The sequence below is a fragment of the Nannobrachium achirus genome (genome assembly GCF_963921795.1).
Source record: "Nannobrachium achirus genome assembly, chromosome: 18".
Lineage (NCBI taxonomy): Eukaryota > Metazoa > Chordata > Actinopteri > Myctophiformes > Myctophidae > Nannobrachium > Nannobrachium achirus.
This window is the reverse complement of record NC_137825.1, coordinates 42,484,524-42,601,397: the sequence shown is the minus strand read 5'-3', so window position 1 is coordinate 42,601,397 and position 116,874 is coordinate 42,484,524. Positions and strand designations below refer to the sequence as shown.

General features: G+C 42.8%; 4 protein-coding genes across 6 annotated transcripts in view; 3 read left to right on the top strand and 1 right to left on the bottom strand.

The window, feature by feature from the left end:
* Positions 1-49,401: 49,401 nt before the first annotated feature.
* On the top strand, positions 49,402-84,594 carry shisa8b (shisa family member 8b; the record flags this gene model as incomplete). Its single annotated transcript, XM_080747440.1, has 4 exons — positions 49,402-50,129; positions 71,748-71,872; positions 79,502-79,615; positions 84,002-84,594. 4 exons carry the CDS (start codon positions 49,402-49,404, stop codon positions 84,592-84,594), a joined length of 1,560 nt encoding a protein of 519 aa, XP_080603566.1.
* Positions 84,595-95,711: 11,117 nt separating this feature from the next.
* On the bottom strand, positions 95,712-100,619 carry LOC308303556 (desumoylating isopeptidase 1-like). Its single transcript, XM_080747957.1, has 6 exons — positions 100,247-100,619; positions 99,647-99,668; positions 99,472-99,541; positions 99,245-99,354; positions 98,885-99,007; positions 95,712-98,657 (listed from the first exon to the last, which is right to left on the bottom strand). Exons 1-6 carry the CDS (start codon positions 100,329-100,331, stop codon positions 98,573-98,575), a joined length of 495 nt encoding a protein of 164 aa, XP_080604083.1. The 5' UTR covers positions 100,332-100,619; the 3' UTR covers positions 95,712-98,572.
* Positions 100,620-101,240: 621 nt separating this feature from the next.
* Positions 101,241-110,597, top strand: xrcc6 (X-ray repair complementing defective repair in Chinese hamster cells 6). Of its 2 annotated transcripts, XM_080747939.1 has the most exons (13): positions 101,241-101,340; positions 101,758-101,852; positions 102,550-102,662; positions 103,104-103,245; positions 103,409-103,663; positions 104,588-104,774; positions 105,279-105,465; positions 106,450-106,618; positions 107,220-107,381; positions 107,968-108,097; positions 108,700-108,800; positions 109,086-109,208; positions 109,990-110,597. In XM_080747939.1, the coding sequence occupies exons 2-13, from the start codon at positions 101,783-101,785 to the stop codon at positions 110,184-110,186; spliced, it is 1,836 nt and encodes a 611-aa protein (XP_080604065.1). In that variant the 5' UTR covers positions 101,241-101,340; positions 101,758-101,782; the 3' UTR covers positions 110,187-110,597. The 2 variants fall into 2 exon arrangements, with proteins under 2 accessions (XP_080604065.1, XP_080604066.1); XM_080747940.1 differs by lacking the exon at positions 107,220-107,381.
* A 4,591-nt stretch (positions 110,598-115,188) lies between these two features.
* josd1 (Josephin domain containing 1) overlaps positions 115,189-116,874 on the top strand; it is a 7,413-nt gene continuing 5,727 nt past the window's right edge. The window contains exons 1-2 of one of the 2 annotated variants that reach the window (XM_080747955.1): positions 115,189-115,215; positions 115,815-116,760. In XM_080747955.1, coding sequence (XP_080604081.1) covers positions 116,378-116,760 — 383 coding nt within the window. In that variant the 5' untranslated portion in view covers positions 115,189-115,215; positions 115,815-116,377. The other variant, XM_080747954.1, reaches the window with a different exon arrangement.

Sequence of the window (116,874 nt, the reverse complement as noted above, 5' to 3'; positions counted from 1 at the left end):
AGGTACTTTGGTGTGGCTTCAGCCTAATGGTGGTCTTGAACCTCAAACCTTGCACTCAAACCACCAGCAAAGCTCTCGTCACAGAAGCATGGAAGGTGTAAGTGAAAACAAAATACTTGATTTCTAAGTTAAAGTAAAACAAAGTGACTTACATCATGTTGCATTACTCTTAAAATAGTTCAAGCATTGCATGCAGATATTTGTCTTCACAATCCTATCAGTTAGTTGCAAAGTTCCTCAAGTTTTCCCAAAATGTGGAAACGGTAGTTTGTAGTTTGTCTCTTGTTCTCATTTAAATATTATGAATACTGTATATCTCTGCACTGCATATTGAAGGTGGTATCATGACGGTATTGGAATTTGGCCAGTTCATACGGTAAAATAAACCTTTATTGAGAACCAAAAGCAGTGAAAATAAAACACAGGAGACTTTAATTTACAAACCAAAAGAATTATAATAAAATAAAATGCACTGCATCTCTGAATGAGTGAGCCATTTGGCCCGATTGCATTTTCTGCTATTTTGGGTTTTCTTCTACTTTGTGTGATCAAGATTATCAGTCAGATTTTGCAGATTCCATTCCGATTGGCTATGATTGACTTCCAAAACTTAAGGGTCGGTAACCCGGCCTGGTGGGTATCTGCGTTCTGAAGAAGCACTTTTCTACTTGTTTTATAATTACCCTAACCCTAGCCTATAGGACGGAATGACAAGACCTAGCCTACACTCTGACAACAGCGCTATCCATGGTACTGACACTGGCCGTGGTTCTGAAACGGTGAGCGTCACTGGCGCAGATTGATTGATTGACTACTTTATTTGCAGTTCACTTTTTTATTTTCTCTATTATTTTGTGTGTGTGTGTGTGTGTGTGTGTGTGTGTGTGTGTGTGTGTGTGTGTGTGTGTGTGTGTGTGTGTGTGTGTGTGTGTGTGTGTGTGTGTGTGTGTGTGTGTGTGTGTGTGTGTGTGTGTGTGTGTGTGTGTGTGTGTGTGTGTGTGTGTGTGTGTGTGTGTGTGTGTGTGTGTTTGTTTGTCTGTATAGATATATTTGTTTCATCTTTTTGTCATGTCATCTGTGTAGTATTGTCTGTATGAATATTGAACCTGTGAAACCGATGAATACATTGTTCTTAATACTCAAACTGACCTTTGATCCCTGAGAGGAAATTCAGGTTTCATATAGCAGAATCACAGTATCATGCTTTTTGTTAGTGTTTTTGTACTTGTCTTTTACTGTCAGTCGTGCGAATCCTGTCTACAGTCATCAGGATCTCTTAGGCATTGGATTAAGGTCTGGACAATCTGTGATTCTAATTAAACAGAATAGGTGTAAGTGTAGAGTTATGCAGCTAAGATGATTAAAGCAAATATAAGGGGGGTGGCTCGGTAGCACATGCCCAGAAATGGCTGAACACATTATGCTTAATTTTTTCCTGCAGTGCCACTCATATCAAAGTTCAGGAGGTAGAGCTAAAACTTCGTTTTATCCCCAAGGTTTCCCCTGGGGATGATAATCCAATTAATTTACCATAATCTCTTGTGCCTGACTATACATTATGCAGTGTACACAGACTTGATGCAGTTACATCGTTTCCTCAGTGATTGCAAATTACTTGCATCAGCCAACTTTTTTCCCCTCTAACCTATATTCCTCAGATCCACACAGGAACACCCAATAATTTTACAAGATGCTGGAAGGACCTTTCACTATGTGTTTTAGTGACTTTTATTTGTGCGAATCAAACAGGAACGGAGTTACAGTGTTTCTGTACCTAAACTAAAATCCTTACCCGGTGCCCTTCGATGGCGGAGGTGATTAAAACATTCACCCCTCCGGGACCCCCAGAGCCTCATTGATTCAGGCACAGCAGGAGGATGGTTACTGATTGGTTCAGGAACATGCTGGGCCCCTGATTCAGCCTGGGAAAAAGAGTTGGAGAGGCCCTCATTGCGCGCTATAGAGAGAGATCTCTCTCTATAGCACTGCTGCTACTCAAAGATTTGTGACAAAGTGACGAGCCAGTGGGCCAATTACATGAGTTATATTTTGTCGTTGTCGGGTGGAAACCTTGTATGTCCAAAACAGTTTGTGTTGTATTTATCATTTTAAAAATGATTTAAACTAGTGGTGCGAGGCGTTGTGTGCTTGTAGATCTGCTGTTTTCACTATTTTTGTGCGACGGCCTTGTATGATGAAGCAGGGCTTTGCTTTGCGAAAGAATTTACAAGTGAAACTTGGAGATACGAGGTTTCTGCCCGACAGTGACGATTTACTTTGTTGTCCACCCAGTCCCCTAATGGCCGGCATGGACCGGCCGGGAATGAACCGGCCGTTCGGGAGTTGTCCCCTTTTCCCAATGGCCAGCACGTCCCTGGATTGGTTGCTGTTCCATGTGGCTCTCTTACACAGTCAGCTCTCTCCAGCACTCTGTCAAAGTACAGAGAAAAAGAAAGAAAGTCAGCAGGAGTGGGCTGTGTAGTTAAAAAAAAGAAAGAAAAAACATCATTTATCACTTTTAAAATCTGGAGAAGTCAGCCTATAAAAGTGTCGTGATTTTGTTGACCAAGTGTTTGAGTAATTCACTTTTGAATAGCACCACAATTTGCCCTCACATTGTGCTGTCAGAAATTTTGAGAGGGTAGGTTACTTTGTTAAAGGGACACACATTATCTGTGAATTGGAAGGAAACCTATCTACGTATATCCTTCACAATACATTTAATTTAACCCTGCCTACCCTCACAGAGATAGATATCTATGTGAAATCTCTTAGGAATGGAACATTTACAGCAGCCTGAAATCGTGATAGTGTGCCTTTAAACTGTCATGATGAGACTAAACAGATATTTGGGAGTGACCTCTTTAGAAAGCTCTAGCCTGTTTTAAGTGCTGTTTCATGGAAGTGCATGTGCTCACTCTCTCATTTATAATTCAAGTACAGAGTTAATACACATGCAGTACTGTTAAACATACAAAATTATGTGCACAAATTCATGCAAATGTATACTACTACTACCAGTCCAGACTCCAGACACACAAATAAACACATTCACTCGCATACATACATATGTTATCAGACACACATTATGCAGATTCTCAAAATTGGTATGCAAACACAGATTTCATGCAAAGGGACTTATGTAGTTGAAAGACACACATATGCTCAAAACTCTGTTTAGCATCATCCTCACAACACGCTTTTCCCAGCATCCCTTCTCCCTGTTTGTGCGACTGTGGTCAGACAAATGTCTCTGCTGCTACAAAGCTTTTACCCTCAGGTCTCGGAGCTTTGAACAATGACCCATGTGCCAGGTCATCTGGTGCACTGGTTCCCAAACACTGGGTCGGGACTCATTTGTGGGTCGCATGCAGATTCTTATGGGTCCCTTGGTTTTTTTGTTTCCTACATTTTGTTATTTAATGAAGTATTCAGCAAAAAGCATCTCATTATTAAAAAAAGTATTCTTTGGGAAAATGGAAAAAATTAAATACAGTAAAGAATGATTAAAAATAAATGAAAAACATTATAGAAGAAACACGGCCAGCTCACGTATTAGGAGGGTATTATGAGTCACCAGAAACAATTATGGGTGTTAACATTTAAATCAAATATCTAAATATTGAATCAAGCAAATTACAATCTGTCCAGGGTGTTCATAAAAGCCTGGTTAGACGATAAAATGACCAAGGACGATGATACACGAAAGAAGAAGTCTCCCTCCTCCTCCTCTGCTCTGCATGACCTTTATCTCTCTCTCCCTCCCTCCCTCCCTCCCTACCTCACTCTCTTATGTTCTTTTTCTTTTATCCTGTCATAATATCAAAGTTTCTCTTGCGTTTGTGTTCCTACACGCACATGGAGAGACAAATGTCCATTTGGGTCATTTTCACACACAGAGTTAACCCATTGAGCCCTTTTTACAATGGTGTCACAGTATACCAAAGGTTGCAGATCCACATGCTCACAACGCAAGAATCTGAAGTCTCTCTTGAATCACTCACATTACCCACACTGGCACACACAAGTCATACATGTTAAAATACTGTACACATGACTGTACACATGCAATCCCAAGTCTCTCTCTCTCTCTCTCTCTCTCTCTCTCTCTCTCTCTCTCTCTCTCTCTCTCTCTCTCTCTCTCTCTCTCTCTCTCTCTCTCTCTCTCTCTCTCTCTCTCTCTCATACAAAGAGAGCAGAAAGAGTACAAGTGTCCCTGAGGCAATGTCACTAATTAACTGCTGCATGTTCCAAAGGGTCTTAGCATCAGCAGGGCTAAAGTCCTTGTCTGTATGCATCTCACAGGGTCTGGCCACCAAGGCCCAATGTACACTGGCAGCCAAATCCAGCCTGTATCAAATCTGGAATCTGATTTGTTCCATGTGACCATGTGACCATTTAAACCAATCGGATTCCAATCTGGATGCCTGCCAGTGTAAATGGGGCCTTGCTGTGAAGCAGAAGTTGTAGTGGTTTAAGATAAGACTCAGCATGTGTCTTTGTCTGTGTTCAAATCCAAGGCCTCCTACATTATTGTAGTACTTTGACTTTCTCAAGGTTAAAATACAAAAGAGTTACTCAAGTCAAAAGCACCTGGTCTTTTTCGTGGGAGATGGTGCAGTGGTCTAAAGATCAGACTCCCAGTGCAGAGGTTCCATGTTCAAATCTCAGTTCTCCTACGTTGATGTACTTTGACATTTTCAAGGTTAACCACCTAAAAAAACCTTCTGTGAGATGGTGTAGTGGTTTGAAGATCAGACTCAGCTCAGAGGGTCCATGTTTAAATCCCAGTCCACCTACAGTTCATTCCAGGAGTAATTAAACCTTTTCAAGGCCAAAATATAAGAGAACAACTCAAAAGCAACCGGAGATACCGGATACCTGATGAGGGCCCAAAGGTGCCTTGGCTCAATGGTGTGGTGCGCTTGATCGGTTGTCCCGGTTCTAGGTTTCAGACAGGTTCAAGTCCCATGCCCAAGGTACACAGAGGAACGTCGGGAGGGGTGTCCCTCCCCCTGTTTCCTGAGAAGTAAAGGTATAGGGTTATGTCTGAAAGGACTCTGTCCAGCTATACTTTTACAGGAAGAACTTTTAAAGGGTGAAATTCAACTGACCTTTTTCTGGATTCCAAGAATTGACAGTCACCTGAAAAAAAGGCAATTGCATTTCTCCTGTGGGCCTCCATGTACCATACCTGCCAACCTCAGCCCGACAGGAGATTTTTTGAGGGAGGGAGGGAGGGTGGGGGGGGGGGGGGGGGGGGGGGTCATGACTGCAAAAAGTAGGCGCACAGAAATTGATTTGATGACTTAAGCAAAAGTGTACATAGTAGATGTAATTTCCAGTGTTCTGGTGAATTTTGGGAGTTTGACACCTCCAGGAGAAATTCCCACAATTTGTTTGTTGTTTGTTTAATAAGAAAAAAGACAATGAGGTGTCAAGCAGTATGTGGCTTAATGAGTTAGGATACTGAGCTAATGATACAGAGGCTGTGGGTTCAAGCCCCACTGAAGATCTTACTTTAAAGACTGATTTCCAGCAGAATAATTTCAAAACCAGTTCAGAAAGCAATGTGAGATGACCCCGCTGTTAGTAATGAGGTCTGTAAAGTAGAATACCTTTAATAGGTTTCTTCAAATCTGGCCATGGTCGAGGCGAGGTCTGCTTGGGGTGTGTGGGCAATGCATGCAAGATCATACAGATATTCACTTAAGCAATCACTTAAAGATGATAAGTCAAGCTTTGCATCAAATCTGTACACCATTTGGCATTTTAAGGCTGAAATTGTACCCACGCTAAAGCAAGCCTGATAAAAGTATCAAACATGTTAAAAGAATGTAACAGAACACAGGGAAATATTATATTTGATTGTTCTTTTTGTTGAAAGGTGTGAGATCTAGCTCTCTCTCGAAAATCAAGGCGAAACACCTGAAAAAAGCCGGAGAAAAAAAAACTCATGCTAATGAGGTCCAAGTCAGCCTAGAATCTCTCGATTACAGACAGATTGGCCTTCTAGAGGTTTTTTTCCTCCGGGTGTTTCGCCTTGATGGGACTCACTTTTCTCCGGGTGTTTCGCCTTGATGGGACTCACTTTTCTCTGTGTGTTTCGCCTTGATGGGACTCACTTTTCTCCGTGTGTTTCGCCTTGATGGGACTCACTTTTCTCCGGGTGTTTCATCTTGATGGGACTCACTTTTCTCCGGGTATTTCATCTTGATGGGACTCACCTTTTTCCAGGTGTTTTGCCTTGATTTTGGGACTCACTTTTTGGGGATGTTTTGGTATTTTGGGACTCACTTTTCTCTGGGTGCTTCGCCTTGATGGGACTCACTTTTTTCCAGGTGTTCCGCCTTGATTTTGGGACTCACTTTTTGGGGATTTTTGGGTATTTTGGGACTCACTTTTCTCCGGGTGTTTCGCCTTGATGGGACTCACTTTTCTCCGGGTGTTTCGTCTTGATCGGACTCACCTTTTTCCAGGTGTTTCGCCTTGATTTTGGGACTCACTTTTTGCGGGATTTTGGAACTCACTTTTCTCCAGGTGTTTCGTCTTGATGGGACACACTTTTTTCCAGGTGTTTCGCCTTGATTTTGGGACTCACTTTTTGGGGGATTTTGGGGATCACTTTTCTCCGGGTGTTTCACCTTGATGGGACTCACTTTTCTCTGGGTCTTTTGCCTTGATGGGACTCACTTTTCTCCAGGTGTTTCGTCTTGATGGGACTCACCTTTTTCCAGGTGTTTCGCCTTGATTCTGACGTGACACATTTTTGATCTGTGCATGCATCACTCCTAGTGGCATGCAACAGTATGTTTGTCAGTTTGTAGCATACACCTACCAGAGGTCTCTTAGTAATGTTGAAGTGTTCTTTAGTATGTTAGCTTTGAGTTGGTAAAGTTAAACACTCCAGCATTGAACCACAAGACGACCAGGATTTGAACATAATTATATGTAGACCAGAGGTTCCCAAACTTTTCTCCCAAACCCCTATGAATCTATTTTTTTCTTCTTTACAAAAAATAGAAATCTCACTGATTCTGACACTCCAATGTTGGCGACCCTGCATAATGGTGTAGCGGTCTGATGATTGGACTCTCAGTTCAGAAGTGTCATGTTCAAATCCCAGTCCTCTACTCTTAGATCATTGCTGTATTTCTTGGACATTTACAAGGTTAAAATTATAAAGAATTATTCAAAAGCACCAACAAGTATTGGTAGTGAGAGATGGGTCTAGTGAACAGACTCTCAGTTCAGAGGTTCGAGAATTTTGACCTTTTCAAGGCCAAAATTCTGAACTAAATAAAGTCAGTTGAATTTCACCATTTACAATTCTAGTTCTTCCTGTAAAGGTATTGCTGGACAGGATTATTTCAGACATAACCCTACACCTTTACTTCACAAGGTTAAAATTATAAAGAATTATTCAAAAGCACCAAAAGGTATCTGTTGTGAGAGATGGTGTAGTGGTCTAACAAACAGACTCTCAGTTCAGAGGTTCCATGTTCGATTTCCCAGTCCTCCTACTGTTCATTGCTGGTGTATTTTGACCTTTTCAAGGCCAAAATTCTGAACTAAATAAAGTCAGTTGAATTTCACCATTTACAATACTAGTTCTTCCTGTAAAAGTATAGCTGGCCAGGATTCTTTCAGACATAACCCTATACCTTTACTTGTCTGGAAACAGGGGGAGGGACACCCCTCCCGATGGTCCTCCATGTACCTTGGGCATGGGCCTTGAACCTGTTTGAAACCGAGGACCAGGACAACCGATCAAGCGCACCACACCATTGAGCCAAGGCACCTTTGGGCCCTTAACAGGTATGTCCTGGTGCTTTTGAGTTGTTTTCTTGTATATTAGGCTTGAAAAGGTAGAAGTAATTCAGGAATGAACAGTAGATGGACTGGGAATCAAACATGGAACCTCTGAGCTGAGAGTCCAATCTTTAAACTACTACACCATCTCTCACAGCAAATATTGTCTGGTGCTTTTGACTAATTATTTTGTATTTTAACTACAAGCACTTCTACACAGTACTACTGCACTGATGCATCACACACACCCTTGTATGCAAGCATACACACACACCCAGATGCGCTTGTGTGTGTGTGCGTTTGTGTGTGCGTGCGTGTGCGTGAGTGTGTGCGTGTGTGTGTGTGTGCGTGCGTGCGTGTGTGTGTGTGTGTGCGTGTGTGTGTGTGCGTGTGTGTGTGTGTGTGTGTGTGTGCAAAATCCCCCAAAAAGTGAGTCCCAAAATCAAGGCGAAACACCTGGAAAAAAGTTAGTCCCATCAAGGCGAAACACCCAGAGAAAAGTGAGTCCCATCAAGGCGAAACACCCGGAGAATAGTGAGTCCCAAAATCCACCAAAAATGAGTCCCAAAATCAAGGCGAAACACCCGGAGAAAAGTGAGTCCCATCAAGGCGAAACACCCGGGTCCCATCAAGGCGAAACACCCAGAGAAAAGTGAGTCCCATCAAGGCGAAACACCCGGAGAAAAGTGAGTGCCATCAAGGCGAAACACCGGGAGAAAAGTGAGTCCCAAAATCCCCCCAAAAAAATGATAAAAAAAAATTAAACACTCCAGCATTGAACCACAGGACAACCAGGACTTGAACATGTAGACCAGTGGTTCCCAAACGTTTTCTTTTTTTTTTGTCTCAGGGCACACCTATAAATATATATATATTTTTCAGTCCATAGTCTGCACATCACAAAGCTGCTAGGAGCATCACAGTAGAGATGAAACCACAAGCCAGTAGGCTACGTTTAAATACCGGTATGTATTAGTTGTCCCAGACAACAGGCCAACTCTTAATGTTATGCCCTGACGCCACTGATTTGCAACATCATGCAACCATTATGGCAGTTGCAAAGAGTTGCATTGGTGCGGTTGACCTTAGAACAATTTTGTTGCAAGGAGTTACATGGCGAATCATTAATAGTGTAAAATTCAATTCAATTCAATAAAACACAGGGAAATATATATATGTTAAATTAAGTTCTTGGGGGAGGACCCTCAGACCCCGTTTAGGGGATCTCCCCCTTAAAAAAAATAGAAATAGAAATCTTATTGGCTCTGACATTCCAATGTTGCCAACCCTGCATATGGTCTAGTGGACTGATGATTGGTCTCTCAGTTCAGAGCAGCCATGTTCAAATCCCAGTTCTCCCATAGGTCACTGCTCTTTTACTTGGACCTTTTCAAGGTTCAAATACAAAAGAATAACTCAAGAGCACTCAAAAGTTAGTGAGAGATGGAGTAGTGGTCTAAAGATCAGACTCTCATTGCTGATGTTCCATGTACAAATCTCAATCCTCCTACATTGCTGTTTTACTTTGACATTTTCATGGGTAAAGTACAAAATAATTACTCAAAAGCACCTGATGTTTTTAGGTTGGAGATGGTGTAGTGGTCTAAAGATCAGATTTAATATGCAGAGGTTCTGTGTTCAAAACCCAGTCACCCTACTAACTGCTGCTCTATTACTTGGATCTTTTCAAGGTTAAAATACAACATAAGTACTCAAAAGCACCAGAACACATCTACAGTGAGCGATGGCCTAATGGTCTAACACCCAGAGTCTCAGTGAAGAGGTTCCATGTTCAAATCCCACTCAACCTACAGTCCATCTCTGGAGTACATTGACCTTTTTAAAGCTAAAATTGTCTCAATTTTCTCAACTTCTTCCAGTGCCCTATGGGCATGTTAGTATGATTTATTTTCTGTAAAATGTTTGTTGGACAGAGTTCTTTCAGATTTAACCCCCCACCTTTAGCTCTCAGGAAACAGGGGGAGGGACACCCCTCCACGATGGTCCTCCGTGTACCTTGGGCATGGGACTTGAACCTGTCTGAAACCTGCCTGAAGCAGGGACAACCGATCAAGCGACCATACCATTGAGCCAAGGCACCTTTGGACCTCTGACACCATCTCCCACAGCAGACTTTATCTGGTGTTTTTGAATATTTCTTTTGTATTTTAACCTTGAAAAGGTCCAAGTAATACAGCAGCAATCTGTAGGAAGACTGGGATTTGAACATGGAACCTTTGAACTGAGAGTACAATCACCAGTCCACTACGCCATATGCCACTACAGATGTTCTTCAGTAGTTATTTTGTATTTTAACCTTGAAAATGTCAAAGTACAACAGCAATGTAATGTAGGAGGACTGAGATTTGAACATGGAACCTCAGCACTGAGAGTCTGATCTTTAGACCACTGCACCATCTCTCAGCAGAGGTATTTCTTCATGCTTTTGAATGATGGTTCTGTATTTTAACCTTGAAAAAAATAGAAAATAATACAGCAATGTAGGATGACTGAGATTTGAACATGGATCCTCTGCACAGAGAGTAAGAGTCTGTTCTTACCCCCCCTAGGGGTCTGCGACCCCTAGGGGGTCTGCGGGGATACTGCAGGGGGTCCCCGAAATTGTTGAAAAAAAAACGTATATATATTTTGTAAAATAAAAATGTAATTTGTCTTTAAAAAACATGATTCTGTCTCTATTGAATAGCTTGTATACTGTACATGATTATTGTGCATTTGACAGATTGTTAGTGATAGATTGATAGTATTGACATTGGTATCAGTTAATAAGGTATGTTTATAAATGGCAGTGGTATGTCCACTTGTACAGTACATGCATGTTTAAAACAAAATCATGAATATATTAATCTATTATTTTAATAGCATTCATAGTTCATAGTATACACATGAAACACATTTCTTTTTTAAGAATATGTTTATTACATTTTCAAACATACAATATATAAACAACAGATAAAACGAAAGACAAACAGGAAACACCACAACAACTAAACAACAAATACAGCTCAGACCCAACACATATAACACATTTAGATATAGATGATGAATGGTAGGATTAATCCCCCAGCCCCCCGCAACCCTCTCAATATGGAGAGGGCAGAAACGGGCACGTACCTTTTAGGCGAAGCCCGAACTGGCGAAGTGGGGAAATGTCCGATACCGTAGCGATCTGGCGAACGTCTTCTGGACAGGGCGTTTATCGTGCGCTTGCCCAGGCCTTACGGCCTGGGCATAAATATAACGATTGCATTCACCACAGCTTCGTAACTCGCGCGGCGCTCCGCCGGCCGCGCGGCCCTGGCCCGCTCTTCGCGGCCACTCGCGCCTGCGGCGCTCGGGGGCGAAGAGCAGGACCAAGGTCCGCTGGCCTTCGCGCCGCTTGCAGTGTCGTGGACAATCGATTCGCCAGATCGCTACGGTAGGAGACAAATCCCCACTTCGCCAGTTCGGGCTTCGCCAGAACAGGACTTTCCCGCAGAAACCCAACCCAGATCGGAACGGCATTCGCCAGAAGACCCATTCAACATGTAGTCGGGAAGCAGCAAATAAAACACTGACAAATAGATCATGGCCGACAAGGGAATCCCTTAAGCACAGCAGCAGACAGCATGGGCCCAATGAATCTTAGTTACGGGTCCCAGATTTTATAAAAGGCAGAGTCAGTGCAGATATAGTTCCAGTAAAGAAAAAGGCTATTATAATGGACTGTATTCCCTGTGAATACCTCACATGTATGTTACTAGAGGTTCGCGGCCCTTCGGGCCGCTCACATCTAGAGTCCACGCCCGCTTCTTTACTAAAAAACTTTTTTTTTTTTGAAAAAAAAATATATATATATATATTTTTTTTTTTTTTTTTTTTAATTAAAAAAAAAATGTTTTTTTTGGGGGGGGGGGGGGGGGGGGGACTATTGTGGCGGAACTATTGTGGCGGAACTATTGTGGCGCAGCGCACGTTTCCGGTCGGACATATTTGACCGCCGGACGCACTTCCGGTGTGTGTGTGTGTGTGTGTGTGTGTGTGTGTGTGTGTGTGTGTGTGTGTGTGTGTGTGTGTGTGACACACAGCCCTCCCTCTCTGTTGTAAATGTAATTCGATACACTGCCCGCTCCTCTCCCCTTCCCTCTCCCTCTCTCTCTCTCTCTCTCTCTCTCTCTCTCTCTCTCTCAGTGCCTGTGTGAGTATAGGCTTCAAGCATGTCCGTTTTGTGGAGGCTTCATGTCCGTGCTTGAAGTGGGATGCGGCTTTAAGCCAGTTGTAAATATAAGATAACATACATGTGAGGTATCTGCACTGACTCTGACCTCTAAGGACCTTCCAGGGAAGGTGCTCTTGTGCGTCTTGCTGCGTCACCCTTTTTTGTTTTTTTCTTTTGCTAGTTGTTTTTACGGCTCTGACCTTTGGACACTGTACTATTAGGTTGTGTTAGTAGTTTTTGAGTATTTCTGCTTGTGTTTGACAAGATGGTGAGATACTTGTTGCACTAACTAGCATTGACTGTTATGGTCACTTTGATTTGGGCACTGTATTATATTGATAGTTGTGCTTTAGGACACCTTATATATATATATATATATATATATATATATATATATATAATGTGTTCCCTTTCTTGATGTACCTTGCTCTTACTGTACTTACTGTACTCTGTTCTTGTTTTTTTTTTCTTGTTTTTTCTTACTTCTCTGTAACTTTGTAAATAACCTTATACTGCTGTGCTGCCTCTGGACAACTGATTTCCCCCCTTGGGATAATAAAGGTATCTATCTATCTATCTATCTATCTATCTATCTATCTATCTATCTATCTACCGGTATCTATCTATCTATCTATCTATAATATTGTGCCATGATTTTTTGGAAGGAGCAACATCCTTGATCCAAAACAGGACTCACAGGAGGATATTCCTCCTGGCAGCGAAAGTTAACATGTTGAACAGCCTTTTATGATTGACATTCACAATGTGACCATCTGGGAGACCAAGAAGAAGACACATGGGATTTCGGAAAAGTTCAGAATTCAATAACCCAAAACGCTGCCGCAGCTGTGCGAAGGACATTAAGGTTTGGCCATCAAACAGATCCCCAAGTTTTCTTACGCCCTGTGTATGCCAGACCTCGAACCCCGTCCTGATAACCTGGCTTAATGTCGGGATTACCCACGATTGGAGTAAGAGGAGATGTTAGTTTAGTACGGTTCTCAATAGTGCGAGTAGTCCTCCAGGCCCTAATGAAACACCATTTTATACATAAATATAGTATACAATATGACCCCCACCCTACAAGGTACCTCTGGTCCAGAGCGTGTAGCTGACGATCTGAACCAGAGCTACCTACGAGGTAGGGGGTCCCTGCTCCATCTCCCCATCAGTTTGGGGGTCCCTGGCCTGAAAACGTTGAAGACCCATGCACTAGAGTCTAGACCATCTCTCACTGGAGGTATTTCTTAGTGCTTTTCAGTAATTATTTTGTATTTTAACCTTGAAAATGTCAAAGTACTCCAGCAATGCAGGGAACTGAGATTTGAACATGGAACCTCTGAAGTGAAAGTCTGATCTTTAGACCACTGCACCATCTCCCACTAATAAAACAGCAACTCAGTGTTTTGAAAAAAACGTTTTAAAATAATGATGATAGCCAATCTATACATCTACGCATTATGGGCTTACAGATCGGCTATTTTCACTAATTTAAAATGTTTTTCAATTATAGCCATTCTTTTGTGAAAGACAGACATAACTAATAACATACGCTGAACATATTATTAAGTAGGCCTTCTACCTTTTTGTACTTATAGGCTAATAATAAAATGCTGCTGTAGCCTATTACATTATCTATATTAAACTGGTGCTTCCCTGTCATCTTTGGCACTTCCTGTGGTGCTTCAGTGTCGTCTATTGTGCCTCAATCAATTAAACATTGCCATCTTGACACCAATTCTTGTACATAAATAAAAAATCACACCTAGTAATGCTATTTATTAATTTCATCAAGCGTCCCTCTAGTCAATCATAACGCTTCCTGTGAAGCTTGGCCAAATATGGGCCCCTGGCGTACAACAAACTTTGGCACTGGACATTTTTGAACACGTTTTTCCAAGTGGTTAAGATACTCATCCCCCAGAGCCATACTTCTGCTGGCCTTGGAACTGCTAGTTCATGCTCAGTTTTCTGCTGTCTCACTAAATTAAGGCATATTAACAGACACAGTTATTCAACGTGACTTCCAGTACAATTGGTTTGATCACATTGCGTTTTCAAACCTCTCTACTGTTGCTTTGCTCCAATTAAACAGGCTGCCCAAGGGGCAGTTTGTGCCATACCAGCACGAGTCTTTCTGATGATGCAAGTAATGACAAACCATCTTTCACTTTATACTATCATCATGTCCGTTCCACTATATCCATCGATTCCACAGCATCACCGTCAAACTGGAGTGTCAAAATTGGATTGTACGGTATGCATGCGTGCGTGTGTGCGTGCATCATGTAGGTGTGTGTGTCTTAACCCTTGAACATGTGAGAGAAACTGACACTGTCCAATGGATTTATTATTATTGGTCTATTGGATGCCATCTCCATGTCATCGTCTATGATATAATTTTTTGTGAGATTCCTCATTACTACAATACATGTTAGGTTCAATGGCCTCTTATACTTGTTTGCTGAAAACTGACAATAGCGGATCTATAAGCTCACAACACGCACAATGCATTGTGAGCTTGAAGACACTGGCGTATAACTAAGCATAAATCAACCTTTTAGAGTTACCGTAAGCCAGTTACCCCATCACTCTTTCACAGTAATGCTCATTTTCTCCCATAAACACACATGGATCTCTTTTCACTGGAGAATGGATAAAATCCCCTACAAATATAGACAGAAGGGGTTTTTAACCATCTCTTGTGACCACAAAGGGATTCTGAATTCATGTGACCTGACTATGTGTATCCATTGTCCACCTATACTGACATTTTCATTGTCATTTTGTGTAGCTGTATTCCCATAAAGCTGCAGATAAACAATGTAAATGCAAAGAAAGGGAGTCTGTAACTTTGTTTCCATCCAATGTTTTTTTTAGCCCTGCTAGCAGCAGAGCTCTATCAATGGCCTGGTCAGTTGGTTGGTCCATCTGTCCATCTGTTCACCACTTTGGTATCAAACAATATCTCGGAAGCCAGTGACTGGATTGCCATAAGATGATGTGGCCTACTGATTTTGCTGACTCAGTGGTCTTTCCTCTAGTGCCACCATTGATGAAAAACTCCAATTGCACACAGATTTCTGAAAATCTAATTGGCAGATTCATCATCATAGGGACTTGTGGTGGACATTGTTTGTGCCATGGACATAAAAATATTACCAGAAACAGAGCAATAGCCCTAAATGTATACTACTAGTGCTGTGGTCCTCAAAGTGGGTTGAGGAACCTTCAGTGTTCCTTGAAGGTGGTCCAAATGGACCATCACAGGTCTATATCTCTCAGAGTTATGGTGGTCCTTGAAAATAAAATGTTTGAGAACCACTGTACCAACGGGCCATAGTCAAAGTAAATCAGTGTCATGCATATTTTAAAGAAAACCTGGAGACTGACATTCAGTAATTGAGTCTTATGATCAAAATAAGAACATATAAAAATGTTGCCACGGACAACGACAAGTCTTGCCACGGACACATTTGCCCATGTCTGGACACATTGATGACCCCTGGCTAGAACGTCTAGTGCATACATGGGCAACTGGTGGCCCGGGGGCCACATGCGGCCCCCACCTTCACTTAATGCGGCCCACAGGTGAATGCCGTAATACTGATATATTATTGATTTCAGCTGTTACAATTCCAAACATGACCTGCTTTAATTCCGTCAGTCTATATTAGTAGCTTAATGACTAGTATAGTAGTATTAAAATGTATATTTTTTTATGTCCAATGTATTTGTATTTAGGTTCGTAAAGTTAACATGAGTATATAACTAAATGCGTTTGAAATTAGATTAAAATGTTACATTTCAGGATTCCAATTAAAAAATAACTAAAAAATAATTCAGGATTCCAATTCAAAAGAAGCAAAAATAGCCGATCTACAAGCTCAAAACGCATCGCGCTGCGATGCGTTTTGAGCTTGTAGATCTGCTATTTTTGCTTCTATTGTAAGCAATACTAGAATGACAAATGTGGCCCTCTGGAGTGAAGGTGGAAATATAGTGGCCCTCACCATCATCAAAGTTGCCCACCCCTGGTCTAGTGTAATCTCTCTCTCTCTCTCTGAGCACTTGCAACGAGCAGTCGCTCTGAATTTACAAAAGGGAACGCACTGATTCTGAACACTCTCAACATCTGGTCACAAGAAACCTCAGATGCCCTTATACTGAATTTATCAACACACCCTCAGATTACTCCTTAAAATCTCTCTCTCTCTCTCTCTCTCTCTCTCTCTCTCTCTCTCTCTCTCTCTCTCTCTCTCTCTCTCTCTCTCTCTCTCTCTCTCTCTCTCTCTCTCTGCCTTATGTGGCATCATTGTCTCCACCAGCCGAAGGCTGAGGGAGAGTATGTTTTCCCCTCCGTCCGTCCGTGCGTCCGTCCGTGCGTCCGTGCGTCCTCGCAGTTTTTCAAATCAGCCTCATGGTGGCGCTATAACAGGCCGATTTGTGTGGCCTGGTTGTTACCAGCTAATCTCCGGCGCCGTTGGCCCGATCGCTGCCAAACTGAGCACACACACTCCCTGGATGCTAATTCAGAACCTCTGCCCCACATTTTTTAAATCAGCCTCATGGTGGCGCTATAACAGGCCGATTTGTGTGGCCTGGTGGAGACCTGTGCTCGGAAGAGCACTGCTTCTAGTTGTCTCCACCAGCCGAAGGCTTGGGGGAGAGTATGTTTTCCCCTTCGTCCGTCCGTCCGTGCGTCCGTCCGTCCGTGTGTCCGTCCGTGTGTCCTCACAGTTTGTGTGCAGCTAATCTCAGTCGCCGTTGGCACGGTTGCTGCCAAAGTGAGCACACACATTCCCTGGATGCCAATCTAGAACCTCTGCCCTAAATTTTTCAAATGGGCCTTTTCTAGCGCCACCTAGTGGCCGATGTTCACAAAACACATTTCTGTGCACTACTCTTACAGATTTTGTCAAAAAATCCTACAAATCGGTAGGCAGCATCTCGACAGTCATGTGATCGACACAGATCTGTCCGATTTTGCATATTCCATCCGGATTGGCTAAGATCGGCTTCCAAAGTTTGTAGGATTGAGCCGTTTTGAACAAAATGCCTCAAATCCCAAACGCAAAGTGCAATTATCATGAAATCGCGCACACACGTTACCACTAGGCCGAGGAAGAAAAGCCACTTAATTTTTTTTAAATCAGCCTCATGGTGGCGCTATAACAGGCCGATTTGTGGTTTTACCTATAACTCCCCCGATTAGTTTCAAACTTTGTAAGCGCACTCCCTAGAGGCTAAGGATAAACCTTTGCCCTGCATTTTTCACACCAGCCTTTTATAGCGCCACCTTTGGACCGACTTATGTAAAACACATTTTTGGATATTACTCCTTGAGATTTTATCCAAAAATCACGCAAATCGGTACACAGTATCTCTATAGTCATGTGATCAAGTCCGATCCGTCTGATATTTCATATTTCATCCTGATTGGCTAATATTAGCTTCCAAAGTTTGCAGGATTGCTCCGTTTTTGAACAAAATGCTTCAAATCATCAACGCAGCTTGCGATTAAATTTGCCACACATATTCCCACTAGGTCAAACATCTCGACAGTCATGTGATCGACACAGATCTGTCCGATTTTGCATATTCCATCCGGATTGGCTAAGATTGGCTTCCAAAGTTTGTAGGATTGAGCCGTTTTGAACAAAATGCCTCAAATCCCAAACGCAAAGTGCAATTATCATGAAATCGCGCACACACGTTCCCACTAGGCCGAGGAAGAAAAGCCACTTATTTTTTTTTAAATCAGCCTCATGGTGGCGCTATAACAGGCCGATTTGTGGTTTTACCTATAACTCCCCCGATTAGTTTCAAACTTTGTAAGCGCACTCCCTAGAGGCTAAGGATAAACCTTTGCCCTGCATTTTTCACACCAGCCTTTTATAGCGCCACCTTTGGACCGACTTATGTAAAACACATTTTTGGATATTACTCCTTGAGATTTTATCCAAAAATCACGCAAATCGGTACACAGTATCTCTATAGTCATGTGATCAAGTCCGATCCGTCTGATATTTCATATTTCATCCTGATTGGCTAATATTAGCTTCCAAAGTTTGCAGGATTGCTCCGTTTTTGAACAAAATGCTTCAAATCATCAACGCAGCTTGCGATTAAATTTGCCACACATATTCCCACTAGGTCAAGGAACAAAAGCTACCTTTTTTCACATTGGCCTGTTATAGCGCCACCAGCAGGTAGCCTTTAGCAAAACAAATTTTTGGAACACAATGCTTCAAATCATGCATGCAGCGTCCGATTTCCATGAAAGATCTATGGTGAAGAACATATGCCACCCTTTTTACATTGGCCTATTATACAGTAGCACCACCAGGACACACAGCCTGGTGGAGACCTGTGCTCGGAAGAGCACTGCTTCTAGTTCTTCCTGTGCTTGCTCCAAAAAGAGGTAGAGGCAGTGAAATGCAGGCTTTGTGTTGTTTTCTACTGGTGGCTGCTCTGTCAGTACACACTGAGAGGTGCAGTGTAAAAGATACCAGGTCAACAATGTATCAGCACGTACATCAGCAGGTATACCCAGGGCGTTGCTATGACAAGTATGTCTGTACATGTATGCGTGCAGTGAATGGAGTGCCTGCAAGTTATTTCAGGCTGTCAACTCGTGTCGCGTTGCTCGACGTGAGTCTTCTCACTGCAACACACATCCAACTCAGCCTTTGTACAGTAATAAAGTGGTCTGCTATGAAAAGCACTTGCTCATTGCCTCACTCCACCTGATTGCAACCATTGCTGCTACTCACCATTCCCACAACTTTTTTGAGTACCCCAATACTTTCACATACGCCTCATGGTGGCCCTATAAGGCTATTGGCCGATGACTCTAGTCTAGAACCTTTGGTGGACAATTAAAAAATTTCCCTGGATTCCTTGGATCATGACACAATTCCTATTTCAAGTTCAAGGTTCAAGGTTAAACATATCAATTACTAGTAAAAGGAATGTGAAATTCATTGTGTGCTAAAAACCAACACAGCATACAGTCTCAAAAGTTAAAATGTTAAAAATTTGTGTTGAATGTAATCTGTGTTAAAACTAAGCTGCAAAAAGAAATACATTTCTATATTAAACTACTACTACCTGAAAGTGCAACGTGGCTCAGGTGCAAACCACATTGTTTGTAATCTCTCAAGAACAGATTCCTGTTTGTAGGTCCAATTACATCCGCCACAGACATGTGGCTGTATAGTCCTGGCAATGTAATGTTCAGTGAGTCTGATGGCAGCCAAGAAGAAAGTTATCCATAGTCATTTTGTGCGGTTGGCAAAGCTGATATACTGATTACCTCACCTGGCCGTAGCCGCAACATTGGCCTGAACAGGTGGACGTCCCCAACAATTCCGTCAGCCTTGACCACGCACTGTCTCTCTCACATATTCCCTGGAGGGAGGGACTCTCACTTCCGCAGTGTGAGCGTGGTCGTACAGTCATGTTTGTACAGGGAGTACAGGAGGGGGCTAAGCCCTGGGGTGCACCGGTATTGAGGGTTCAATGGGTCAGATGTTATATTTTCCATCCGTACGACCTGACAACGGCTTGACAGAAAGTCCAGTATTCAGCTGCTGCTGTGTTGAAGGCTATAAGCTGAAGTCCACAAACAGAAGGTGTTCCAAGGAGGGAGGCAGAGGGCTCTGTGCTTCTGGTTCACCCCTGAAGTCTGTTATTTCCCGGAGCTCTTGCCACACGCTCCTCACATGATCCCCATTCTCTTCAAAACACACTTTTTGCTACTACTCCTACAGATTTTGTCCACAACTCGCACACATCGGTGCACATTCTCTCTGAATCATGTGATCAAGATGCATCTGTCAGATTTTTCATTTTCCATTCCAATTTTATCCAAAATTAGCAGAAGGGGCCTATTTAGTAACAAAAATACCATATACTTGCCAACTTGCCTCCCAAAACATATGGGTGACATAACAGTGTTTTGTGTTAAAATAGATTAATTGGATCCTCCGCCTGTATAATGTTCACACACAGACACACACAGAGCTTGAGGGAAAGCTGGTAATTAACTCTGACTTTTGCCACAGACCGACAACATGAACAAGCCTCCAAATATATATCAAATAAAGCCGAACCAATGTGTAGGACATGTTGACATTTACACACGGACGCACACACGCGCGCACACAAACACACACACACACGCACACGCACACGCACACACACACACACACACACACACACACACACACACACACACACACACAATAAGGCATAACCACATTCTTATACACGCAGCACGCAGGACTGAAACATGTACTGCATGTACTGCAAACACTAACAGAAATAAGCAGGCAAGCTTAATTCAAAGTGCAACTGTTAAGGTCCAAGTGAATGAATGACGTTATTAATGAATGTGTTAATGAATTAGTTATCGCAGAAGTTGTTTATGAACTTCAGATAATGGAAACTAAGTTCTATTAGTCTTGAAGATTTTAAGGTTTCCCAATATTCCCTCATTAAGAATATTTTACATTATTCCAATAAGCTATCCCATTTGTGTGTATGTTCCCCTCAATGTTACTCTAGAAGTTTAGTTTTCCTTCTGTATGTTCCTCCTCTCTCTCTCTCTCTCTCTCTCTCTCTCTCTCTTCACTTCACTTCACTGCATATCAACCCGTCTCTTTTATCTACACCATTTCTCTACATCCTGTGCATGAGACTACACAGGATATATCTGCTTCTCTCCTCTCTCTCTGATTTTGTATCTCCCATTGACACACTCAGTTTCAAAGGGGAAATGTGACATCTTGGCCTTTACAGCAAACAAAAAGCAACAGATCGGACCAACTCCTGAGTTGAGCAGAAATCAATGGCAAGGCTCAATGGATTTTGTGTCTGACTTTTTAAGGATGAATTATTCCAAATTTTCTCTAACAGTAGAATATAAACATTCACATTCAGAAAGAAACTGGAGACGGGTACATTATTGTTATTGTTTGTAATGTTAGTTGAAATATGAGCATATAAGGTTATATTCTGGGACATATCTGACTAGTTATGATATTTATCTGGCCTCGATCGGACCCTCTGTGATTAATCCAGGATGTCTGTTTTCGTGGGCAGGATTTATGTTGGTTGAAATCAGGTGATATTCTAGGCCAGATCTGACTAGTCATGGTCTGACTTGATCTGGCCCCAATCGAGACGTCACTGATTGGTCCAGGTCCTGACGGTGCTTGCTTGGAATGTCTAAGACAAGATCTGATGTTGGTTTCTCACTTTATATTTTTGTTATATTATTATTATTATTATTTCTTGGAACAAGTCCCAACAATATTTAGCTGCTTGTACTTGTATAAGTTAGTGGCAAAAAAATAACGTATTTGTTAGGATAAGAATTATGATACATAATTATGTTTGTGTATGAGTCTCATATGACCATATAATATATATATATATGAACTGAACGTACAGTATGAGACCACATTTTGGTCGGATACTGTAGGGTCAGGCTAAAGATTACAGGTCATAATAACTTTAGACTATGAAATCATGATATACTGTATAAGTCACGAGTGGTGGAAAATAACCAGCACTACGTGGCACTTTCTTCCTGTTATTTCCTTGTTATGATATAGGAACAAATCAATGAGTTCCTACTACTTCCTTGTTATGATATGGGAACAAATGAATAAGTTCCACGACTTCTTACTGTCATAACTGTACTCTTTATATACATGTTAAACTTCCATTTTGGGAGAGAGAGAATCCTCCGACCTGACCGCTATGGTTGGAGAGAGAGATTTAGAAAGCTACCCCTATGGTACGCTCACTGTTTGTCTCCTCTGTCTGACTCCTCTCAAATACAACAATCTATGGACTGTCCTTTGGCTCGTGTCTCTTATTTTGGTTATGGATTTTATCCATAATCCATATTTATTTAACATTAATAATTTACATTTCAAATGGTCCTAATCGAGCCGGGATACTGTTTGCAACATTGGCCGACTGAGGGACGGATAAGTGTTCAGGGCTGTTAGCCATTTAAGGTTCACTTTCTCTCCCCCGGTGGAACAATGTTGCAACACGTATCTGGAACCAGCCAGGAAATCCTACATTTCTGTATTTTCAGACAAAGGAATTTATTTAGACAACAGTGTTTATCTGAGTTTTGGATTAATGTGGAACCGCGTAGACATCCAGGAGCAGCACCGGACCGTGACGAAAGGCTGGATTTTCCACCGATGCACCACCGCCCGGCTGCACCTCCTGGATCTCTGCGCATCGGCAAATTCCTAAGTGATTAAGATAAGTACATATTTACTAAATCCCTGTAACGTGTCGTGTCTTTGAATTTTGAATTAACGATGTTAATGTAATGATAATTGATATGATTTGTGAAGTATGTTCTCCCTCTGTCTGGAGGAGTCTAATAATGTTTTGGTTTGACACGCGTCGTAAATTAACCCTTATCTATAGATACCGAATGGTCGTAACTCTTTGTTTCATCTTACAAAGTTTCAGGGAGGTGTACACAATCCCTATTCTATTTTAAACTATTTCTCTGGTTCGTGCTCTCGCTCTCTCATTGTGATGAGGAGGAAGAGACAATACTGATTTTCAAACTTTAACTTTTTTCGGTACAGTTGTTTTTGTCATTATTTGTTTGTCTGGACCCTATGAAGGGTCATTATTTGCCCACTGTTGACCCAGGCAGTTTTTCTGTAGACCCAGTACAGTTATCCCCACTGTAGACCCAGGCAGAATCTCTGTATAGTACAGTTGGATGTTATTTGTCCTCCGCAAGTCAGCGGAGTGTTTAGTTATCTGTTTATGTACCGATACTACTGTGTTTATTTAGGTCTCTCACTTTCATGGCTTGGCCCAGCCATTTGGAAATTGAGAAACAATATTTTTATCTTTGACTATGTTACTGACCATTTCTGTCTTCTGTAATGAATAATATTAAGTACTTTTAAGACATTTTAAAATGTCTCTGAGAAATTAAAGTTAAGATTTAAGATTAAGAATAACTAACTCAAATTAATGATGTCTAAATTAATATAATATGTTGTAACGTTAAGATTTAAAACCTGCTAGAGGATTCTGGCTGTGTATTATAGTATAATTTCATTTATATGATGAATGAGTTCTCTGTGAGAATGAGTTTGCCGTAGGCTACTGTATGTGTGAGGGTGTGCACAGGTTTTGGGGAAGTGCGTGTGAGTGTGTTCTGAGAGTGTGCGGGCGTGCATGCCGCCCCCCCCTCCCTCATCTTGTCAACCCCCCCCCCCCCCCTAACTCTGTGTCTCTGACCCAGTATGTGAGTGTGTGTGCACTTCTGAGTGCAGCGTATGTGTGCCTGTCTGAGAAACCACCTGGAGCCTTCAAGGTCAGATGGTCTGTGTGTGAGAGAATTGTTTTGGGAACATGTCTTGTTTAGACTTTCCTTTCTCCTATTTTTCGTAAACGTTCTGATTGTTTACTGTCTATGGTATTTTGTTTAATTGTCCTGTTCTTTTACTGTTAAGACTGCATTACCCATAAATCTCTGTTGGGAACGTCATGTCCCAGGTTACCATAACAACCAAATTAGACTCCATTGTTGAGAAGGACACAAGGTCGCTTCTCGCCCCTGAGGCGTATTACTTATCACTGACAGTTTCAACTGACTCCCCTGTGCCCAAGCTGCTACTGTACTGTACTGTAGTGTATGATTTAAAGCTCATTTCATTGATTTAAATAATTTAAATTATTTTATTTAACTTTTACAACTTGTTGTAAAAAAGGGGGGAGTTTAAGGTTTAATATATTTTAATTTTGATTTGTTTTTATTAATTTAATTTGATTTTGTTTTTAATTTATTTAATTTGGTTTTTCATTGATTTAAGATTTATTTGAAACTTAATTTGAAATATTTCTGTTACATGGGCTGGCGGTGACGGAGAGAGGACTGCAGTGTGGGGAAGGAGGAGAATCGGGTCATCATCGAAAACCACCTGACTGATGGGGTGCAGACGAACCACGACCTGAGGCCCGGCCAGACCAGTGCACGAGCCAATCAACCGCAGCGGCACGATGTAAAAATCGTGCCTTGTCGGTGAGAATTCTGTTGCACTGTTGTTGATGCCATGTGTAGTACAAACACTATCATGATGAACTAAATTGTTGTTGAAACAGTAAACTGGCCAAGTCTTCGTCCCCCCTAGGAACTACCTGAGAAGAAAGAAGAGACCCAGAAGAACGACCCCACATCAACTGCATCCTGCGTCCTCCTCCCTCACGTCTCTACAATGCCCCAACGTCAACGTCAACATCACCACGTCATCATCATCACCCTCATCATCATCATCGTCATCATCGTCATCCGATCAATGGTCATCCGATCAACTCATATTTTCTTTTTTCATTTTTCTTTCTTTATTCTTTATTTTTATCTGTTTATTCAATTTTAATTCTGTCTTCATTCATCTGTAAGAAACGATGAATGAAGGTGTCAAGTTTCTTTAACTTTAAGGATTTATTACAGTTCTTTAAAAAATATATATATTACAGTTTTTTGAAAATTTGAATTTCTAAATATTATTAAAGTCTTCATATTATTATTATTATTATTACCCTGATAAAATGTTTAATATGGAGGTCATATGAACCTCATACAAATATGAAAAGGATAGATTGTTAGGATAAGAATTATGATACATAATTATGTTTGTGTATGAGTCTCATATGACCATATAATATATATATATATATATGAACTGAACGTACAGTATGAGACCACATTTTGGTCGGATACTGTAGGGTCAGGCTAAAGATTACAGGTCATAATAACTTTAGACTATGAAATCATGATATACTGTATAAGTCACGAGTGGTGGAAAATAACCAGCACTACGTGGCACTTTCTTCCTGTTATTTCCTTGTTATGATATAGGAACAAATCAATGAGTTCCTACTACTTCCTTGTTATGATATGGGAACAAATGAATAAGTTCCACGACTTCTTACTGTCATAACTGTACTCTTTATATACATGTTAAACTTCCATTTTGGGAGAGAGAGAATCCTCCGACCTGACCGCTATGGTTGGAGAGAGAGATTTAGAAAGCTACCCCTATGGTACGCTCACTGTTTGTCTCCTCTGTCTGACTCCTCTCAAATACAACAATCTATGGACTGTCCTTTGGCTCGTGTCTCTTATTTTGGTTATGGATTTTATCCATAATCCATATTTATTTAATATTAATAATTTACATTTCAGTATTGATTCTTTCTTGAATTATATAGTTAACTGCCAGCGAAACCTGACACAGTCTGTTATGTTCTGGTGTTGGCTATGGAACAAACATGCCAAAACACATTTACATGTATGCCATGCTGCTGTTTATGTTTGTTATGCTGTTTGTTGGTCTGTCCGTTGATATATTTGTCCATTCATGCTGTCATAAGGTCATTCCATAATAGATCTGTCCATTACATCTGTCTATCGCTTTATTCCATTCCGTCAATATGTCCACTGCATTCCACCCATCCATCCATCCACCCACCCATCCATCCATCCACACACACATACACACACTCACCCCTCAACTCATCTTTCAACTCATCTATCATCTGTCCATCTGTTCATCCATCTATCCATCAATCTGTGACTGTCCCAGTCCCATCAATCCCTCTTTCATCCACCTATCTGCAGTACTGTATCTCCATCCATCAATCCGTTAAACCATTCATCCACTCGTCCATCTATCAGTCCATATACCATCTGTTTATCAACTCGTCCAGCTATCCATCAGCTCACCCATCCATATTTCTGTGTGTGTGTGTGTGTGTGTGTGTGTGTGTGTGTGTGTGTGTGTGTGTGTGTGTGTGTGTGTGTGTGTGTGTGTGTGTGTGTGTGTGTGTGTGTGTGTGTGTGTGTTCAGCGGTTAGTGATGTACAATAAGCTGAAATCAAAGTGACATTGAACACAAGTATGTGTCACAAATCAATGCTGTCAACAGCATAGCTCTAATGGAACAACATACTACAATGATCTCATGAAAGTTGAAAAGTGGAAGTAAGAGGTTAAGGGACACAATATCATGTTCACTGATCAGGGCTGGATTAACCATTGGGCCGGTGGGGCCGTTGCCAGGGGCCCTTGGCTCTCAGGGGCCCTTGGGGGAACTGGGCCACGTGGTCATTGACAATTTATTAAAATTAAATGTAAATATCGGCCAGGGGCCCCCATGGGGGTTAATCCGTCCATGTCACTGATTATTAGTGTGTTAATGCTCTTCTTGTGAAATATGATGCAGAGAATTAGGATAAAATAAGTTAAAAAAAAGAAAAAGAAGAAAAACATTGGTTGCCTGCCGAAACGCAATTTATGGGAGCATTTTAAGGAAAAATCCCATAAATTAGAAAACAAATGTTTAACGAGTAGTGAAAATAACCGATCCACAAGTTCACAGCGCGGCATGAAGCGACGCATTGTGAGCTTGTAGATCTGCTGTTTTCACTAGTTTGGGTCCCGGGCAAACGTCTAATTTCTCTTTTGGGTCACAGGCTAAAAAGTTTGGGAACCCCTGGGCTACATGACACCTACTGTAGCAATCAAGTTACAATTGCAGCCCTCCCAGTTGTCATTGTGATAAATCACTTTATTTATAGATTCCTGGATATACAGAGAAAGGGGTGAGAGGTGAACAAGATGTGGTTGATTGTGCAGCGATTGAGACACTCCGCTCCAGAGTCACATAATAGCGAATCGGTCTGGACACGGCTTTCTTTCTGCACCTCCCCCACACTGTCTTCCTTTCATTTTCCTATGCTGTCCATCTCAATAAAGAAAGTATAAATGTGAAGGAGAGTGGACAGCCCATTGACATTGACAGCTACTGTATGTAATGAAAGAGAGAAGTTTCTAACTAAGAAGTCTAGGCAAACGAGATTATGATGATTGGGTTATTATCCTCTTGCAGAATGATCAGCACTGTAATAAAAGAGCCAGAATTGAGACTGATGTTTATCAGTCCATAGGGAGTGAGACCGGCCTTCTGATTTCCAATCGAAATGGGAAAGAGAAGACTGACTGACAGGCTATTCTCACTGGGGTAGACCAGAGTCTGTTCCCTCTTTGTGCCTGTGTGTTGAGTGTAATGGCTTCAAAGAAAGCAGAATATTTGCATATCCTTTCGTTTGATAAAGGTCATGGCTGATAGGACAGTCTGCACAGGAAGACACACGCAGGCCCAAAATGCAATGTGCAGGCATAGATCACACGCACGCACGCACGCACGCACGCACGCACGCACGCACGCACGCACGCACGCACGCACGCACGCACGCACGCACGCACGCACGCACGCACGCACACACACACACACACACACACACACACACACACACACACACACACACACACACACACACACACACACACACACACACACACACACACACACACACACACACACACAGCAGAATAAATGCGTATGTATTGGTCAGAGTCAATGCCACCTTATTATCCAAGAAGTATTGTCCCTTTTTAGAAGTCTGTGTGCGTGCGTATGTGTGCGTGCGTATGTGTGTGTGCGTGTGTGTGTGTGTGTGTGTGTGTGTGTGTGTGTGTGTGTGTGTGTGTGTGTGTGTGTGTGTGTGTGCGTGCGTGCGTGCGCGTGTGCGTGTGTTAAGGTACTTGATTCAGGCCCTCTGGACTTGTCTGCCCTCTCTGTCTGTCCTTTTTCTAATTGGCCATCTGAGTACAGTCATACACAGTCAGAGTACACTAGTCATTCTAATCAGCTGTCTCTACAGCTGCCTCTCGCATCCTCACCAAACAGCAGTTACTCCTTTGGTGTCTAAATATATTTTGTAATAAATATTAATAAATTAATGAATAAAATCACAATCTCAGTAAGTGGTAGTTGCAGAATGTCAGGGGTTAATTATGATGGACAGTGTTTAATAAATAAATTATGGATCTCTAAATCCATAGTGAAAATAAGACAAAGAGACCAAAGGACTATACTCTTAGATTGCTGTATTGAGGAGAGACAGACAAGGAAGACAGACAGTGGGCATACCATCCTAGTGGTATGCTTTCTAATCTCTCTCCCCACCACTAGCTGGCAGGTCGAGAATTCTCTCTCCCAAAATGGAAGTTACATTCAGTATATAAAGACATACAATTATGACAGTAAGATCTTCGTGGGACTCATTGATTCGTTCCCATATCATAACAAGGAAGTAGTAGGAACTCATTGATTTGTTCCCATATCATAACAAGGAAATAACAGGAAGAAAGTGCCACGTAGTGCTGGTTATTTTCCACCACTCGTGACTTATACAGTATATCATGATTTCATAGTCTAAAGTTATTATGACCTGTAATCTTTAGCCTGACCCTACAGTATCCGACCAAAATGTGGTCTCATACTGTACGTTCAGTTCATATATATATATCTTATATGGTCATATGAGACTCATACACAAACATAGAATTATGTATAATAATCCATATCTAACAGTGTTCAATACAATTATTTCAGCTCTAGTTTCACAGCACAATTCAAACTATCATTCAAGGCACACATTGCATCAGTCACCCGGTCCTGTACAGTAGGTTCACACTCTATAACATCCGTAAAATCAGAACCCCCCCTAAAAGCCCCAGGACAAAAATCCACTCGTCCTAGACAATTTGCCCTCCTGGCCCCCGAACTGTGGAATAAACTCCCTGTCGCACTTACAGTAGAACAACAGACTCACTCCCTAGCTTCCGCCGTGGACTGAAGACACTCAATGACCATACATGAAGCTAGTTAGCATTTTTTTTTTTTTTTTTTGTTCTTAGAAACTTTTTTTTACTGATTATATTGTTTTTCTAGATTGATATTCATATGCATTTGTTATATTGTTGTTGATGTTCTTACATATAAATTTGTTTATTATAGTGATGTATTATCTGCTTATTGTAAATCGCTTTGGATTAAAAGCGTCTGTTAAATGCCTAAACTGTAAACTGTCTAGTGTACATCTGGTCTCTTACCGTCACAGACATGAGTCTGTTACTTTCTGTTGCCATGTCACCCAGTTAAACGGGATAACTGAAGAACTATATCACATTATCACAACAGCAGTGAGTTCGTAAACACAATTAGTGGGGAAAAGATCAATACTAGAGTTGGTGTCAGGGTAAGGTCATTATTCACTGGCTGAACTTGGTGTGAACCAATGCATTTACTGTCCACGTGATAGACACAAATCAGCCAGTTGTATTATTTGGTTAAATTCATGAGTTGGATATGTGTGTATGAACTACTGATGCTGTATATTATTGTACCCATAATAGTGATTATCTTGTTTTAATTTTCCTGGGGAACTAAATAACGTTGAAGGCTGAAGCCTCAAAATCAACAAATTCCATTGCATGAATGCTGATGAAAATATACAGTCCTTAAGATTAATGTCCGTTGTCACCCTCTCCCAACAGAGAGAAGTGCAACAATGTCCAAACTACAATAAAGATGGCAGTGCTTCTAGTGTCCAATCTGCAGGGGCGACTGAGTTACTAGGGCCCAAGGTGGAGGGGCCTTCTTCATTTTATACTTTAGCTATTTAAAAATAGCAGATATACAAGCTCACAGCGCGGCTCCGAGTGCCGCGCTGCGAGCTTGTATATCTGCTATTTTGCAATAGTTAAAAGTACCCAGGGCCCAGAATTTGGTGCGACACCCCTGAGTGGAAGTACAGTAATAGTAAGGAGACCACCTAGGACCACTGTAGATGTGGCAGTAATATGAAGACTGAATTAGTTTGGAAACATATTTAAAATATAAAAAGACAAAACAAGATCAGGCATAAGGCCCGCCGTGCAAGACAGGGTTCATGGTCGCATACATGTTACTGTATGTAAGGGATAGCGCTCTGCAGTCGTTCTCCAGGAATAACAATCCCGTCAGCCTGATAACTAGATAGATAGAGTTATCAGGCTGTTGGGATTGTTACTTCTGAAGAATGGCCAAGGAGCCAGTCGTTGTCCTGCTTATTGTCCGGCTACTCAATACAATTAATAATTTGACACAAAACTAAAAACAAAACAAAGTATTTCCTTGTTTACAGACTGCTGAAAGTGTTCCCCAATTGTTGCGCTGGGCGTTCCAGCAGCGCAACATGTCACCTTGGAAAACAAGGAAATGCTTATCAGATAGAATACATTTTCTGATACTTCGTCTTTCAGTCTTTCAGTTGTAAATGACGCTGTGTGTTTGTTTACATGGCTGACATGTTGGATATGGCACTACATTCACACAGTGACGCCTGAGTGCAGCAGGTGCTCTGAGCCTTTGATTAGGCAGTGGCCTGTGTGACGGTTCCCTCATTAGGAGGATATACTGTAGGCCATAGGGTTATGTATTGTATCACTCTTTGGTTATAGTTATTTGCTTTATATTAATATGTTCTGTTCTCCTTCCCATAGGACTGGGGAGCAGCATCGTTAAGACTGATTGGTGTGCACCTGGGCCCGGTCCACACCTATAAAAGCCTGCTTCCCCAGTCCTCTCGCAGCTCTCCTCACTCCAGCTCCTCTCCCACCATTCCCCTTATTTGTTATTTCTGTTAGCACATGCAACACTCACACTACATCTCTCACTCATCCATACATGCACTTCACTACTGATCTGACTGACTTCCACACCTCACTCTTCATTTTGGTATGTTTCATTAACTTTAATTATTTAAATAAATTGTTTAAACTTTGTTTTGACTGCGTCTCCCCCAGTTTTTGTTGTGTTCCATGTAACCCCTAGGCCAGGAACATAACAAGTGGGGGCTCGCGCCGGTAAATTTTGACTTTTTATGCAGTGAGTTTGGAGAATCAAGTGATTCTCCCTTCTGCATTTGTTTGGTAGTGCTGTGCCGCAATAGTAGAGTCAATTGGCTAAATTCTGCAATAGTAGAGTCAATTGGCTAATTTGGGCGTCGGTTAATGGCTCGTTGGCGCTGTGGTTTTGTGAAAGCAGTGTCTTCAATTGGGAATCATTCCGGGGGTTCCTTTGTCCTGTTTGATCAACAGTCTGGTGAGTACAGAAAGCGCTGCTATGCTTTTTGGTCTGGACTTTAAGTTTGGGGAGATGCAGTTAACTTTTTGGGTTGAATTTAATTTGAGTTTCATTGGTTAAGTTGCATTAAGTATTTGGTTAAGTTTGGTGGGGAGGTTTTTCCTGGTTTATTGTGCTGCTAAAGTGAAAGTTAAAGAGTTTCCTGGCTGGTTTTAATTCATTTTTCATACAAGTGTCCCTGTGAGGTGCGTTTTTTATTTTTCAGCTACTGGGGTTAAAATAATGCAAGTCGTTTAGGCCCGGGTGGTTTAGGTGCACGGGGCGGCTGGAGATTGCGGGTGCGTACCGGTGTGTGCGTACCCCGTCTCGGGAGCGCAGCCAGGTGGTGTACGCAGGTCGCCAGCTAGTGGTTGCCTTTCCTACCCCTGGGTTAAGCTAGGCCTTTGCGGTGGCCTTCATGTGCATAAATACCCACCGTTAACCAGCACATCCAGTCGGGTGGAGTTAGCGGGGTGGTTTAAATAGTGGGGCACTTGTTGCATTTTGTTTTGTTTGCCAGGGGGGGAATCTGTTAAAGCGCACGTGAGCCAGGATGGTTACAGTAGATGAATTTGTAGATTCTCCTTCTGAGGAACTGTTAAGTCAGTGCACCAAAGACCAATTACTTAAAATAGCAGAAAACTATAACATTGAAATTGGGCCAGTTGACAAGAGATTAAAGGAGACTTTATTTCAAGTGTTGAGAGAGAATTTATTTGAGAAAGATGTTCCTGTTCATGAGGGACTACTGTCTACTCCAACAAAGTCAGTGGTCACAGCGGTGGCGCCGCCGTTTGTGATGCCTGTAGTGTCACCAGGTTTGAATTTCGAACAACAAAAAGAGTTAATTTTGTTGCAAGCTAAATTACAAGCAGATCAGGAAAAGGTGAGGCTAGACACACAGTGTGCTCAAGAAAGAGTGAGACTAGAAACTCAGTATGCAATTGAAAAAATGAAACATGATACTGAACAAGCTAAAATACAGGTTGAGCAGAACAAGTTAGATTTGATAAGGGATGGTAAGATGGAACCTGCTGCACAAGTATCTCCTAGACCTGCAGATCAGTCCGAGGGGTCGTTTGACATAAATGGAAATCTCCGTCTGGTGCCCAAGTTTTCAGAACGGGATCCAGAGACATTTTTTGTAATGTTTGAGCGGGTGGCTGACCTGCGTAAATGGCCTGATTCGGCGCGCACACTGCTGTTACAGTGCGTCTTAACCGGCAGGGCGCAATGAGTGTGGCTGACAGTCAAAAATATTCCCGTGTTAAAGCAACGGTGCTTAAAGCCTACGAGCTCGTCCCAGAGGCATACCGCCAGCGGTTCAGGTTTTCTAAGAAACATGACAAGCAGTGTCATTTGGAATTTGCACGTGATTTAACTACGTCTTTTAACCGCTGGTGCAACGCCTCGGAGGTAACAGAGCTTGAAGAGTTGTGTGACTTGATGATTTTGGAGCAGTTTAAAAATTCTGTTCCTGCTCGAGTGGCGACGTATATTAATGAGCAGAAAGCGCGCACTGCTGCAGACGCGGCAGCGCTCGCTGATGATTTTGTCCTGACGCACCGTGAAGAGTTTAATGCGGGAGGTGGCAATCATGCTGCCAATGAGTCACATGGCCGATATGATAAACCTCATCCTGTCGAAGCTAAAAGTAACAGCAGTGGTAATGTGCGTGAGTCGGAAAAGGTCTGCAATCATTGTCATAGGAGGGGCCACTGGAGATCAGATTGTTTTAAGTTGAACGGTTACCCAAAGACTGACAATTTTAATGCAGGTGATCGGCAACCAAAAGGGGCTGGCATGTCCGCTCCAGTTCATCCGGTGTCCACTTGTGTTACACCACATTTCGGTCAAAATAAAGATGCAGTAGTTGCAGCAGTAGATTCTTACCGTCCATTTATCATGAAGGGTTCTGTCTCTTTGGTGCAAGGTGGGGAAGAAGTGCCCGTAACTATTCTGAGAGACACAGGGGCTTTTGACTCATTTATTCAGGCTGGTGTTCGATCTTCCTTTGACTAATGTTTCTGACACTGGTGACAAAGTGCATATCCGGGGCATAGACATGAACATACTGTTGGTTCCCTTGCATAAAGTGATGCTTAAATGTGAATTGTTCCAGGGAGAAGCAAAGCTTGCTGTGCGCCCAGCACTGCCGGTTCCAGGGGTGACGGTCATCCTGGGTAACGACCTGGTTGGTGCTCGGGTGTGGGCAGAGGGTCCACCACCGGCAATGGTGACATCCGTTCCCCTGGTGACGGGGGAAGCGAATAAAAGTGACCGTGACGGTCCAAAGGTCAAAGTATCTGAGAAGTTTCAAAGTATCAAAACTGACAAGCCTAAAGAAAAGTTGGCATTAGTTCAGGATAAGATAAAACCGGTGTCTGGCGTTAAAGCTGAGTGCCGGGTCTTTAGTCCAGGAGACCAGGTCCTGGCTTTACTTCCATTGGTTACTTCACCATTTCATAGAATTTCAAAGTTTTCTGGTCCACACAAGGTGGTGAAAAAGGTCTCAGAGCAAAGTTACATGATCTCAACACCCAATCGTCAGAATTCCACCCAACTGTGCAATGTAAATTTGCTCAAGAAATATTGTCACTAAACCCAGTTATTTTCCACTCTCCAGATTCTCCATTTAGGCTCAGTGGGTCCTTCTTTTGTCCTGTCATCATCCCAAGGTCTTCATTGATCAGTTGCTGGGGTGATGGCCTGCAGGGGGGGTTAGCCATTGGAGGAGCAAGTGGTTGGGTTTGGTAATACAGTGCTGGTGTTCATTTGGGATTCTGTTTTTTATACGTTATTATTACTACTTACCAGTGTCATGTTAAAGATTTAAATGGGGTTATATAGCACCTCTAATTCTAGAGTTTGGAGACCCAAAAATGTTTGCATGACCTGTGTTATTCTTTTACCCTAAGATGTCTCCTGGGTTTTCTCCATTTTAGGCCATCATGTTTGTCATCTCTTAAAAGTGCTCCTGTGTACAAAGGCTGCTGAGGTGGTGGGCAGGATGGTGTGGCGGGGTGGAGTTAAAAGTGGATATAGGGGATAAATAGTACAGGTAGTATGTATACAACATTTAAAGTACAATATTCAAAGTAACAGGGTGTCCGGTGATCCCCTTGGGACCCCGTCTTTATGGGGGGGGGGTGTGAACATAACACCTGTTATCAAGCCGAGCGGTCTGTTATCCAGAAATAACAGACCGCTGATTTCAGCGATTGACCAATCAGAATCGAGCTTTCAAACAAGCTGTGCAATAAATATACGGTAGAACACAAAAGCTTGACGGATTGATATACTGACACATCAGAACCGGTATTTAAGGCTTTTACAAGGCAGAAAATTATGAAGCACTCAAATGCTATGACATGAAAGTTGAAACCATAAACAGTAACACAGTATAAACACATACTGTATACCATAAAAGCAGGAGCATTTGAGAACATTTGTACTCTCCAAGGTCATTTGCTGCGTGTGCAATCTGTGCATGTACCGTATAATTGATGTTAATATGGTGTAGGTTATTCGCTTAATTTACCCCACCACTCGCGTGCACACACACACACACACACACACACACACACACACACACACACACACACACACACACACACACACACACACACACACACACACACACACACACACACACACACACACACGCGCCATCATTATGTTTGGGTGCCAAAACAGGCTATAATCAGTGTTCGATGGACAGACAATGGGAATCAATTAACTTCCTGTTTGTAGAGTGGGTCAGACTAGACAGAGGACTGCTGGTCCCCCGGGAGATGACCTCCTAATACTGTGACCCACCCCACTTCCCTTTAGACACACACACACACACACACACGCACACGCATGGACGCACGGACGCACGCACAGGTCTACTCATAGATGACTCTTGATTTAAGAACAGAAACGTACCTGCCGGTGCAAACACTGGCCACACCATCCTCTCTTGTTCAATGTTTTTCTGTTCCTCAGAAATGACGATTGTGTCATTTTGACCTTAACCTTGTGTCTGAACCAAATGTTAATCATCCCTTCAGGGCAGCCCACTGATCGATCAAACCAAGTTTCATGAGAATCCAGCCATCTGTTCCAGAGTCATTTTGCTAAGAGACAGAATAACCTGCTATGCACTGCTGAAAGTAGGGTAAAACGTTTTCGGATCTCCTTAAATATAGAAATGTGTATATTTATATACTATAGGGGGATTACAACCAGAGATCTTCATAAATCAGTAGAGATTTCAAATGATTACTTAAAGGGATATAACACTTTCAAAACTTTTTTTTCGTCTAATCAGGCTTGTATGAACACCCTGAACAGTTTTTAATTTGCTTCATTCAGTATTTAGATATTTGATGTAAATGTTACCACCTCCAACACGCCCAGGCCCTCTCCACATACACACCCATTGTAACTTCAAACTCCATTTTAACCATGATAGATTCATTAAAAACACCCATTATTTTTTCTGGTGACTCATAATACCCTCCTAATACGTGAGCAGACCGTGTTTTTTCAATAACTTTTTTCATTTATTTTCAATAAAATATTATTGTATTTAATGTTTTCCATTTTCCCAAAGAATTATTAAAAATAAAAGAAAAAGGTTATTGAAAAAACACGGTCTGCTCACGTATTAGGATGGTATTATGAGTCACCAGAAAAAATAATGGGTGTTTTTAATGAATCTATCATGTTTAAAATGGAGTTTGAAGTTACAATGGGTGTGTATGTGGAGAGGGCCTGGGCGTGTTGGAGGTGGTAACATTTACATCAAATATCTAAATACTGAATGAAGCAAATTAAAAACTGTTCAGGGTGTTCATACAAGCCTGATTAGACGAAAAAAAAGTTTTGAAAGTGTTATATCCCTTTAACCCTCTAAGGCCCAAATATAGAAATACTTGAAATAAAAAATTGAAAAAAATCAGATGGTGTTGTAGGAGTCCTAATAAGAGGAAAATGTAATGTTTTTTTCAAAAAAATGTTTTTGTAAGGTTTTATAGCCATAAATCATAAATCATAAATCATGCTCTAATTTACATATGGGGGATATTTTTCACAATAATAACATATGTACATGTTCTAGACATTCTAATGATCACCAAAAAAATAGTACAGGCATTTTACTTATGTTTTTGTGAGGAATAGCTTCCATGAAAAAGTGAGATGTTGTTCGTGAAAACTCTGGAATGTCAGCGGGTGTGGCGGGTGTGAATGTCAGCCCCTGTGGGGGGTATTTATATGCAAATATTGTGGCCAATGGCATTGTAATACTAAACAATAGAATCCAATGGTGATGTTTAGGTGGTAGGGGGAGCTAAAATAAAATGATTTAAACCTTTTTTTGGATAAAATACAAACGTTGTAATATTACAACAGTGGGCCTTAGAGGGAGGACCATTTCAACTCTGGGACAACCAGATCTTATTTTATTGTTAATATCAACACAATCCTGAGTTATTTTTTGTGTTCGTAATGCGAAATGCATCATTGTAGCATGCTACAAAGCATCATATGATGCAAAATGCATCATATGATGCTTTGTAGCATGCTGAAATACTAAAATATCTAAAAACACAGATTGAACACAAAAAATATAACTCAAAGGATTGTGTTGATTGTGTTGATCGTGTCCCAAACAACAATAAAATAAGATCTGGTTGTCCCAGAGGTGAAATTGTCCTTTAAGAACATGCACAAAATATGACCCAGACATCATTTTTAACCACTTTATCCATTTATACATTGGCTATTAAAAAATAGCAGATATACTAGCTCACAGCCGTCACTTTATGCCACACTGCGAACGTGTACATTTATTTGATTCTTTTTAAATTTATTTAGAAAAATATTGAAAATGTTTGGATTTTATTTTAACATATGGTGTACTGTAAATCTTCTCTACTGGGGGTCCCTACCTCTACCTTTTATGTAATTTAATAGAAATAATGAGAATAATAACAGAATAGAGCAGGGAGAAGAGAAGAGAAGAGAAGAGAAGAGAAGAGAAGAGAAGAGAAGAGAAGAGAAGAGAAGAGAAGAGCGACATCCAAATTCTGTGGTGAAATATGCCCAGCCATTTTATCAACAAGTAGAGTGCCACAGTGTCCCTTTTAAAGGTAAACAGGTAATGCCTTTATTTATGTATTTGTAATGTTGCTACAAGTCATGAGACATCTCAGAGTAGGGAGTTTATCTCCTCAACATTGAGGTCAAAGGTCACTCCCCCTCCTCCCCCTCACTGATTTCCCAGGACCCCCAGAGTGGAGCAGCATCAAAGCCTTGCCTGGATCCCCTCATTAAGGGCCTATTCTCTGATCATAGCCCTGCCATTGCACCCATGCGTTTAGTGGAGAACCAGCTCGCTATTCTCCATACACTATACACACACATACTGTATGCACACTCTGTGCGCTTGCACACACGCCCACGCTAGCATAAATTAAAGTATGCATATACTGTACAGACGTTCACTCATAAAAGTAGCATGCAAGTTAGTAGTCAAGTAGTCAATTTGCAGTATAGTAGTTAAATGGGACACATGCTCAGTGGTGTAAAATAACTAAGTACATTTACTTAAAGGCCGGATGACAGCCAAAGAAGTTTAACATTATGATACAGTAGGTCACGTGGTCTTTCTCCAAACAGTCTGAAAAGGAGGCGGGGCCGTATCAGTTAGTAGTGAGTGTATACTTCGTCCGTTGTGCGGTGCCGCGCACAACGTGATGCGTTGTTGTTAGCTTGTGGTGCGGCTAGCACCGCACGGCTATTTTGTGTGTGTACACACACACACACACGCGCGCGAAAGCACACACACACAGGCTACACACACAGAGTGTATGAGCCACGGACCTCCTCTGTGGAGGAGGAGATCGCTGGACCCTCGTTCTAGGTCAGGTGCTCCAGTCAGGTTTAGGGGAAGAGACAGCAGGGTATGGCCGACAAAACCGTCTCAGGGACGGGGAGAAGCGTGTTGGACCCTCGTAACTAATCTCTGACACCTTTTTTGAAGAAGACTTGTATTTTTTTTTACCGGTATAACCACTGATTTTATAGCGAATGCTGTATAATTTTTACCCCTAGAACTGATAGTTTTAAAGTTGGTTTTGAAAGTCGGAAACACACCTCAGACAGCTTTTGTTGAGGCAGTTTCAAAAGATAATGATATGGATGCTCGACTCCGCCCCTCCCCCCCATATTAGCCCAATCAAATTAAGGTATTGCCGTCCGTCCGTTACTGTACAGAAAGTACTACTTTCAGTACAGTAACTACAATACATTAATTTGATTGGGTAATTTAACATGGGGGTACATGACATCATTAAAAAAAATGGATAATTTGATAGCCATAATTAGCTGTTTTGGCCATGTCACCCGACCTTCAAGTACTGTGCTCTAGTACAATTTTACTGGAGAATTTCCAATTTTACTCCAATAGTTTTACTTCTATTCCACTACATCTCGTATCCAAATATTGTACTTTTACTCCACTAAATTTATTTGAAAACTTTAGATACTAGTTAGTTACTTTGTAGATTTTGATTCTTATTACAAAAAATATACCAGCAAGACGTCCTAGGAGCACTGAAACAACAGAGACTGACACAATATGTATACATCCATATACTGTATGGGTATTCCCAGATATCATGGGCTTAATATTGATGACATCAGGGATCTTGGCCATATACTGTATGGAGCGTGACATGAGGCGTGACACACGGACGGACATGATCTGCAGGTTTTCATACTAAATGCATCCTACGGTCGCAAGTTAACCACTTCAACCCTATATACTGTAGGCCTACATTTCGACCATTAAGATAGCTGATCTGCAAGCTCACAATGCGTTTGCATAGCGACGCATTGTGAGCTTGTAGATCTGCTGTTTTCAAAAATATTGTTATGCATTTGAAACGTGAAATGGGACATTCTACATAATGACAACTTTCACTTTTGATGCCAATACTTTTGTACTTTTACTCATGTACATTTTGAATTCCACACTTTTACTTGTAACAGAGTACTTCTACATTGCAGTATTGATACTTTTACTTAAGTAAATCATTTGAGGACTTTAACCACCGCTGCACATGCTGTCTATTGCCAATGTGAGTGCTTCTCTAATTCACCCCTTGTTCTCACATCTTATCCCCCCTTCTTTCGCCTCTCCTCTCCTCCAACATCCAGTTCATCCTCCTCTCATTACCTCTCTCTCCAACATCCTTCACCCTCCTACAGAAGAGCCCTGCGGTCGTAAATGACTCCAGTCACGTGACGTGAGTAATATTTCAGCATAGATAATTAATAAATAATTAACAACCGCAAATGAGAGTGATCCACATCAAGGGACGCACAAAACCAGCGTCCAAGAATCATTCCCTCCTCCAGGGACATGCTGGGCCCCTGATTCAACCCGGGAAAAAGAGTTGGAGAGGCCCTCATTGCGCGCTATAGAGAGAGAGATCTCTCTATAGCGCTGCTGCTACTCAAAGATTTGCCATTTCAGATCATGACAAGTGACAAGCCAGTGGGGCCAATTACATGAGTTATATTTCGTTGCTGTCGGGTGGAAACCTTGTATGTCCAAAACCGTTTGTTTTTATCATTTAAACAATGATTTAACTAGTGAAAAGCACACAACGCCTCGCACTGCAAGGCGTTGTGTGCTTGTAGATCAGCTGTTTTCACTACTTTTGTGCGACGGCCTTGTATGATGAAGCAGGGCTTTGCTTTGCGAAAAAATTTACTTTGTTGGCCGCCCAGCCCCCAAAATGGACCGAAGGCCGACATAATATTTTTTAATTTTTTCCTAATGGCCGGCCTGGACCGGCTGGGAATGAACCGGCCGTTCGTGAGTTGTCCCGCTTTTCCCAATGGCCAGCACGTCCCTGCCCTCCTCTAGCAGAACCAGTGCTTAATTGTATCTGAGGCAATTCGGTGGTCAAAGTGAAACTAGGGGACTGACGGATTCCAAAGAAGTGGAGAGGGGAGAGAGGTACAAAATGCAAAAAATAAGAGAGAGAAAAATAACAGTGCAGCAGTCACGCAAAGGCAATCTTTGTGTCTAAATGCCTGACTGAGAGCACTTGGAGCCACATGATGAATATTCGAAGACTAGAATCTAAAGTCATCTGATACAAAGTAAGAGATTAAATATGCAACGTGTTGGGAGATTCAGGATTTTCTTTCCCCCGCTTATTTTTTCTGGGGGAGTGGGGTTGTGTGTGTGTGTTGGGGGGGTGGGTGGGTAAAAAAAAAGACCAGCAGGCGTTTTTAGTGAATCTAGTTCAAGCACAACATTAATACTGTGGGATTATTCCGGATTCACGTTCCCCACCTTTCACTGCACACATGCACGTGCACAAGCAAAACCGCATCCACGTGCCACCACATTGTATTTGTGCACACACACACACACACACACACACACACACACACACGCACGCACGCACACACACACACACACACACACACACACACACACACACACACACACACACACACACACACACACACACACACACACACACACACACACACACACACACACAGGAAATATGCATGCAATGTATGCAAAACATTTTGCATTCTTTTCTTCCCCCAATATTTAGTCATTATATCAAGTGATTCCTCCCCACACACATTTCTGTGTGTTGTCACCGCTGTTCCCCGCCGGGAGGACGTAGCGCACTCTTCACACTACTTCAATCAGATCACGTGCACAGCGCACGCATGTATAGCCTAAGGACAATATTCTATCCCCATATGTGTCAAAGCCGCGCACTGTGATAGTAACACTGAGACGCCCGTCTCTCAGTTAGTTGGGCTTCTTTGTCGCCCTCTGCTCCAAATTTTCATTCTATTTGTCGTTTCTTTTATCGACTTCCAAATCTAAATAATTCCTGTAATCTGAACGGTAACAGGTCAAGTGGACAGTATCATCTGGGCATCTAGATGTAAAATTGGCTATTTTGTCCAAAATGTTTACAAAAAAAGAACATTTGAACATTTTTAAAGAAAGTGTACATAATCATGACATGCTTAAATATTCAACATAAACAAGAAGTTGAAGGATAAAACTAGAAAGATGCAATTGGAAATTGCAAGTGTGGTTGCTGCGACACAAGTCACACTTGCAAATTACCATTTGAATTTTCCCCCATTAAAGTCAATGGAGAAAATGTATTCACAAATATGTTTATATAAATCAAACCATATAACGATGAAGCCGGTCGATTTGACATAGGCCTATATGGCCCAAGTGCGTGTCACCAAAACTGTGGGAGGAGAAAAAAGGTTTATCTAGGAGGGGATGGAAGATGGATGGATGGAAGTACTATAGTCTGATTGCCCTGCAGGGGCAACCACACTAACTAATAAGTCTGATAATGTTGTACAGTACCATGCATGTTCACATCACGTATACTTAACATTACAATCTATTTTATTTTTGTTAAATGTATTTTTACATTGGTGCCCAGATGTCCCCAGTGCCCACCTGACCTGTAACCAATAACCATCCATCTGAACAACCCATCCACTTCCATCCCCACCCTGACATCTGCCTCTCCAAAATTGATTTTAGTGCCTAGAGCCAGTGCAAGTCGCACAGGAATTGAGCTTGGTTTATGTTGATACTTAGCAAATGATCTGGTGCAGACCTTGCATTTGGAGGTGTGTGTTAATCTTAAAATGAGGCATGGTCTCATCTTCCCCACAAACTTTGCGTTCCAAACAGCTGGGAGCTCTCTCAGAGAGAGAGAGACTAGAAAACAAAAATAAAGTTATTTGACAAACTGAGAAAAGTCTTCCCAAAACCAGAGCAAAATGGAATGATATTTTTGAGCGGTGATCACCAGGCCTGGAATTTCATCATTTTAGGGGTAAGGCCACTTGGCCTTTGGTGTTGTCCATTTTTGGAGGCCACAAAGTCCAAATGCCATCATATAAAACAAGATTTTAGTCCATTCAAAGAATTAGTTGAATTTAAGGGTTAAGGATGATAACCTAATCTGCAGTGAAATAGATAAATGATTGGTATTTACAATCTGATCCATGCTCAACCCTGCACCAATCAAAGTCATTAGATTGGTTTAAAGATGGGGACTCGGGGGAGTTAAGATTTCAGAATCTCAACAAAAGACACAGACAAGAAAGAGACAGCAGTGTCTACTTTCTACATATTGACAAGAAAGAGACAGAGAAAGTACAGTCAGATGGGGCATTAAGGCCACTGTGGCCTGAAGCGTGTCGCTGTTACTACATCTCATCTTTTCGACACCTGACTCTAACCCTCACCCTAACCTTAACCTCCGTGGAGTGAGCCTACAATACCTCTACTCACCACACACACACACACTTTAAGGGAGAGGCGCTGTTGTTCAGGCCAGGCACACTCACTCACCGTCTCCTATACGTGGCCGTGTGTGTATGCGTGCGTTAGTGCGTGTCTGTCTGTCTGTATGTAGCCTGAGTACCTCTGGATGACCAGTGAGGTGCTGTATGAACACATGTGTGTACCGTACATGCATGCATGCACACACACTCTCTCACACAGACACACACACACGGCCACACACACACACACACACACACACACACACACACACACACACACACACACACACACACACACACACACACACACACACACACACACACACACACACACACACACACACACACACACCACCGCTCACTTCTTTTTTTAAACAGAGAATAGAAGGACAACCGTGAATATGTACAGACTCAGTGAACACAGTCTTGCAATTGAGAAAGGACGCTATAGGCAGATCCGGCTCCCAAGAGAAGACAGACTGTACCACTCATTGCACACAAAATGGGGTAAAACATGGGGCGGCAGTGGCTCAGGGGTAGAGTGGCCACCTGGCAACTGAAAGGTTCCCAGTTCGATCCCGGGCTCCCCCAGAGTTACGGTCGAACTGTCCTTCAGCAAGATGCTAAAACCCTAATTGCTCCCGATGAGCAAGTTGGTGCCTTGCATGGTTTCCTCCACCATCGGTGTATTAATGTGTGAGTGAACGGGTGAATGTAATGCACAATCTCTGTAAAGCGCATTGGATAAAAGTGCTATATAAAGCTATAAAGCTACACTTCCTAACCACTTGCCCACAGTACCAAGACATCAGAAACACATACAGTACTTCCCACAAATTACAATCACTCAAGGAGAGTTTGAAAACATGACTAATGACAATACTCCATATCTGCTGGGTGAAGTACAACAATGTGCAAACACAGCTGCAAGATGTGTGAGCTGTTGTGACAGGATGTCTAACAGAATACAACCAAGCACTACAAATCATTGTGTATATTCCTGCACTGTTGGCACGAGTGACCTGGGTACAGTACACAGAAATACTATACAATCAGAGAGAGATTTTCCCACCGGCTCATGCTTTCATATGCTGTTTTAAAAAATAACCTGGGAATGATCATGTGAATATTAAACTGATATGTCAAGGTATCACAGATGTCTCTTAATAGGTATGAGGAGACGTTGCTATGGTGATTATGATGTCAACTTATTCCATCATGTGATGTTTTGGTAAGCAGAAATCTTTTGTTTCCCCCGTATTTCCATTACATCGCATTTAGTCAGGAACACTCGCGTCAAAGTAGATTCATACATTTATTGCAACAAATGGAATACAGTTGGACGCTACAGTTAGCGTTCGGAGATGTTCCCTGAATGTTTTACACGCATGCTTGCTAAGCAAAATCAGGACACATAGGGATAAAATAGTAGTACAATAGCAATAAATTGAAATAATATTAGCTTGAATTAGCAGACCCAATTGCAAGAATTTGAGCCTGATCAAAAGCTGGAGGCTGGGGTGGAGGAGGTAGCTAAGCAGCAGCAGATCGAAGCTTCGGATGAAAGACGAGCAGAGCTAATGAATGTGAGCGTTTTTAATTACCATAATCTGATGTTATCATATCCCAGGACAACTCTGGACGAGTTTTGCTGTTGTTGTTTTTTGTTTGTTTGTTCTTCTCGAGTTCTGATCGCGTGGTGGGGTACAGTGCTAAATCGCTTATTTATATCGCTCAAGATTTTATAGTAGTTTAGTTTTAGTCTTTTGCGTAATATGAGGTATTTGTCAGGGGTGAGATTAAAACATCTCAACATCATAAAAAATCAACAAAACAGCAAAAAGGGCAATAATTTATTTTCACTATCATTCCATGCCTAAGGAACAAAATGACAGAATATATGACTGTTTTGGTCATGGGTTTCTTCTTCTGCTGCCTGGCCAAGGATTGGCATCTGTCTCGGGGGAGAGAGGCTCCCCTGGGGCGGTGTCCTTTACCTTGTCAAGGTACGCTAGGTTAGCCTTCTTATGCGTGCTGTTCAAATGGACTTTTAGATTTGTGGGATTTTTCCCCTTGAGTAATGCACCGCATGCCGTATTATCATTTTCTACAAGGCATTTACTCTTATCTGAAACACAGTCATATTCAAAGTAATCCCAAATGGGACTCTGCCGCTTTCTTCCAACTTTCGAAACCACCATGATACCAGGTTCTGTATTTTGGCTCCCCTGGGGCGATGTCCTTTACCTTGTCAAGGTACGTTAGGTTAGCCTTCTTATGCGTGCTGTTCAAATGGACTTTTTTAGATTTGTCATTATCATTTTCTACAAGGCATTTACTCTGATCTGAAACACAGTCATATTCAAAGTAATCCCAAATGAACTTTCGAAACCACCATGATACCAGGTTCTGTATTTTGGCGTGTCCGAGGGGCGTGGTAAACTGGCACAGAGGGAGATAGGGAGAAGAGCCTGGCGACGCGAGGTTAGAGCATAGGATTAGAGGGAGAAGGAGGAAGATAGATATATGAAAATAGATTGGACATCCATCCAAAACAAATTGACAAAGACGAAAACTAAGGAGATTTTCTCTATCATTTTAGTTTATTTTAGTTAGTTTTGTAAACACACAATACCGTTTCAGTTAGTTTTAGTTTTTTTTTTAAAGCGTAGTTTTTGTTTTGTTTTTCAGTTAACGACAACGTGTTTCCATTCTAGTCTTCGTTTTATCGTTAGTTTTAGTTTTATAACCTTGCAAATGAGTAGCCGTAGTGGACTATGGTGGCTAAAGGGGGACTTTGGATGACAACACAGGAGAAAACGCGTTTGGTACATATACACTATACTGTATACAATTGTAATTGAGTGATATAAATAAGCGATTTAGCACTGTACCCACCACGCGTGATCGAATCCTCCTTTAACCACTTATGCCCTATTCTATACTTACTGAATGCAATTGGAAAGCCTATCTACAACACGCATCATACATTCTCCTGTCTTGCTATGTTTTCCCTCTCTCCATCTTTCTTTTTACAACTCTCCTTCTTTATCCTTTTCTTTCTCCCATCCTTTCTCCGACCCTCAGCTGGTGCTTCCCCTCTCTTTGCCCCCCTTCTTACTTTTGTTCCCATGTCACTGCCCTACAGTGTATCTACCTCTTTCTTCCCACTCCCCTGCTTTGCTTTTTGTCCAGCACTCTTTCTGTTCTGTCCACTTCTCTATATGTATGCTGTTGCCATGAGCTAACAGGTTTTGTCTGTATAGTCACTTACTGTACAGACATGCACTGACTTATGGACTCAGTAGGATCGGACATGCAGCAGGCTTTATGCTGAATAAGCCCTTGAGTTCAGTCTAGGTAATGTCCGATTTGGCTCAAATCTCTCTCTCTATGTGTGAATGGACATGGTGATCGCGTGAGGACGTGTTGATGACACTTCTATTGACGACAGTTGGAGCTTCCCCTCCTCCCGAGGTTTGGAGAGAGATAAAGTAGTTATACAAAACAAACGTCTCTTTAGTGATTGTAGACAACGGGCTACGTTGTGCAGTGTGCTCATCTGTACATAGAGACCAATGTTATTTTTCCAGCTCGCAGAATGGATCATTTTGAAGTTACCGCCCCTAACCTTATCAAACAGGCGATTTACATTCATGTGTGTGTGTGTGTGTGTGTGTGTGTGTGTGTGTGTGTGTGTGTGTGTGTGTGTGTGTGTGTGTGTGTGTGTGTGTGTGTGTGTGTGTGTGTGTGTGTGTGTGTGTGTGTGTGAAAGCATCTGAAAACAGACATTCTACTTTTGTGTGTGAAAGGCCAACACCGGACAATATCCCAACCTGATTCCCTGGACATTTTCCAGTGTTCAAATGAGAAATGGGCTTGTATGTCCCCTCAACAGGAAACCAATCACAGCTCATGCCGCCTGGTGAAAATAGTTGAAAATAACAGAGTCTTATTATTATCAGCGAGCGAAGCCATCGTACAACGACTATAAACAAGACTTCACTCTTGGGGTGTGTCCAATATGTGTGATGCCACAAGAATCAACTGAAGATGAAGAAACACTGACTGCGTTGGCTATAGACTGAGCGCAACATAAAGGGGGGATTTAGTGAGAGACGATTAACTAAATTGAAAATAAAGGCCCTTGTCAATCTTGCTTATGACTCCATTAAAAATCTCACATCTTGTAGTGTACTTGGAGAAAAGCCGTTATAATTGCCCATGGCAATCAGTTTGTGTGTACGTGTCTGTGAGTGTGTGTGTGTGTGTGTGTGTGTGTGTGTGCATGCGCGTGCATGAGTATGTGTGCCAGCTCTCGTCCCGCTGTTGGCTGAGTGTATCGCTGGGTCTCCAAACAGGCTGGGATTTGGACAAAGCAGATGAAGAAAGTGAGGACTGGAGTTGGACCCCTACACCTAAGTCTTTCTGATGGATGTGCACAAACGTGCACGCTGCACAACACACAAAGAGACATAATAATCACATTCTTTCTATCTTATATGCATACCCACACACACGCACGCTCACTTCTACTGACATCCTTACACGCGTCGTTTTGCACCACAGATTTATTTATCCACGCCTGTGGCATGAGCAACAGACTGGGGGGAGACAGAAGAGAAAACACGAGAGAGAGAGAGAGATAGAGAGAGAGAGAGAAAGAGAGAGAGAGAGAGAGAGAGAGAGAGAGAGAGAGAGAGAGAGAGAGAGAGAGAGAGAGAGATAGAGAGAAAAGGGGGGGGGGTGGTTTTGAGCTACACTGACCACAGCAGATGTTAGCTGTCCTCCATCAAAATCATGCAGAGTAAAATCCAGAGTTTTTACACTTTCCGAGTTGAAACAGGGAGAGAGTTGTGCGGGGAAGAAGATAAAGGAGCAACATATCGTCGTTGTCGGGTGGAAAACGTGTATGTCCAAAACAGTTTGTTTTGTATTTGTCATTTTTTAAATGATTTAAACTAGTGAAAACAGCCGATCTACAAGCATGTGTGCTTGTAGATCGGCTGTTTTCACTACTTTTGTGCGACGGCCTTGTATGACGAAGCAGTGCTTTACGTTGCTAAAAAAACAGTCAAAGTTGAAACTTGGAGATACAAGGTTTCTGCCCGACAGTGACGATATACAGGGAGGGTGCAGACCTCTGTAGTAGAAACATGGAAAACTAACAAAAACTATGCACATCTACACGTCACTCTTCTTTCTGTTGATTTCTCCCTTCCTCCATCCCTCCCTCCAGTCGTCCATCCCCTGGGGATGATGGGAGATACAGCTGGATATGAACAACCCCCTCCCCGTAGACAGACGGACAGACACACACACACACACACACGCGCGCGCACACACACACACACACACAAAACCACACACACAGAGCGCGCTCTCTCTCTCTCTCTCTGCATGCAGCACATAGTAGGGCAGGGGTGGAGAGTAGCAGATAGGAGGAGTACAAGAGGGGGGGGGGGTAGATCTCATTTGGTTCCAGAACTGTTCCATGGAGCTCCACAGCTCTCTCTCTCTCTCTCTCTCTCTCTCACACACACACACACACACACACACACACACACACACATGCACATTGCACACATGCGCACATACACACACACACACACACACACACACACACACACACACACGCACACACACACATGCACAAGCATAGACTCATACACTCTGAGGCGACTTGGCAATGCGAGCGAGCACCCCTGTGGGATTATAGCTAACCTGGACCGCTCTGCGCTCATACCTGCCAAATCTTGACAGACCAACACAAGGTAACCAAACGCACACCCACAGACATACGCACGCACACTCAAACACAGAGAAAGAAGAGAAGAAGCAACAGGGACAAAGGACGGGCTACAAACAGTTTGACGCTTGCGTCCGTCCGGTCGCAGGATGGAAAACACGTGAGAAGACGAGAGTGAAACGGACTGGGGGAAAATCTGGAGGAAGGATGCCGCTGAGTAAAGTTTGAGGATATTTCTAGAGGGGAGCTGAAACCCACGCACATTGTGGGGAACAACTACTGAGGAGGATTTGAACTCATCGCACACCTCTGAGAGATCGAAAGGTACATTTCAAATATTTGTCTGCGTGTGTGTGTGTGTGTGTGTGTGTGTGTGTGTGTGTGTGTGTGTGTGTGTGTGTGTGTGTGTGTGTTTGTTGTCCGGTTGTAGTCATTACTCCGCTATGCATGGCCACAAAAAAGCTATATATTCCATCGCCACATTTCTACCCTAGGGAGAAGGGACCACTTATGGCTCACCATGCACTATATTACCACATGATACCATGTCACACCTTACCACAAATGCATTGTGCCATTCTACAACCACACCACACATGCTCTGAAACAGTGTTTCTGATTGACCTGTTTTTCACTATTGATTTAATTAGTGTAGCAGACCATGTGTTTATATATATATTTCAAATGGAAATAGATTGTAAATTGCATGGTCACATGTTGCATGTTGCAACATGCCAGGAAATATACAAAACAACATATCAATTTAAACTTCTGAAGTATGCAGTATATGTTCAGATACTGTAGTACCACATGTATAATAGAATTACCTCCTGCCACATAGTATAAATAATACTATGTAATACACATATTTTGCCACTGCCCCTACTGACTTTGCACACAAATCACGCAAAGTGGTACACAGTAGTCTTACTGGTACTTTAAGTAACAGAGTTACATTTACTACTACTTTTGCCTTTTGTCTGCTGCCACAAATGTTATAATCAGAATAATTGTAAACAATAAAATAATAAAATATGTAATTGACCAACGTATAGTGTAAAAAAGAATTAAGATCGATTTTCGATTCAATAATGTCTGTTCTGTGTTTAGCCTTCCATCTCACGTGACCCTCAACCTGCGCTCTAACGCCCAACTCTCAGCCCGCAGGTGCAACTCGGGGGCCGATGGGGTCTCGAAGGGTCACGGTGGCCACCAGCCCCCTCTCCTCCTCCCACCTCTTTCTCTTCATCCTCTTCTCCTCCACCCTAACCTCCATGCGGCCCGCCCTCGCCCAGGACCTCTCAGCCACCGAAACGCCGGTCGAAGACGACACCGACGCTCCGTCGTCGCCGCCCCCCTACACCGTGTCGGCCGAGTTGGAGGCGCCGGCCAACCAGACCGCCACCACGGTGGCGGCCTTCGAGGTGGCCGCCGCCGAGACGGCCGCCCGGATCACCCCCCCGCCCCCGGAGACGGGCCTGTCCACGGCCAACAGCGGGGGGGACGGCGACGACGAGGACGCCCCTCCGTCGAGCGGGACGCGCTGCCAGGGCTACTACGACGTGATGGGCCAGTGGGACCCGCCGTTCAACTGCAACGCCGGCGTCTTCCTCTACTGCTGCGGCACGTGCTTCTACCGCTTCTGCTGCCAGTTCCGCCAGCAGCGCCTCGACCAGGGCATCTGCTCCAACTACGACACGCCCATCTGGGCCAACACCGGCAAGCCCGTGGCCACCATCACCGAGGGCCAGGCCGACCAGGACCGAGACCGCACGCACCTGGTGGTCTACATCATCTGCGGCGTGGTGGCCATCATGGTGCTGGCCGGCATCTTCGCCAAGCTGGGCCTGGAGAAGAGCAGGGGAGGAGGCGGAGTCGGGGGCGGAGTCGGGACGGACCTCAGCAATGCCAGGTGAGGAGGAGGGGGCATGGGGGTCGGTGTGTGTGTGTGTGTGTGTGTGTGTGTGTGTGTGTGTGTGTGTGTGTGTGTGTGTGTGTGTGTGCATCTAAACAGGTGGACGGAGGTGTGAATCTATGTTTGTGTACATAACAAAAGTGAACCTATGCATGTGAATACAGTAAATGCATGCATGCATTCTATGTGCCCTTGCATGACACACAGTATGTGCGCATGTTCAGTATGTGTCCAACATGTGTGTGGGGGTATGAGGTAAAGACCATCCTAAAGATTATAAGTTCAGCTCATAATCTTTGTGGATGATGACCAGCACCTTGACCTGTAGTGGTACAGTACTGCTTGTAACAATGCTCTGTATTGAGGGTAAAAACAGGTGAAGGACATGCAGTAATTGTTGTCTGAAATTAAGTGAAAGACATTTATTTAGGAGTACATTGACTGAAAGGAGAAAAAGAGTGGCTATTACCAAAGAGATGAAAGGAAACAATCGTAAATAGGATGATAACATTTGCCAAATATTTATATTGACTTGCTTTGCTTTATATTTTGTTTTTGTTTTAGATTTAAAGCAATAATGCAATATGAGTAATGCATGAATGCGTGCATGTATTGCTCTAAGGGTACATGTTCATATGTATTGCATTCATGCATTCATCCATAAGTCTCTCCCAATTTATGTTCATAAATCACTTTACTCATTTCTCACTTTACTAATTTTTCTCATTTTCTTTTATTGTCTTTCCTTTCTCCATGTTTTCTTTTTTCTATTTGTTTCTTTTTTCTTTTTTCATCCCTCATGTACCATTTGCTTTGTTTGTAAGCATCGCTTATATTTGAAATAAAAACAAAAAGAATGAAACCTCGACCAAACACTAGGATTTTTATTTATTTATTTTTAACTTAACTTGAAAGTAGAAGGACTCTGTGCTATAGTCTTGGATAATTGCCTCTTTCAAGGTTGTCCTCTCCTGAGATGTTGACTTAAAACTAAGTCACGGGTGTGTGATATGATGAAGACAAGTAAAAAGCCAACACGAGGTACCTCTCTATGCAAACACAAACACGTTCTGGGCCACCATTTGTTTCGTTGTGCTTCCTGTAGCTAGAAAACGCAGTAGACAGGCATTGCAAATAATCTATAGAAAAGAAAAGTAATGAGCCGTCATTACTTATACATTGAGATATTTCATATTCAATCCTTGTCTCCCTCACTCCTTCCACACAGGCATACGTACGTACGCATGCATGTGTGTGCATGCATGCAAGCACGTCCACACACACATAGGCTACTGTATGCACGCATATACCGGTACCATCTACACACCTATGCACAGTTTGCACATACATATCGTCGTTGTCGGGTGGAAACCTCGTATCTCCAAGTTTCAAATTTGTACGTCCTTTCGCAAAGTAAAGCCCTGCTTTATCATACAAGGCCGTCACACCAAAGTAGTGAAAACAGCAGATCTACAAGCACACAACGCCTCGCACCGCGAGGCGTTGTGTGCTTGTAGATCGGCTGTTTTCACTAGTTTAAATCATTTTTGAAATGATAAATGCAAAACAAAACGGTTTTGGACATACAAGGTTTTCACCCGACAGCGACGATATATGTATACTACTGTATAAGTGGATCCACCCATGCCCCTATGAACACACTATTCACTTGCACATACCCGCACAAACATATCTACAGGCCCCTGCAACATGTTCTTATTGCAGTGGGTCAGGTTACATATGAGGTCCAGGGTTAAATCTGCTTCCCTTAGGCAATCATTACCACAAATGTACACGCAGCATGAACTGAACTCAAACCTCTTTTAATCGTCCTTTATCCCTCCCTCGCTCTCTCTGCCTTCCCCCATCTTCCTCTCAACCCGGCTCTTCTTAAAGGTTCATTCCAGAGTTCTTGCATGTTCTATAGCATGTACTTGCAGAGACTTAAAACCTGCTTGAAATAGGTAATCTAAAATACTCAATGTCACTATGCCATTATGATCTGTTTATTACTGTTCCATTATCATTCCACCATTGCATTTTAACATGCACATTGATTTGACAGGTCCATCTGAAAATAGTCCATGACAAAAGATTGATGAAAGATTGATGACTCAGTGATGTCTGGTGTGATGTTTAACCGATATTGACTCAGTTATTCTGGTAACTTAGGTTTGTAATAATGACAAACAAAATCTAAATAAATCCACTGGCATAAAAATGGTCTATGTTCATGTATGATACATCTCCAAATCTGTTATTAGCACCCATTTCGAATGTTATCATCCGATACCATCAGAGATTATCACGTCTTATCAGCCGATATTATCAAGGGAGAAGGGCCATGCTCTGCTGACTTCAGTCTGTAGAGCATGTCGATACACTCGGCTGATAACCTTATCAGCCAAGTGTATCGACATGCTCTACAGACTGAAGAAAAAAAAAGAAAAAGGGGAATCCCCTAATGGGATTTGGAACAACTAGCCTACCGTAAGTTTCCCAGCCACCCGGCGCTACTGCTCACGCCACACTAGGCTATCCACGGCGGAGGTGCGTCGTCTCAGGCGCCGATGAGCCCACTCAGCGCCGTTACCGAGTTATGTGCCGTTATGGACAGAACAGTAAATATTGACCAGGGGACGGCTTCTGCGTCCGAATGCGGCTCAAAGGGACTGTAATGCGTTAGTATCCACGTTGTCAAAGATAACACAAAAAAAGGAGGGTTGGCCAGCCGCTCGGTAGCTCTGTAAGCAAAGTGACGTGGCTCCTAAAACTATGCTCCGGGATCGACTCCCACGGAGGGGAGATAACTATTCGTCAAGATGTGTCGGCACAGGCGCACTAACACTCTGACGACTCCGTCGGAAGAGCATGGCCCTTCTCCCTGGATAATATCGACTGATAAGAAGTGATAATTGCAGAGGATATCGGATGATAGTGTCCGAAGCGGGTGTTATTAGATAACATGTATTGGCAGTGGTATGTTCATTTAAAAAAACAGAACCCTAATTTCATGGTTCATTCTCTTCCATCTCTCCATCTATCCACAATGCCGTTCTTCCATCTCATCCTCTTTCTTTACCTCTCTCACCTTCCACATCACATCAAGTTCCTGCTCAACCTTCTCTTCACTCATTTGTCCCTCAGTTCCAAGCCATCAACAGTTGTCTACATGTGTCTAGTACTGTCTACACTGCAAAATCCTGATTGTTAATTTAACTCTTGGGAGTGTAAATATGTACATACGTAAATAAGTACACAATACTCAGGATCTTGCAGTGCGTCTCTTTCTTCTATCTATCATCTTCTTCTTCTATCTTTGTGCTTCTTCTCTGCCTGTGCTTCAGGGCAGAGCTGGAGGTGTTCAAACAACGTGTATAGCAAAAATATCAAAATACTGTGAGTGTTAATTTAACTCTGGGTGTAAAATACTCAAAATAATAATAATAATGAAACTTAACTTAGGGAGTAAACATGAATCCAGACACAATCTGGATTCTACTCCAGCTGAATAACATAACCCCTTCCCTCTCCACAGTACCATTTATGAAAAACAATTTTAACACAATGGTGTAACATCTGTAATACATGAACACCACAGGCAACAGCTCTGTCTGTACACCACCTTGATCCTTTCATTACTGAGCTCCAAAAATAGAATAAATAAATAGAATATTGACGCCCTGGGCAGATAACTATTGCCAGGATTAAACATCTCCTGAAGGGCAGCACCTCATTGAAACGGAAACCATACCAGAAGCATAAACACACTCTACAGATTAACCCCTCTTACCAGATTACCCTTCCAAAGATTAAACAAACTTCAGTGAGATCACTGCATTACCGTCCTCGGGGCTGCTCTGCCTGCTCCTGTTGAGTTATTAGTCCTTTTCCCCCTGACACAAATCCCTGGTCCGAATATGTCTGTGATGTCTGTGAGACTAAGACCATTGGTCCTGTGAGCAGCTGAAATATATCCAGCCACTCCACTTTAATATTAATGAAGTAGGACATGACATGAGTTACTGCCTGGTCACATACTTTCATACTACCGCCAATGATACTCAAAGCCTTCACCTGCACCCCTTTCCTTTCTTCATAAACGTAAGGGTGATTTATTTTGGACTTGGTGGTGCCGCAACACATTGTGAGCTTGCATATCTGCTATTCTCGGTGAGCGACACGGCACGCAACAGAGTATAAATCAGGTATGACTTCTTCTCAGGCACTCTTTCACTTTATTCTTTCATTTTTCTAGCTCTCAATCTCCCTCTCTTTCCTTCTTCAACCCTGCAGCTCTGTGGAAGCTGATTAAAACCAAATTCCCCCAAATCAGCTTGGAAATTCTTATACTAAAGCCCAGGTGTTCCTCCTCTTAGCCCCCCCCCTCCCCCACAACACCATCACACAGTCTATTGAGTCAGGGTTTTTTATTTATTTTTTGCTGTACCAATCCTTCCAACAAAAGGCATGTAGCTCACTATCGCGACCCGCCTTGGGTGATACAAGTCATATGTAATGGGCAGCATCAACGGGGAAAGGGGGGGGTGGATGTACTTAAGACACTTAAGAAACATACACACCCATGTGCACGGACAAACCGTACATACATGCGGAAGTACTGTATGTACCCTGACTCACTTACAGTACCATAGGCCTATTGTACACACCAACAAAAGCACACACGTTTACAGACTCACACACAGTCACACACAAGCACATAATATATACTTTGCTGTATGCCAAAATAAGTGATCGATAAGTTCTCAATACGTTGCATTGCGATATGTGAGCTTGTTGATCTGCTATTGTCACGTAGACATTACTGTAGTGTAGGCAACCTGTGTATGAACTCATGGCCATACAGTGAAAGGTCAGGCTAGGGTTAGCATGCACACGGACCATTAAATGGGGTCATGTCCAGAGAACCAACATGGCGCCGGGAGAAATTAAGAGCGGGTGGGGACAGTCACATGATCAAAAACGCGCACGCGCATCATGCAGTAGGCTATATGAATGTGTCAATCATGTCATGTGTAGGCTCCGACACATTGTGGTATGTGTATCTGTCTGTTTTTGTTTGCATGTTCTGTAATCCATCCGTGTGCGTGTGCGCGTGTGTGTATGAATGAAAGAATGAATGACCGATATAGGACTTGTGGCTGTAATGGGGACATGGCCACTTATCGGTCTTGACCTTACTTATGTGGCCATGCCCTATTGTGCAGCCAGATAAATACCCAACATGGACATACATATGGATTACTGCCACAAACCACAAATGGGATTGCTTTTCCATTCCGCCACTCTCTCTCTCTCTCTCTCTCACTATTCCTCCCTGTCTCTTCATCTCTCTCGCCCCCTCTCATCATACAGCGTGTGCGCACACACACATACATACAAAAGCGAAAACAACATGGCAGGAAAGCTAATTTCCCTTTGAACAGCTTTGTTGCCCGTTGTCTTGCTAATGTAATTTTGTCTGGTTTAAGGGAAGTAGGAACAGCGATGAGAACAGGATGAGCAATTAAACAAGACGCCTAAAAGCATTGTGGTCTCCTCGTCCAATACTTTAGATAGTGATAGATGTGTTTTAGGTTTGTGTACAAAACAGCACAAATCACAGTGATTCACTGGCAGAGCTGCACTATAGACCAGGGGTCTTCAACGTTTTCAGGCCAAGGACCCCATAGTCGAGAGAGAGGGATGAAGCAGGGACCCCCACAACCCATAGATACCATATAGTTTCATCGTTTGACGGCATAATCATCAGTGTATTTTGGATTCATGTCAATTTGTATTTTCAGATATTTAACCACTTGAACCGTCAATACTTAATAAACTTGACCTTTCACTCTGTACTTAGTCTGCTCTTTTTCTCCTCTACACCAATCCTCTTTGCCGAAAATAGCCGATCTACAAGCTCATGCCTTGCAGCGCAAGGCGTTGTGAGCTTGTAGATCTGCTATTTTTGGCTAAAGTTCTCAGAATATGGACGCTAGGGTAAAAAAAGGTTTCCATCTCATAAAGATTTGGAGGACCCCCTGTAGTAACTCTGAGGACCCCCTAGGGGTCCCGGACCCCCTGTTGAAGACCCCTGCTATAGACGAATCCACGGAGTGCTGCCGCGTAGTTGCTGTGTCGTGGTGCCGAAGCGGTGGCCGTTGACACCACAGTTATGATTGCTGCTCAGTGGATTCGTCTATATAGGTGGAATCGTCCCGGCTTTGGCAAACTGCTGGCTGCCTGCGGGCATGAATACTATCACGGAGACGCTATCCTTTGGCCAAAGGGAAATAATATTCTTAGTAAATATTTCATCTACAAGTACAAAAATGCTTCACAACAATGGCGTAACTAATACAAAAATATTACATGCAGAGATTATCAACTAGGACTTTCACTTCATATTTATGTAATGGTTGTGCAGATTGTCAGGTTGTTTTGCAGCTTTCACATACGGTATATAGCCAGAGGTGCTTCTGCCTTCATGCATGTACTGTACCATAGCAACGTGAGGTGTGATTGGTCTACTTTTGTGGGGACAGACATACAGTTTACAGACGTACAGTGTGTGTGTGTGTGTGTGTGTGTGTGTGTGTGTGTGTGTGTGTGTGTGTGTGTGTGTGTGTGTGTGTGTGTGTGTGAGATTGTTTTTGCTTCTGTCTGAGTGTGTGCATGCATGCATGTGGGTGTTGGTGAAGGGCATGTTTTTGTATTCACGTGTGGTCTATGTCTATGTATCCACACAAGTTTGCAAGGAAGTTTCTGTAAATGCACCTATTTACGTGTGCATCACTGTTTCCCACAACGCCTCCCCAGAGTGAAAGCACAAAGTCTATACAGGATGTGACAACTCTCACCCCCAAGCCCCGTTGCCTTTCCCACCCCTTCTTTCATTTGCGCTTCCTCATTCATTCCTGCCAGGCTTCTCTGTGCCACACTATATGGGTCAATGCCCACTGACTCAGGGGATCTGTGTGTGTGTGTGTGTGTGTGTGTGTGTGTGTGTGCGTGCGCGTGTGCGTGCGTGTGGCAGAGAGAGAGAGAGAAAGTCTAGCAAGATGATCAATTCAATTTCAAGCCCAGTGTCCACCTTGTGGAATACCAAATGTACATGTACCCATCTCTGAGCCCGTCTCATCTTTGAAGAATTTCATGAACCCATACCCTTCTTTTTTCCCCTTTTTTTTAACCTTGTCTCTGTGCAATGTAGGTATAGTAACAGGTCATCAATATTAATTTGAGGCGCAAACGCAAACGAGTGCAAAGCGTCCGTTGCTTTAAAAGGTCTAGACCTGAAAATGACGGCCGTATCTCACGACCGTCATGCATCCACCTCAACCTGGTTTGAGCAGTTTAGCCAATTTGCGACGGACGTCTACACAAACAAAAATAAAGTGCTTACAGAATATGGTCCGCTCAAGCAGAATTACCCGTATCTTCCGTGTTGTTTAATAAAAAGCATTTTAATCTGTAAATTTTTAGTTTTCCTTGTATTTCCTGCCTATTTCCTCGTTTTCCCCAATGATGTGTCATTATGGATCTCACGTCACTATGTACAGTAGGCAAACCCTGCTGTGATTGATCAGAAGTCGCTGTGAATCACGCCCAAATGATGTTTTTCTGCGGAAATAGAAGGAAAACTGAAAACTGTCGGATTAAAATGCTTCTTATTAAACAATACAGAAGATACGGGTAATACTGCTTTGAGCAGACCATATTCTGACATCCGTGAGCCTTCAGTAAGCACTTTTTAAATCTGAACGTTTTGTGACGGTCCGCCCCTAACAGGCAGGCAGGGAGTCATACAGGGTGGTTCATCTCCACCGGCATCACCGGCGCCCTCTGTTGGTGACCAAAGTGTGGTACAAATTGAACCACCTTCTGCTGTACCAGTGGTGTCCCCTGTGGTACACATTGAACCACCTCCTTCTGCATCACTGGTGCCCCCTGTTGTACAGGTGGAATCACTTCCTATTGTGCAACCAGCGCCCCCTGCAGGCAGTCAGGAGGACATACTGGCTGGTGCATCAGCCTCTGGCCATACAGAGCCACCTATGGAGGATCAGAGTTACAGGAGAGGTCTGGGTTATTCAATGCAAACAAACATGGATGACATGGATCTCTGGGAGAACACAGAGACACTGGATGAGACAGGCCCACCGGACCACAATCTACTGATGCAAATAATGCATAGCGTGCAAACTCTGGAACGCTCAATGGTTAACCTGACCTTGAAAATGAGGGAGTTGCATTCTGAACAGCAATTTAATAAAAGGACAGGTTTGACTCAGGCTCAAATACTGAGGGGCATCAAACAGGCCATTGACAATAAGCCAGAGTGTGGTGGTCAAGTCATGAAGGACTTGTTGGACAAAAACATTGAGTACCTCAGGGTTTAGATAAAGGACACCTTAAAATGGAGAATGAATAAGCTACATATTGATGTCCTGAAGGACCTACAGGAGGTTATGACCCCCATGGCTGTGACAATGACTCAGTTGCAGGATGAGACAATGGCATGCAGCCAGGAGTTAAAGTGTGTGGTGGAAGAGTTGACGTTGGTAAAACAAAATACCCTCCCCCTAAGCCCAACCCTTTCAACTACTGCAGTACAGACTGTCCAGATGGACCAGTCCCCCATGCTACCACCTATGGGACAGACACGCCCTCAACTACAATCCACCATGATCATTGGTGGTTTGCCGGATCAAATATCCTCTCAAGTGGAGTCCTCGGAAGTAAGGGGACGGTTCATGGGGAAAAGTCCCATAAAGTTGCAGTTCCCATGCTTTGGGAGGATGGAGGATGGCAATGATCCTCTATTATATCTGGAACGATGCCAGGACTATCTCTGTCTGAACCCACTGTCAGAGGAGGAGATTCTAGCTGCTATGAGGAGTGTCCTACATGGAACGGCAAGGGACTGGTGGGACGTCATGAGACTAGAGACACAAACTTGGAAAGAATTTGAGACCAAGTTCCTTTTCGCCTTCCTGTCGGAAGACTACATGGATGAGCTGGAGGAAAGGATAAAGACTCAGGTACAAGGAGAGGAGGAAAGCATAAGAGATTTTGCTTATCGATATCGATCACTCTGTCACCGCTGGAAATCAGACATCACCGAAGCGAAGATAATACAACTCCTCCTGAAGAACATAAACCCTCAGTTGGCTGGTCAGCTGAGGAGCAGCAGGGTGTCCACGGTTGATGAGCTGGTTAGGCTGGGACAGCAGCTGGAAAAAGATTGGGGAAAACAACAACAGCAGCAGAGGTACACTGCCACCCCAAATCCAGCCCAGACGGTTAGCCAGCCTCGTCAGGGGTCTCATCAACTATCTTCCCAAACAGCAGCAGCAAAATCCAATCAGCAAGCAGCACCCAAGGCACCATTCTGTTGGCGGTGTAAGGGCACCCATCCACCCTACTCCTGTCCTCAATACAAACCTAAGGACAATAAATCTGCTAATTACAACCAGCAACAACAGCAGCCAAGATCTACAGAGAACACTCCTACCTTGAGTGCTATGTCTCACCTGCAGCCAGGATTATCAACTTCTCCTTTCTCGTCTGCCAGGCCTTATCCACAACAGTTGTTTGTGACATTGACCATCGGTCTGGAAAAAAGGAAAGCTATGATGGACACAGGGTCGTCTTACACCCTTCTGAATGAAGAAATGTGGCGTGCTGTCAAGCCTCAAGATGCGACTCTGATTCCGTGGTCAGGAAATCCCCTCTACTTGGCAGATGGCGGAGGGAGATGGCCACTAGGATGGCAGGAGTTGGCACTCACCTTACAGGGTCAAACTTGCACCTTACCTGTGGTGGTGTTATCCTCAGAAGCCTTAGCTTGCCCTGTTATCTTGGGTTTGGACTTCATGTGCATCATTGGCTTGCAGATGGACATGGGACAAAATCTGTACTGGTTCAATTCCAACAACGACAGTAAGTACTCCTTTGAGAGAGACATAAGCAATCCTGCTGGATGGAGTTGGAAGGGACAACTCTGCTTCTTCTCTGCCACCAACCCTAGAGCTTCAGTTACCTCTCCTGAGGCTATCCTGGATGCAGAGCTCTTACGGAAGGTAATGGAAGGAGCCCAACTAGAGGCAGCAGGAAAGAGCTGTCTATTTGATCAGCTACAGGAGAATGCTGATGTGTGTACTTCTCGCTTGGGCTCTACTGGTGTTCTCACACACAAAATCCTTGTCACACAAGGTGTGCCAATAAAGCAGAGACCTTATCGACTGTCCCCAGCTAAACTTCAGGTGGTGAAGGAGCTTATTGAGGAGATGTTGGAGATGGATATCATTGAGCCATCATCCTCAGCATGGTCTTCCCCAGTAGTCCTCATCCCTAGGAAGGACAGAAAACCAAGGTTCTGTGTGAACTACATCAAACTCAATGCCGTAACCTACACTGACGCTTATCCGTTACCCACAATTCAAGAAATCCTGGACTCCCTAGCTGGCTCAGTGATCTTCTCAAGTATTGACTTGAATAATGGCTACTGGCAATGCAGGATGGACCAGGACAGTATTGACAAGACTGCTTTTGCTTCTCCCCTTGGACTCTTCCAGTTCAAAGTCATGCCGTTTGGACTCAAGAATGCTCCAGCGACATTCCAACGGCTAATGGAGATGACTTTGGGAGAGCTCCGGGGAAGCATCTGTTTCGTCTATTTAGACGACATCATCATTTACTCTGCTTCCTGTGAACAGCATTACTTGGATATCCAGGCTGTTCTGGATACACTAAGATCTGCCAACCTCACAGTGAACATGAAGAAGAGCAAGTTCTTCCAGACATCGCTGCGGTTCTTAGGCCACATGGTCTCAGCAGCTGGAATTCAAGTGGACTCTGAGAAGGTGAAGGCTGTGGAGGACTTCCCAGTGCCGACAAACCTGAAAGCCGTACAACGATTTCTAGGGATGTCGGGGTGGTACCACCGTTTTGTACCGAACTTCTCTGAGGTTGCAGACCCATTGAACAACCTTAAACGGAAAGGAGTCAAATTCAGGTGGACCCCGGAATGCCAACGTTCCTTTGAAACCCTGAAGAAACACCTGGTTTCTCCACCCATCCTGGGACATCCTAACTTCAACCTGCCCTTTGTGGTGTATACGGATGCCAGTGATGTTGGTCTCGGGGCCGTGCTAGTCCAACAAACTGGCTTAGGCTCTGAAGAGGTATTGGCTTATGGGAGCAGAAGCCTGAATAAGGCCGAAAGGAACTACTCTGCCACCGAAAAAGAGTGTCTGGCTGTTGTATGGGCATTGGAGAAATGGCGGTACTATCTGGAATGTCGAGCCTTCACTGTAGTGACCGATCACTCCTCGTTGGTCTGGATGTTTAAAGCACAGAAGCCCAGTACACGCCTCACTCGATGGGTCCTTCGTCTTCAGGAATTCACCTTTAACGTTGAGTATCGTAAGGGAAAGTATAACACCGTTCCCGATGCTCTGTCCAGAGCACCCAGTGACACCTCTGGTGATGAGCCCACCGCATTTGCCACCATGATGTCTGTAAAGGGAGAACCTATCAAGGAACTTCCCATATCTGATGAGGAGATTTGGAAAGCTCAACAAGAGGACCCGGAGATACAGAAGATCTACGAGTCAATCATGGGGGAGGGGGAGCTCACTGTGAATGAATCCATCAAGTTCACCATCCTGGAGGATAAAGTCTACCGTGTTGTGCAGCTTCCCCATAAAACCCTCTATCAGGTCTACATACCTGTCTGTCTCCGGAAGCCTCTCCTTCAGATGTCCCATGATGATACCATCTCAGGTCATTTGGGAAGGTACAAGACTTACAAGAGGATGCACACATTGGTGTACTGGCCGGGATTGAGTTTGGAGGTAAAAACCTATGTGCAGAACTGTGAGACCTGTCAAAAGTTCAAACCAGAAAGTCGCAAGGTAGCAGGGAAGCTACAGCAGACTGTGGTTGAGAGTCCATGGGAGATGATTGGAGTGGATTTCATGGGCCCGTTTCCGCGGAGTTCTAAAGGCAACGTGTACCTTGTAGTCTTCGTGGACTATTTCACACGCTGGGTGGAGCTATACCCACTGAGAAAAGCCACAGCGGAAACAGTGTCTAAAGTTCTCACTGAAGAAATCCTCACAAGGTGGGGAGTCCCTCGTTATATCATTTCTGACCAGGGATCGCAGTTCGTCTCTGCAGTCTTCAAGGAAACCTGTGCCAAGTGGAACCTGCGACAGAAGATGACGACAGCATATCATCCCCAAACCAATCTCACGGAAAGGGTTAACAGGAACCTTAAACCCATGATTGCATCCTATGTCGATAACAACCATAAACAGTGGGACAAGCACCTTCCTAATTTCCGTTTTGCCCTGAATTCGTCCGTTCACGAAACCACCGGTGTCACTCCGGCTGAATTGAATCTGGGCAGGACCCTCAAAAGTCCTCTGGATGTGATGCTGCAACCCTGGAGTCCTTCTCCAGAGTGTCCGGCCTACAAGAATGTGACCGAACTGAAGGAGCTCCAGGTCTTTGTACAGGAAAATGTACAGAAAGGACGCATTCGCCAAAAGCGGAACTACGATAAAAAACGTCGAGATCTGATGGTGAAAGACAACGACCGAATTTGGCTAAGATCTCATCCATACTCTAAGGCAGAGAAGTCATTCACTGCAAAGCTGGCACCCAAATGGCTTGGACCTTATAGGGTGATCTCCCAGGTGGGGCCAGTTAACGTTGACGTCGTCTTGGAGGACACGGGTGAGGATCGGAAAGTAGTCCATGTCTCCAGGCTTAAGCCTTGTTACCCCTCAGCACAGGAGTTGGAAAAGCTTGAACGCCAACGTGTGTTGGATATCTTCAATGAAGAGAGTGACGAGGAAGAGTTCCTGGGATTCTCCAGCCCCTTGTCTGAAAGTGGGGTTAAGAAGAAGAAATAAAACAAAGATGTTTTCCTGCATACGTGCAGTTTTTCTAAGGGGGGGGAGTGTGACGGTCCGCCCCTAACGCAACGCAATTCTCCCGTCACTTCATTCACAAAACGTTACTCCCATTCCATTCAACTCCAGTCAGCCAATCACAGTCTTACCATCTCCGCAGCGCTGCAACGCGCGTCATGTTGAAATGAGGAAATCACTCACCGCTCTGGTGCTCTGTGTCTCGCAAACAACGACAGAAGCGGCGGCGTCCGTCTGTCAGTTCTGTATGTTCCTTCCCCGGTCCTTCCACACAGTGGAGATAATATATTCGTAGCGTCCGAGCCTTTAGCTGACCGCGAGTTAAAGTCCGCGTCGGCAGGGTTTTAAAGAGGAGCTACATTATCTGGATCGTCTGGAGGCTACGCTACAGGCTACTCTACACTACACAGACGTCGGCGGTAAACGGTGGAACAGGACCCGGCCATTCATTCCGGTGGATCCGCCAGTTAACAACGCCACGGCATCGAGGTATTGTACTGTACAGTGGAGACTGCTGAACGCTGAGGAGCGTCGGTCTTTTGAAGAGGCTGTGGCCGTCATTAGTTATCACTCGGGAGCGCAAACAGGAGATCTGAGTGGGGGGAGTTTATTTTGCATCTTTATTTCTTTGTTGGTCCTTTGGGGAATTCTTTATTTTGGAAACAAACTGAGTTGAATGAAACAAAACTGAACTGCGTGAAAGCAAACTAAACTGAACTATTTTTTGTTTAATAAATCCTGCGAAAGGTGTTTTTTCTTGTTGAAACAAAGACTCTGAGTGTTGTCCTTTGAACTGCTTTATTATTATTGTGTTGGGTCTATGTTGTCATTATTGTTGTGCATACAAGGTCATTGGTACATTTTGGTGTGTGGTATTTTGTAAGAAATACGATTTATGGGTTCATGGTAGGCTACTAATTTCATGTAATCCATGTGGTGGGTTTCTGCAAACTTTAAGGGTACACTACTATTTAAAAATTGTCGGATGAGAAGCCGGCTGGCACCCCAAAAACTGAAAACTTAAAGGGCAATCCGCTACAGTTTGTGTAGACTTCCGTCGCAAATTGGTTAAACTGCTCCAAACTAGGTTGAGGTGGATGCATGACGGTTGTAAGATATGAGTCTGACTGTCTTGTTTCAGGGCTATAAAAGGTCATGCATTTAGGCATGTGTCTTGATCGCGATCATGCTTAACAGATACAAGGAAGTCCAAATAAAATATATGCAAATTGCAAAATATGCATATTTGGCCCAAACTAGTCGAACTAGACATAGGCAGAGCAGACAAACGTATATAACTAGTCAAACTAGTCATAGGCAGTCAATGCCCGAAGGTCGCAGTTTACCATGAGAAACGTCACAGCTTGTCTCCGTGTCTCCGTGTAGACGTGTATACGGTCTGTAGACTTGTATACGGTCTATGGGCAAACAAACCCATAGACCATGGGCCGTAAAAATGTGTCACTGTGATGTCAGGGGAACCACTCTACCAGAATGTGTTTGCCGCTCTGACATCACACTCTGGCTTCACTGTGATGTCACACTAACATAATCCCCTTTATGCCCATATATGGAGTTCCCTGATGTCATCAATATTAATGATTAGAAAGATAGAAAGATCCCTGTGATGTCAGGGGGAACAATCCCTTTTATGCCCATATATGGAGATATGGAGATCCCTGTGATGCCAGGGGAACAAATCCCTTTTATGCCCATATATGGAGATCCCTGATATCCACATCCCTGATGTCCACATCACTATGGCGCGTCGCCCTGAGGCATCTTACTTGTAGCTATATTAACAGAAAAACATACAGTATGAACACAAAGTTAAATCTATTTATTCACAGGTACTGTATGTTGGGATGCACCAATACTACGTTACAAACAGAAAATTAGCTTTTTCCCCGGCATTCAAAAGCTGACAACACATTGCTTATGCATCAATCAGTGCGTTCAGATAGATGGATAGATAGATAGATAGATGGATAGATGGATAGATGGATAGATAGATGGATAGATAGATTCGAGTCATGGAGAAAGAGGGTAGAGAGGTTGTGCTGTACCTTCGCGCTAGTGCTGAGTGAGTGTTATTAATTAGCACGCTGAGGGTGGGGGAAACTGATAGTTACAGGGCATTAGGAAACTCCCGTCTCACTATGGCCCTAATCTGATAGGAGAGCACAGACTATAGGCCATGATGTCACAAAGTCCCACATTCGTACATTCGTGTCATTACATAAGAGTCTACACGAGGAGAGTCTGCAAGAGGGGCTGTATTTGAACACTGACGACAATACATAGTCAAGGCCAAGGGCCATTGTTAGCAGTGCAGAAAGCATTTACTTTTAGGTTTCAGTCATGGCCAAAAAATGTATTTTTTCTAGTTTTCTACTGTAGAGGATTGCATGTTAAAACCCTGTCTTGTTGTCATATCCATGTGCAAGAGTTGAAGCACCATACGTACTGTATCACGCTGACAGCGTTTTGACTTGATTTAGTGATGGGCAACATACTACGTTTTGTAAAATGATGGCTAAATGATATACCGAACGATAGGAAGAATTCAAATAACGAAACATCAGTATACTTGGTTTTAATAATACCAATCCTCTCCTCCGCGGTACGTCTCCCAATTGCTATCACTACAGTATAATCCCTGGTGCAACTTCTAGCAACCATCTCTGCTGTGTGGCAGGAAAATGTGGTGACATGACAGAATTTCAGTGACAAACATGTGTCATGGAGGTACACTGTATACATTGTTGATCTGATAAAGTGATATTTCTAGACTTTAGAGAAAATGTGACTGTACTGAGTGAGACAGGAGTGCATTTTGCCAAGTGGGTCAGGACTCAAAAGTAATTTGAGAGACATTCTCATCAGTTCAGTCTTAAGAAGAACTCTGACAGGAGAACATTGTGTTATCTTGTCCAGACTCAGTAAGATGAGTTGTGACTTCACCGTTGAGAAGTATTTCTTTATACTCTAATATATGGTGATCCCTTCAGTCAGTAAAAGTGCTGTCATTTCATTAACTAGATACTTGCTAAGTAGCCTTGCGTTTAAAAAGTGCCATCAATCATTTAAACTAGCAATAATTTGAGTGTCACATATTTTTCCAATAATAGGCATGTAATTCCAGATCAACACACACTCTTAGCTTTAATAGGATACAAAGTGATCAGGACATTTATTGTAGCTGGTCAGATATACTGTAGCCTAACCTGTGATTAAACCATAGTTCTAAAACGGCTAGTTCCATTCCTTGATTCTGATTGTCTGGTTTCCCTTTAATTATGGTATAGGGGCTTTTAAGCTGTGACATCATTTTGTAGGCAGAGGAGAATCTGCCCCCAGAGCATTTTCTGTCCCTCGCTATTTTCAACAGATCCGAGACAAAAATAACGACTAAAGTATAATTCTAACACTTTCCTTTCAACAACAAAGAGAAGAAAAACGTGTAAATAGTAAAAATAGTAAAAAGATTCACGGAAACTGGGGGCAGAAATGCTCCTCTGCCTACAAAATGATGTCATACTTAACAGCCCCTATATCAAACCCATGTGCGTTATTTCTTTCCACAGTGTTGTGAAGCTATACTAGAGAACTTGATTGCAAGTAACAGGTGTGTTGTTTCTGCAGCCTGGCCGGGAACTACTTTCTTGTAGCTGGGGACTACTTTCTTGCAGAGCAGACCTTATAGTGAATTATTAGTGACATAGAGTAGCCTTTCCTCACATACAAATGCAGAGTTCACTCCAACAATTAGCACACTCTGTAAACACCAGCAGCAGTTTGGTTGCAGAAGTCCAATCAGAAAACTGTTTGCACAGTGAGCCAAGAGAGAACAGAGGCCAAAGGCACCCAAAAACCCACAGAGTCAGAGATATAGAGATAAACTAAAGACAGAAAGAGAGAGAGAGAGAGAGTACAAACAGTATGTATGGAGAGAAGATCGACATGTTGCAACCGAAGGTTGCAGTTTACCATGAGAAATGTCACAGCTTGTCTCCGTGTGTGTGTGTGTGTCTTCCTTGAAATGTGTTTTATAGGTGCACTGTTCTTAATTCATGGTTTTAACAGTTTTTACCATGCTAGTTCTTTGTTTTAATTATTTTGCTTGCTTTGTTTTGCCATTAATGTAGCACTTTGAGATTTGTTTCAAATATAAAGTGCGTTATAAATAAAATTCATTATTATTATTATTCATTATTTGTGTGTGTGTGTGTGTGTGTGTGTGTGTGTGTGTGTGTGTGTGTGTGTGTGTGTGTGTGTGTGTGTGTGTGTGTGTCTGTCTGTGTGTGTGTGTGTGTGTGTGTGTGTGTGTGTGTACATATTTTTACGGTCTATGGGTTTGCTGCTCTGACATCATGCTCTGATGTCACTGTGATGACACATCCGGCACATCTTGTCCATGTATCCGTGTATCTCTGAAGGTCACGCCTGACACTGTGGTTCCCTTGACACATAACTGTGACATCACAGGTGATATCACAGGTGACATCACCTATGTAAAAGCCCATATATGGGTATTCCCCAGAATCCCTTTTATGCCCATATACTGTATGAAGATCCCTGATGACATCGATATAGATTATACTGGCCAGATGGCCAAGACATGGCCCATATCTGTGTGGCTGGTTCAGATAGGCATCCCCATGTACTGTATGGCCATAAAAGCCAAGGGATTGTATGTTGTGATGTCATGGGAACCACTCTAACAGAATCCCTTTTATGCCCATACATGGAGATCCCTGATATTAAGCCCATATCTTACTTCATATGGGAATGCCATATCTGTGTGGCTGGTTCAGACAGTGATCTCCATGTATGGGCATAAAAGGGATGTACCATCCTTATATACAATTTAGAAGTTAGCCACTCCCTGAGAAGTTAATCACGCCCCGTGTACTGTATCCCGCTGCTACACTGCAGCTATGTTAGTCCTTCTTCCGTGTCTCTCAAGTAAACGTCCCTGACGTATGCGGATGCGGATGCGACGTGCCTTTGCGCAAGTGGAACCTATACTTCTCTGCCGGAGCCACCGCTACGTCACTGACTCCACCTTTGCCTTCAGAACCCATGTCGCCTCTCGCGACCGAATTTTTCCCGGTGAACCTAAGCGCAACGGTGGGGGCTTGGGAGTGTGGGGAACACGCACCACTGACTACTATTGCTGATGATGGAGAGCTTATATAGCTTAGCCTTTGTATTGAAAATGAGAGGCACTCTTGCCGATTTATTAACACAAGGCGGGCGATATTCTAGTATACAGTACATGGCTCTCCATACACTGTATGGTTACCAGGGGTCTCCATATATGGGTAACTGGTCCGATATACATCACTGGCCAGATGGCCAAGAATTGGCAGGACCTCGAGGTCGCATGTCGCCCTGAGGCGTCTTACTAGTAATAATAGACAAACAGGCTTCTTACTGTATGTATGACACTACTCATAGGGAGCACTTTTTGGCATCCATGACATTATTAGTCTCGCACACATCACACATACATTACACACAGTTTATAGAGCTGCAACACAACATTGGCCGAAGGGTCCCGCTACTTGGCAAGATACAGTATCTGTATGGAGGGACACTTTCACTGTCTGGTCCAACTCCTTCAGGTTGTGTGTGTGTGCGTGTGTATGCCTGCGTGCCGGGGAAATCTCGCTTTTGCGAACGCCCATCATTTTGACCGGAGGGTTAGCGACTCACTCCACGGAGGTTAGGGTTAGGGTGAGGGTTAGAGTCGGGTGTCGAAAAGATGAGATGTAGTAACAGCGACACGCTCCCTGCGTGCCTGCGTGTGAGCACGTGCATTTCTGTCTGTGTATGCGTATACAATTGTGCATGTTCACGCATTCATACAGGTTGTATGTACTGTTTCTGTTTCTTTTTTGTATTGCATCTGTTTCTTTCTATGAACGAGTTGTGTGTGCGTATGCCATAGAAAAAGCACGTGCACATTGTGCATGACCATCAACGGCGGTTGGAGCTGCTGTAATGTACATGCACATGAGTTTCGATGGCTGAACAGAGGAAGCGTTTGAATTATTGATCAAGGGAATGAATACCATCAACACTGAATTCAGTAAAGGCAACGACAGCCCCAGCGCGTCTATATAAAGTGATGAACATGCGGGCTGTGATCCACGCGGAGGGAGGGTGGAGATTAGAGTGAGGAAGGGGCCCGGGGACTTCATGTGTGAATTGTGTGCATGAATAAATATAAAATAATAATAGCTGTAATACATCCCAAAGTGTTTGTCCTTTGTGAGTGCAACTAATCAAAAATCCCTTTTCCAAAATGTGATTTTCTGTGACTCTTCGCTTAAAGTGTTTTGAATTTCAAGCTCTATGTCACATTGACTCAAATGAAGGTGCATGTACATGTACGGTATGTGCATGTGTGCAATGCGCCATTTTTGTTAAGCCCCAAACAGTATATACAGTAAGTGCTATATGACTTACAGTATGATTGTTTATTATCAAATGGATGTGCTGTTAAAGTAGTTTTCTGGTACTGTCGATACACATGTGTGATGTCCCCTCCCCACCTCCCCATGCAGTGGCACTGAAAAATACAGTACAGTATTTGACCACATACATTCACACACAAACAGTCAATGATTTTTTTGCCCTGATCCCGCATACAAACAGCCACACACATGTACACCCAAATGCCTACAAAAGTGCCCAGGAAGACAAAAGGGTCTCTTTCTTTCACACATGCACGCGCACATGCACGCGCACACGCACGCGCACACGCACACGCACACGCACACGCACACACACACACACACAGTTCCCTGAGATGGCATTAAATACAGGATGTACCGGGAATGCAAGAGTGTGTAATGTCTAATGTGCAGTTTTGTACTGTACCGGTATATATATCTGTGTAATGTTTGTAATATGTGTAAAGTGGGCATAGCTGTGTGCGTGCCCGGTGCCCATGCCTATGTGTGTGTACAGTATGAGTTTTTATATGTGCTATAGATGAGTGTGCGTGTGTGCGTGCGCGAGTGCATGCACGTGTGTGTGCAGTAAAATCCTCTGTGTGAAATCAGAGTTAAATCAACACTCAGCATTTCAGCATATAGGGGCTCCAGCTGTCAAGAAGCCTTCCCTCCCTTGAGACAGGTATTCTCAGGTGATGAGGATAGCAGATGCTGTTGTTACCGTAGTGCATTATCCCTTTAGTTCACACAGGCACAGTTAAACACGTCTTTTCACGAGGGGCCAAAGCCAATGATGGTCTGCAGCCGAGCATGCATCCAGGGAGCAGTTTTTTTGGGTACTTGCTCGTGGGAATTATTTCAGCAGTGTTTTGCATCTGCAGATGTGGCACTCCAGCTCGCAGCACAGGAATATCATCCCCCCTCACACACACACACACCCCTTCTGCACAAGGGTTGCTGTGTTTGAGAATCTAGGTAGAGGACTTAGTTTTATGATATTGTGTTGAATGATATTATTACATTATTACATAGATGTCTACTACACCAATTTTGCAGGTTGAGACCCAAAAGAGAGAAGACGTTTGCCCGGTACCCAAACTAGTGAAAACAGCAGATCTTTTTTTAAATCTAGGAACAAAAGGGGATTTTTTTTCTCGAGTCGTGACCCATACAAATCAGTCTGTGACCCACGAATGGGTCCCAACCCACTGTTTGGGAAACAGTGTATCACATGTCATTGGTGCTGCTAACTACTGTAGAACATGGGTCTTCAACAGGGGGTCCGGGACCCAAGTGTTGTGAGCGGTAGAACGTCTATTTTTGGCTAAGAGCTTTGTTGTAAAGGGGAAAAAGAGCACACTAAATACAGAGTGAAAGGTCAAGTTTATCGATTCAAGTGCCTAAATATCTGAAAACACAAAGTGACATGAATCCAAAATACACTGATGATTGTGCTGTCAAACGACGAAACTATATGGAATCTATGAACAGGTTGTGTGGGTCCCTGCTTCATCTCTCTCTCTCAACTAAGGGGTCCTTGGCCTGAAAACGTTGAAGACCCCTGCTGTAGAAGGTCCTCTTTATGCACCCGTCCTGCATCATACCTCATAGTATAGGGAACAAGGGGGGCCTAGTGGCTCAGGTAATCATCAATAACTCTGCTACAGCTATACACCCTGTGCTGACAGTCATTGAGCAAGATACACCGGCTCACAGTAGCCTACTGCATGTTGCTCTGGAGAAACATGCCAACTAAATGCCTACAACATCCAGCACATTTCAAATGTGAAAATATATAGGAACTTTAGACAATCCATATAGAAAAAATCAATTCAGTGACATCAATGTTCCATTTCTCTCTAAAGTACCCATTTAGGACTGAGGCCGATTCAAAAAATGCCTTCTAAAGGATGTTTTATGAAAAACGTCAAATACTTATTCAAAAATTACAAAAATTACAAAAAACGTATGTTGCTGGGTTTCCCGGCAAAATGTACCATGTATCAAAATGCAGAATGTCCCATTTCAGTAAACTAACTAATAGTTACAGTAGTACTTGAGTAAATGTACAGTGCTTAGTTACTGTACAACACCACTGTGTTTATTATTCAAGGTGAATTGGCCTATTAACGACTACACAAATTGCAGAGAAAATGTTTGAGGACATGATGTAAAAGGTGTTTTGTGTGTTGCTGCACCAGGACCCTGACTGACCTGCTGAAGCAGCCTGGAGGGGACATGAGCTCAGTGGACATCATGTTGGCCAACTCCCCTACAGGAGGGAGAGCCAATGGCATCTCAGCGCGGATGCTCCGCAGCCGAAGCGGTGAGTTCACAATACATAAACACTCAGTTAACTCTTCTGTGTTCATTGGACTCTGAGAGTATACAAACGTAACCAAATGGACCCGTAACTGTGAATTTGGTTGCATTTCGTCGTTGTTCGGGTGGAAACCTTGTATGTCCAAAACCTTCCTTTTTTTGTTATTTTAAAAACGATTTAAAATAGTGAAAACAGCCGATCTACAAGCACACAGCGCCTCGTATCGCGAGGCGTTGTGTGCTTGTAGATCTGCTATTTTCACTAGTTTTGTGCGACAGTCTTGTATGATGAAGCAGGGCTTTACTTTACGAAGAAACATGCAAATGTGAAACTTGGAGATACAAGGTTTCTGCCCAGCAGTGGCGATTTGTACACTGGGGAGGTAGCATGTATACAAAACAGAACAGGTATACGTACAGAATACATACACACACACTGACACAAAGTTGCGTGATGCCGATTACCGTACAGGTATATGTGGACATTTCTTCCCTTAAATTGATGTACTACTACCATACCAATTACCATACCAATTGTGTATGAGCTCAATGTTATGCTTTTTATATTGTTTGTAAAAAGATAGCCACCACATGGGGGGAGAATATTGTTTTGTACAAGATCAAGAGGAAGTTGGCTGGCAGCGGGGACACTCCATCTCTGTGAACCTGGCACTCAAATGTGCATTATTGCTCAACAGGGGGGAAAGCTTGAGAAAAGAGCGGTTGTGAAAAGAGGGGATGGAAAAGAGAGAGAGAGAGAGAGAGAGAGAGAGAGAGAAAGAGAGAGAGAGATGGAGGGAGGGAGAGAGAGAGAGAGAGAGGGAGGAGAGAACGAGTGGATTGGATTGGCTCAACATCAGTAGTTAGAACACATGACACACACACAAGCCATATACAGTAATTACTATGTTAATGTAGGCAGGCAATTTAACCACTGGGGGCACGTGCCAATTCTACACATCTACATACATTAACAACGTGCAGCCAACATGGGTTTGTGCGCCGGTTGTGCATTTGTAGGATGAAGTTGTGTGTGTGTGTGTGTGTGTGTGTGTGTGTGTGTGTGTGTGCGTGCGTGCGTGCGTGCGTGCGTGCGTGCGTGCGTGCGTGCGTGCGTGCGTGCGTGCGTGCGTGCGTGTGTATGTTTGTGTGTGTAGGTCAATGCTAGAAGGTCACTTAACTCTGACATCCCTAAATGTAGCACTTAGCAGAGCAGAACTCTGGATAGACCATGCTGGACAGTTAACAGATAGCCTATGTAGGTATTATTGAGCTGTATCGGTTTTTCCATAGTGAACAAAATGGCAGAGTGGCTCTAGGAACAAATAATTTAACTTTACGGTGGCGTTTTCCCAGCCTACTGGGATACGTAACAGCATACAGTATAAAAAGATAATGCCAGGTGCTAGTGCTGCTCTGTTTAAAAGTTCAAGTTCAAATGTTCACTACTGAAAAATCATACGAGGCAGCAAGAATTAAAACATTCCTACATAATACAGCCTTTTCAGCGAGCTGAGTTATATCTACAAGTACTATGTCTTGTGAAACCAAACATATAATCATATGTCATTGGCCGGATTTCCCCAAGCGATTTTAGCCCTTCATCATAGCTCACGCATGGTCGTAGAGACGAAGCCCTGACCATCACGTTCCCGGGTTTACATGGGTTTGAGCAGAGCGACTTATTTAGCCCCCTACAACTACACCAACATTTTCACAAACAAAGTGCTTAATAAAGTTTCACACCTGTCTAAATACGGTACAGCATTCTATTACCTGTATCCTCCGTGTTCTTTAATAAGAAGCCTTTTTATCCGATCGTTCACATCTCAGTGTCCATAGATCGGGGTTGGTGCGCTGCACATGGGGAAAACCAGGAAATACGAGGAACCGGAACACAGAAGACGATCGGATAAAATATTTAGACAGGTGTGAGACTTTTTTAAGGACTTTGTTTGTGAAATCTGAATGTTGGTATAGTTGCAGGGGGCTAAATAAGTTGCTCTGCCCGATCCCATGTAAACCCTGGAACATGACGGTCATGGCTTCTTACTACAGGAGGTCCTCCAAATCTTCCAATTATTTTTATATTTTATTTACAACTTGAACCCTAGTGTCCATATTCTGAGAACTGTAGCCAAAAATAGCAGATCTACAAGCTCACAACGCCTCGTGCTGCGAGGCATTGTGAGCTATCGGCTATTGTCGGCAAAGAGGTTTGGTGTAGAGGGGGAAAAGAGCAGACTAAGTACAGAGTAAAAGGTCAGGTTTAGGGGCGCCTGGTGGCCTAGTGGACCAGGCGCATACCATATACATGTAGGCATTTGCCATTTCGGCATCAATGCCTGTCGGCGTCGCCGGTTCGATTCCCGATCCGGGCGACCTTTGCCGCATGTCACTTCCTGTCTCCCCCCATTTCCTGTCAGTCTACTGTCCTATCCAATAAAAGCAAAAAGCCCAAAAACAAATCTTTAAAAAAAAAAGGTCAGGTTTATTAGGTAATAACGGTTCAAGTGGTTAAATGTCTGAAAACACAAATTGACATGAATCCAAAATACGCTGATGATTGTGCTGTCAAATGATCAAACTATATGGAATCTATGAAAAGGTTGTGGGGGGTACCTGCTTCATCTCTTTCTCAACTAAGGGGTCCTTGGCCCAACTAAGGGGTCCTTGGCCTGAAAACGTTGAAGACCCCGGTCAATAGGATACAACTGCAGTGACAACAAACAGAAATGTGTGTGAGGAGGGAGCAATTGGCATAACGACTAAATTGGGGAGAAAGAAAATGAAAAGGGTTGGTATTCCCCTAAGGAACATTTGACAAGGCTGACCTGAGTAGCAGTTTCTCACTCTCTTTGGCTGACATTAGCATCACAGTCTTGGGTATTTCGAGGAAGTCAGCAGACATTAGAGTCAAAAGGTAAATTGTATGATTTATATAACAGTTTACGCTTGGCTGTTGATGTCAGCCAAGGACAGGAGAAAGTATTTTGGTCTGGAATTCTATCACAAACATCAGTCTAAGCACTGAGGGAAAAAATGCTTGAAGCTAAAAAAGAAAAAGAAAAAAAGAAAGCCAGAGACAAATATTCATAGCAGGATACTTTAGCTTACATTGCCCTTATTAAGGCATCAATGTAAAGATTTAAAACTATTTAGCATAGGTATAAGACATCATTTACAAATAATGATTTTACACTTACACAAGTAGTAGACAAATATGTACAGAAAATAGAAAGTAACACACTATATTCTATTCTACATCTTCAAATGTGTGTATTTACCACCATCACTCCATTTTATGACCATCATACTTTGCCCACTCCCTCTCACTCTCCCTGTCTCGGAGGCAAAGCCAGTTCCAAAACCAACTTGTTATTTTTGATGCCTCTGCTACCGTGTGGATTAGTCTGTCAAATAGCATGTGTAAGACTGAGTCACCGGCTCATATAAAGGGAGGATTAGTGAGTCCATGGGAGCGGTGGCGTGGCATATGGATCAAACCAATCAGTTTGATCCTCTTCTCATAAATGACAATGACAATGGGCTTATTAGCGGTGACATGTACCCTATAGCTATCACTAACTCACAGGTGTGTGCAACTATACGCACAGTGACACGCATGCATAGGAGCATCTACGGTACATGCATATAACATGCTTACATGCTCAGAGAGACGCACACACAGACATTCAAGTTATTTGACAATGACAGGTGCTAGTATGCACGCTCTGCTTTAATGCTTTCCTCCTGCAGTGATCTTACACACACAAACCCAAACATGTGTTGTCTTAGTGCTTGGCAGAAGGAGCAGGATAACAGCGGGTACAATGTGTGTCCATGTAGGCTACACGCCATTAGTGCATGCGTGCACTAATGGTGTGTCCCACTAAAGTGTGTCCCACTAAAATTGAACCGCTGTTGTAGACTACTGACCTGAAATGAATATTGCTCCAGAAGCCATCACTCTCTAGCAGTGTTTTATGTTCTCAAAGTCGCGTCCTTGAGGATATTCCAGACATTATAACAACAGTCCTGTATGGGGGTCCTAAAGCTGATTGGCTCTTCCAATTTTTGGTTTCTACCAAAGGCACACCTGGCGTGCACACCAATGGCACGCCATTTGGGAACCACTGCTCTAGATTAATATATCCATCCTTTCCATCTCTCACACAGAAAGAGCTGGCTCCACTGTCCATCTCAGGTGACATGTCATCGCCACAGCCCTGCTATATTCAGACATGTTAAGACAGAAGGGCCAGGCCCCCTAGGCCCTTACAGTGACAGACAGCCAAGCAGAAAAGGGAATACACTGGTCGTCCTTCGCAACTGCTTTAATCACAGTGCACACCATGCCCAGCGAGCGAGAGAGACAGAGGAGAGGAGTTATGCAACTCATTAAGCATTGTTATAACTCTCTTATTCTTTGCTTCAAGAGGGTCTCAACCCAACAAGGTGCACTTAATGAGAGACAATTATTCGAGAAATGTATATGTGCCACATATGACAAGGCTTTTATGTACAGTCAGTATACACAACACACTGGGGCATACATGTATACATACTGTACAACAAGCAAGTGCATGCATTTACAGAAACATACCACACACACGCACGCACGCACGCACGCACGCAAGTGCGTGTGTGTGCTCTGTATGCAAGAGAGATGAGAACAGTAGAGTTGAGGATAAGCGGGAAGAGACAAGATATGAGATGCAGTCTTTCCCCCAGTGATCACCTTGTCAGAAGGTACAGAGAAATACACTTCTATTTTATTTGAGTCCATGGCCACGCCCTTAGCGAGGGCACCACTAATATCAGATATATTTTACATGTACATACTGGAATCACTCGCACGCGCGCGCACACACACACACACACAAAAAAATCACACAAAATCAACAGCACGATCAGCATACAATGCAGACACACAAGCATACAAATACATACTTTTGACCATAGACATACATTGTGTTCAAATTATATCTGTTCAACATTTTATGTGTTTTTGAAAGAGTTCCAGTCAGGCTTCCAGGCATTCTGCAGCACAGAGGCAGCTCTTTGACTTGTTACTTGCCAGGGATTCCGGTGACTGTTCTATTTTAATGCTCCTTTATCTTAGATCCATCTTTGATACTGATGACCATTCGATTATATAATAGACCACTTAGAAAAATGGTTTGGCATTGAAGGAATAGCTTCAGACTGGTTCTGCTCCTACCTGACAGACAAGTGTTCCACAGATCAATTCTGGGTCCCCTCCTGTTCTCTATTTACATGCTACCCGTTGGTAATATTATTCCCAATCACAAAATTAACTCTCAGACTCTCAGATCACAGATGGAACGCAGCTTTACATACCATTAAATATCTCTGAATTTCCTCCAGCTTAAGGAGGCTAAATCTGAAATTATTTTTGCCCCTTCTAATTCCACACTTTCCTTCCGGTCAGAGCTTAGAAGCTTATGTTCCAATGTCACACGTGCAGCCTGCAACCTGTGTGTGATTTTTGATTCAAACCCGTCATTCATTCGTCAAGTCACACCAGTGCTTCAGACATGTCATTAATAATAAGGAATATAGTCAGAAATAAAGCCTTTTATCGCCAGCAGACCTTGGAAAGGTAATTCACACTTTAATATCATCATGTTTAGACTTTAGTAATTTCGTATATGAGAGTGATTACAAATATTGTGGCCTTTGCAGAAAAGCAGTCTCTAGCTGGTACAGAATTCATGACTAATTCTAAGAAGAAATGCATTACACCGATCTTAGCTGCACTTCACTACAGTAGTTACTTGTTCATTTTAGAATTGATTTGAAGATTATATTGATGACTTTTAAAGCCATCTAAAGGACAGGCCCCCAGCTACATCTCAGACATGCTGATCACTTTACCAGGTAATGACATTTAAGTAATTTTGCGTTCCAAAGTTTGCAGCGAGCAACTCGACTTGGCGGAGACTGTTCTAGTTTTTATATTTTGTGACAAATGTTGGGCTCATCAACATTTTGTAGGAGGTTTGGCACTATTGTAATTGATTTTGCATGAAGAATCCCAATAAGAGCTACGCATCACCACAAGTGCCTCAGAGCATACGTGAGATTCAGTGTACCTGACGCAAAGATTCTGGTATAGTATATAATCTGTGCGTACCTGCGGTTGGTGAATGAGGCCCAGTGTGTTAACTAGCTCTTGAAGAAGCTCCCAAAAGAGCATAAGTGTGTCTAACTCCCTGTGTCACTTTCTATCAGTCAAACAATGCTCCAAGGAACAACAACAGGCCATGATGAGGATAGTTATGGAAATGAGGAGGGGGTACAACAAGGGGAGGATGAAGATGATGATGATGATGATGATGATGACAATGATGACATTACGTTACGAAAGAGGGAAAAAAAGGAGATTTTCGACTAATCCTGTAATCTGCCTCATGTTGAGGGGTCAGCCTCACTGGATTTGACAAACTGGTTTTAACATGTGTAAAATCTCTCTCACACACACACACACACACACACACACACACACACACACACACACACACACACACACACACACACACACACACACACACACACACACACACACACACACACACACACACACACACACACACACACGTCTTAATCTACACTTCTATACCATATTACATGTGAACATCTCGCTGACTAATCAGCTTAAACCACACCACGAAGCTCTGTGTGTGTGTGTGTGTGTGTGTGTGTGTGTGTGTGTGTGTGTGTGTGTGTGTGTGTGTGTGTGTGTGTGTGTGTGTGTGTGTGTGTGTGTGTGTGTGTGTGTGCCGTGCGTTTGTGTGTGTAATGTATGCGTGCACGTGTGCGCCCCCTACCTTAATCACTCTCTCTCTCGCAGGCATGCACGCACGCACAGTAAACTTTAATGACTAGCTCTCCACCTCTCTTCTTCCAGTTTAATTTTCTAACTTATTCTGAGGTGTAGTTAACTACTGTGGCTATCCGCTGGCCAGGTCGCATCAGAAGACTTCCTTTTGTTCATTAGCCTCAGTTCATTTCACATGCGAGACTGGCTGGCTGTCAGAATTGGACCACTCTTTCACCCTTCATCTGTATAATTCAAAAACAGTACAGGCAGGGACACTTTTCTTTTACCAATATTAATCCAGGGAAACTCACAAATGATCATTTCAGCAATATCGTTTTCAGTGCTCAGCACAGTTAAAAGACTGTTGAGGTGACCAGTACGATTTTGTTTTATACTTTTACTTGCTGCCAGCTCCAACAGAGTAGCTAAGGGTTAACTAATCTGTTCAATTACATTTTGCTGACTTTTTCCAACTAATACTTATTCTGCAGTTTGCTAATCACCACTTTTGTGTGCAGTGTCATATGAAACATCATGGCACCATCTGATCGCAGACTAGTTCTAGTACAGGTATGATATGAAATAAGTTGAACTAAATTGGAGGTTTAAATGGGAGAAAGAAATGATCAGCAACTCTAAATTTATAAATGAATTTAAAAATAATAATGATGAATAGTAGTGAGTAGTGAGAATGTTGTGAGATGTTTAACACAGTTCATTGCATGCAGTAATTCAAATGTTGTCTCTTTTTCCAATCTCTCTTCATCTATCCATCCTTCTCTTCAGAACAATACCACCTCAACAATGCAGGGTATGGTCCATTTGGACAAGGTCTTCCTCACCCACACAGCAACCACAGCTCCCTGGGTCTCAACAAGTACACCTCTCTAAAAGCTGTTGGTAAGCCACATGCACACATCCACAACACACACACATGCACATATTGATGCACAGTTTTGCACACACATCTCCATGGGACTCAACATGGCCACCACCCCCACGCATGCACACCACAGATGTGTATGTGGGTGCACACACAGTGATAATAACTCCCATAGACACGGTAACCTTTAGCAAAGTCTCGAGGCTGCGGAGCTGTCATGTAATGATGCTCCCCTGCAGCTCCCTGAAACTTGATATGAAAATAGGTCTAACATGCTGCTTCTGCTCTTCATTAGCTGACCACTGACTGCATGTCACTCCTGTACTCTCTCGAATGTGCTATCAAGTAAAGCAAAAAATATCATAAATAAATAACTTGGGGCGCCCGCTGGCCTGGTGGTCAAGGCGCATACCACATACTAGGCTATGATGCCTGCTGGCATCGCCGGTTCGATTCCCAATCTGGACGACCTTTGCCACATGTCATTCCCCATCTCTCTCAGATGATTTCCTGCCAGTCTACTGTCCTATCAATAAAGGGTTAAAAAAAAAAAAGCCCAAAAACAAAATCTAAAAAAATAAATAATAATGATAATGTTTTGGGGCGAATCTACCAACTCATCTCACTCCAGGAAATCATTACTTCAATGAAATCTATAAATCCTAGGGTAAACTATATCTAATCACCTGGGCTTGTATTCATCAAGTACCTCAGTCAGAAGGAATGCTGAAATTGTAACAAACAAATGAGGTAAGAGATGGTAATGATGCAGGAAAACAAATGACATTAACTACAGTACACATCTTACACTGATATGTGTATGTATGAATAAAAACCCACATTTACGGCCCTTGACAGAAATCTCCAGAAAAACTTCAATTTATGCGGCGGTGCCCACTGGCCTAACGGTCCAGGTGCATACCACATAGGCTCTGATGCCTGACAGCGTTCATTATGCTTAGCATCCTATGATCTTCCATGATGTTTATTTGCATTTTAAGCATTGATTTCTGTGTTAACTTAGAATATGGAGCAATGAAAACACAGAATAATTTATCACGTGATTGCTATAGTGCTCCTCAGGAACTCCTTTAAGACAGACCCTGTGTCCAAACTTTTGACTGGTAGGTATATTGATTTCCAAATTACCATAAATCTGAGAAAGTCTTCATATTTAGGACTAACAATTTACCCAATAAAAATGACAAAACTGTGGTTTAGTGATGAGTCATCACTTTTCACTGTTTTGTGGGGTCCATTTTTAGCCCAAGGAATGTTTTTCGTACAAAACAAATGCTTGCAATGGATTCAGAATCATGAAAAGACCCCTCACATGCTACTTAACTTTTTCTCTGCCATTTTAAACATAGCTGTAGTAAGCAGCTGCCAAATTGTCCTTACCTTTTAACGTGGGCACGCGCACGCATCGTGCACAATCTGTGCGCGACTCATCTAGTAGACGTGTAGACTCGGTGACAAGCTTTCGAATACAAAAAACCCCATTGAAAAAGACATATCCGTTGCCACGCTGTATCTCTGCTTATCAGCCAGTGTTTACATGAAAAAGCATTGAAAAAAGCCAACTGTGCGCTATGGTAACACGTGGACACGTTCGCGCACAAAACGCACGATATGTGCGGGGATCATAATCCAGGCGTGTAGAGACTGGATCAAAGTTTCCAAACGCAAAAATCGGATTGAAAAACGAGCGTTCCATCGCCCAGTAGCTTCCACTTCTGTTACACAGTAAACCAATGGAGGCGGGACTATGGCCCAGGCTCAGACTGGATACGGAAAGCTGGATCCGGTCCAGACCGGAAATGACCGGATACAGTTAGGGGGGCGGGCCTAAAGAGCCAGAATCAGCGAAAATCTGCGCTAATACTTTTAATCCTTTCATAATGATTAAAGCTAATTAAACTTTGCGGGCTCTACGGGCATGGCAGCGCGGTACAGCGGGAAATCTACGGTCTCTACGGGGATCGCGAGGTATGAGTTAAAGAAGATCTTGTTTTTTTTTTCTTCCTGTAGGCCTATTAGTAAGTGAACGGGTAGGTGCAAGAAATTGTTAAAAATAAACCCCATGGGACATTAGTTGACCACGGCAACAAGATGAAATCATAACTAGACACCATAAGGGTCCTAAAAAAACAGGTTTTGAAAACATGTCGTTCGAGTGCTCTGGGAGCCTCTGATCTATACCCTACTATGATTTTGTACTCAGAGAAAAACAACAGCCTACAGACAGGATCTGGGACATGCTGGGCCACTGATTCAGCCCGGGAAAAAGAGTTGGAGAGGCCTTCATTGCGCGCTATAGAGAGAGATCTCTCTCTATAGCGCTGCTGCTACTCAAAGATTTGCCATTTCAGATCATGACAAGTGACAAGCCAGTGGGCCAATTACATGAGTTGTATTTTGTTGTTGTCGGGTGGAAACCTTGTACAGTATGTCCAAAACCGTTTGTTTTGTATTTATCATTTTAAAAATGATTTAAACTAGTGAAAACAGACGATCTACAAGCACACAACGCCTCGCGGTGCGAGGCGTTGTGCGCTTGTAGATCTGCTGTTTTCACTACTTTTGTGCAACGGCCTTGTATGATGAAGCAGGGCTTTGCTTTGCGAAAAAATTTACAAATTTGAAACTTGGACATACGAGGTTTCTGCCCGACAGTGACGATTTACTTTGTTGGCCGCCCAGCCCCCAGAATGGAACGAAGGACGAAATCTTTTCTTTTTTTCTAATGGCCGGCCTGGACCGGCCGTTCAGGAATTGTCCCGCTTTTCCCAATGGCCAGCACGTCCCTGGACAGGATAATTTCTTCTGAAATACTGGATCTGACGTTTCTTCCAGTTAAGGGAGAGTCTTTTGTTGCACGGTCACAAAGATTGTTTGCTCATGGTGGGACAATGTTGGGTCTCTGCTCTACATGTAAGGTGCATTGAGACAACTTGTGATTTGACACTTAAATCACACACACATATATACGCACGCACGCACGCACGCACGCACGCACGCACGCACGCACGCACGCACGCACGCACACACACACACACACACACAACAGTGTTTTACATCATGAACTGACAAAGTAAATACAATAAAACAATTAAATATCTAAACACAAATCACATTTTGTCATGTGTTATAAATACAATCATCCTATGTTATAAATAGGATGATTGTTCTATGAAAAGATAAATGTCCACCCCAGGCTTGACTGTAAATTCTTAACGAGGCCCACAATGAGATTGAGTCTGACAGCCTTGCAGGGCCCAATGACACTCTGGACTGACAGTCTGTCAAACAAGCCGGTTATATTAGATCATCCCAGTTCAAGATGTTTGTTGTCCCCCATGGGAAAGTTGGTTGCAGCGACAGCGAGGCATAAAACACATATACGAAACATAAATGACACATTAAACAAGCACACAAGATATGTCAAATAGACAATGTAAAATGTATAAAACAACGCAGGAACCAAGAACATGGTTTGAAAAGTCTATTCTATGATGACAGGCACAATGTATGCTCAGTGACAGTTCATTTCAGGCCAGTTGTCTGCCCGCCGGTCTCTGTGTAAATAAATAGGATATGACTCAAATTATATGTACCATGTAAGCCTAATTGTCTCCACCAGCCGAAGGCTGAGGGAGAGTATGTTTTCCCCTCCGTCCGTCCGTCCGTCCGTCCGTGCGTCCGTCCGTGCGTCCGTCCGTGCGTCCGTGCGTCCTCGCAGTTTGTGAACAGCTAATCTCAGTCACCGTTGGCCCGATCGCTGCCAAACTGAGCACACACACTCCCTGGATGCCAATCTAGAACCTCTGCCCCACATTTTTCAAATCAGCCTCATGGTGGCGCTATAACAGGCCGATTTGTGTGGCCTGGTTGTTACCAGCTAATCTCCGGCGCCGTTGGCCCGATCGCTGCCAAACTGAGCACACACACTCCCTGGATGCTAATTCAGAACCTCTGCCCCACATTTTTTAAATCAGCCTCATGGTGGCGCTATAACAGGCCGATTTGTGTGGCCTGGTGGAGACCTGTGCTCGGAAGAGCACTGCTTCTAGTTTGTTTTTGTTTTTGACAATGTTCATGCACTAAATCATGCATTAATAATTATTTTCTTTATCTTTTTCCAACTTTCTTTCACCTCAACACACTTTCTCTCTATCCCTTCCTTTTACCTCTCTCTCTCAATTCTATCAACTCTACATTATTGTTTTCAAATTCTCTCTCACTCATCATCCTATATCACTCCCATGTGTTTGTCTCTCTCGTATTATGTCATTCTCTCTCTCTCTCTCTCTCTCTCTCTCTCTCTCTCTCTCTCTCTCTTTCTTACCCTCACTCTCTCACAAATTCTTCCTTCTACTTCACACAAACCCGACCAACCCCAGCTGACACTGCGTCTCGTAGCTACTACAAGAGTTTCCCTCTGATGGACTTCTCTCACTACCAGGCCGCTCCTCCCCCTATTCCAGCCTTCCATCACTCCTCGTCCCTCCATCAACACCACTACCTCAAGGACAAGTCCTACCTCCACCAGTCCCCGCTGGGGCCCCACCACCTGGCCGACCTCCACGCTCCGCTCTCCATCTCCATACCCCCCAACCACCTGGAGCACCAGCGCCTACCCAAGACCATCACGCTCCCAGTCATCTCCGGCTCAGCCTTCAAGGCCTGGGAGTCAAGTGGACGCCACGTGCAGAGGCAGACGTCCGCGCCTGGACGCACCTCCTCGGCGGCCGGCGGGTACCACCACCACTCGGCCCGAAGGCACGCCTACTCCACCCGGCGGCAGCAGAGTATAGAGAACATGCCCGACCTGTTCGGACAGCAGTACACAAGGGCCTACGACGGCGGGGAGGGAGGAGTAGGGATGGGTCACTTCCAGGGCTACGGTCACCACCTACCCCACCCTTCCTCCTACTACCACCACAACAGGCACAAGAGCTACTCCACCCACAGTAAGACCGAAGTCACCGTCTGAGGTTCCAGGGCCTCCGGGAACAACCCGTTGTTACTGTAGCTCCGAACTAGGATGAGGGCATGCTGGCCTCAGTGGTCTTCGACAGGTGATAAATGAATGAAAGCCTGTAGCGGGAGGAGCAGGATTGAAAGGAAAACAGCGTGGCTGCATCACCAGTGTTTATAGAACAATGCCTGGTTGTCTCAGGCCAGGCTGGATGGCCGAAGGCCAGACACAAGGTTTTCGCACCTGTCCATCCATGTGTCCATCCGTGTGTCTGTGTGTCTGACCATGTGTGAGTGTATGACTGTGAACAGCTAATCTCCAGCACGATTGGACAGATCAGCTTTAAACTTTGCACGCACACTCCCTGAAGGCCAAGGAAGAACCTCTGCCCCAATTTTTTTCAAATCGGCCTCATAGTGGTGCTATAACAGGCCCCTTCACATTTTGGTTGCAACATACAGTTACACGTTATCTTCCCCTCCTCATGACGCAACTCTCCATATAGTGGGCCACAACCATTTCCGCCTGACAAGATTTTCAGACATTTTGCTACTAGCCTACTCTTTTTTTTTTTTTTTATAATTTTTATCCCACGATTTTGCAACCCATTTTCACCTGTAATCCTGTAATCCTGGGCTCTGCTCTCCCTCTGCCGCGCCTGGTGAGACAACGGACTAACCTCATGCTTCCTTCAATGCATGGGTAGTCCAAGTTGTTTCTTTTCACCTGACTGGGGGGATTTCCCCGGGATGGACGTAGCGCGTGGAAGGAACACGTTATTCCAACCAGTTCCTTCCCCCTCCATCAAGCGCCCCGGCTGGCCAGGGGGAGGCATTATTGAGACCAGGATTACTGCATGTTTTTGTGAGGGTATCAACCCTAGGAGACACAGGGAGAACATGCAAACTCCACACAGAAAGGCCCTATCACCGACCCCACCTAGGGTGTGGGCGCTGATGACGCGGAGGGAGAAACGCGCCCCCCAGCACCTAGCCTACTCTTAAAGATTTTGACGAATACTCACGCAAAACGGAACATAATTATCTCTGTGGTCACATGATCAAGACTTATCTGTCTGATTTTTCTGATATTACAATTGTCTTTCAAAGTTGACATGGGGGCCGTTTTCATGAACAATTACCGCCAAACTTTGCACGCAAACCCCACGCATGCAGGGAAGCCCGACCCTGGATATTTCAGTGGGACATCCATTTAAGCCTCTAATTAGTCGTACAATCAAATTTTAGGTTGTACAATATTTTGTTTTCCCCTGGATTCCTTGGATCATGATGCCACACTTGGATTATGATGCCACTTCCCATATAGGCCCGGCCATTTATGCCAGGCTAGATTTTTAACTCAAAGAGTGTATGACAGAGCTTGCAGGGGTCATGACAATCATTGCACATTATTCAATACAAAAACAGATCACTGCATTGTGGCTGTGCCAAATTCTTTAGGTTAAGGGTTACCTTTGGCCAAGTTTAGGTAACAACGGTAATTGTTGTGAGACTTTAGGGTTAAGGTAGGGTTAATTCTGGGTTAGTTGTGGGAAGAATAACCGCTGAGTTATATTTAGGTGATCCAGATCTGGTGGACTGCTAAGAATAAAACAAATGGTGTGGTTATATGTTAGTTTTTCGGGAACAAATGGACTCATATCTGGATATGACCTGACATTGATACTTGATAGGACCGATGTTCGGAGCGAGAGACCAGAGTTTACACCCCAGCCCACCCAGACAGCTATTACATCGTAACCAACACCACTGCTATAGCTGTTCATTTATTTATTGCTTTATTTGACATTAGTTTGCCACTCCTCTTGTTCAAACATGGTGGGAAAAAGGATTTGAACTATTGTCCTAGCAGATGAAACAAACTGCCATTGTCATATTTAATTACGGGCAACCCACAGCCCACAAGAATACCTGTGTTTACTGTTCTTATAATTCCAATATTACCTTTTTATTATGGAAGTATGATGTTCAGCCACGCTACAGTGAGAGTGCAGCTCCGTCTAGGGTGAAGTGTGGATCATTTTCAGCACAATTTGACTCTTCTTTCCATTGCCAGGAAAGCACAAAAGATATCAATAGATCAGACCTGGTTAATAGAACTATCGTACCTGTTCATACAAATTATAATGGCAATCCTGCAAACATATAGCAACATAATACACTTGCTGTTTTTCAGCTAAAGATTTTGATTTTGATATTTTGCAGTGAGACTTATATTTTTGCAGTGAGACTGTGTCTCACAATTTACAAAATTGAAAATTACAAAATTGTACTTAAAAACAAGTGAGATCTTTTTGCTAAAGAGTCCTGCTCCTGCATCTGTGTACATCTCTACGTTCTCTCTCTCTCTCTGTCTCTTCTCAGAGTCTCTGTCCCTGTTTGTGCAGCGTGCTTTAGGTCCAACATTCAGGGATGTCGGCCCCCAGGTCACATTAACTTGATGGTGGGGACAATGCCACCCTGGTGTCACGTTCCATCAGCCTCTATCCAGCCCAGTGAGAGTGGGTAGGAGGGGCAAAGGAGGTTAGAGAGAGAGAGTGTGTGTGTGTGTGCATGCTTGTGCGTGTGTGTGTGTGTGTGTGTGTGTGTGTGTGTGTGTGTGTGTGTGTGTGTGTGTGCGTGCGTGCGTGCGTGCGTGCGTGCGTGGTGTACAGGGGAAGAGCCAGGGGCTAAACTTCTTTAGAAAGGATAGAAAGGGGCAGTGGTGAAAGGAGAGAGAGAGAGCAGAGAGAGAAAGGAGGAGAGCAATGAAGAAAGAAAATGATGAAAGAAAATGGTGAAAAAAGAGAGTTGACTTAGATACTAACTCGTGTTTCCTTCCTTGGGGGCGCAGAGGGAGTCACTGCTGATCTGTGTGTCCGACCATTGGACGTTCTATGTGTGTATAGGAGTGTGCGTGCACGCTATCCCTTTGAGGTGTCATTGGAGTGAAATTCATGGAGGCATTTGAAACCCTGAAGTGTGGCGGACCACCCACATCACCTCTCTAGAGTCCTATACAGCAGAGGACAAACAATGTGGAGCTTGTTTACCATTTTATATTTTTGTCACTCTAAGTCGCCGTGCCCACAGAACGCGTTTTTGAGCGGCCAGCGCCTTTCTGCCTTGCATTTCATAAAGACACGCTGGAGAGTTCCTCTTCATGGCGCCGAGCATCGTGTTTCAACACTCTCGGCATGCAGCAGTTTTTGGCAGAGTACTCGGGGTACTTCAAGTGGAAAACAGTTAACTTTTGGAGAGAAGTGCTGCTCAGAGGCGTCACAATGGGGGGGGGGGCAAGGTGGCCATACTAGGGCCCAAGGTGGCCAAGGGGCCTTAATTATTTTATGCTTTAACTATTGAAAAATAGCAGATATACAGTACAAATCTTTCAATATATGAATTTTTAAAGCGTACATTAAATTTGTAACATTTTCTGGGGGTCCCTGGAACTAAATATTTTGAGATGGGGGTCCGTGGCCAAATACATGTAATTTTGGGGGTCCTTCACATGAAAATGTTTGAGCACCACTGACATAGAAACATACGTTTTTCAAAAAACCATAGAAGGATTTGAAATATTCAAAGACTTGCACAAATGTTCACGATTTTTCAAAAATAGCAGATCTACAAGCTTGTATATCTGCTATTTTTCAATAGTTAAAGTACCCAGGGCCCAGAATTTAGTGCGACACCCCTGGAGCCGCTCATCACTCAGGTTTGATCGAGCTGGTTTGTCTGACAATTTATTCATTTACGCCCTGTATCATTACAACCATGAGATCATGTCTATGTTTAGCCTTGTTTCCACCTCGCCAATAACACAGATGACACAAGGTTTGAGGACAGCTACGGTTGACATATTCGAACATTGCGGGCATCAATAAGCACTGTCTGCAAGCGTTCCTCCACTCATAAAACATTTTCTGTGGACATGACTCCTAATTGCATCTCTTTACTGTGAACATTATGGGGAAAATGATAATAGGTCACTCAAAGTGATCTCAGGCCTGGTAGAAAAATCAGGATATTAAATAGGAGACAAAACCTACTGTAAGTGAGAGCGATGAAGTGAGTTTTACCTACCAGTATGTCCTTGGAGAGAAGAAGACTGATTCAGTGGAGAGGAATACCACATGACGAACTTCTTGGAGTCGGAGATATGTCTTTTCACATCATGAAAACGACTTCTGTAAGGGAAGTGGGACATGATAAAGTATCTACTCAACAAGGGATCAACCGAGCTGGTTGGCGAGATGTTGTAATATCAAGACCCTGCACAATGATTTGAGCTATTGCTGATGTCTTCAGCTGTGGCCACACTGAATTGTTTGCACAATAATGTTTGGGCTGCTACTGGTAAAGAGTTACACTGCAAGCACAACCTGCAATGGGCTAAACTGTGATTAGAGTATTATTGTGGAGTTAGATTCTTTAGTTGAGCAGAGCTGTCCTGGGCCAAACATATATGAGCACATATAAATAAATAAGCACAATGACACCAAATGATGAAGTCAATTACTAAATAAATGCAAGACGTGACTTTAAGGTATGGTGCATCATATACAATGTCATCTAGAAGATGCACACAGCACGGGGTGACATGGTCCGCAAGACTGTGCAGAAACAGCAATACAATACACAACATGAGAATAACACTGGACAGTCATGCAGGCATGCATATACTAGACTAGAGTATAAGACAGCTATCATACACATACACAACTCATATTCTGCTTTCGCACGCACGCACTCACGCACACGCACACGCACACACACACACACACACACACACACACACACACACACACACACACACAGCTGTTCGATCACACCCTTGAGTGTGTTACACAGGGGATCAAAAGGGTCTGACATTTCAAATGTCAAACTCGAGTGCAAATGTGCTACTGTCCTGGAAAGAGAAGAGTTGAAATCTTTATCGATTGGACAGAGATCAAATGACAGGCTTGACCTTCCACACAGCCAGTTTGATTATACATACCTGATGAGGTCTGGACCTCGAAAACTACTGTGATCTCACAGGCAAGAATCAAGCAGTTAAATACATTTCAACATTTCCCGAAATGCAGGACAGCTCCAAGAGTTATGTAACGATGCGCACCTACAGTATCTGGGTAAAAATGTTGTGCTCTCGGAATACACTGAAGATGAAACTGAGGTACCAACCATTGGAGGACTTAAGACACATTCACAGCTACCCCTTCCTGACAGAGTATTGTCTTTGTGCCCTCTTAGCAGACTCCCTCTTAACTTTGCTATTGTCTGTCTCAAAGAAAAACACTCGGGAATGGATTGCCTCTGTCTCCCTTTAAAACCGAAACAAAAAACATACATTTATTGAGGCAAATGACCAATACATAATATAAGGCTGCCAGGCAGCAACGCAAAGTCATTTGCACACTGCTGTGTTTTTCGGGCCGAACTTCAGAGCAGGTAAATAAAAGAATCAACCTCACCCTTATGTCAATTACGTTTGCAACTGCCGCCCGTTTCGTATTTATTTTCGGACCAGGGTTGATTTTTTCAGATTTTCGCAACTGTTGCCACTTAGTCCCTTGCTCTCTCTCTCTTTCCTCTCTCTCTCCCTGGCCTCCGGATCTCGGATTTCCAAAACACAACGAAAAAAACGCAGTGCAGAGTGCAACCATCTTAAGTCTTGATATTCTGCAATTGATCACTCCTTTTAAAAAAGTCATGCAAAAGCAAATCATAATGTTCTCAGTTCTAGAACCCAATTGCTTTCCACTGAAGCAACTACAGTAATTAGAAACCATCTAAATCAAAGTTATTGCTTGGTTCAGGACCTGAGCCTTTGATTGTGATATTCCATGAAGTCCAACGTTGGTCTCTAAACTGTCTTCTTATGTCCAGGAACACCCCTTCACCCAACACACACTCCAATACACCCACACAACCAACCCTCTATTTTAATTCCTCCTCTGAATCCCATTCTCCGTTCATCCTCTCTCCCCATTCTTGTCTCCACCAGGCCAAGGCACGGGGAGTCTATGTTTTGCACCCTGTCCGTCAGTCCATTCCACTTCAAAATGTTCAAACCAGCCTCATGGTGGCACTATAAAAGGCAGATTCGTGTTACTGTTTTTACCTAAAACTCTACTGATCAGTGTAAAACGTTGTATGCTCACTCCTTGGCCTAGAGGCAAAGGAAAAACCTTTGCCCTGCATTTTTCCTTTAATAGCGCCACTAGGAGGCCGACTTATGTAAAATACAGTACATTTTTGGATATTACTCCCTCAGATTTTATCCAAAAATCACACAAATCAGTACACAGTATCTCTATAGTCATGTGATCAAGACGGATCTGGCCGATATTTCATATTCCATCCTGATTGGCTAACACCGACTTCCAAATTGGGTCCTTTTGAACAAAATGGCTCAAATCATGAATGCTTGCGCTTTCTCTGAAACTTTGCACACACATTTCCACTATATCAAGGAACAAATGCCACCCTTTTCACATTGGCCTGTTATAGCGCCACCAGCAGGTCGACTCGCAAAACACATTTTAGGAATAAAATCATGCACGTGGCATCCGATTGCCTTGAAAGTCCGAAGAAGACATGGCACCCTTTTCACATTGGTCTGTTATAGCGCCACCAGGAGGGCACAATAACCTTCTGGACCTGGCAGAGACCTGTGCTCGGAAGAGCACTGCTTCTAGTTTGCTTTGATTTCTCTCTTTCTAATCGCCGACTGGTCTAATGACACGCGCACACACACCCACACACGCGCGCGGTTGCGTGCGTGTTTGCACATTCTGTTGTATAAAATTCAACAGACATTTGTCTACACAGCACAAATATTGTTGCAGGATAAATTCAGAAGTGGGAACTTTTGCAACAGTTTACTGTCCTGGTGTCCCCATAAAAGCACATAGACACTAGCTTGCTGCGCTTGCGCCCTATAATTTCAAAAGCATCTCTTCCTTCTTTAGCTCCCTCAAGTAGCAATGTATAGTATAATGCCAGTAACACCAATAGCTTATTTTCAAACATAGATTCTCAGGCATTTCTTGTACCACCAGAGGTACACTGCACAGGTGACCATGATGTTGCAGCCAAATGCCTGCAGGGTTCCCACACATTTTTACCAATTAATTTCCAAACCTTTTCCAAAACTTTTCCAGAATATTTAACCCGATTTCCAGGACTATATAATTCAGCTCAATAACAGGTCGATTACTCCTATGCGCAATGCCCAAAGACAGTGGTTCTCAAACCTTTCAGGCCGTGACCCCCGAAATAATCATATTTTAACTGGGGACCCCGGCACCCTGATGAGCACTAAGAGTTGAGGAATTTTGTTTAACACGGTTTCATGGTGAAAACAGACGATCTACATGCTCACAACGCCTTGCGTTGCGAGGCGTTGTGAGCATGTAGATCTGCTATTTTCACAATTTCTGCCTCTAATATTTGACAATTTGGCCAATGTTTCATTTGTCATTTCAGAGGTATTAACAAAATCAATAACCAAAGACAATGCACAGCTATTTTTTCCAGGACCTTCCAGGACCCTTGATCAATTCCAAAACTTTTCCAGTATTGGAAAAATATTTTTCTAATTTCAAAATATTTCCAGGAATTTCATGACCGTGGGAACCCTGTGCCTGCCATGTAAACACATTCAATGACGCACAACAAAAACATACAGTATGACAATATGAGCTGGGGTTCTTATCTACAGCATTATTTGTTTTACCATCGAAATGTCAAAATATTTTTCCAAATGAGCTAAAGATTTTAACCAACCTAACAATACTTTCCATTTATAAATTTCAGGTAAAAGCGTATCAAATTTATTTTTGGTTCTGCAGAAGTAGCAGTTCAAGAGGTCTCACTCTTTACAGCCTTTTTGTTGTTTTCAGAAAGTTCAGGAGACTAGTTTTTGGAGACTTCTTTTCTTTTTTCATCTGAAAATCATGCATCCTCCTTTGATCAGTTATTGTTGTGTAAATAATAATATATTGCATATTTGACAACATTTCAGTCATATATTGTTTGTATAAGGGCTTTAACTAAACTGAATAATACATTTTTATTTAAAATTAACTGAATTGATCATGTCGATGTCAAATGAAAAGAGATATAATTTTATGTGGAATGTCAAATGGCTAAAAGTTAGGGAACAAGAAGAATATTTATTAAGTTGTGTAATAGGTATCTTCTACCATGCAATAATGGGATGCTACAGGTGTTGTACGCATGTCTGATTAATTTTGTGGATTTGTACTTTAGTGACAGGACACAGAACATCTGCAATATATGTTGCAATTGTCACTTTAGATATTTAATGATATCTAAATTGACAATGCAGGTTGTTTACAATTACTATTCATTCCAATTCTAAGTCTCTGAGGAACCCACATTTTGCATCTTATATTCATATACACTGTAGACTGACTGTATTCTACCACAGTGAGCTTTTTAAATGAACTGAAATGTTTCAAAGTGATTATTAAATGTTATGTAATTATTAAAAGTGATACAAGACTTTGACGTTGCCTTAGGTGAAATAACCACATAAAGAAACATATTTGACCTACTAAACTCCTAGGCAACCTACAGTAAAATAATCTTTCTCTACCAGTCGGTCAGGGCACAAAGATGTGTCAGACAGATAAATAACGTATTTGGCTCCTGATGTCATACTGTGCAGAATTGTGGCATTAGAGAAACCATTTAAGAACTACTTGATTCTGTACTCACTATCCATTAACATGGGACAAAATAAAGTTGACCTCAAAATAGACACAAAATGCACTTTCTAAGACATTTTCTGACTGCAAATTCAGTAACAGTAGTCATACCATACCACACCACCAGGTAATGCTTCAACACAGACTCCTGAAAGTGCTTTAGGGACGGGGTCCGGGATGTTGTTTCTCCAGAGACGAGTTATCTACACTAACTCACTAACTGAAATAAGGAAATGCATCCTATTTGGTTAACTCAACTGCAAAACATCACAGGATATTGCCTTGGAACACAGTGCACTACCTTTACTACAAAAACGCCATTCAGAGCAGCGGTCGTTGGACTACAGAGCTGGTGTGTACTTTGTCATGCAGGTAAATGAACTGTCTGGTGTCCCGGGTCTAAATTAGCCCTCAACTAGATGGTGATAATTGGCTATATGCATACGCTTTCGACTTCCTTCACAGGTGTTACTGATGATACTAATTAAGGCTCTGTTTGATTTATTGTACAGTGGTTCTTTGCGGGTCCATTTGGTTCCATTTGTACACTCTCAGAGTTACACACCTGTATGGGGACATTTGGAACCCACTCAAGGACACTTTGAGACCCACTGGTGTAGCAGAGTGTTTTCAGTGAGCCAACATGCACAATATCAGCACCCTGACTATGTTTGACCAGAATGGAGCAGACCCTTCATCAGTATCATCAGTAACACCTGTGAAGGAAGTCGAAAGACACCCGGAAGTAGAACAAAATGGTGTATATGCATATAGCCTATTGGGTCTTAAGATACCAGAGTTGAGAACTTCAGGAACGGAGGTGTGAAGCATGTAACTAATGAATACAGATGTGATATGAAAGGAAAATCAAGGGTAGAGTGGAGTTCTATAGCAACAAGGTAAAAAAAAAGGGAAGAAAACCTATAGCCTACATCTTGCCATGAATAAAAAAAGTAATTTATTCCCAGAGATGTCTTCAAGACTGTTACATGCGTTTCATTATCTGTGAAATGTAGGACAATTATGTGCTTGGCTGGGCCTACTACTGCACAAATATGTGGTCCCTGGAATGCATTCAATATTTCAATGAAAAATAAATGTTAAGAAATAATTATTTGATGGCTGCAGGTTGTACAAAAAAAAAGAAACTAGTTAACAGGTAATTAACACATTATATCAATTTGATTGGTGAAAGGTCATAGTTCAGAGAAATGTACAGTATATGGGATGAGTTGTGAACTTGTGTGTGATTGTTGGTTGAGATTTCTCCAATTTGGTCAATCATTGGTAAACATATGGTAACATTAGCCTATAGCCAAATTGGAAAACGTCATAACCTGGCCACATCATAATTACAAACTTCATAACTCATCTCAAATAGCCTACACTTCTCTACTTCCTCAGTAGGTCAGTTTGTGTAATGCATTGTTTTTGGTTGTCAAAATCTTGTGGTGCCCATCAAGTGATTTTACAGGTGTGGGCCCCTGCTTAATTAGTTGAATTAGGGGATATCATATGCTAATGCTACAGATAGCCACTTAAATAAAAAACTAAAATAAGCCTACATTTTTGTCCAGAGATGCTTTTAAGAACCACTTCAGACTTCACCCATTTAAACCCTTATTCAGAGTTGGTCTTCACACCTGCATGCAGCGCTCATACCATTCTGTGGAAGTCATACCCTGTCTAGTCAGAGGATGACTGTGGACAGCCCCCACAGTCGCCCCCCCCCCACACACACACTTTTGTCAACCTTTTGACAAAAGTGAACACTTAAAAAAGGAAAATATTGGTCAAAGATAGATAATGGCCAGTGGCTTTAGCCTATACTGACCAAATAAGCATTGTTAACAGAACACAAAACGTGTTTCATGTTAATGGAATAATCACGTACACCTCTGGCGCCATCTTGTGCACTTTCTCATCATTACTTGAAAGAAAACGGTAGCGCTCCAAAGACTCCATGTTTTCACCTACTGTCTATCCAAAAACAAAATAAACTCACCAAAAATCTGTCACAACACTCCCTGCAGTCCCAAACACGGAGGTAGCTGACAAAGATGAATCGTCCTCGAACCTTTTTCCGCAACAGCCATGTTGACTTGTAGACAGGCTAGTAAACACAGGTGTTAGCAATGATGGCCTACCAATTAATGTTACTGTAGTAGAGCCTTTCCAGTGAGAGAGCCAAATTCGCCAATATAGCAATCTGGGAACACATTAAGTTAAAAAGAAAATCAAACTTAAAACATGAGAATAAAGTCAGGAAAGATGTTTTTAATATTAAAACTTGACACAAATAGTAAATGTGAAGTATTGTACACCATCTCTGAGCTTGATTATTCATAGTAGCCTAATACCATTACAAATTATATTCAGGATCACAACGACAACATCATGGGGAAAATATATAGGCTAGGCCTAAGTCACAAAAGAAACGTTTTATCCAAAAGGTTAAAATAAGTAGATATACGGTAAAAGAAACATTAAGTGTAGGTTATTTAATAATCAGGTTCTATTGATGGCCACAAAGAAATCAGTAAAGATCAGTTGGCATAACTCCTCCTGCAGACATACTGTATCAGAGCTATTAAAACAGTACAAATCCTATGACTGACAAGATGTTGATATGCTGCCTATATAACGCTGCTGTCGTTGGAAAAACTGACCAGAAATACACACATTCTCTTGGACATTGTTGCTGAAACGCTGAGAAAGATGCAGTAGAGTTGTGTCTTTAAAATCACATCATATAACGCTCTGAGGTTAGGAGATGGTCCTGAGGGTGTGTATTACAGAACAGTTGCGCCTCAAACAGCTTTATATTTAACAATCTCTAAAAGAGAGCCGTCATTTGGTAAGAATTGTACATTTCCCAATATGCGCAATACAAGGACGAATGCCATGAAATGAGTTTAAATCGGTGCCTACTTAAGAAATACACTCCAAAAACTTTCCTTTCCTTCCTCTGCACTTGTATCCTCCTCTCAGCCTTATTTTTGGGAGTGTCAATGAGGTACATGAGTATGGTACTGCATGGTAATAATTTACATAAGTGAAAACAAAATGACACAATGAAAACAGGAGATTGTGTGTCCTACAAAAATACGATGACAAAGCATAAATATGAAACCCTGCTGAAGCCCACCCACCTAGTCTTGTGCAGCAGTGAGTTAAACAGCTTTGGGTCCATGGTTGATCCTAATAATAAATAACATTCATCTGAAACTCAGGCTACCTAGCTGGGAGCACGAGAACCCTCACAGATACAGAGTCAAACTGTTACGTGGATCCACAGAGAGTTCATTCAGCTGTGAAAGTGTAAAAATGCACCTTCATTGTCCGTTTTTACACTTTTGGAGTTAAATTAATGCTCTCAATTTTGCTGTAGAAGACTGTCACAGAATGTTTGGAAATCAGTTACCTTCTTGTATCATGATTAAAAAGGACATGCCGCCATGGTGAAAGAATTCCAATATCACTAAATAACATATCAGCCTCCATAATAAACTAAAGAAAATTACTAATATTTCTGAGCAGTGCGAGGAAAATAAATGACACTATGGCATTATACAGGGAAGATATGATCATAAATCACACTTTATGGTACTTTACTGTATAGTGAGGAATGAGGATATGATAATAAATCACACTATACAGTGAGGATATGACCAGAATTCACACTATACAGATATGATTACAACGAGGATATGTTAGAGGGTTAGAGTGGTACGTTTACAATCAAAGTTTTGTTGTCACTCTTCAACAACACAGCTGTGACTCTCATTAGCGCTGCTAATGACTGTGCAAACATTCTGTGAGGTCTTTATAATAGTGGCCCAACAGTCATTGTAATATCCACAATCATGGAAGATAAAAATAAAAAAAAAATAGTTTAGGCATATTAACAGAGGATTCTCACCAAAAAGCAAGAAAGTTGCAAATGATGGCAATAAGGAAAGGATGACTCATACATATTTGACATTCATCAAAGTGCATAGTGTACTATACACTGGGAACTTTGCAAACTATAATGAAACGCCATGAAGAGATGTAGGGTAACAAGGGGGGAAATGTGTATATACTGTATATACTTTATATACACTGTGGCATCTCATCATGGTCTGCTAACATAATAAGCGGCACAATCCACCCTAAAGAGCTCAGAGTGGTCATGCATTTGATGGGATAAGAGTGAAAGACAAGGCCCAAGTTTAGATCACGTTAAGGCTGGGGTAGTGTAGGATCAGTCAAACTTTGCTGGTATAGTACTGATTAAGTTAAGGAGGTTAGGTTAACCTAGAAGTCTCGAACAAGAAATAGAACACAAGTGATCATCCTGTACGTATTCTCAAAAAGGATACAGTGTCTGCACATTTAGTGAGGTCAATGTCCTTTGATGAGGTTAAGAAATGGCAATAAGCAGTTGTTCTACACATGTCAAGCAGGGGTCCGTGGTTAAAGATCCACTGCCTGACAGGTTATTGAAGGGCCTTGTCTCATAAAAAACACTAGGGACTGTATTCACAAAGCCAAAGCCTGCAGTTCCAGAATATCAATGCTGATAAGAAACTGTCTTTCAGATGAGGTCTGCTCAATTAACTACTTATAGCATGTCTGATCTACACCATGAGCATTTGTCCATGGTGTGAGCTTATAGATCTGCAATTTTTTAAGTTTTGAAATGTTTTGCCAATAACATGCACAAAATAGGGATGCCAGGTTGGAAGTGGTTGGGCATATACAGACACAAATGTGTATATATAAATAAACTGTCACAGCTGACATTAGTAGAACCTTTTAATTCAAAGGTTTAACTGGTTTTCAACCTACATTTCATTGTTCCCATTCTTCTGATAGTGTGTATAGAATCGCCAGATGACGTGAAACAACGTGTTTGTGGGTCAGTGTTTCGGCACATCAACATTCACAGAACAATGGGATTCAGGTTGGAAATCAGCAAAGTTTTCCTTAAATTTTGAATACATTTCAATTAGAATTTTGCTCTCTAAAATCGGATCATAATAGGTATCGTGATTAGAATACCTAGCGCTATGATCATGATGATTATTTCTATTTGCAGCTCAACACAACATCCTGATGAACAATATAATAAAGAGATTTGTCGCTGACCCTGTATCAGCACTAAGACTTTGTGAACACAGACCCAGAGCTCTAGATGTCTATCCCACCCCTTAAGTCAACACACTTCTAGCATTTCCTCAATCTTAGAATTCTAGAACACATTCCTGTCTATCTCTGTCCGTTGAAGCTGTTGGCTCCTGGAGGAGATATGGTGATGGAGTCTAGGATGGGACGGAGAGCCTGGCCGAATGGCCTGTGGGGTAAAGCACAACAGACCACACATCGCAGTCATACAGCAGGTCGAGGAATTAACAGATGTTGAAATAAAAACAATGTGTGTTATGGCAGAGGCAGGTAGACAAATTAAAGGGGGGGGGGGGGGGGGGGGGGGGGGTTAGCAGTCAGATACAATAAAGGGAGACAGAAGGAGAGAGGGGATGTAAGAATGATGTTATTGTGTGACTGAAGCCTCTGACTCACGTTGACAGTACTTCAGATGGCAAGTCTGTGATATATGAAGGGATCTTGCTTCCTGTGAGGAACTGAGCTACATCATTGCTGAAGGTGTTGCAGTTGTGCTCAAACAGGTGATACCGGTCCCCTCTGTGCGGAGAACGAAAGAAATGAGAAAGAGAGTACGAATGAGCAGAATGTGAAAGAGACAGCGGTAGAGAGCACACGAAGAGAGAGGGGCGGGGCAGGGAGGGCGCGTGGCAGTAGAAGATTAAGAGAGCCAACAGATGTGCACAGATAACAGATAACAGAGTGAGGCTAGAGACAGATGTGAAATAATTTAAATGGCTAAAACGGGACATTGACAGTCTCCTCTTTGACAGTTACCCGTATGTAGACTCTCCCAAGGAGGACAGGTACTCCATAAAAATCTCTTCGTTTACCTCTGTGTAACCAAGTTCCACGATCGAGTTGGGATCACCCAGCTGCGTTCCACCCTATAAGGACATCCACAGACACACCACTTATCAGACATAAGTCTTTTTATGCATTTGTATTCTATTCATTGTTACAAGCAACACTGGTATATGGTGATAGTGGTCAAAGATTCTTACAGGCATGCAGCTAGCGATACCCTCACCCCCATAGAAGAACTCCTCTCCATGGACCACAATGGCAGTGTGCCTAGAACACATTTTCGGCACAACCAGGTCAAGTAAAGGTTCATCAAAAGCATATGTGGCATTATACTTAGATCAAATCTTAAGACATAATACGCACTGAACTCACCATATTCCATCAAGCTGCTTGCCTGTAAAACCGAGAAACATTTGACATTAGACATACGCAGCAAGATATCAAAAAGTACCACTTGACTGACTTGAGCGGGCAGATTCACACATGTAATAAATGCTTAATTAATGATCAACTCACATTAATTCATCATGAACTCTCATCATTCATTCCTGGTCCACACCATTAACCCAAAGGTGAACTTCTATGAGTGCTCCTCTCATCATAGATGACCGTCATGACGGTTATATAGGAGTAGGGAGGATGGTGGGTCTCTGAATACACCAGAGACAGACCCTTCTCCTACCCCCCTCATCCTATGCATAGAAGTGGAGCTATTTAATAACATCCACTGGGTTCAACATCAGTTGTTAATGGTGAGGACCAGGATCAATGATGAGTTCATAATAAAATCATGATGAATTAATAATGTATGAGTTGAGTTCATCATAACTCATTGAGTTCCTCAATAACATAGAATTCGTCTCTGGCTGGCTTGAGGCTTCTCATTTCTCGTGCTGTTAATCCAACAGGGTTGGAGGAGGTTAAGTACAGTAATACAACCTAGCAAACGATGCTAACATGCTAGCACCTTACCTAGCATCAGAGGGCTCAGCTGCCGAGCCATTCCTCTTGACAGGTCGTAGATGTACAGTTTGACCGGGTAGCTGCTCTGATCCATGATGCCGATGGACGCGATCCAAAATGTCCAGCAATGTTATTTAAACCCCACCACCACGGGTTAGCCCGGGCTAGCTAACAGGCTATAGTAAACAAACTGAATACAATCCAGATCCGTTAAACATACACAATGGGAAGTCACTGACAAATAAAAGGTCCACTATAAAGTTTATTTTCTGTACGATACATTTACGAAGAATACATCAATGAAAGTATAGTATTGCAAGACAGCGCAACGCTACAGCCCCCGGGCTACTATGCTACTGACAGACCTACAGCTGGTGCTGTGTCACCATGAATCATTCAAAACAACAGTACAGTAGGACGGACCCGTACCAGATGTAAACTGTTACTCCATGCCTTACATCACAGGGTTCCCAAACACTGGGTCGCGACCCATTTGTGGGTCGTGGACATTTTTTTATGGTTACCTTTGTTTTGTTTTTTTGTTTCCTACATTTAGTTAGTGTTTTAATTATTCTTCAAAATACATACACAATAAAACATTCCCAGAAAGCATTATTCTTTTCATGGATGAAAATATAAAATCAATGATTTTTTTTTTCATGAAGATAAGAAAAATCAAAGAAATTCCATAAATTAGAACACAAATGTTAAGTAGTGAAAATAGCTAGCCGATCTAAAAGCTCACACCCCTGCACGAAGCGACGCGTTGTGAGATCTGCTGTTTGTTTTTAGATTTTTCATTTATTGTAAATGCATAGTAAATACAGGAAAATACCTATAACTCTATGGAAAATAATACCCCTAGATTTAATAGGCCATACCTTATGCAATACCTAATTTGTAACAGCAGAGGGCAGTATCGAATCATGCCAACGTTGGAGTTGCACATATTTGATACCGGGGAAAAAAACATGCATGCTCCACACTTCCTTTCCATCTTTGTTCTGTGTTTTCATTGAGGAGTTATCAATATATCGGGAGCGGATAGATACTATTCATTTGTATTGGTTTGGACTTCTGACCACACTTTTCAACAAGATCGGGTAACTATACACGATCCAAACTCATTCACGGGTCTTTGAACTGTATGCAGCGGCTCCTTTGTGTTATGAAAGACATCTTAGCAGTGTATCGGTTTGTATGAGCTGTGTGTGCGTGTGCAAGGCAAGCAAGCAAGGACTCGAGCTAGCTAATAAGTTAGTGATAAATTACATTAACGTTATAACCTTTAGAAGAGTTATGTTTGCGATTTAATCCCCTTTCGTCACATTTTTTGTTCATAAGAAATCCACCACATTTGTCAGTAACAACTCGATTAGTGTGTGTGTGTGTGTGTGTGTGTGTGTGTGTGTGTGTGTGTGTGTGTGTGTGTGTGTTTATGTAAATGTGTGTCTGTATCTGAACAACTCTTGAACATTCTACTATACGTAATTTTCTTTCTTTGTCCATTGTTTTGACAGCACCAGAGTACACCAGCCAGCGGCCATGGCAGAGTGGAACGCCTACTACCGGAATGAGGATGAAGATGATGAGCGGGAAGAAGGAGACGAAGGAGGTAGACAAGGAAGCAGCTATATAATCTTAAAATACTTCAAATAGACAATCTACATCGACACGATGTGAGCTTGAGCTTGTAGATCAAATATTTGAACTATTTAAAGTAAACATGTTTTTCAAAATAGTATAAAGAGATGGCAATTTATTTTTTTAGGGATGGACCACAATAGGGCCCAAGATCTTTTTGATCAGAATCAGTTTTATTGACTCTTCCACAATATACACTATAATACAGCGGAGAAAAGTAGGCTACTGTTCTCCACAACCCATGGTGCTTCACATTTAAAATAAATACTCATGGGAAAAAAAGAGGCAAAGCCGTTTAAAAAACATTATTGGTTAAAAAAAAGTGCTGATATAAGTGAGACATTCAAAAGTGCTGTTCATCTCTCAAGATGTTGGTCTTGGGGCCAATATGGTGAGCATTCGGGAAACGGTGCTTCCCCCGGCCTAATCTCGAGAACTTGTTAGTCGTTAGACTCGTTACCCTTCAGCAGACACACATTACGATAATGCATTCGATCCATCTCGTGAGCTATAGGAAAAGTATTTTCTTTTGGATATTTTGCATGGGCACTACAACTTTTGAGACCATCAAGAGCTTGCATTGCAGTGTTAGAATGTCCCCAAATAAGTAGTATAATTATTGACACACTGAATGGGGTACTTGTTCTTGTCCTTGGTTGGGTGTACAGGAGAGTACAAGGTCACAGGGAGAGACAGCTTGGTGTTCTTGGTTGATGCTTCCAAGCAGATGTTTGTCAAAGGAGAGGATGATGAAGCTTCTAACTTTGACATGACCATGCAGGTAAGCAGTGGTGTAAAGTAACTAAGTTGATTTACTTAAGTAGTGTCCTTAAGTACAATTTTGAGGTATTTGTACTTTACCTGAGTATTTCCAATACTTATAGAAGAGCTCGGACAATTTAAGCCTTTTATTTAAGTGCTAGTACAAAGACAATGACTGACGTCAGGGACCGTCTACAGAAAGCATGATAGGCTCAATTTCTTAATTTAGGCCATTAGGTTATAAAGTGTCAAGGTTGTGAAACAACAGTGCTTCTCCACGAAGCAATTTATTATGTCACCTCCCCAGGCGGGGCTGTGATTCTTTCTATTCCCCAAAATTTAAGGGAGGCTGGGGAGCCATGTTTTGCTCATATCAACTTGATATATTGGTCAATCCAATATATCAGGACATCGCTAAAATAAGGATAACAAAACCTTGTGTCTTGTCCTCTACTTGTAGTGTGTACGCAGTGTGTACAGCAGCAAGATCATCAGCAGCCACCGGGACCTGGTGGCCTTGGTGTTCTATGGAACAAAGCATAGCAAAAACCCCATGAATACCTTCAAAAATGTCTTTGTGTACCACGACCTTGACGAACCAGGTAAGAGGGCGGTATCAAAACAAGTTCATATATAAGCACAGGATATACTACAATTGGTTGAGCATGGCAGTAATACTGCCAGGGATTTCCGTGGAACTCTTTAATCAATGTCTTCATTGTTCATACATATTTGGCTCAGAAATGTTACCTTGATTTCCTCCAGGTGCTAAGAGGGTGCAGGATGTAGACAGCCTGCGTGGGCCTAAGGGAGCTCAGATGGTGGAAGAGAAACTGGGCATCGGAGGGGAGACGTCCCTGGGTGATGCCCTGTGGTGCTGCTCCAACCTTTACAGCGATATCAAACTACGGCTCTCACACAAGCGCCTCATGATCTTCACCTGCAGGGATGAGCCACATGATGGCGACAGCACCAAGGACCGCCAGGCACGCACCAAAGCCAGCGACCTCAAAGAAACTGGTGGGTTTAAAGCAAGGCATAAGGGGACATTTAGTTTTTTACATTGTAAGCACTGAGATTTTCTTTTTCCAATAGCTTTATTTACAAATCGGGCAGAAACCTCTTATCTCCATGTTTCTTCGTAAATTCCGTTCTTTTCTTGATCATACTACAGCGACACACAAAAGTTGCACGTTGTGGGTTTGAATCCCCTGTGGTGCATCGGGCTTTGTCGGGCGTATTTTTGAATCTGAATCCTGAAAAGTAACAGTTTTGGATATACAGTATGAGGTTTCCACCCGACAGACGAAATACTGTGTTCATATCTATACTATAATTTTGCAAATGTCTGAGTGAGTGTCTGTCTGTCTGTCTGAAACAGCGTTTCTCCTCAGTGGTTGGAGCAATTGATCTGAAATCGCATCACAATTAGCATATGAACACACCTGACATAACTGTGAAGCCCGTTTGTCACTTTCACAAATCGTATGCTGTATATTAGCATTTTTATGGTGTATCTACTATCTATTCTGCATCTAGCTTGAGGCTAATCTATTCTGCATCTAGCATGAGGCAACATGTTTAACCAGCTGTGTGTGTGTGTGTGTGTGTGTGTGTGTGTGTGTGTGTGTGTGTGTGTGTGTGTGCAGGCAGGCAGGCGGGTGTGTGTGCAGGCGGGCGGGCGGGCGGTGCGCGGGGGGGGGTTGGAACACAGTATCTCTGTAGCCATTAAACAAAACGGGTATTTCTTACATTGATGCTCCTACATATTATCATGCAAGCACCAGTTAAAGTTACTTTCCATCCCTCATCCCATAACCCACACACTGCACATCATTTCGGAGCTCATATCTTTGAACGGGTAAGGGCTAGTAGCAAAAACCACAGAGATTTTTGTCACAAATAGAGATGCAGTGTGTATTGACCCTGTCCTGTCTCTGCTAGGTGTTGTCATTGACCTGATGCACCAGATGAAACCTGGCGGCTTTGATGTCTCGCTCTTCTTCTGCGATGTTGTCAGTCCTCCAGCGGACGAGAGTGAGCTGGGAATGCAGCTGGAGCCCTGCTCCAAACTGGAGGACCTCCAGAAGAGGGTGCGTGCCAAGGACCAGAAGAAACGAGCCATGGCCAGGTAGGGTCAGGAGCACATCTTCACATTACATGCTGAATTCTGTCTTTATTTGCAATGAAAAAGCTGTGCTACTGTGAGGTGTCACTGTTCATGTCTGAATTGAGCATGTTTTTCAGGTGACTGGAGTTAATCAACTTTTCACGTGCACACATCAGTACTGTAGTTACTTAAATGATCATCATTTTCTCAAGTGCCGTTATCCAAAGTGCTTTACAATGTGAATTACATTCATTCATTCAATTGCACATTCACACACCAGTAGTAGAGGCAACCATGCAAGGCACCCACATGCTCATAGGAAGCAGCTAGGGTTTCAGTGTCCACATCATGTCCATTAGAAATAATTTTATGTTCTGTGTCTGTCAGTTTGTTCTCCTTTTCTGGTGGTTTGTTCACCATTGGTGAAACTTGCACAATGACATTGATTGGTTATCAGCAGGAATGAGCCTAATTCTTTATTGGTATACGAATGACTTTGATTTGAAATCTCCCCACCACCACCAGGTTGAATCTGTGTCTGGGAGAGGGGATGAACGTGGCAGTTGGTGTGTTCGCCACTCAGATGACAGCCCGTAAACCAGCTGCTGTTAAGCTGTACCGGGAGACCAACGAGCAGGTCCGAAGCAAGACCCGAACCTTCCACACGCAAACGGGTAGCCTGCTGCTCCCCAGTGAAATGAAGAAAGCCCAGGTAAGACACCTGTCCACAGTGGGATCACTTTTAGAGCGAGTTGATGAACGATCAAAACACTGACAGCCAATTAAACTCCATCAGAATTTCACATCACTCACTTTCAACATGGCAGACCACATTGCAGAGAGACTCATCATTAACACATTGGATGCCCACGACGCGCCCACATGTCAAACTCTTTGATGTCTGAGATTCACAAAAGTGGATTTATCTCCTAATCTAACTCCAGATCACATTCATGTTTAAAACGAGCCCTTCTGAACCGGCCGTTGGAAGAAAGGTTGTCTGAACGTCTCTGAGTGACTAAACGCAACCAGACGTGTCTGTACCCAGAAACGTCACGTTTTATTGACAAATTAAATTGACGAAATGGTAAAAATAAATAAAAGAATCGCCATTTCAGCATCAATACAGTAGCTGGGTCTAACGTTCAGAGCCAAGAGCAGAGCACAGCCCATAACACAGTTCACTCATGACATCATTTTTATGAAGTCTTTTTATGTTAGAACAACAGTTTGTTCATAGAACTAGCATCTCTTAAGTAAGCATCGCCTTGAACACGCGGTATAGTGACGCTTTCCATTCACACTTATGTGCTGTGACAACGATGCAGGCATTCTTAGTAGGAAGGCGATGATTTTTGTGCCATCTCGCTACAGGCATAAAAATGTACTTTTAATGCAACATTCAAAAGTGGCACACATGAATGGGGGTTTTGATTTATAGGGGGCAGACCTCCATTCAGAAACACCCCCACTTAGCAGGGATGGAAACTAACATGGAAGAAGAAAGTTCACTTTTTGTCTACAGGCCACAGTGGCTGTTAGAGGTGAACTAATGTATTATAAACCAACTAGATTTGTAGCAAATGCTAAGCCTTCAAAAGTTTGTTTGGTTATCTTCAAAAGCAGGTGGTGAAAACAGCTTGCATTGTTTTTGCTGTGTTGTCTTTGTGTCAGTGTGTGCCTGTGTTTGTTGTAGGTGTACGCCAACAAACAGATTGTGATGGAGACGGAGGAGGTGAGCTCCATTAGCAAGTTTGATGACCCGGGACTCGTTCTGTTTGGATTCAAACCCATGGAAAAACTCAAGATGCACCACCACATAAGATCCTCTAACTTTCTCTACCCAGAGGAGGACCAAGTCACAGGTGTGTGTGTGTGTGTGTGTGTGTGTGTGTGTGTGTGTGTGTGTGTGTGTGTGTGTGTGTGTGTGTGTGTGTGTGTGTGTGTGTGTGTGTGTGTGTGTGTGTGTGTGTGTGTGTGTGTGTGTGTGTGTGTGTGTGTGTGTGGACAGGGAACACGACTGCGTTAATGACTAGGGCTGTCACGATTATGACATTTTACTTGATGATTAATTGTCACACAAATAATTGTGATTAATGATTTAATTGTGTTTTTGTCGGTGAACACCGGAGCATATGAATAAAAATTACATTTATTTTTGTCTTTTAGTAGCACAGGGCAGATATGACAAATAACCTAAATATACAAAGGAATGACTGGCATATTTAATAACTTTATTCTTTATACATTTATAGTGGAAATACAAGCTCGCATCGCATTGTGATGCGTTGTGAGCTTGCAGATCTGCTATTTCCACTACTTTTTGAAAGTGTTTGAAACTATATGAACATTTCTCAACATGGAAATGATTATGACGATTATGCAAAATAATTGTGATTACCTAAAATAATTGCGATTAGACGATTATGCTTACTAAATTCCACTCTTACATCTTCCACCCTCCAGGAAGTGCGTGTCTGTTCAATGCACTGTTGAAGAGGTGCAGTGAGAGGAAAGTATTCGCCCTGTGTCGGTACATCGCCCGCCGGAACACCCCTCCTGTTTTTGTGGCGCTGGTGCCCCAGAGAGAGGAGGTGGACGAGGGGCAGAATCAGATCACACCTCCAGGTACTGTACTGCCCTGTGACCATATTACCCCCCGGCTCCACCGGGCGCGTTGAGGGTCGCGTCAACGTCAACGCTGGGAACGCTCCCGTTTTAATCAATGAAGGGTGCTCCACTGTCAACGATGCCGTCATTTTGGTGGAGCCCTAGCCTTATGGATGGGGCGATAATCGGTATCATCGTTTACTGTGATAAAAAACACACAGTAATCAGAACGTGGAGATTTAAACTTAACGTGAAATTGTCCTCCGACATGCACTGAGATCAATTCACCATTTATTTGACGCTTTTATTTGCCGAGCTGCATATCCGGTACTATTTATTTTTAAACCCTCTAGAATTCGTCAAATGGGCCTGGAAATAATGTACTTGATACAGTCTTTTATTTTATTTTTTTCACTCTCTACCAAATCTCTAAAAAACATTAGCCGATCTACAAGCTCACAACAAAAAGTCTAATCATGTGGATCTTGGGAACGGTGTGGCACAAAGTCACAGACTAACCTGCTTTATAGACCGCTAGGCTCCTACAGAGCCTTGCTGAAAAAGCCTTAACTGATGGTGGACACTCGTTCTCTTGTTGCATCAGGTTTTAATGTCATCTTCCTGCCGTTTGCTGATGACTTCCGGACCTTGGACACGCCGGAACGCCCTGCAGCGACAGACGTCCAAGTGCACAAGATGAAGGAAATCGTCTCCAAGCTCCGCTTCAAATACAGGTTAGCTGCTCCTCTGTAAATATAGCAGTAATACAATGAAGATTGCATGATGTTCCCACTGATAGACAGGATTTTGACAACTGTGTTTACCTGTCAAAATGGCTGCTGTGAAGAATCACATTTCTTAGAATTCTCAGAGATTACAAAAATGTTCAGTTGGGCACAATTAATCGTCCAGTCATGAAATCCAGTGGTTCCCAATGTTCTCTCCTTGGAGTGCTTCTTCTTACATCTGAGAAAAGATGAGACATGCTGCACACATGATTGTGTTTTTCAGACATACTGTAGTTTTAATTTAATTGTTAACCACTTCAAATAATTAAGTGGTACTTATTGTACAACCGATGGTGATCTACAATCTGCTATTTTTGCTATTGTTCAAACTTTTTGAATACAGTAATTTAGTATGTTTTCTGTATGATAATTTGGACCGATGTTGAGATGATACAGGCAGACAGTGGATGAATACAAGTTATGCTGTTATGCAATGTTTAAAATGTTGGACTACCTCCAAGGAGACAATGGCTCAAGCCCACTCTGTGCCCCCCCCCAGACCCCAGGTTCTGATTCTGAACCCCTCTAATAATATAATATGGTTGCAGGAGTGAAGCGTTTGAGAACCCAGTCCTCCAACAGCACTACAGGAACCTGGAAGCCTTGGCTCTGGACATGGTGGCTCCAGATTCCATCGAAGACTTCACCTGTGAGTCACACAAATGCATAAACACATTCTTTATTTCAAACAGGACTTGAATTGCACTTGTTGCTGACACACAGTCAAAGCACAGTCAAAACTAACATCTCTCACAAAGCCTCTAACATCCTCGCTTCTTTTCTACATCCATCCCTCCATCTCTGTTTACTCTTTCCATATCCTTTATCCTTTTTTTTATCTCTCTTTCCCTTTCTACCTCCATCTTCTGTCTCTACCTCCATCCACCCCCGCCCCCTATCTATCTCTCTCTCTATCTCTCTCTCTCTCTCTCAGTGCCCAAAGTAGAACAGATGGACAAGCGCCTGGGTCCTCTGGTTGAGGAGGCCAAGGACTTGGTCTATCCTTCCCACTACAACCCAGAGAACTACAAACCAGTACCTGCCAAACGCAAAACAGGTTGGTCAGCGATGTTGCATGGTCAAAGTGTCTGCCCACCGCCGTGGGGAGTGGAGTTGGTGTGCTTCTGGCTTGGTTGGGTACTCTAACAAACAACATTTGGCCATGTTCACTGGTGGGAAGCTGGAAGGGTGGGTGATCTCAGTTGCTGCACAGAGTTCCTCCACATGTGTTACGCCCTCCCAGTGAAACTCCTCACTGTCAGGTGAAATGATTTCCATATGTATTGGAGGACTTGTTATTGACTAACAAGTCAGGGTTGGCAGTGACAGACTGCAAACACTGGGTGAATTGGCGAAGACAAACATTGGAGAAAAGGAAAAAACACACCGATGAAATCACAGCTTGACAGCTATGGTTGGTCAAAGACTGCCTTATGACTATTGAGTATTGTACTAGATCAGGGGTCAGCAACTTTTTTGACATGAATTACCGTGTTTTTATTTTCTTGATAGTCAGTATGAACGTTATGTTTAACTACGACACCACAAAAGATCCAACCTTTATTTTACATAACTTCACACTGTTTCACAAATCGCACATTAGGGCTTGAAAATGAAACATTGTTAGTCGCAAGATTAAATTTCTCTTTAATCCAAGTAATGCAGGCTAGCTCATCAAGTGCTGACAAACACTGTACTCTCTGTGTGTGTGTGTGTGTGTGTGTGTGTGTGTGTGTGTGTGTGTGTGTGTGTGTGTGTGTGTGTGTGTGTGTGTGTGTGTGTGTGTGTGTGTGTGTGTGTGTGTGTGTGTGTGTGTGTGTGTGTGTGTGGACATACAGATGATGCCGCGGGCGGAGCTAGTAAGAAAGCTAAAGCAGCAGAGATGACATTGGATGAACTCAAAGCACACAAAAAGAATGGAACTCTGGGGAAACTGACAGTGGCTGTACTCAAGGATGCCTGCAAACAGTTTGGAGTTCGAGGACTCACCGGCACCAAGAAACAAGAACTGGTCGATGCACTTATGCACTTGTAGACCAATTTGGCTCAGAACCGATGACATGTCCTTTATTCCATTGGCACCCTGTCATATTTCACTGTATTGTTCATTATTAACCCGACCACTACCCAAACTTTACTTTAAAAAAAAAAATCAGGCTGGTACACATGACTACTAACTGCTGTGGGTATCATAACCAACCAGACTTTGTATCAGTCACTTTTATTGGTGGGCAAAAAAGAAAAGAAAGGTTGGTTTCCTGCCTTGCATAAAATATTAAGGCCAAGAGTTAAACCATGTATGTTTTGCCAGGCTTGATGGGTTGTTGCAGCTGATACACTGGTATTAAGAGTTAAATCACTAAGTGCATTTAAACTGATATCTATGACCATATGCATATGTACACAAAACGGTACACACAACTTTGTTGAGAGTGAAAGCTAGCACCGTCTTTACTGCTTCAAAGGTGGTAGACTAGAATGTTGGTCTGTTCATGTAAACTTGTATTTGTAATAAAAGAAACATTTTGGTGTCATTTTTGCATGACTTGTCTTTTTGTAAATATGGCCACTTAGAACTCATTACAATATAGGAAGCATATGACCAGTTGTAGCATGCTGAAATACTAAAATATCTGAAAACACAGATTGAACACAAAAAATAACTCAGGATTGTGTTGATCGTGTCCCAAACAATAAAATAAGATCTGGTTGTCCCAGAGGAGAAGTGGTCCTTTAAACGTTGCTTTGCATATGCACTAAAGTGGAAATTATACATGCTCTATGGCTCTTAAAAAAGGAAAACAAAACAAGTTTGATTTTTTCTTTTTTCTTTTTTTTTATCATGATCACTTACACATGCAATTTGTCTGTGATGCTAGACAACTTGTGTAGTGTTTTAATTGGTTTCCTGCGACAATTTTTTGGTCACAAGCATGAACAGACATGGGGAATATATTAGATAGCTAACTCATAAACTACAGCATAATCAAATGAGCTAAAATGTAACATGAGTTGCATTTATGATGGCCAGACATTTACAATAGCAGAAAGAGACGGAATGTTCACTAATAGTCATAGACCAGGGTGCCTGGTGGCTCAGGCAGTTATGTTATGTCATGTTTCATTTATTTGTCATGGACATCACAATTACATTGGACGAACCAGATGCATTGATATAAGTGATTATAGCACAGGTACTAATTCTCATCACCTGTCCACAGGAGGCTTTTCTATTTTACAAAAATCTAATCTAACACCCAATCAAGTACAAATAACATTAATACTAATCTAAAACCCAATCAAGTACAAAAACAATAATACTAATCTAGTTAGTGCATATATTAGTGCACATATCCTATTTGCTTTGAATCCTGGCCTACTGTAAGTGCTATCACACTGGCAAGTCTGGCATCCCAAATCAGATTTTTGTCTTATACAGATTGTATTGGTCGTTAATTATTGTACTGAACACAAACACACACGTTATGATAATATCATCAGGCAGAGAGCATGAGTGTATGAATGTATAAAGCACAGTAAGAAATAAAATATGAAGGTTTGTAAGAGACAAACTGTTGAACTCTATTAGCCCTGGCAGTACCTGTGTGTGGGACTGCAATAGTGACTCCTACTGGTTGGTCAAGGCATCTGATCAGCAGGGAGGGGAACTGGGAGAGAACTTCTCCCAGTTCCCTTTCTCGACATTTTTATTGAATCTTTGTAAAAAAAAAATATTATCTTGTCAAAGTGAAAAGATAAATAGCAACAAATAGTATTGCAGTTGTTATTTAAGCATATTTATGGTAAAGACTACAGCAAATGACTGAAAGTGTTAAATCATCAGTATTGTTCTATGGTCTTAGCTGGATAGGGGGAGACTGGGGGGTCAAAAGTAACATTTCCTTCATAATTTACTGACTACTAGTAGTCAAGAGCTCTTTTGATATAAGAAACATATTTGCCCTAATTAATAATACCTTTATAAAAGCTTTCACTAAGAACAAGACTAATATTATTTTTTAATGCAATAAGTCAGAGTGTTACAGTTGCCCTGATCCCCGTTACGGGGCAATTGTAACAGTGGTTGGAGCCTGGAGGCAATTGTAACATGTATAAATAAGTCATATAATTTAATATTGTTAGTACTTAATGTTTTATATCAATAAATATATATATTTACAATCAGGTAGCTCTAACCCTAACCTTAAATATATATATTTGTTTATCTAAATGTGCCCTCGGGGGCAGTACTACACTACCTCCCTGGCATAAACTGTCTTTGTAGCACAAACCAGTGTAGTTCCCCTGACAGACAGCATCAGAAAACTGTAGGGAGGTGACAGTAATCTGTCACGGTGCAAGACCCAAGCACAGGACAAGAGGCAGAGTCAGGGCATGTAAAATGCAAGGGGTTTTATTACCAAAAAACACAAATGACTAGAGCCAAAATGAGGAAAACATGACAAGGAATGTTACAAGGACTACTAAAGAGTTTACGTTTGAGGAATACATGATTTCAGGCATTTTGTTAAAAAAGGACTCCTGCAAACTTTAATTGGAAGCCAATCTTAGCCAGGATGGAATATGACAAATCGGACAGATCCGTGTTGATCACATGACTATAATGATACTGTGAACCAATTTGCCTGATGTGGACAAATAGTGGTGACAGGTGAGACACACCTGGGGAAGAAACTAGACCTAGGAAACACGTTTTTGTGTTATGCTTTTAGCGTCATTGTATAATCGTACCACTGTACTATTTTGTTAATAAAGCATTCAATCAATCAAGTATTCAAAAAACAGACTAACAGAACAACAATACCTAGAAACCTAGACTGAACAAAGAACAGACACTAGGCATAAAAAAGGCATAAAAATTCGGAAAGCAATAATGTCCAGGGCTAAAGAACATGGCCAGAAAGGGCAGAGGTTTGAGTTATTTTGTGCAATAAAGCATCTGTCACATTGGAGCCCTCAGTGTGCAAGCGTTTATTATTTATCATTAAGAAGGGCCAGAGGAGCAGACCATGACACTGATCATGACATGTCAACACCCCTGATTTACTATAGGGTCATCGCGTGGATGACAGCAAGAGAGTTTAGGAGCGTGTGCACATGTGATAAAGCTTGTTTGTATGTTGAGTGTGCCACAAAGTGAATGTACAGGGTCGGGGGGTTGTCATTCACACGTTATGTACCAATTTAAAGTTTTAGTGCAAGGGTGATTCGCTGCCTCAGGTATTTTTGTCACTCTGTGGGTTAGCCACTGTCCACATGAATTTGTTATTGCTGCTTCAGTTTTGGGTTTAAACATACCGTAGATGCTTTTGGTTAAGTATCTTGGTCTTTTTCTCTATGCTTTCCGATGCTGACTTGTTGAAATAGTTTAACATTTGTATACCATTCTTCTGCAGAGAGCCACATAGGTTTTCACACAGTACTATATACTCTATTATCCAGTGTCTAGCATGGCCCTCTTGTGTCTTTCATAATTAAAGAAAGATATTAACCTAAAGTCCTATGGTTGAAGTGAAAAGCAAACACTTATTTCCAACCGAAAAACAGCCTATTCACAAGACATTTAAAACTAAACAACACAATCCTGAAATCCAAAAGAACATCACCACAATTTACCAAAATGCAAAATACCTTCCACATCAAAAACAAGGACAGATTTAACGTACAATTTAAATTTTTGGCATTTATCAACCAGAATATGCCAGACAGAAGGAAAGGAGTGGTGTTGTAGATGAGTAGGCCTACAGTTGTTGTGCTGTGACTTGTGGCCCCCCAAAAACATTATGCCAACGAACAAACATACCGGTAAGTAAAGTTGGAACATTGTCTACAACATTGCAACATTATCTCTGTTTATCCAATACGTCTTTGAGAAAGTATAGCTAAGTTAGTTTCAGTTTGTTGAAAATCCAATTTTAGCAGTAGGCCTAATTACCCTAACTAGCCCTGACCCGTTCAAAGATATGAGCTCCAAAATGATGTGCAGTGTGTGGGTTATGGGATGTGCACTGTGCACACAGTATATGAGGGATGGAAAGTAACTTTAACTGGTGCTTGCATGATGTAGGAGCATCAATGTAAGAAACCCGTTTCGTTTAATGGCTACAGAGATACTGTTCCCTCCCCCCCCCAGCCCGCCCGCCCGCCCACCCGCCTGCACACACACCCGCCTGCACACACACCCGCCTGCCTGCACACACACACACACACACACACACACACACACACACACACACACACAGAGCTGGTTAAACATTTTGCCTCAAGCTAGATGCAGAATAGATGTGCCTCATGCTAGATGCAGAATAGATAGTAGATACAGCATAAAAATGCTAATATACAGCATACGATTTGTGAAAGTGACAAACGGCCTTCACAGTTATGTCAGGTGTGTTCATATGCTGATGGTGATGCGATTTCAGATCAATTGCTCCAGCCACCGAGGAGAAACGCTGGGACAGACAGACAGACAGACATTTGCAAAATTATAGTATAGATAGCCTATTGCTTTGGGAGGTTTCCACTCACCCTAAGCAAAAATCCCAGGGAAAATAGCAGATCTACATGCACACAGCGCCACATTGTGAGCTTGCAGATCGGCTTTTTTTCACTACTTCTTCATTATTATTATTATTATTATTATTATTAAATGAATGGAATTTGTTACACATTTCTATTTTGGGGGAGGTGGCAAATCATCTGTGTGTGTGTGTGTGTGTGTGTGTGTGTGTGTGTGTGTGTGTGTGTGTGACAAGAAAATGGGAATTTTACTTTAGTCGAGACCCATAAACTGACGATAAACCCAACTGTTTGGGAAACAGTGGACTAGAGCTACAAGCTCACAGCGTGTTGCAGAAGTTCCGAGGCGTTGGAAGTTCCACGGACGTAAACCGCTCTGTAGCTTGTAGATCGGCAGTCTCGTGGGCTCCTGTACGCACTGTGCTCTGACGCAAAGGTCTGACAGCAAACATGAGGCCGCGAGGGACAGTACGCATGCGCGTGTTGAGAAGAGGCAGCACAGCAGCAGCTACAAGGAAAAAGTGGTAAGGAGACAAAGGACTTAATACTAGGCAGCCAACCCCGAATAAAAAGAGGAGCGAATGGGTTGTTTTAAAGAGGAACACGGCAATTCGGAAGCTGTACATCTGACAGAAAGGGGCAGGTAAATGGAGAGATTAGTCGGAACTGTAATGTGAAACGGTTTGTGTGCATTGCAAACGACTGTCACGTAGTGCAGCCTTCAAGAGAAGGATTGTGCAAGCCCGAGTTATCATTTTTTGATTATTGTTATACCGTCGATTTAAATTCGGCACACACCGGTACACTTACAGACTTGTACAAATGTCATGACCCAGTGGATTGTACTCGTAGTCCAGTCTGAAAATGTATATTTTGTACGTTTCACGGTTGTTTTTTCAGCTACTAAACAGACAGCTTCCTCTGTCCAATCAGTGGGCTGCTTGAAATGTTTACCTTTTTCACGTTAGTGATTGCTGACCAGCGTAACACGAGAACAGCGTGTAAAACCATATGATTGCGATATCTTATCACACTTTCACAAAGCAGATATTGACAACAAGAAAAACTGCGTTCCCTAAAGTGTGTTTTTATCTGTCACTTACTTACATTCTGTCTCTCTCAGCTGTTTTCAGGCAACAACTCCCAGCTGCATCTATAACACGTTTTGCTAGCAATGGAAAGAACTGCAAACCTGTAAGCCAGCTACTTGATGGAAAGAGTCATCATCATCCACACACACAATGGAGGAAGTGGAAAACCCTGAGCAACAAGACTATCTCCTCTAGTCTTTGACATTGTTGATGATGCATCTTCTAGCATTCATTTAGCAGCACATCTGGAGTATCTATGTTTGCACTTGCCACTAATTGCAAGGACAATCCCTTCACTCTTTTGATGCACATGTGAATGCCAGTCCATCGTCCCTTTTGTTCTCCTCCCTTGTCCTCTCCCCACACACCCGTTCCCGTTTGTGAAAGAGCAGCCAGGGATACTCGGATCAAACCCAAAAAGGGTCTATCACTTAACCTCATAAGCCTGCCCCCTACCCACGAAAGCCCACAACCCCCTCCTCCGAGCGGCTGAGTGGTTGCCGTGGCGACAGTTGCCATGACGCCAATGTAGCATCGTCTCTGCGAAGGTGGCGGTGGTTGTGGTCGCTGGCGGTAGTGAGTCAGTGAGGAGGAGATGGGAAGCGCTCCCCATTCAGCTGGGGAGTGGAAGGGGAAGGGGCGGGGAGGCCTGCAGGAGCTGGGCTGCATGCCCTGGAAGGTCAGCAAGCAGAAAGGAGGAGGAGAACTGGTCCTCGGAGGGTCGAGAGGAGGCGGGGAGGACAGGAGGTGCAGGGATCTCAGGGAGTCGCAGCAACAGGATCTCTCGTCGTCCTCCTCGTCCCTCTCCCCTCCTCCTCCTCACCCCACGGCGGTGGCTTCCCAGGAGGCGTCCCCGGCTCCTCCGGCCATCTACCACGAGAAGCAGCGCAGGGAGCTGTGTGCCCTGCACGCACTCAACAACGTCTTCCAGGATGGCACAGCCTTCAGCAGGGACACGCTGCAGGACATCTACCAGAGGTGAACGGGGTGCAGGGGTGATGTGTGTGTGTGTGTGTGTGGGGCACGTAGCGTTGTTTTCATGTGTCATTGGTTCGAGGTCCCATTAGTCCGAGGCTGGTGAATTCTAACTTG

Coding starts and splice junctions, on each gene's coding strand:
- LOC308303556 (XM_080747957.1), bottom strand. CDS start 100,331: ATGGATCAGAGCAGCTACCCGGTCAAACTGTACATCTACGACCTGTCA. Junction 99,355..99,471: donor GTATCGCTAGCTGCATGCCT/GTAAGAATCTTT, acceptor ATGTCCTTATAG/GGTGGAACGCAGCTGGGTGA. Junction 98,658..98,884: donor CCATCTGAAGTACTGTCAAC/GTGAGTCAGAGG, acceptor TTTACCCCACAG/GCCATTCGGCCAGGCTCTCC.
- xrcc6 (XM_080747939.1), top strand. CDS start 101,783: ATGGCAGAGTGGAACGCCTACTACCGGAATGAGGATGAAGATGATGAG. Junction 107,382..107,967: donor GAATCAGATCACACCTCCAG/GTACTGTACTGC, acceptor TTGTTGCATCAG/GTTTTAATGTCATCTTCCTG. Junction 108,801..109,085: donor TTCCATCGAAGACTTCACCT/GTGAGTCACACA, acceptor TCTCTCTCTCAG/TGCCCAAAGTAGAACAGATG.